Source organism: Triticum aestivum, chromosome 4B (assembly GCF_018294505.1).
Source record: "Triticum aestivum cultivar Chinese Spring chromosome 4B, IWGSC CS RefSeq v2.1, whole genome shotgun sequence".
In the NCBI taxonomy this organism is placed as follows: domain Eukaryota; kingdom Viridiplantae; phylum Streptophyta; class Magnoliopsida; order Poales; family Poaceae; genus Triticum; species Triticum aestivum.
Genome location: NC_057804.1, coordinates 645,045,880 through 645,190,058, shown reverse-complemented (window position 1 = coordinate 645,190,058; position 144,179 = coordinate 645,045,880).

The window sequence follows — 144,179 nt, the reverse complement described above, 5'->3', positions numbered from 1 at the left end:
GTGTTCCGGAGCAGTAACAAGCTACCAGGGCTTAGTGGAAGCACTAGGAGACATTTCCCAGTAAGAGAGGCTACCAAGGATAAACAACTAGATAGTCAGATCCCACACATACAAAGCATTTGAATAACATACACATAGTATGCTCGATATGTGCAAATACAACATGGCATCACAACATGACTCTACAACTCAAGTATTTTATTCAATAGGCTACGAGGAGCGAGACATTACAAACATGGGTCTCACGACCCAACATTCAGAGCATACAAGTCAAAGCACATGCAGAAGCTTAACATGTATGAGTACAAACATCTACAAATGAAAAAGGCTGAGAAGCCTGACTATCTACCAGATCCTGCCGAGGGCACAAGATCGTAGCTAAGGTAACATGCTAAACGTCGAAGTCCACGCGAAACTACTAGTGAGAGGGAAGTCTCTGCAAAAACATAAAATAGGCAAACATGAGTACAAATGTACCCAGCAAGACTTACATCAGAACTTAACTACATATGCATCATTATCAACAAAGGGGTGGTGGATTTTGACTGCAGCAAGCCAGCTTTGACTCGGTGGCTATCCTGAACTACGACTGCAAGTAACTCTTTTGTGAGGTGGCACACATGAGTCCACATATTCACCATATCAATACACCACTATGGATCCGTTCAGTCTCCCTACGAGAATGCCATCCATAGCACTCACGCTTATCTTGCACATTTTAAAGTATCCACTTTCACTTGTCTATGAACTGTACAGGCAACCCAGAAGTCCTTTACCGCGGACACGGCTATTCGAATAGATAATGTTAACCCTGCAGGGGTGTACTTCTTCACACACGCTCTCACCACTCATCGCCGTTTACACGGCATGTACTCGGCAACCTTCAAGCGGAAGCTCAGCAAGGGTGTCGGCCACGACGTGACTAACCACACAAGTCTCTTGTCCAGGTTTATCGCCTATTCGGTTTCGATCCGCAAGGAGATCCGGCCGGGGTGTCGCTCACAGCCCCAAACAATGTGTACAGGGTTCCAAGCCCGCCAAATTGGTGGCGCTTGGCATACCCGGCCACGGTGCCTAGTCTGACCCAAGCCCACCTATACCAGGTGCCACTTGGTAGACTACTAACACAACCTACAAACACCAGAAACTAGTTGCAATTCCTGGACAGAAATCGAGTTGATCAATAAGTCGAGAGAGCTTGGAGTGCTCGGAGCCCAATGTGTGGTAGTAACTATTCATGGATCACAAACACAGAACTCAGTTCCTGAGGACGGCTTCAATGAGAACCCACCATGTACTCCTACATGGCCTCTCACCGCTACCTTTACCAAATCGTGTTCACACACTTAGCTCTCAACAGTAGGACATGTTCACAACTTCCTAATTCATCCCCGATGAATCAGACCTGAGACAACTCTAAGAAATAGCAGGGATGACAAACAAGCATGAATGAGTAGGCACATCAGGGCTCAAACAAATCCTACTCATGCTAGTGGGTTTCATCTATTTATTGTGGCAATAACAGGTCATGCAGAGGAAAGGGGTTCAGCTACCGCAACATGTAACAGTTGAAACGTTATTGTCCTAATGCAGTAAAAGAGAGCAAGAGAGAGAGAGAGAGAGAGAGAGAGAGAGAGAGATAGAGAGAGAGTGGGATTGTATCAGAATGAACAAGGGGGTTTTGCTTGCATGGCACTTCTGAAGATAATATAGTTCTTCACCGGTGTCATCGAACTCATCGTCGGTACGTCGTCTACTGAGAGGGGACAAACACCGGCAACAAGGAAGAACACAATCAATGCAATGCACAATATGATGCATGATCATGACATGTCGATATAGTGTGATTTGAGCTAATGCAACTAGCAACAGGTTAAATGAAGTTGGTTTGAATCAAAGATTCAAATTCAAACTCCATATGTGATGTTTTAAATGCCCTTCATATGATTCGTACTAAACAACATCTATAGGTTGTTCTAACATGCATGAAAATGGTACAAATGGTTAGATTGGATTTTTCTGATCATTTTTCATATATAAATTATTTCATTCTGAGTTACGGTTGAATTTATATGAATTTTTGAAGTTTTTTATATTTTCTGGAATTTCCTAAATTAAAATTAATCAAGAAAGTGAGTTATTGCGTCAGCACTACGTCACTGTGACGTCAGCAGTCAACTGACCCGGTCCAGGTCAAACCTGACTGGTGGGGTCGACACATCAGTGACACAATTAACTAACAGGGTTAATTAAATCTAACTAATCAAATTAACAGCCAATGGGCCCACTGTCAGTGTCAGCAGGGGTAATTAGTCCTAAACTAATCTAGTCAGGGGTGGGCCCACGTGTGTTGACCCCAGGGAGGTCAAACCCCGGGTTGAACAGGTCAAACTCGCCGGCGACTCGACGCCGGCGAGGCCAGACACGGCGGCGAGGCTCGGAAATCTTCCTTCGGCGACCAAATCACGGCGCACGTCGAGTGGTGCTCTCAGCTTCGCCGGAGATGGCCCAGAACGACGGCGGCGATGGCAAGCGTGGCGGCTGGCGTTCATGCGTCGAACGAATCGATGGTGCAGGGCATGGCAGGAGCCGCGGGTGGGCGCGTTAGACCCATGGGGGTGCAGTGAGTTCAGTGGTGAGCTTGAATGCGTGCTTGCAGGGCCGTAGCCGCGGTGGCGACATGGCCGACGGCGAGGAGCTATCGGCTCTGATGGTTAGCGGGGCTAGAGCAGGAAATCGACGACGGGGAGAGAGGGGTTCGGTAGAGGAGCTCACAGCGGGGTCGACGGTGATCTCAGCGTGCTCGGGGAAGGCTTGATGGCGTCGGAATCCCGGCGGCGATCTCCTGTGGCCCAGGAAGAAGATGAGGTCGAGGACAAGGTTGCAGAGCTCCCGCGGTCGAACGGGTTGGCGTAGACGATGCAGGAGTCGACGACGGTTCTTCTGGGCGCATCGACAAGGCGAGGGTGGACGGTGGCCATGGCTATGGCGAGCGGCGGCGACGGCTGCGCTCGGGCATGAGTGGGTGAGAGAGCAGAGGAGGGGAGAAGCACGGGAGAGAGTGAGAGCGGCCCAGGGGGGTACGTGGCGACGCGGGAGAGATCCAGGGCGAGCAGGCAAGCAGGAGGTGGCTGGCGCGTGCGCGCGCGTTGGGCACAGGCCCTCCTGCCTACTGGCAGGAGGTTGAAGACGGTGGCAGCTACGGAGGGCTGGCCGCACAGTGCTGGGCCAGGACAGAAGCTGGGCCAGTTGGTGGCACCCGGTAAGTCCTTCTCTGTCTCTCTCTTCTAATTGTTTTTGTTTTTCTATTCTTTTGCTCTGTTTTGATTTAGTTTATAAACCAAATCATTTTTATAAATCCTGAAAATATTTATGGGCAATAACTGAATTGTTTCAGAGGCCCTCAGTAAGTTTCAAAATATTTGGAGCTACCAAATATTTTATAGGAATTAATAGCTCCAATTCAAATACAATATGAGTTAATTCAAAAATACATTAATGACCTAGAAAAGTGTGCACCATTTTTGGCAGAGGTTCTAACCCAAGGGAAAAATGATGGACATTTTAGAAGGGCATTTCAGGTTCATTGAAAATGATTTTATGTTGAACCTATTTGATTTGATCTGGTGCTAGGGTTTGACCAGTCCCCATTTCAATTTCAAAAGAATTTAAACTTGATGCAACACATGACTAGCTAGCTCAGAGCATACCAGAACTAGGGACGTGACAACTCACCCCCACTAAACAAGAATCTCGTCCCGAGATTCAAGCGTAGGGTAAGATGAAGGGGGAACACAACTAACGCAATCTTCATGATCCAGGTTGCACTTCAAATGAAAGTTGATTCAATCACCATCTTTGTCTCGTCCTCTTGCTCTGAGAACTCCAGCCAACATGACAATGAGAGGAGAAGGAGACTCTAGAAGGATCGATCTTCTCGAAGATCGAACAACTCAGGATTAACTCATGGAATGAGACATAGCAACATCTCTCGAGCTGAGACAGGAAGTACACATCTAGAGGGATGGAGTGGAATAGATGACGAGGGTTCACTAGGTAGATAAAAATTCCACACTTAAGAAGGTGGTGAACGGTTGTCAACGTAGCGAGGAGTTGAGTTGTCATGATACCATAACGGGGCACCTTAGGGAAGGTGACTCATAGAAATATCCCCTTAAGTGGCAAAAATAATTACCTTTGATTCAGAGATCATTGAAACTCTTTATACCAGCCTAAGGCAATTCTCGAGCAACCATTTGGAGGGGTTCGGTAGAAAGGCATACCCAGATTAGAATGGATGATGTGGATTACCTTGTTGAAAACAACACAAGGGATGGTTTTAGTAACTGGGGAGAAGCTCAACAGTAGAGAGTGAGTCCACTGTTTGAAAAGTTATAGCATAACCGAGGAAACTGAGAGCAATTCCAGTTAGTGCCGATGATAACACCTAGCGCTTGTGCGTGCTCTCAAGAACTTGAACATTTCCATATTCATCAAAGTTTTACCAATATCCGTGTCAAGGATCCTGGCAACACAACGTACTATCATGATGAATAACGATGGACGATGCAGATGCAAAGGAAGATAACCTTCTCAGATTTCACCTTAGCGGGGCCAAGGGAACAAAATCTGGATGATCGACCAAGAGACATTTAGCACTCCGCTTCTAATGTTCTCCTTGATGTTCTAGTGTATACCATTCATATGGTTTGATATCTAGAACATCAAGTAAACGGTCGGACTTCGGGAACACAAAAATCCATAAGGAACAACTAGGGAGTAAATCCTACGAAATCCTTATGGGGAGGTGGCCAACTTCCTCAATCAAGATACTGCAATAATGGGTCTTCCAGCTGGGTGTGTTGGCCATGATATCCACTTTACCGGGTTACAGAGAGACCAATAATATAGTTCTTGGGAAATGTTCCAACCATCATATCTGCCCGAGATTCAGATCTGATTGGTGTCAGGATATTCCAGACTCATCAAGTCTAGAGAGAAAATTGAAAGTTTGCAACACCAATATATGAGATGGAGTTGTGAGATTCTCGGGGAATGAACTACGGTAGTAAGCTCCAAAACATGAGCTGGTTCTGCTACAAGCATGTGAACACATTGTCCCATACAAGCATGACCACATGGTAGTCTTACAACAAAACACTACCGAGTTCTGGTTGGGAACCATCATCGAGGATATCAGAGTCTTGTGCATTATCTAGAATTAACACAACAAATTCCTTTTCCTTGAGAAAATCAATCAGCGGCTTGGGGTGCTAGGGAATACATATGGGGTGGAGGTAATTAATCTACCAAACCATAGAATACATTCACACATGCATAACTGACTTGGGATGGTACCAGAGGAAACAAAAACAATCTTTCTCGAACTCACGGCGGCAACTTGCACCAAATGCACATGAATTCGAGGAAGTCACTTCTTCCATCCAAGTATAAGCTTCATGAACGAAACACGAAGGCATTGCTTACAAAGTTTCCAACACTAGGTTGATGTTCAACATGAATCATGGAGGAGACAAAATGCCGCTGATGGGCTCAACAGAAACTCATCGGAATTTCCATATCACCGGACTTCCACCATTATGTGAACAATGTGATAGTATTGGTCAGACCAAAAGATGTAATGGTGTATGCTCGAGGAATCAACCACGAGTAAGACAACATTACGAATATCGTTGGTTCTAACTTGATTTGACGATGGCCCACACTCAAATCAAGGTTTGGGCAAGACGATAGGTTCAACAACTGATCACGGGGACCAATCGATGAAGAAATCATCTTTCTACAACAAACACACAAACACAAGATATCCCTTTGGAAATGAAACTAAGTTAGGAAAGCTTTTTATCTTCCAACTCTCCAAGTTGCTATTCAGCTTAACCAACTAGCTTAGGGGTATCCAACATAGATTCTTGGAGAAGGGGTGGTTTATAAGAAAACCAACTTGATCACGAGCTCAACATAACAGTCATGGGATAACCTGGTAACACTTCCGAGAAGATATTCGGAAAATCACGAACCACCGGTATGTTACTAAGCTCGAGATCAATCTTGCTTTTCAGGGCAAGACGATGTGATCAAGAGAGTGATGGGTTGACACAATCCTATCTCATTGATCGAGGAGTGCACCAGGAATAAGGACTAGGTAGCACAATATATCTTAGAATGATGATTCAATAACCAACACGCTAAGAATGAGAATATTGTCCATTAGCTACCAAGTAACGAAGTTTCTAGGAGTATTGATTTCACACATCACAATTCACTTGTCGGCATTCTGGTTACAACAACACGAGGACCAAGGAATGAATGATGATGGTGAGAGGTATCACTGTATCAAGAATTCATAAGATGGTGTGCAATTCTCTTGACATTCTTGACATAAGACGATAATACTTTAGGGTAGAACATAATCAAAAGCTAGATTGGCATTTTGATCTGTGATACACAACTATTTTGACCCAATCCTTGATATGGATGAGGTTCTGGAGTTTGTTTCTCCTATTCATTCCGAAATAGAACGGCTTGACGGACCACAAGAATAGTACGTGTCGAAGAACACGAATGCACGACATAAACTTGACTATCAACTGATAGACAAGGATCGGAATACAACTACAGAGGAACAACTCAAAGGAACATATATCTTTGTGAGTTGTGGATGCATAGGTTAGTATGTGGAACAAGTTCAACATATTTCTTCCGGATAACCCATGCTGAAGAGGAAGGACTGGCAGATTCACAACTATGAATGGAGGACTCATCAAGAGCACTCTGGTTGCGATCTTTTGGTTCAAAGAACTTCCGCCATAAGCAGTTCATGGTATTTGGAAGAAGGAAATACCACGAACCTCGAGGACTATCGCAGATGTTACTAATATCCTGAAGGAACTAGCAAACACTATCAACATGAAATAAGTAGGGTGAATCTCGGGTTCAGGAACCCAGGAGTAGAATACCTACTACTAGGTAGCATCACAGGATGCTTTCGAGAATGATGGCTAGAATCATCACACTGGGAACACAAAACATGGCTAAATTACCTGGTGATCCTCTAAGACACCTAGGGTCATAATACTAGCTCCAACATATATGTCGAGGCAACAGAGTACCTCAACTCAGCAATTTAGTGTGGTTAACCTGTCCTAAAAAGACATAGGAACAAGAAGGGATTTGCAAATGCATCAGACTATTTAGAAACCTGGGATGACTCGGACAGCATAACAGCTATAAATGCTCAAAAGATTTGAGACATCCTACAAAATTATGGCACAACTGCTCAACATCACAATATCAAGGTTTCAAGACCAACTGGCGATTCCCAGAAGTAGTAGGAACTGAACTGAGGCTTAAAGCCAACAATCCTATAGGTCTACGGATTAGCAACACGTGATCCTGATAGAAAGAAGAGAAAGCCTAGTTCCTTAACCCCGTAGGCAGATAAGATGACTCGGATCAGAAGGGCATAAGGTATGAGGAGTAAAAAGATTCTTAAATTCCCAACCACAATCAATTCCCTTATATAACTAAAGAATTTCTAGACTCAACTTCGACCAGTTTGGCTTGGTAATCCTATAGGCAGTCAGACTCTGATACGAAAGCTATCAGGACCCCGATCCTATGCCACACCGATCTAGCATGTAACACCTCATATCACTTTGTGGACTCACGCACGGTATTCCCACGGGTGTCGCCCTACCAGGTCTGGGACTGTTTGCGCCTTTTGGCTCACGTATATGATAGTGTTGCTAGCATCCATATGACAAAGAACCCGGGCTGACATGGCTAGTCGTGAACCCAAAGTGGCACTAACTTATAGGGACAGGCATACATGACCCAGCAACGAACGTGTCGGTCTTCAGCGAGTGAATCCGGGCTGTAGCAGCTGGGCTAACAGGACTCCAGTAAACCGGGCTGTAGCAGGCTAACAGGACTCTGGTAGACACTGAGTGACATTTCCCCAAAGAGACAGACACATGAACGAAGAAGGACACATGCCGGCCAGCCTAAGTGTTCCGGAGCAGTAGCAAGCTAGACATTTCCCGGTAAGAGAGGCTACCAAGGATAAACAACTAGATAGTCAGATCCCACATATACCAAGCATTCCAATAACATACACACTGTATACTCGATATGTGCAAATACAACATGGCATCACAACATGACTCTACAACTCAAGTATTTTATTCAATAGGCTCCGAGGAGCGAGATATTACAAACATGGGTCTCACGACCCAACATTCAGAGCATACAAGTCAAAGCACATGCGGAAGCTTAACATGTCTGAGTACAGACATATACAAATAAAAAAGGTTGAGAAGCCTGACTATCTACCAGATCCCGCCGAGGGCACAAGATCGGAGCTGAGGTAACAAGCTAAACGTCGAAGTCCACGCGAAACTACTAGTGAGACGGAAGTCTCTGCAAAAACATAAAATAGGCAAACATGAGTACAAATGTACCCAGCAAGACTTACATCAGAACTAACTACATATGCATCATTATCAACAAAGGGGTGGTGGAGTTTGACTACAGCAAGCCAGCTTTGACTCGGTGGCTTTCCTGAACTATGACTGCAAGTAACTCTTTTGAGGTGGCGCACACGAGTCCACATATTCGCCATGTCAATACACCACTATGGATCCGTTCCCGTCTCCCTACGAGAATGCCATCCAGAGCACTCACACTTATCTTGCGCATTTTAAAGTATCCACTTTCACTTGTCTATGAACTGCACATGCAACCCAGAAGTCCTTTACCGCGGACACGACTATTCGAATAGATAATGTTAACCCTGCAGGGGTTACTTCTTTACACACGCCCTCATTACTTATCGCCTTTTACACGACATGTACTCGGCAACCTTCAAGCGGAAGCCCAGCGAGGGTGTCGGCCACGACCTGACTAACCACACAAGTCTCTCGTCCAAGTTTATCGCCTATTCGGGTTCCATCTGCAAGGAGATCCGGCTGGGGTGTCGCTCACCGCCCCAAACGATGTGTACAGGGTTCCAAGCCCACCAAACGGGCGGCGCTTGGCATACCCAGCCATGGTGCCTAGTCTGACCCAAGCCCACCTATACCGGGTGCCACTTGGTAGACTACTAACACAACCTACAAACAGAAGAAACTAGTTGCAACTCCTGGACATAGATCGAGTTGATTAATAAGTCGAGAGAGCTTGGAGTGCCCGGAGCCCAATGTGTGGTAGTAACTGTTCATGGATCACAAACACGGAACTCAGTTCCTGAGGACGGCTTCAATGAGACAACCCACCATGTACTCCTACATGGCCTCTCACCGCTACCTTTACGAAATCGTGTTCACACACTTAATTAGCTCTCAACAGTAGGACATGTTCACAACTTCCCAATTCATCCCTGATGAATCAGACCTGGCACAACTCTAAGCAAGAGTAGGCATGACAAACAAGCATGAATGAGTAGGCACATCAGGGCTCAAACAACTCCTGCTCATGCTAGTGGGTTTCATCTATTTACTGTGGCAATGACAGGTCATGCAGAGGAAAGGGGTTCAGCTACCGTAGCATGTAATAGTTGAACGTTGTTGTCCTAATGTAGTAAAAGAGAGCAGGAGCGAGAGAGTGGGATTGTATCGGAATGAACAAGGGGGTTTTGCTTGCCTGGCACTTCTGAAGATAATATAGTTCTTCATCAGTGTCATTGAACTCATCGTCGATACGTCATCTACTGAGAGGGGACAAACACTGGCAACAAGGACGAACACAATCAATGCAATGCACAATATGATGCATGATCATGACATGTCGATATGCTGTGATTTGAGCTAATGCAACTAGCAAAACTTAAATGAAGTTGGTTTGAATCAACGATTCAAATTCAAACTCCATATGTGATGTTTTAAATGCCCTTCATATGATTTGTACTAAACATCAGCTATAGGTTGTTCTAACATGCATGAAAATGGTACAGATGGTTAGATTGGATTTTTCTGATCATTTTATATATATAAATTATTTCGTTCTAAGTTACGGTTGAATTTATATGAAAATTTGAAATTTTGGATATTTTCTGGAATTTCCTGAATTAAAATTAATCCAGAAAATGAGTTATTGCGTCAGCACTACATCACTGTGACGTCAGCAGGTCAACTGACCAGGTCCAGGTCAAACCTGACCGATGGGGTCGACACGTCAGTGACACAATTAACTAACGGGGTTAATTAAATCTAACTAATCAAATTAACAACCACTGGGCCCACAGTCAGTGTTAGCATGGGTAATTAGTCCTAAACTAATCTAGTCAAGGGCGGGGCCCACGTGTGTTGACCCCAGGGAAGTCAAACCCCGTGTCGAACAGGTCAAACTCGCCGGCGACTCGACGTTGGCGAGGCCAAACACGGCGGCGAGGCTCGGAAATCTTCCTCCGGCGACCAAATCAACGGCAGAGCCCGCGCGTCGAGTGGTGCTCTCAGCTTTGCTGTAGATCGCCCAGAACGACGGCGGCGATGGCAAGCGCGGCGGCCGGCATTCGGGCATCGAACGAATCGATGGTGCATGGCATGGCAGGAGCCGCAGGTGGGTGCATTAGACCCGTGGGGGTGCAGTGAGTTCAGTGGTGAGCTTGAACGCGTGCTTGCAGGGCCGTAGCGGGGCTAGAGCAGGAAGTCGACGGCGGGGATAGAGGGGTTCGGTAGAGGAGCTCACAGCGGGGTCGACGGTGATCTCAGCGTGCTCGGGGAAGGCTTGACGTCGTCGGAATCTTGGCGGCAATCTCCTGTGGCCGAGGAATAAGATGAGGTCGAGGACGAGGTTGCAGAGCTCCCGCGGTCGAACGGGTTGGCATAGACGATGCAGGAGTCGACGGCGGTTCTTCTGGGCGCATCAATAAGGCGAGGGGTGGACGGTTGCCATGGCTACAGCGAGCGGCAGCGACGGCTGCGCTCGGGCGCGAGAGGGAGAGAGAGCAGAGGAGGGGAGAAGCACGGGAGAGAGTGAGAGCGGTCCAGGGGGTGCGTGGCGACGCGGGAGAGATCCAGGGCGAGCAGGCAAGCAGGAGGTGGCCGGCGCGTGCGTGCACGCGTTGGGTACATGCCCTCCTGCCTATTGGCAGGAGGTTGAAGACGGTGGCGGCTGCGGTGGGCTGGGCCGCACAATGCTGGGCCAGCATAGAAGCTGGGCCGGTTGGTGGCGCCAGCTAAGTCCTTCTCTCTCTCTCTTATAATTGTTTTTGTTTTTCTATTCTTTTGCTCTGTTTTGATTTAGTTTATAAACCAAATCATTTTTATAAATCCTAAAAATATTTGTGGGCAGTAACTGAATTGTTTCAGAGGCCCTCAATAAGTTTCAGAATATTTGGAGCTACCAAATATTTTATAGGAATTAATAGCTCCAATTCCAATACAATATGAGTTAATTCAAAAATCCATTAGTGACCTAGAAAAGTGTGCACCATTTTTGGCAGAGGTTCTAACCCAAGGGCAAAATGATGGACATTTTAGAAGGGCATTTCAGGTTCATTGAAGATGATTTTATGTTGAACCAATTTGATTTGATCTGGTGCTAGGGTTTGATCAGTCCCCATTTCAATTTCAAAAGAATTTAAACATGATGCAACACATGACTAGCTAGCTCAGAGCATACTAGAACTAGGGACGTGACACTTCTGCACATCATTCTCTCTGTGTTTAGCAATGTTCTCTAAATCCAAATATTCAAAAATGTTCCTCTTGTTCCCCTCATCAAACCTGTACCATCCCTGCTCTGCAACTAAATCAAACTCAAAGCCTATGTCATATAACAACAAATCTTTTGTGGTTATTTCAGTTGCTGCTGGGATCTTATGTAAATCTCTCACTCCCACTTTCACCCTGATTTCCTCTTTCGTGATGTAGGTCTGCTCAGCTTTGTGACAGACAATGAACATTGGAATGAGGAACTTCTTCTTCAATTCTATGATACCCTCCACATTCGCGGCTACAACAGGGATACAAAAACATGGGTTCTCGAGTGGATGACAGGAAATGTTCATCATGAAGACAAAGCTCTTGACATCATTGAGCTTACAGGGTTATTCACTCCCGGAGAGCTGTACGAACCTGGTTGTCAACACCACCGCAATGCACTGGAGAGCATCTTCCATAAGCCAGAACCCAACATGAGCCAGATGTTGAGCATGATGAAACCATTGCCACATGACGCTGAATACCCAAAGGAGTTCTTTGTTGATGACCTTGAGTATCTGCCGCGCACAATATATCACATCATAAGGCAGACTCTATGGCCTATCAAAGGGCATTCATCAGCTGCAAAACTTGAAGGAGCCATGAAGACATTGGTCTTTTACATCCTCAATGGCATCAGCTTCAATGCACAAGATTTCTTCCTCCGGCAACTGGCCGCATCTGGATCTGACCTTTTTGGTCTAAAATTCTATGCTCCATGGGTCATGCGCCTCATCAAGCTACACTCTGCTATCAACTATCAGCCCCCTGCTCGCAATCATGTGATCTTTCTACCAGAGGTTGATATGTCAGTTGAAGCCATATACCCTGAGCCTGCCAAGAAGCCTCTTTGTCTTCAAAATGCTGACCACCAAAGCTTCACTCAGCCTCTGGAAGGAGTCCAAGCTGTAACTCGTGTCTATCCGATGGCTGGAAACACTCGTCTGCCTCATCATGCACCAACTGAAGCTACTGAGAGCACAATTGCTCAAAGGCCAAAGAAGCGCTCTCGGGTCCTAAATGACCGAGAACTTCTTGTGGCACTGCATCAGAAACAAGACAAGCATCACTTTTGGCTCAAGCGACAGATGCAAAGCCTCTTGGTGGACGTAAATCGTATTCAAAATCTTGCCACCAAGAATGCATTTGTCACTCACGAAACCTGTCGGCGATCATGGAAGAGTTTGACATTGCTCTGTGCTGAACCAGATCTTCAAGACGATGGCTTCACTAAAAGATTCAAGTTTGACTCCAGTCCTCCATGGAATGCTGTCCTACGTCGAACTCCATCCCTTGAAGACTCTGACTATTTTTCCTCTGCGGCAACTGTGAATGCCAACGTGATCGATGATGAAGACGATGCTACTTCACCACCCCCTACTTCTGCACGCATCGACACTGCACCAAGTTCGTCTGCACTGCCAACCAACAACGACAACCCTGCTGCTTCACCTACTCTTTATGAGGACGAGTAGATGCTCTATGTCTTCAAACCTTTTAGGTCATTACTGACAAAAGGGGGAGAAGCATATGAGTTTGATAGTCTTCAAGCGGGTTCATATGGGCGGTTGCTTTATATTTTGCCTAGTCGTTACAACTCTTGCTTTTGATACATTCCGTTCATTGAGTTGTAACACTTAAACTTGATGGTCGTCTGCTACTTATTTGCTCTTTCATGTGCGATGATAACTTCCGCACTTAGATCATTCCGCACTTAGATCATTCTGCAGACGTCCATTTTCCATTATGCATGTCATTCTCTTAGTTATATCATTTCATGCATGATGAATTATCTTCATAAGTTGAAGAGGATCTCCACAAGTACAACCTGCCATGTGCATTTGCATTCCAAAAGCAAATTACTTATATGCACATCTTCAGGGGGAGCCCTTGCCACTTATGAAGACAATACCCTATCCTTTAAAATTTCACATACTTCATTCCCGTTGAAAACTTCAACCAGTTTGTCATCAATCACCAAAAAGGGGGAGATTGTAAGTGCATCTAGTGCCACCCCTAGTTGGTTTTGGAGTATTGACGACAAAGTTGGTTGAGGGACTAATGCGTTTGTGGGAATTGCAGGATAACGCAGGTAGTGTCCCTCATTGATTCGGTTTACCTACCGGAGATGACCCCTAAGAATGTATGAAGACATTGACGATAATGGTGGTATGTGAAGATATTCACATTGAAGACTATGACATGAGAAGACAATGAGTGAAGACTATGGAGCGCGAAGACTGTGTTGTTTCATTGTTTCCTTTTCTTCTTTGTTGAGTCATAGGAACCACCGTACTGTTAAGTGGGGTCCAAGTGAACAAAGTCAGAATGACTGAAGTGATGCTCAACCCAAATCCTATGTCTTCGAGCGAAGACAATGAGAGCAAACTTATCCAGAGCTAGATGAGTCAGCTTTGCTTGTAGCCCAAGTAAAGTTGCTGTGTGTTTGAAATCTGACCGTTGGAACACGTGTCAGTTCCTTAGTGACCCAGGGTCATTTCGGACATATCAGGTCGGGTTGCCTTGTGGCTATAAATAGCCCACCCCCTACACCATAAATTGGTGGCTGCTCAGAGTTAGTTTACGGCTTTTGTCGTTTGAGAGCAACCCACCTCGAAGCCTTTGAGAGAGAGAAATCCTTGCGAGGACAAAGCCCAAACACCCAGAGCCAAAGAGTGTTAGGCATCACTGAAGTCTTTCTGTTTGTGTGACCTGAAGACTTATTACACTTGAGGACTGTGTATCCTCCAGCCGGATAGGCGTCGCGTTCTGAGCATCCAAGAGTCATTGTGGACCGCCGGTGAACGAAGTCTGTGAAGGTTCGGAAGTCTACCTTGAAGACTTACCAGAGTGATTGGGCGAGGACTGTGTGTCCTTAGCTCAAGGGGAATAAGGTGAAGACACGGTCTTCTGAGTTGAATCTCAGCCTCCCTAACCAGATGTATAGTTGTCACAGCAACTGGAACTGGTCCAACAAATCCTGTGTCTTCAACAAGTGACTGGTTCTATCCTCTAACTCCCCTTACCTTAAGTTTGTCTTCGTGAAGTCATTGCCTGTTTGTCATACCTGTTTGACTTCATTGCTTGAGTGCTATCGTTGATTGGCTTCATACTATCTTCCATCCTGATGCTTACTACCAAGCTGCTATTAGTCTTTGTACTTTCACATTATTGCATACTTGACTATGGCTTGCATGTTGTAGTTTATCTTCCGCTTCATATCAATTAGGTCATTTCTATTGTTTGTCTTTGAAACTTCCACGTTTTGAAGACTTTGATAAAAATCGCCTATTCACCCCCCCTCTAGTCGATAACTAGCACTTTCAATTAGTATCAGAGCAAGGTACTCCCTTGTTCTATGTGATTCGGTTTAACCACCTGGAGTTTAGCTATGTCGACTGCAGGGATAATCAAAGTCTCCACTGCTTGTCCCATGTTCGATGGAACTGAATATCCCTACTGGAAGAATAAGATGCGCATGCATCTTAAAGCCATTGATGTCGACCTCTGGTATGTCGTCAAGAACGGCGTTCCCAAAACTGGTGAAGATGTCACCCCTACTGATGTCCAGAAGTTCATTCAACTAGACTCCACTGCAAAGAACATCATCTGTGGTCATATGACCAAAGGACAGTATGGCCGTGTGAGTGCTCTGGAAACGTCAAAGCTAGTCTGGGATTGGCTATCCAAGGTCAACGAAGGCGTCTCTACACAGAGAGACCAAAGTATCAGTGTTCGCAACCTCTTCAACCACTTCAAGAGAAACGACAATGAAGATATCCAGCTCATGTTTGATCGCCTCACCGACATCAAAAATGAGCTTCAGGCTCTTGGCGCCACTGAGATTACCAAGCTTGAAATTGTCAAGACACTACTGAGATCACTTGACAGGTTCTTTGAAACCCTTGCCCTCATGATACAAGAACGCCCTGACTTCAAGACACTCGATCCGTCTGATATACTTGAGAGGCTCAACACACATGAGTTCCAGCTTTCTGAGAAAAGAGATATCTATGGTCCCAATTATGGCCGAACTCGCGCTTTGAAGGCAAAAGTTGTTTCCTCATCTGAAGAAGAATCTGACTGTGGTTCTGATGATCCTGAAGACATTGGAAAGGAACTTGCCATGCTTGTGAAGAAGTTCTAGAAGTTCACCAAGAAGAAGGGCTTCAGAAAGTCTTCACGATCTAGCTCAAGAAATGATGAAGCTTCCACTCATGACAACAAGAAGAGAACATGTCACAAGTGCAAGAAACCTGGACACTATATCTCTGAGTGTCCACAGTGGGACAATGAGAAGAAGAAGAAGAAGAAGAGCAAGGAATATGATTCTGATGACAAGAAGAAGAAGAAATCTTCAAAGTCTTCTTCTAAGTCCTCATCAAGGTCTTCATCTAAGAAGAGCTCATCTGGCAAGGCTCGTGCTTTTGTTGGAAAGGAAATGGATTCAGAGGAGGAATCTGCTTCTGAGGAGGCGGAGGTGGAGTCTGAAGAAGAGTCCGACCCTGGTGTTGCAAGTCTGGCTCTAGCCACAGCCTATGTTGCCAAGTCCATCTTCAACACTGAAGACAATGACTTCAACACCAACGCTGAAGCTGATGACATGGACGATCCTGCTCCGACCTACTGCTTCATGGCACGTGGTGCCAAGGTAAAATCACGTGATGCTTACTTTCAAACATCAAGTGAAGATGACTCTGATTGTGAATCCAAACCCAGCTACAAAACACTTGCTAAAATTGCTACTGAACAACAAAGGGCTATGGAACATACTCAAAAACTGTTAGACAAAAGCGATGACCTGTTGGACGCGGAAATGACACGTTCACAGTCCTTAGTTGAAGACATAAAAAATCTTCATGCTAAGTACCAAGAACTTGAAAGTCTTCATGAGACACTCTCAACCACTTATGAAAAGCTCTCCTATGATTATCTTCAAAGGAAGCAAGAGCTTGAGAAATTGAAAGCGGCTCATGAAGATCTTCAAAAAGAGAATGAGTCATTTCGCGCTCAACAGATCAGTTCCGCTCAGGATGGATTTAGACCACCATGTCTGAAATACATTGAGCGTGATAATGCTACCTCTATTGCTGAATGTTCCACTGTTGCTACTATTTCTTTGTGTTCAACTACTGATGTGGCACCTAACCCCTCTATTGAGGATACCACTACTATTGCTGATGAAAATGCTAGGTTGAAGACATTGCTTGAAACAGGGATGTATAAAAGTCTGAAAGGACATCAGACACTTTGCGATGTCCTCAAAAAGCAGATTCTGAACCGAAACCCTAGGAAAGAAGGTGTTGGGTTCGAGAGGAAAATAAATGCTGATGGTTCCTACTGGAAGCCTGAGCAGTGTCCCAAAACCACATGGGTTGCTGCAAAGGAACCTTCAGTGGATCCATCCACTTTATGTGGCTTTACCTGTGCTAATCCTATTATCATTGATGAATCCTTTGATGCAAACTATAAACTGTTCAAAAATCAGAATGGTCAAGTGTTTGCCAGGTATATTGGTACTAACTGCAAGAATGGACCACCTATGAAGAAGATCTGGGTTCCCAAAAACTGTCTTGAGAATCTTCCTGTGAACGTGATCATGACACCACCAGGGGAGAAGACAAACCTCAGACCTAAGGCGTCATATGGTCCAACGGCTTCATACAGATACATGACTCACCTGAGTCACCCTAACGCCAATGTTTTGCAGGGAAATCATACTCAAACTTATGAATATGAGCGTGTGTCTTCAAACCACTATGTTCATAGGACTAAGAACTTTTCTGCTTATTCATATGAGTATCATTCATCTCCTGCAAGGCTATTTGCTAGGGCTTCAAAGCCAAAGTTCTCAGATGCTGCACTTAGACTCATTGCTTCTAAGCCGCCCCTGAAGATGTGGGTGGTGAAGAAGAATTAACTCTCTTTTGCAGAATATGGTCTCCAGCCAGCAATCAAAGGCGTCCGACACTATTGCTGGGGACCTAAAACACATTAAGGGACGCATGATAAAATGACTTACTATGTATTCCACATATGAATCGCTTACCTGTCATACTGTGTGTTCTAACCTTGATCTAAGCTATGATAATCCTAGTGTGCGTCAAATGCTTATGCTTCACAACATACCTTGTGAAGCCTATCCTCCTAACTGCACTGTAGGGTATGACACCTCGTGCTTCAGAATGGATTATGGACAGCGGATGCACTAATCATATGACTGGTGATCGAAGTCTTCTCATGGACTCAACCTTACGTCCATCCGACAAGAGTCACATCACATTTGCTGACACTGGTAAAAGCAAGGTATTGGGTCTAGGTAGAGTTGCAATCTCCAAGGATCAACACATGGATAAAGTGATGCTTGTTGAATCCCTTGGGTTCAACTTAATGTCTTTCTTAATGCTTTGTGACTTGAACATGATTGTGCTATTCGGAAAATATCGTTGCCTTGTACTAATGGAATCTGACAAGTCTCTAGTCTTTGAAGGATATCGGAAAGATGATCTATACATGGTAGATTTCTCAGCAGGTCCACAGCTTGCCGTATGTCTTCTTGCAAAAGCTTCAGAATGCTGGCTCTGGCATCGGAGGCTGGGGCATGCTGGCATGAGGAACTTACACACACTCGTCAAGAAGAAGCATGTCATAGGCATCGAGGGTGTCAAGTTCAAGAAATATCATTTGTGTGGTGCCTGCGAAGCTGGAAAGATGACTAGGGCAAAGCACCCCTCGAAGACAATCGTCCCAATGATGACAATGATCAACAAGAGCAAGGTCTTCGTCCAGTTCATCCTCGTGTTGCTAATGAAATACAAATTGAGAAGATAATTGATAGCATCAATGCGCCTGGTCCACTTACTTGCTCAAGAGCAACACAATTAGCAAATTTCTTTGGGCATTTTTCATTTGTGTCAATATCAGAACCCAAGAAAGTTGTTGAAGCCTTCACAGAACTTGAATGGATTCAAGCCATGCAAGAAGAACTTCAATAGTTCAAGCTGAATAATGTTTGGGAACTTGTCAAGCGCCTTGACCCTCGCAAGCATAACATTATTGGCACAAAATGGATATATCGAAACAAGCAAGATGAGCATGGTCAAGTCATCAGAAACAAATCACGTCTTGTGGCTCAAGGATACACTCAAGTTGAAGGAATTGACTTCGATGAAACATTTGCTCCTATGGCTAGGCTTGAAGCTATTCGCATACTGCTAGCCTATGCAAACCACCATAACATCTTACTATATCAAATGGATGTGAAGAGTGCATTCCTCAACGGCAAAATTGAAGAAGAAGTGTACGTTGCTCAACCACCTGGCTTTGAAGATCCAAAACATCCTGATATGGTGTACAAGTTAAACAAAGCACTGTATGGCCTCAAACAAGCTCCTCGCGCTTGGTATGGTACGATCAAAGACTTCCTGAAGAGCAAAGGCTTCAAACCTAGATCCCTCGATCCCACACTCTTCACAAAGACATATGATGGTGAACTGTTTGTGTGCCAAATATATGTGGATGACATTATCTTCGGCTGCACCAACCAGAAGTATAGTGATGAGTTTGGATACATGATGCAAGAGCAATATCAGATGTCCATGATGGGTGAGCTGAAGTTCTTCCTTGGTCTTCAAATTCGTCAGCAAAGGAATGGCATCTTCATATCTCAAGAAAAATATCTCAAAGACTGTCTGAAGAAGTTTGGAATGCAAGATTGCAAAGGTTACACGACGCCAATGCCAGCCAAACACCATCTTGGTCCCGACGACAATGGTAAGGAGTTCAATCAAAAGGTATACCGCTCCATGATTGGTTCCTTACTTTACCTATGTGCATCTAGGCCAGATATTATGCTTAGTGTTTGCATGTGTGCTCGATTCCAAGCGGCACCAAAGGAATCGCATCACTTAGCTGTGAAGCGAATTCTTAGATATTTGGCTTACACCCCAACACTCGGATTATGGTATCCAAAGGGCTCAAGATTTGATCTGGTTGGATTCTCGGATGCTGATTATGCTGGAGACAAGGTTGATCGCAAGTCTACATCAGGCACATGTCACTTTCTGGGACGATCACTTGTCTGTTGGTCTTCAAAGAAGCAAAACTGTGTATCACTCTCAACTGCTGAATCTGAATACATTGCTGCTGGATCTTGCTGCGCTCAGCTTCTGTGGATGAAGCAAACTCTCAAGGACTATGGCATCAATCTGAAACAAGTACCTCTCTTCTGCGACAACGAAAGCGCTATCAAGATTGCCAACAATCCAGTCCAGCACTCGAAGACAAAGCACATTGAAATTCGTCATCACTTTCTCAGAGATCATGTCATGAAGAAAGATATTGACATCATTCACGTCAACACTGAAGAGCAACTGGCAGATATCTTCACAAAGCCCTTGGATGAGAAAAGGTTCTGCAAGTTACGGTGCGAGCTAAATATCTTGGAATCCTCAAATGTCCTGTGATCAAGCACACATCCTAACACTTATGCATGTTGATGACTTAGATGTGCAACACACAAAATAAATTATATCTTCAATCAATGAAGACTTACATTCTGAGTGTGAATACATTAACTGGAATTTGACTTCGGAGCGCCACGATAATTGTGCGCCGTGTCTGGGTCTAATACTTCCTATACGGTGGGTAACGCCACCACCAAATTTCTTGGTTTGAAGTGTTTCACTCATGGCGTTATTGTTGCAGTATCTTTACATTTGATTTTTCTTCAACTTTCAACTTATCTTCATGATTTACTTCACTATGTCGATTTGATTGCTTTCTCATATATATATACTAGTATTCTGTCCTCTGCAACATTCACTTATAGCTATGTCTTCCTTGTTGAATCTTTTGAACTAAGTGAATGTGATCGGACCCTAATCTCTCTATGCTTACTATCTCAAAATCTATCTGTACAAATCATATGCATTCTATTGAAACTCTCAAATGTCTTCTCTGCATCCTTGTCAGCAGAAGACACAGAGACAAACATCAAGTCTTTTTAAATGATTCATCATTATTGTTGAAATCCGGAGAAGCCGGAACAACCATCTGACAAACTTGGCGGGCGTGGGAACGTGGGACAACTCTGAGTATGTTGCATGCTTGCCACGTGTCCCTCAGATGTGAACAGGCAAGGGCACCCGCGTAATTGCGCTATGCTGCACACCTTCTTATAAATACGTGTCCCCTGCGGTCAAGAAAACCTTCTTCCACCTCTCCACCTCGTCAAAACCCTAGCACCACCACTAGCTCGCGACGACGCCGGTGACGAAGCGCTTACCTGCCGCGACTTCTCCGACGCCGTCCTCACGCCGGCCGCGGACATCGTCCTCTCTGCCGCCGCCGTAGGTGTCCACCGTCGCCAAGTTAGGGCACGGTGGATTGAACTGCTCGTCTCCTATTCATCCCATCTAGCAGTTCTTCGTGTGGTAAATATAACTCTATTTTTACCATATTTTTGATCCTTAATGATTCATCCTATTTACCAAAATTGGTTTCTGCCTATACGATGTTAGATCTATTCTGTCTGCATCTCATACTGCCTAGTATATTCACTTAAGCTTCATATCTAGTTAGATTCCTCACTTGTACTTATTCACGGATTCGTACAAATCTGGAACCAACTCTCAACATATAAGTGAATGTCTTCGCATCATGAGGTCAATGTCTTCAAACCGATTTATCTTCAAATCTTCTAAGAATGCATATGACCTCTTCCCCTTCCCTCGCATCTCTAATGCTGTCACAGGTACATGTCCATGGGAGAATCCCTTGGTTCTCATAGTCTGCATTCGTTTGCAGAATTCCTACAGCAACACATTAACTCTCCTGAAGCTAGTTCCTGTTTGACCAGCAAGCGAAAGCCCTTGAAGCCTTTGAACGTATTGAAGCCATTCAGTTTGAAGTTCATGGCTGCAGAGAAATCAGTAAGGAAGGGTGGCAGACAACATCGAGGGGGAACATCAAAAGATTGCCTGATGACCTCGCAGAAATTTACAAGACAGATCCTGAAGAGGATTATAATCAGCGCAAGACCCGAATCCAATGGATTCGACGATATTGGGCTGAACAATGGTTCAAGTACAAGTTCGTGACCCAGGAATATGCTGAGAAGAATGCTATCAAAAGTCCTTGGGGTGATATTCTCTATCGAGGCCTTCCACCCAAGAACAGAGCTGAAGCTTGCAAGATTTCTATCCTTGTATGGTCCGTGGACCTCAGCCTGAAAATGCCGACCCATCATCACTGCTCTGGTGTCGTGACGATAATCTCTTCAAGCGCAACTTCCAGCACGCAAAGGCATCGGCCAAGGAAAACAAGAATTCATTGGGATTAGACTTCAACCCTGGTCCCTCTGCTCCCCGTGCTGACAGCTCACGTGATGCAGAACCCAATGTCATCGGCCCCTTTTCAAACCTTGATGGCCTCATCACATACATCTTGGTTCAGGGTGCCAGAGTAGATCATTCTGATAATGATGCTGATACTGATGAAGCCCCAGCTCCTCCTCCAAGGCCGCAGAAGCCAAAGAAAACTAAGGCTTCACAATCAGCTGCACCTCCAAAAGCTTCACGTGCGAAGCCACTGGCCACTGCACCTCCTGAAGACAGTGTGCAGTCTGAAGATCTTTCACGCATCTCCAAGAAGACGGAGAAGAAAAAGAAAATCGTCAAGAATACTGATCAGACATTGACTCCTGCTGCCATTCTGCGTGAAGAGCACATTGATCTGTCCAGCGATGACGATCTTGCAGATGATGCTCTTGAGCAACTGATCAAGAGCAAGGAAGAAGCAGAGATCTTCAATAATTTGCCTCTCTTTGACGTGGCAATCATCCATAACTTCATTGATGAGTGGTTTGACACACCAAATCTCAGCTTTGATGATTTGCAACTTCCCATTGGCCTCAGCGTCTCCTTCAATGGCGCTATTGCTTCTGAGCTAGCTATTGCTCAGCGCATCGTCGAACTGAAGCACAAGATCGACTATGAAAAGGCTCAGTTCAAGAAGCATGTGGCCACGCTCAGCGTGCAAGATGTCAAAAACTTCAAGATCATGCTACATGAGCTCAAAGAAGCCTTTCACAAGAAGCGTGAAGAAGCTCGAGGGTCTCGAGAGCACATGAAGAATCTGGCTGACAAGTGTGTGCTAGCCTACAATGAGGCTGAGAAGCGCAAGGCTCTTGGTCGTCCTGGCATCGACCCCAGGATGGCTGCAAAGAAGAAGAAGCTATCAACTGTCCAACCTGCACCTTCGAGGCAGGATGAACCTCGCATAGTCTTCCCAAGAAGCATGACTGGCTCGAAGCCAAAGGCCATGTCAACCGCTTCAGAACAGAAGAAGACGAGGGCTGCAGAGGCTGAAGCCAGAAAAAGGAAAACCTCAGAAGCCTCTGATGCTGCTCCCTCCAAGAAGAAGCGCAAGATCAAGAAGAATCGGGCTGCTCCCACAGAGCCCTTAGTTGTTGAACCTATCTCAGTGGTTCGCCCTGCATCTGAACACCAAGAACGACGGATGATTGTTCATGAGCCTGCTTCCACAGAGGCTTATGAAGCTGAAGACATTCCAGCAGTTGATCCCATCGCTGCTGAAGACATTGGTCACCATGACAATGTTGAAGATGATGACGTTCTTCCTCAGATCGAGCACAACTTGGTATCATCGCCTGTTCTCACGAACAGCGAAATCATCAGCATTGGTCGTCCTCTGACGCCAATTGCTCAGGATGCATCATGGGCTGATCGCCCACAACAACAAGACTCCCCCAGTACTCCCCAACAACAACAAGTCACACCACTTGTGCAAGTTGAAGAGGATGAGGCCCAGCCAACTCCATCTCCAAAGGCGTCGCCTGTATTACAAAGGCTTCGCAAAGGACCAAGGCCTCAAGCCCCTCTTCCGAGTGTTCCAGAAGGAGAAGAGCACCACCAATCTGTTGCACGTCAAGTGTTTCCAGATGCCACTCCAACTGTGAATATCTCCGTGTCTGAAGCCAAAGATGCTGAAGACAATCCGGCTGCATCAGCCGATGATGAACAAGAAGAAGGACGTGTCCCTACTCCCCCCATTACTAAAGAAGCTGTTCCTGAAGTGAACGTGCCAGTGCCAGACCCTCCAGCTCATCAAGTGGAGGTTGAAAATCTTGAGGCTGCCATCACCAACACAAATGAAGCCCATGATGTTGTCATGACTGAAGCTAGTGTGGAGCCTGCACCAATCAATATGCCAGAAGCCAATGCTCCAACTGCTCCAGAAGCTTCTGTTGTGCAGCCTGAAGCCACTGTTATTGCCACTGCTCCTGTTCCGCCACCAAGGCCCCATACAATTGAGCAAGAATACAGCCATGGCCAGCTAATCACTGTCAGATGACCCGTTCTGGTTCCTCCGCCTCATGTCTCTGGTCCTCAGTTTGATTATCACATTGAGCATAGGCCTCAGGTCCAGAAACCAAAGCCAAGACTGCCAAGGTTTCCAGGTACTGCCACTTCTATAGGGTCCTTCAACGCAAATGGCTTCAAAAGCCACAACACCTTCGTTGACAGCGCAAAGAACCCCTACTCAAGGCCAAGAATATCATCTGATCGTTTCTGGAGTCATCAACAGCGAAGCTATTACTCCTGTGTTTTGTATGATCAAGGGTGCATTTTCCCTCATATGCGCCTCGACACTGAAGCCATTGCAGGACTGCCATGCTTAGAAGAAGCACTTGACTACTTTCGTGATGCAGGTCTGCTCAGCTTTGTGACAGACAATGAACATTGGAATGAGGAACTTCTTCTTCCATTCTATGATACCCTCCACATTCGTGGCTACAACAGGGATACAAAAACATGGGTTCTCGAGTGGATGATAGGAAATGTTCATCATGAAGCCAAAGCTCTTGACATCATTGAGCTTACAGGGTTATCCACTCCCGGAGAGCTGTACGAACCTGGTTGTCAACACCACCGCAATGCACTGGAGAGCATCTTCCATAAGCCAGAACCCAACATGAGCCAGATGTTGAGCATGATGAAGCCATTGCCACATGACGCTGAATACCCAAAGGAGTTCTTTGTTGATGACCTTGAGTATCTGCCGCGCACAATATATCACATCATAAGGCAGACTCTATGGCCTATCAAAGGGCATTCATCAGCTACAAAACTTGAAGGAGCCATGAAGACATTGGTCTTTTACATCCTCAATGGCATCAGCTTCAATGCACAAGATTTCTTCCTCCGGCAACTGGCCGCATCTGGATCTGACCTTTTTGGTCTGAAATTCTATGCTCCATGGGTCATGCGCCTCATCAAGCTACACTCTGCTATCAACTATCAGCCCTCTGCTCGCAATCATGTGATCTTTCTACCAGAGGTTGATATGTCAGTTGAAGCCATATACCCTGAGCCTGCCAAGAAGCCTCTTTGTCTTCAAAATGCTGACCACCAAAGCTTCACTCAGCCTATGGAAGGAGTCCAAGCTGTAACTCGTGTCTATCCGATGGCTGGAAACACTCGTCTGCCTCATCGTGCACCAACTGAAGCTACTGAGAGCACAATTGCTCAAAGGCCAAAGAAGCGCTCTCGGGTCCTAAATGACCGAGAACTTCTTGTGGCACTGCATCAGAAACAAGACAAGCATCACTTTTGGCTCAAGCGACAGATGCAAAGCCTCTTGGTGGACGTAAATCGCATTCGAAATCTTGCCACCAAGAATGCATTTGTCACTCACGAAACCTGTCGGCGATCATGGAAGAGTTTGACATTGCTCAGTGCTGAAGCAGATCTTCAAGACGATGGCTTCACTGAAAGATTCAAGTTTGACTCCACTCCTCCACGGAATGCTGTCCTACGTCGAACTCCATCCCTTGAAGACTCTGACTATTCTTCCTCCGCGGCAACTGTGAATGCCAACGTGATCGATGATGAAGACGATGCTACTTCACCACCCCCTACTTCTGCACGCATCGACACTGCACCAAGTTCGTCTGCACCGCCAACCAACAACGACAACCCTGCTGCTTCACCTACTCCTCATGAGGACGAGTAGATGCTCTATGTCTTCAAACCTTTTTGGTCATTACTGACAAAAGGGGGAGAAGCATATGAGTTTGATAGTCTTCAAGCGGGTTCATATGGGCGGTTGCTTTATATTTTGCCTAGTGGTTACAACTCTTGCTTTTGATACATTTCGTTCGTTGAGTTGTAACACTTAAACTCGATGGTCGTCTGCTACTTATTTGCTCTTTCATGTGCGATGATAACTTCCGCACTTAGATCATTCCGCACTTAGATCATTCTGCAGACGTCCATTTTCCATTATGCATGTCATTCTTTAGTTATATCATTTCATGCATGATGAATTATCTTCATAAGTTGAAGAGGATCTCCACAAGTACAACCTGCCATGTGCATTTGCATTCCAAAAGCAAATTACTTATATGCACATCTTCAGGGGGAGCCCTTGCCACTTATGAAGACAATACCCTATCCTTTACAATTTCACATACTTCATTCCCGTTGAAAACTTCAACCAGTTTGTCATCAATCACCAAAAAGGGGGAGATTGTAAGTGCATCTAGTGCCACCCCTAGTTGGTTTTGGAGTATTGACGACAAAGTTGGTTGAGGGACTAATGCGTTTGTGAGAATTGCAGGATAACGCAGGTAGTGTCCCTCATTGATTCGGTTTACCTACCGGAGATGACCCCTAAAAATGTATGAAGACATTGACGACAATGGTGGTATGTGAAGATATTCACATTGAAGACTATGACATGAGAAGACAATGAGTGAAGACTATGGAGCGCGAAGACTGTGTTGTTTCGTTGTTTCCTTTTCTTCTTTGTTGAGTCATAGGAACCACCGTACTGTTAAGTGGGGTCCAAGTGAACAAAGTCAGAATGACTGAAGTGATGCTCAACCCAAATCCTATGTCTTCGAGCGAAGACAATGAGAGCAAATCTTATCCAGAGCTGGATGAGTCAGCTTTGCTTGTAGCCCAAGTAAAGTTGCCGTGTGTGTTTGAAATCTGACCGTTGGAACACGTGTCAGTTCCTTAGTGACCCAGGGTCATTTCGGACATATCAGGTCGGGTTGCCTTGTGGCTATAAATAGCCCACCCCCTACACCATAAATTGGTGGCTGCTCAGAGTTAGTTTACGGCTTTTGTCGTTTGAGAGCAACCCACCTCGAAGCCTTTGAGAGAGAGAAATCCTTGCGAGGACAAAGCCCAAACACCCAGAGCCAAAGAGTGTTAGGCATCACTGAAGTCTTTCTGTCTGTGTGACCTGAAGACTTATTACACTTGAGGACTGTGTATCCTCCAGCCGGTTAGGCGTCGCGTTCTGAGCATCCAAGAGTCATTGTGGATCGCCGGTGAACGAAGTCTGTGAAGGTTCGGAAGTCTACCTTGAAGACTTACCAGAGTGATTGGGCGAGGACTGTGTGTCCTTAGCTCAAGGGGAATAAGGTGAAGACGCGGTCTTCTGAGTTGAATCTCAGCCTCCCTAACCAGATGTACAGTTGTCACAGCAACTGGAACTGGTCCAACAAATCTTGTGTCTTCAACAAGTGACTGGTTCTATCCTCTAACTCCCCTTACCTTAAGTTTGTCTTCGTGAAGTCATTGCCTGTTTGTCATACCTGTTTGACTTCATTGCTTGACTGCTATCATTGATTGGCTTCATACTATCTTCCATCCTGATCCTTACTACCAAGCTGCTATTAGTCTTTGTACTTTCACATTATTGCATACTTGACTATGGCTTGCTTGTTGTAGTTTATCTTCCATTGCATATCAATTAGGTCATTTCTATTGTTTGTCTTCGAAACTTCCACGTTTTGAAGACTTTGATAAAAATCGCCTATTCACCCCCCTCTAGTAGATAACTAGCACTTTCAGTTCCACATCCACTTCCACTACAGGTCCTAGTGCAGAACTAATTTCACGCACCCCTAAAAAGGGTTTCAAGGTGTCAGGTTAGGAGCCCCCCACATTTTGATCCATATAGAATGAAGTTTTCCTTTGGATTTATCATCTGGACTCCAAAAGTCTACCTTCACCATCCCCCTAGTGCCAAGCAGTGTGAATTTTTCAAAGTTTTTTAGCTCCACCAACTTGACCTTGTTAGGAAATCTCATCAGAAATGTCTTGGGGCTCTGAAATTTGGCTCTCCAAGTCCAGCCCCACTCAAACATCTTGCTGAAGCCATAAGCAATTGTGGTTTCATTCAGCTGTCCAGAGTGTACTGAGACTAAGGCCATAGGATTTGTATGTTCAGCAGCTACAATGTCTTTGGTATTTTGTACAGCTATGAAATAAAAGAGTGGGCTCTTTGAAGCTAGGTATTAAGGACAGGAATGTATGGGAATATAGCGAGCACTTTCTTAAACCGAGATGTGAGACTAGAGGCAGGTAAAGTGGGAAGTGGGATTCATGATGCAAGCTTATGAAGAAAAAAAAGAGATCTCATTAATGCTTCTAAAAATAGTTATAGAAATCCCTCCCCATATGAGTCGATAAGGAAGTCCTGGGACGGTATGAAGGTGTTCTTTATACAAGATGGGTCACCAATGTCCTTCTAGCTTCAACACGCTATGATCCATATCATCTTGACCGTTCAAAAATTCTAGACATCTTAAGGCACGTAAATCTAAGTGGATGTATTTCCGCGATCGAACATGGTGGCGGGGGCATGCACATGAACAACAGACACCCCAACCCTCTAGCTCCATAGCCCACATAATTGGCCACTAGTTTGGCCTGTTTCAACACTGTGCATTCCTTAGTATTGTGTGATGGCCTCTTACAAACCACACAAAACACCTTATTCTTGCATTCACTTTTCAGATGACCTTGTTCTTTATATTTGGCACATGAAAGCTCCTTATTGCTCCCTAATTCTTTTTTCCCGCTTCTTTACCCCCTTCATCTTTTGTCACACCCTGTGTCTTTTAAAACTCTTGCTTTGGCATGTTTGAGAGCAAGTACTGATATTGTTGATCCATCTGTTCCTGTGGTATAAAACCAAATTGTCTAAGGCCCATCCCTACTGGCACCATCTGAGGGAAATTAGTGTTTCTCATCATTGGAAAGCCTCCCGGCATTTGAACATGTCCCCCCTGCATCCCCATTTGTTGCAGGCTAGGATTGCCAACAACAAATCCATTTCCAGATCCATTCCCTCCATTCCTAGGCTGAAACCCATCTTGCTGATTCCCAAATCTGCCCGAGTTAAATCTCCCTGATTTTCCATTAGTATCTCTACCACTCCCCATAGATGTTCCTTCCCCCCCAGAGCCGCTGCTATTGGTACCAGATCCTCCTCTGTAGTTTCCATATCTATCTCTCCAGATGTTCTCTTTGGCTGACAGGTGGGACCTAGCTTATGAGGAGAAAATACACATGGTCCAATAAACATGAGGACCCCACTTATGCATTATTGGACAGAGTGTTGGTCTCTCCTTCTTGGGAAGGAAATTTTCCTTTAGTGCATACTGAAGATTTATCTAGGCAGCTCTCTAATCAAATTCCTTTGCTTATCAAATCTTGAGAGCCTCCTATGAGACCATACATTTTCAAATTTGAAAATTGTTGGTTCCAAAGGACATACCTGGATGAGATAGTTGAAAAGTTGTGGAAAAAGATTATCTTGGAAAAACCCTTCTGGACAAAATTCAGATAAGCTGAGAAATCTTAGAGAAGTGTTGAAACGTTGGAATCTGAATGTTGAGGCTGTTAATAGAAGATAGAAGAAAATTTTGATGGAGGAAATTGATAGGCTAGACAAGTTGGGGGAAATTGATATTTTAAATGAGGAAAAAAAGGAGATATAAAAAAGAATGCCAGGATAATTTGAAATTTATTCTGAAAGATGAGGAAACTAAATGGTTACAAAGATCTCATTATAAAGAATTATTTGAAGGAGACTCAAATAATAAATACTATCATGTTAAGGCAAATGGGAGATTCAGAAAAAATAGGATTGTGAAGTTGCTACAAGATGAAGGAGTGATTGAGGGGCAGGATAACTTGAAGGATTACATTACCAAATTTTATCAAAAAATATTTAGTGAATCTGAAATTCAATCCTTGGAACTGAACCACGATGGTGTGGAAACACTTAGTGAGGAGGAACAAAAATTCCTTACTAAGAAATTCACTATGGAAGAGTTGAAGGAAGCTGTCTTCGGTATGGAGAAAAAGAAAGCGTCTGGGCCTGATGGTTTTAATATTGAATTTTATCAGCATTTTTGCAATTTGGTTAAAGTGGACTTGTTTGCATTATTGTAAGAATTTTATGATCATAGACTAGACCTTGGTAGGCTAAACTATGGAGTAATCTCTCTTTTACCCAAAGGGAGTGATGTAGACATGATTCAAAAGTTTAGACCAATTTTTGTTTTAAATGTTATTTTTTAAGATTTTTACCCAGATTCTGGTGAATAGACTAATCCTAATAATTACTGGAGTTATCAAGTCCTCAAAACCGCTTTTATAAAAGGTTAATATATTTTAGAGGGTGTACTGGTTTTGAATGAGACTTTGAATTCTATGCACAAAAAGTTATGTCTGGTGTTCTCTTGAAGATTGATTTTGAGAACGCCTTTGACAAGGTTAAATGGCCATTCCTTTTGAAAACCCTTAAGATGAAAAAATTCCCAGACAAATAGATTGATTGGGGAATGAAGACTGTATCGGGGGGAAAAGTGGCAGTCAACGTTAATGGGGAGATAGGCCTTCTTGTTGTAGATATTCTATGTCTCCTCTGTGGTAGGGGTCTGCGGCAGGGGGATTCTATGTCTCCTTTGCAATTTGATATTGCTATAGATATTCCAGCAATTCTATGTGACAGGGCTATTGAACCGGGATTGATTAGTGGGCTTGCTATAAATCACAAGGATAATGATGTGTCCATTCTGCAATATCCAGATGACACTATAATTTTATTCGAGGGAGATGTGTGAGCAGAGGCCATAGCGTGGCGCGCATCCGCGGCTTCCCTGGCTCGATGCTCATGATGACTATGCTACTGGACCGTCGAGGGCATAAGAATGCTGCCGCGTCCACCCGGTCAAACCCTAGCCCATTTGCCCCTCCGCCCGTGCCGCTCCTCTGTTCTCCTCACTGCATCGAGCTGCCTTCGCCATAGATTCAGCGCCACTGTAGCTAATGTCTACTACGCAACCTTCTTCTTGTAGACTCGTGTTGGGCCTCCAAGCGCAGAGTTTTGTAGCAGTAGCAAATTTCCCTCAAGTGGATGACCTAAGGTTTATCAATCCGTGGGAGTCGTAGGATGCAGATGGTCTCTCCTAAACATCCCTGCAACCAAATAACATAGAGTCTCTTGTGTCACCAACACACCAAATACAATGGTAAATTGTATAGGTGCACTAGTTCAGCAAAGAGATGGTGATACAAGTGCAATATGGAAGGTAGATATTGATTTTTGTAATATGAAAATGTAAAAACAGCAAGCTAACTAGTAGTTAAAGTGAGAGAAAATGGTATTGCAATGCTTGAAAACAAGGCCTAGGGTTATACTTTCACTAGCGCAAGTTCTCTCAACAATGATAACATAATTGGATCATATAACAATCCCTCAACATGCAACAAAAGTCACTCCAAAGTTCCTATCGCGGAGAACATAAGATGAAATTGCTTGTAGGGTACGAAACCACCTCAAAGTTATTCTTTCCGATCAATCCATTGGGCTATTCCTATAAGTATCACAAACAGCCCTAGAGTTTGTTGTAAAATAACACCATATGACACACATCAAATCAACCCTAATGTCAGCTAGATACTCCAATGTCACCACAAGTATCCATGGGTCAATTATACGATATGCATCAAACAACTTCAGATTCATAATATTCAATCCAACACAAAGAACCTCAAAGAGTTCCCCAAGATTTCTACCCGAGAAATAAGGACGAAAACATGCATCAACCCCTATGCATAGATTACGCCAATGTCACCTCGAGAATCCACAAGTTGAGTGCCAAAACATACATAGCCCATTGTCACCACGGGTATCTCACAAAATACATACGTCAAGTGTTCTCAAATCCAATAGTATTCAATCTGACAATAGTCAAACCTCAAAGGTAAAACTCAATTCATCACAAGAAGGTAGAGGGGAAAACACCATAAGATCCAACTATAGTAAGAAAGCTCGCGGTACATCAAGATCGTGCCAAATCAAGAACACGAGAGAGAGAGAGAGAGAGATCAAACACATAGCTACTAGTACATACCCTCAGCCATGAGGGTGAATTACTCCTTCCTCGTCATGGAGAGCGCCAGGACAATGAAGATGGCCACCAGTGATGATTCCCCCCTCCGACAGGGTGTCAGAACAGGGTCTCGAGAGGTTTTTTATGGCTATAGAGGCTTGCGGCGGCGAAACTCACGATCTAGGTTTATTTCTGGGGGTTTCTGTATTTATAGGAATTTTTGGCGTCGAGAACAAGTCAGGGGGCGCGCCCTCCACCCTTGTGGAGGCCTCACGGCTCTTTTGGCCCAACTATTTTGATTCGGGGGCTTCTTCTGGTCCATAAAAAATCACCGTAAATTTTCTGGTCATTTGGACTCCGTTTGGTATACCTTTTCTATAAACTCAAAAACAAGGAAAAAAAACAGAAACTGGCACTGAGCTCTAGGTTAACAGGTTGGTCCCAAAAATCATATAAAATAGCATATAAATGCATATAAAACATCCAAGATGGATAATATAATAGCATGGAACAATAAAAAATTATAGATAAGTCGGAAACGTATCGAGCATCCCCAAGCTTAATTCTTGCTCGTCCTCGAGTAGGTACATGATATAGACATAATTTTTGATGTGGAATGCTACTTAGCATATTTATCAATGTAATCTTCTATATTGCGGCGAGAATATTCAGATCCATAAAATTCAAAACAAAAGTTTAATATTGGCATAAAAACAATAGTACTTCAAGCATACTAATAAGGCAATCATGTCTTCTCAAAATAACATGGCCAAAGAAAGTTATCCCTACAAAATCATATAGTCTGGCTATGGTCCGTCTTTATCACACAAAATATTCAAATCATGCACAACCCCGATGACAAGCCAAGCAATTGTTTCATACTTTTCATGTTCTCAAACTTTTCAACTTTCACGCAATACATGAGCGTGAGCCATGGACATAGCACTATAGGTGGAATAGAATATGGTGGTTGTGGAGAAGACAAAAAGAAGGAGATAGTCTCACATCGACTAGGCGTATCAACGGGCTATAGAGATTCCCATCAATAGATATCAATGTGAGTGAGTAGGGATTGCCATGCAACGGATGCACTAGAGCTATAAGTGTATGAAAGCTCAAAAAGAAACTAAGTGGGTGTGCATCCAACTTGCTTGCTCACGAAGACGTAGGGCATTTTGAGGAAGCCCATCATTGGAATATACAAGCCAAGTTCTATATTGAAAAATTCCCACTAGTATATGAAAGTGACAACATAGGAGACTCTCTATCATGAAGATCATGGTGCTACTTTGAAGCACACGTGTGGTAAAAGGATAATAACATTGCCCCTTCTCTCTTCTCTTACATTTTTTTTATTTTGGGCCTTTTCTTTTTTTGGCCTCTTTTTTTATTTTTTATTTATTTTTTGTCTGGAGTCTCATCCATACTTGTGGGGGAATCATAGTCTCCATCATCCTTTCCTCACTGGGACAATGCTCTAATAATGAAGATCATCACACTTTTATTTACTTACAACTCGATACTTAGAACAAAATATGACTCTATATGAATGCCTCCGGTTGTGTACCGGGATGTGCAATGACTCAAGAGTGACATGTATAAAAATTATGGACAGTGGCTTTGCCACAAATACTATGTCAGCTACATGATCATGCAAAGCAATATGACAATGATGAAGCGTGTCATAATAAACGGAATGGTGGAAATTTGCATGGCAATATATCTCGAATGGCTATGAAAATGCTATGGTAGGTATGGTGGCTATTTTGAGGAAGGTATATGGTGGGTGTATGGTACCGGGGAAAGTTGCGCGGTACTAGAGAGGCTAGCAATGGTGGAAGGGTGAGAGTGCGTATAATCCTATCTTGCCTTCCACGCCAAGGAAAATCCTATCCGGACACGGGACGAAGTCTTCAATCTTGTATCTTCATAGTCCGGGAGTCCGGCCAAAGGTCATAGTCCGGCCATCCGGACACCCCCTAATCCAGGACTCCCTCAGTAGCCCCTGAACCAGGCTTCAATGACGACGAGTCCGGCGCGCAGATTGTCTTCGGCATTGCAAGGCGGGTTCCCCCTCCGAATACTTCATAGAAGATGTTGAACACAAGGATAGTGTCCGACTCTGCAAAATAATTTCCACATACCACCGTAGAGAAAATAATATTCGCACAAATCTAATCTGCTGACGTATTCTGTAGCATGACATCATGTCACAGCCTAGCCTTTATTCGAATCGTTTTACTGTCCCACCTCAGCATGTTTAGCGAGGCGGTTTCCTTGGAACGTCTTGTCAAAGCAGAGATTGTGTCCCCTTATTCTGGGATTCTCATCAATACGGGCATGGGTAACCCAACCGCGCCATTAATCATGGCGCTTGGGAGATAAGCGAGTTTTGCTAGGCTGGTGGGGGCACGCAGTTTCGGCCGCCCATATAAGGGGATAAGGATCCACCCTTTCCATCTACGCCTTCCTCTTCCTTCGCTTATCCAATGCTGCGCACTCGAGCTCCAACGCCCAAGTCCGCACTTCCCACCTCAACCTTCTCCAATCATGTCCGGAGCGGGAGGCAGGTGGATGGCCTCCTCCGTCACGGAGGGGCAAATCAAAAAGCTGAGGAAAGCTGGATACTTGTCCAACAACATCGCGCACCGGCTCCCAGATGAGGGGCAACTCGTCCCCACCCCCAGGCCCCAGGAGAGGGTCGTGTTTCTCCCGCATTTCCTCCGCGGACTGGGCTTTCCTCTTCACCCATTTGTCCGGGGCTCATGTTCTACTACGGCCTGGATTTCCACGACCTGGCCCCGAACTTCATCCTCAACATCTCGGCATTTATCGTCGTGTGTGAGGTCTTACTCCTCATCCAGCCCCACTTCGGCTTATGGCTGAAGACCTTCAATGTCAAGCCGAAGGTTGTGGGCGGCCGACAAGCGGAGTGCAAAGGTGCCATGGTAGGCAAGATGGCCAACGTCACATGGCTCGAGGGCTCCTTTGTGGAAACCAGCAAAGGGTGGCAATCGGGGTGGTTCTACATCACCGAGCCGCGTGACCCTGAATCGACAGCGGCCCCCGAGTTCCGATCTGGCATCCCCACGCGGCTCACCTCATGGAAAGAGATGGGCCTGTCGTGGGGTAATCCGGAAGAGGCGACCAGACTCCAAACCCGTGACACCCCAAAATTTTAACCTTGTTTTAATTAATTAAAATTTTGCCAGGGAACTTAAACTTTTGTTTTCTGGATTTCTTTTGATTTCAGAACCTTTCTTCCCTTTATTTTTATGGAGTTTTTACCTCAAGTGAAAAACTTCCCAATTTTATTGGACTCATTTGCCCTCTCAAATAAAACAATCTTTTATCAGTGGGATTATCTATATAATCATTTTTCCCCTAAGCTTTATTTCTCTAATTTGTTTTTTCATAAGTTTAGGGTTCCATTTGCACTGCAACCCTTTGATAAATTCATTCAAAAATTCGACCAAAAATTGGAGATGTCATGTGATGTTTTTAAAACACTTTTATGCAAAAATATATTTGATTACATGGATATCTTGAGTTCTACACCAAGTTTTCAAATCTGGTCCAGTGGGCAGTTTTGCACTACAACCTATTTAAATATTTCTTTAAAACTTCTACCAAAATTTTGGGATGTCAATAGGAGTATATTAATTAACTTTTTGCAAAAACCCAGTGATGTCCTTTAAAAGATTTGAGTGAACCATCCTCATTTTCATTCTGGTACAACTTGATGAATTGTACTACAGCTATATTTTGACTTGCTCCTGTTGCTGTGATTTCTTTTCCTAATTGTAGCCCTCCCTGCTAATACCTTAAGTCCAAGAGGTTGGACTCATTGGAGCAATTCTAGTTCTTGCAATCATTCCTTATTCTTTCTGTCCAAATCTGAAGATTTGCAAAACTTGCACTAGCAAGTTTCTTCTTTTGCCCAAATGATCTTACCACTCTCTTTTGCACCCAAAGAGACACTAGCCTGGAGAATTTGGCCACTCCAAGAACTGCCTAGGTGCTTGTGGCATTTTGTCAAACACCTTGAGTGCATGAACAGCTTTGACATGACTTTTGTCATTGCATTGTGACCTTGCACCTCTGGGAAAACTAACCTGTCCACTAAGCCTCTAGATAACTTTAACCTAGGTCTGTTAAACCCCAACCTCACCAAAGACCTCTTGCATGCCCTGGCATTTTGTCGAGCACGTCCCGTGTGTGCTCTGGGCGCGAGCAGAGCACGCGTTTTGCACATGCCGCGCCTGAGCCGCCGCGTGCGCCCCTGGTTTTGCCCGCTCTGCAGAGCCGCGCCACTCACTCGACTACTCACCACATCACGCCAAGCATCCCTGGTGCCCTACAGCACCACCTTCAGAGCCCCTTGGCGGCACGCCGGCGTCCATAGCACGCCTCTGCACAGGTCGGCGCCGCCCGAGCCTCTCCTGCTCGCCACCTGCCCCTGGAGCAGCTCAGACTCATCCACAAGAGAGTCCTCTAGCTCTCGTCGCCGCCACGTCGCCCTGACCGCTACAGAGCGGCGGTTCACCGGCGCCCATATCCTCGGCCGCGGAACCGCCATGGATGCGCTATAAATAGGACCCCCCGAGCTCGTCCAGGCCTCAAGCAACCTCTCTCACTCCCTCACCGATCCGCTCGTAGCAGTAGGAAGACCAGAGGGGTCGTCTTCCTCATCTCCGGCAATCACAGCCGCCGCCACTGTCCCGGTCACTCTGGCGCCACCAGGGTCTCCCCCTCTCCACTCTCTTCACCAGGAGCTCCCTCTCCCCCTCGTGAGTCCATCCCCCTGCTCAATTTTGATCGGGACTCGCCGCAGGAGAAAAACCACTCTGCCCGACGGCCCCCGTCCGCTGTGGAGCTCGCCGCCGGCAGCTCCGTCCATCCCGGGGACCGTAACGACTACCGGAGGGACCGCCTCGACCCCCTGAGCCCACGGGTAACCTCCGTTTCCCGAACAGTGCCGCCGTTCGCCGGTGAGCATCGCCGGAGTCCCGCCTCCGCTCGGGGCAGAGGAAGAGGAGGGAGAAGACCGGTCAAACCTGACCAGTGGGTCCCCCGGGCCCACTGTCAGTGACCCACCGCACCGGTCCACGTGGGTTATGTGAAGGCGTAAAGGGAAAAGTAAGTATTCGACGTATACCTGTTCGAAGCATTTTCTTTTTATTCTGTTTTATTTTTAAACAGATTTTGACCACAACTTTGACTGTCTATAACTTTTTAAATATAACTCCAAATGAATTGATACTTTTTCCTACCTCTCTCAAATTGATTTATTACAAAAAATTTTAGACAACTTTTTGGTACTGTTTTTGAAACTATATATTGATTCAAAAATATTTTAAATAGGATTTTTGGAGAGAGGAGAAAGCTTTCAAAAGTTTTGGAGTGCACCCTGCCTTTCCACACCTTGAAGGCGAGCATTCTGAACCCTTGCATAATATTTTGCATGCATTGTTTGACACGATTATGACACCACCTCAATACGTGGAACTCGTTATTTTATGTGGTGATGTGATCATTTGCATAAAAGCTTATATGAAACTTCCTTGCTGTTGGAAATGGACATCCTCGTATGCCTTTCGTGCCTACCGGAAGGAAAACGGGAAAGTCTCTCTCTTGGGTAGACCCGAGCTTGTCCCTAGTTCCTCGTCGAGACGAGTGTGTCCGGCATGGCATGAGGGGTATGATGAGTGGTGATTCTGTCTGTTGGATGAAATATATTCGTTATGCTAATCATGCAGAGAATACTTAAAACCTCCTGAGTCGACCATAGATCGAGTCTTGTTCCAGTAACCCCCATACTTGTTCCGTACTACCACTTGTCTCTACAACAAGTAGGGTACGGTTCAGTAAGTCGTCAACCCCTTTCTAGCACACACCATACAGAGAGGCCATGGTGGAAGATACCGGTTGTAGCTGGTAGGCAGGCCACCTGGTCCGGGGGCATGGGTGTTTCCGGTTGAGACCGAGAGGGGAGGCCACCCCTTAGAGCGCGTGATATAAATTTGATCCCATGCTATGCGAGGTTGTAGCCTCCCCACTTAGAGTTTTGCTTGACAGGCGTCGTGGGTGATTCCAGACACCGGTAAGTTAAGCTGGTGTGTGCAAGTTAGGTGTGTTTTCAACTAAAAGGCCGTAGACGGAATTAGTCTCGATAGACTAAAGGAATCCGTTACTCGTGGGTAAAGAGGACACCCTCTGCAGAGTTTAAACCTATTCAAATAGCCATGTCCATGGTTAAGGACTTCAGTCTGGGATAGGTCAAGTGTCGGTCTCAGTGTCGGTCTTCGGAGGAGAAACTGTTAAACCAGAACTGGGATCACGACTTGAGACTTGTGATGATCATGATTATTATTTGTTGTGGACTAACCCGTTATATTATTGGAATTATCGAGTATCCCTGGTATGGTTCTACCTCCTGGATATTCACTGTGATTATTTATAAGCCCTTTACGTGGTGTCGCTGAGATGCCCGACTGTGGCATGCTTGTTATTTATTTTACTTATAAGCCCTTTATGTGGTGTTGCTGAGACGCCCGACTGTGGCATGCTTTTTATTTATTTTACTTATAAGCCCTTTATGAGGTGTCGCTGAGACGCCCGACCGTGGTATGCTTGTTATTTATTTTACTTATAAGCCCTTTATGTGGTGTCGCTGAGACGCCTGACTGTGGCATGCTTGTTGTTCATTTACTTTATAAGCCCTTTATGTGGTGTCGTTGAGACGCCCGACTGTGGCATGCTTGTTGTTCATTTACTTTATAAGCCCTTTATGTGGTGTCGCTAAGACGCCCGACTGTGGCATGCTTGTTGTTCATTTACTTTATAAGCCCTTTATGTGGTGTCCCTGAGACGCCCGACTGTGGCATGCTTGTTATTTATTTACTTTATAAGCCCTTTATGTGGTGTCGCTGAGACGCCCGACTGTGGCATGCTTATTATTTATTTTACTCTATAAGCCCTTTTTGTGGTGTTGCTCAGACGCCCGACTGAGGCGTGCTTGTTATTTACCATCATTTCGAGACGTCGCTTCAGACATCCAAATGGTGCATTTTATTTCCTACCCTATCATTACATATTCATTATTACATATTAATAACCTGCTTGCATGCATCCAGGATTTTATGTTTATGTCTGACGTTGTGATCATAGAATATTGTTTGAGCATGTTTATCGATTGTTATAATATACCTGTGTTCATAATGTTTGCGAGTACATTCAAAGTACTCACTGGCTTGTCCCTGGCTATTGTCTTGGCCAGATTTCTTGTGTGGAGAGGAGCGTTGCGATGACAGCCCCGAAACCTATGCAACGGTGATAGCAGCCTCGCGAAGATAGGAGTTATCCTGGCCAGCTGTTCCTGTGGGAAATGGAGTCCCATAAATGCTGATGATCCACAAACCGCTTCCGCCATCTACCACTAGAGACCATTTGTTGTACTCACAGACCAGAAGGGTCTTGTACCGCATATTTTGTATTTTGCTTGGAATTTCTGTATCAAGTTGGTGCCTCATCAGCTAACAGTAATCCTGGGGCTGGTGAGCACAAGGGCCATTTTCTAGAAATTAATACCCGGAAAACCGGTCGCGACAAACTTGGTATCAGAGCCAGGCTGACCATTGGCTAATCCTATCTTAGCCAGGTCGAAAAACCTAGGTAGGCCAAACCACCAGACCTTAACCAAAACCCAGCCAAGCTTCTCGTGCAAGATAGCCACACAGTGACCCCGACACTTTTGGCAGTCGGTGCCCAACCTATCAACCTAGCCTGTCGATCACGCGCCAGTGATCGATGCCTATAATGCCTCATTCGCAAGCGTGCGAAGGAAGACTTAGTCCCCTTTTTCTATAAAAAGGGCACGCTCGCCTCAACCCAGCACATCACAGCCTCTACCCCAAACCGAGCCATAATGCCTGGCCCCGTCGTGCACAATGAAACCACAGCAACAACCTTGGAGGTTTTGTGACCATACTCGCAAACCTCACCCGTCGTGCCTATACGTTAGAAGAGCCCCCAGAATATGTTGTGTACCAAGGATCCATGAGCGGTGAGAGTCATCAATTCTGGGCCACTGTGCACATCTATGGTAGGGGACTGTCGCCAGAACGCCCTACAGGTTCACCGGAAGGACAACTTCCTTCGAGCCACAAGCCATCCAGCTAGCTGCTCGAGAGGCTATAGTTCAACTCAGGCAGTTGTCGCCCAGAGTTAAGTGTCGCTCGTTCTACTACTACCCCAGACATGAAGGGTATGGTAGACCACCCCAGGTTGCCAACGAAGGTCACGAGACGGATCCTGCATTGTTGCACCTAGTGCACTATGTAGGTGCACTAGAGGCACTGTTCGATCAAATCACCATTGATCTGATCACAGCTCGTGGAGAGCTGGTTCACCGAGCCCCGGCAAGTAGGGAAGACGAGCCTGACGCCGACAGCCCAGTCGTGCTGTTTGACAACCAATCGAGACCTTGAGATCAGCCCCAGCCATCAACCAAGGCGCTTTGATGACCCCATGAGTGCTTCGTCGCCTTTTGGGAGCACACTCCAACGGGATTGTGGAAAACAATCCCCACGATAGTCATCATCGCTACCCCGACCCTGTAGTCCCTCAACCGCCTCCAGCTAATCCCGACGGCGAGACCTGTGGAGAAGCCTCGACATCCACAAGGCACGCCCGTTTGGATATAAATGAGGTAGACTAAGTCACCCGAGTAGTACCGAGTCTCAGTGTATCCACGCCTTATAATCGTGTGACCTTGTGAATTAACGCAGCCTGTTGTTGTGCCTCTGTTTTAGATAGTAACCCTACATAATTATGTCAGCACGCAATTGCATATTTTTCCGAGCACAGCTACCAAGATCACCCTGACAACCCCCATAGTGATACACCACTTTGGTGAGATATGTATCTGTGGCTTTGACCCCGACCCTTGGAGCTGAGCTGGCAAATTAATTACCTTTCACCACGGTAAAATGACCCAACTCCAGTGCTATAAAAAGGCCACCTCGTGACCTTGCCAATCACCCCTCACCTTGACCACCCTCACAAACCCCAGATGCAACCCCGGGTAGTTTTGTCAAAATATTGTGGGACTTTACCTGCAGTACCATGGGTTCTACCCAGCCACCTTAGTACGAGCTGTTCAAATCGAGAATCACCACATCCACCTCGGAATATTGGGCGGTAGTACACATCCCTCCCGTAAATCCAAACCAAGACCCAATGGAAGTTTCCTTCGTGGGGAAAACTATGCCAGCTCCACTAATGGCCATAGAAGCGGCTGCACACGAAGCACTTGCCCGCCTTCGATTCGCGGTACCCTATGCCAGTGAAAGAGGATATCATTACTTTCCAAGCCGTGCAGCACTCGGAGTAGTTACATCTTTTCCCGGTGGACGGATTGAGAGAGACCCAGTACTGGCCAACCTGGTCCAGTACGTCATCGCTCAAGAACGTTTGACCCAGCGAGTAATGTGATATCTCCAGAGTCTCGCGGATTTAAATCCTCAGATCGCCATCGGCAGACCACTGAGGCCCCACTAGGAGAGACACATTCATCGGCTGATCAATCCGCTTTCCCCGATAGAGGAGGAGTGCATCCCAGTACCAGAGACGTTTTCTCGGGACCCCGTCCAGTTACCGTTTGCATTATAGACATCACTACTGTGTTTATTATTGCAACATTTATTTATAAGTTGTAAGATATGAGTGGTACCCCGAGTTTGCGCGACGAGTAAATTATTTAGTTTCTATTAATATGAGTAGTTCTGTTGCGGTTTGACTCTAATATATTACTGTTTTCTCTCGCGAAAAAAATCCTGGAGTGAGATTTCTTTACCCTGAGTTGCGGCATCGTATATCTTCTCACGACGTGGATTATTTTATTTCACACAGCACCACGGCAGCAGACTCACAACCGCTCGAACACATACCCTGCTTGCAAAAATTCGTAACCATGGAGTATTTGTTTCTTAAAACATCTCTTAACAAATCTCGAGGACGAGATTTTTTCTTTAGGGGGTAGTGTTGTGACACCCCAAAATTTTAACCTTGTTTTATTTAATTTAAATTTTGCCAGGGAACTTAAACTTTTGTCTTCTGGATTTTCTTTTGATTTCAGAACCTTTCTTCCCTTTATTTTTATGGAGTTTTTACCTCAAGTGAAAAACTTCCCAATTTTATTGGACTCATTTGCCCTCTCAAATAAAACAATTCTTTTATCAGTGGGATTATCTATATAATCATTTTCCCCTGAGCTTTATTTCTCTAATTTGGTTTTTCATAAGTTTAGGGTTCCATTTGCACTGCAACCCTTTGATAAATTCATTCAAAAATTCCACCAAAAATTGGAGATGTCATGTGATGTTTTTAAAACACTTTTATGCAAAAATATGTTTCATTCCTTGGATATTTTGAGTTCTACACCAAGTTTTCAAATCTGGTCCAGTGGGCAGTTTTGCACTACAACCTATTTAAATATTTCTTTAAAACTTCTACCAAAATTTTGGGATGTCAATAGGAGTATATTAATTAACTTTTTGCAAAAACCCAGTGACGTCCTTTGAAAGATTTGAGTGAACCATCCTCATTTTCATTCTGGTCCAACTTGATGAATTGTACTACAGCTATATTTTGACTTGCTCTTGTTGCTGTGATTTCTTTTCCTACTTGTAGCCCTCCCTGCTAAAACCTTAAGTCCAAGAGGTTGGACTCATTGGAGCAATTCTAGTTCTTGCAATCATGCCCTGTTCTTTCTGTCCAAATCTGAAGATTTGCAAAACTTGCACTAGCAAGTTTCTTCTTTTGCCCAAATGATCTTACCACTCTCTTTTGCACCCAAAGAGGCACTAGCCTGGAGAATTTGGCCACTCCAAGAACTGCCTAGGTGCCTGTGGCATTTTGTCAAACACCTTGAGTGCATGAACATCTTTGACATGACTTTTGTCATTGCACTGTGACCTTGCACCTCTGGGAAAACTAACCTGTCCACTAAGCCTCTAGATGACTTTAACCTAGGTCTGTTAAACCCCAACCTCACCCGAGACCTCTAGCATGCCCTGGCATTTTGTCGAGCACGTCCTGTGCGTGCTCTGGGCGCGAGCAGAGCACGCGTTTTGCACGTGCCGCGCCCGAGGCGCCGCGTCGCGCCCCTGGTTTTGCCCGCTCTGCAGAGCCGCGCCACTCACTCGGCTACTCACCACATCACGCCAAGCAGCCCTGGTGCCCCACAACACCACCGTGAGAGCCCCTTGGCGGCACGCGGCGTCCGCAGCACGCCTCTGCACAGGTCGGCGCCGCCCGAGCCTCTCCCGCTCGCCACCTGCCCCTGGAGCAGCTCAGACTCATCCACAAGAGCATCCTCTAGCTCTCGTCGCCGCCACGTTGCCCTGACCGCTACAGAGCGGCGGTTCGCCGGAGACCTTATCCTCGGCCGTGGAACCGCCATGGATGCACTATAAATAGGACCCCCCGAGCTCGTCCAGGCCTCAAGCAACCTCTCTCACTCGCTCACCGATCCGCTCGTAGCAGTAGGAAGACCAGAGGGGTCGTCTTCCTCATCTCCGGCAATCACAGCCGCCGCCACTGTCCCGGTCACTCCGGCGCCACCAGGGTCTCCCCCTCTCCACTCTCTTCACCAGGAGCTCCCTCTCCCCCTCGTGAGTCCATCCCCCTGCTCAATTTTGATCAGGACCCGCCGCAGGAGAAAAACCACTCTGCCCGACGGCCACCGTCCGCTGCGGAGCTCGCTGCTGGCAGCTCCGTCCATCCCGGGGACCGTAACGACTACCGGAGGGACCGCCTCGACCCCCTGAGCCCACGGGTAACCTCCGTTTCTCGAACGGTGCCGCCGTTCGCCGGCGAGCATCGCCGGAGTCCCGCCTCCGCTCGGGGCAGAGGAAGAGGAGGGAGAAGACCAGTCAGACCTGACCAGTGGGTCCCCCGGGCCCACTGTCAGTGACCCACTGCACCGGTCCATGTGGGTTAAGTGAAGGCGTAAAGTGCAAAGTACGTATTCTACGTATACCTGTTCGAAGCGTTTTCTTTTTATTCTGTTTTATTTTTAAACAGATTTTGACCACAACTTTGACTGTCTATAAATTTTTAAATATAACTCCAAATGAATTGATTCTTTTTCCTACCTCTCTCAAATTTAATCTAGTTTATTTTAAGATTTAATTCTAAATTTTTCAGACAACTTTTTGGTACTGTTTTTGAAACTATATATTGATTCAAAAATATTTTAAATAGGATTTTTGGAGAGAGGAGAAAGCTTTCAAAAGTTTTGGAGTGCATCCTGCCTTTCCACACGTTGAAGGCAAGCATTCTGAACCCTGGCATAATATTTTGCATGCATTGTTTGACACGATTATGACACCACCTCAATACGTGGAACTCGTTATTTTATGTGGTGATCTCATCCTTTGCATAAATGCTTATTTGAAACTTCCTTGCTGTTGGAAATGGACATGCTTGTGATAATGATCATCCTCGTATGCCTTTCGTGCCTACCTGAAGGAAAATGAGAAAGTCTCTGTCTTGGGTAGACCCGAGCTTGTCCCTAGTTCCTCGTCGAGACGAGTGTGTCCGGCATGGCATGAGGGGTATGATGAGTGGTGATTCTGTCTGTTGGATGAAATATATTCGTTATGCTAATCATGCAGGGAATACTTAAAACCTCCTGAGTCGACCATAGATCGAGTCTTGTTCCAGTAACCCCCATACTTGTTCTGTACTACCACTTGTCTCTACAACAAGTAGGGTACGGTTCAGTAAGTCGTCAACCCCTTTCTAGCACACACCGTACAGAGAGGCCATGGTGGAAGATACTGGTTGTAGCTGGTAGGCAGGCCACCTGGTCCGAGGGCATGGGTGCTTCTGGTGGAGACCGAGAGGGGAGGCCACCCCTTAGAGTGCGTGATATAAATTTGATCCCATGCTACGCGAGGTTGTAGCCTCCCCACTTAGAGTTTTGCTTGACAAACGTCGTGGGTGATTCCAGACACCGGTAAGTTAAGCTGGTGTGTGCAAGTTAGGTGTGTTTTCAACTAAAAGGCCGTAGACGGAATTAGTCTCGATAGACTAAAGGAATTCGTTACTCGTGGGTAAAGAGTACACCCTCTATAGAGTTTAAACCTATTCGAATAGCCATGTCCATGGTTATGGACTTCAGTCTGGGATAGGTCAAGTGTCGGTCTTAGTGTCGGTCTTCAGAGGAGAAACTGTTAAACCAGAACTGGGATCACGACTTGAGACTTGTGATGACCATGATTATTATTTGTTTAGGACTAACCCGTTATATTATTGGAATTATCGAGTATCCCTGGGATGGTTCTACCTCCTGGATATTCACTGTGATTATTTATAAGCCCTTTATGTGGTGTCGCTGAGACGCCCGACTGTGGCATGCTTGTTATTTATTTTACTTATAAGCCCTTTATGTGGTGTCGCTGAGACGCTCGACTATGGCATGCTTTTTATTTATTTTACTTATAAGCCCTTTATGAGGTGTCGCTGAGACGCCCGACTGTGGTATGCTTGTTATTTATTTTACTTATAAGCCCTTTATGTGGTGTCGCTGAGACGCCCGACTTTGGCATGCTTGTTATTCGTTTACTTTATAAGCCCTTTATGTGGTGTCGCTGAGATGCCCGACTGTGGTATGCTTATTGTTCATTTACTTTATAAGCCCTTTATGTGGTGTCGCTGAGACGCCCGACTATGGCATGCTTGTTGTTCATTTACTTTATAAGCCCTTTATGTGGTGTCGCTGAGATGCCCGACTGTGGCATGCTTGTTCTTCATTTACTTTATAAGCCCTTCATGTGGTGTCGCTGAGACGCCCGACTATGGCATGCTTGTTATTTATTTACTTTATAAGCCCTTTATGTGGTGTCATTGAGATGCCAGACTGTGGCATGCTTATTATTTATTTTACTCTATAAGCCCTTTTTGTGGTGTCGCTTAGACGCCCGAATGAGGCATGCTTGTTATTTACCATCATTTCGAGACGTCGCTTCAGACATCCAAATGGTGCATTTTATTTCCTACCCTGTCATTACATATTCATTATTACATATTAATAACCTGCTTGCATGCATCCAGGATTTTATGTTTATGTCTGACGTTGTGATCATAGAATATTTTTTTGAGCATGTTTATCGATTGTTATAATATACCTGTGTTCATAATGTTTGCGAGTACATTCAAAGTACTCACTGGCTTGTCCCTGGCTATTGTCTTGGCCAGATTTCTTGCCTGGAGAGGAGCGTTGCGATGATAGCCCCGGAACCTACGCAACGGTGATAGCAGCCTCGCGAAGATAGGAGTTATCCTGGTCAGCTGTTCCAGTGGGAAATGGAGTCCCATAAATGCTGATGATCCACAAACCGCTTCCGCCATCTACCACTAGAAACCATTTGTTGTACTCACGGACCAGAAGGGTCTTGTACTGCATATTTTGTTTTTTCTTGGAATTTCTGTATCAAGTTGGTGCCTCATCAGCTAATAGTAATCCTGGGGCTAGTGAGCACAAGGGCCATTTTCTGGAAATTAATACCCGGAAAACCGGTCGCGACAAACCTGCGTCCAGAACCTGATGGACAAGAAGGTTAAACTCGTCAACGTAGTCCGGGTCATGCTCTTCCGCCGGATCCTCCCGTGTCAACGGCGGGCTTTTAATCTGTGGGAATTCGACCCGGCCCAGCACCAAACTCTGTCCAGGCTCTTCGACACAACGCACGAAGATTCTTGGAAGGTGCTTTTCAAGAGCTCTGAGGTTCACCCTCCCACTACCGAGGATCGCGGATTCTGCGCGAAGCGCCAAGCCAGCGTGGTAAGCTTAGTTTACCCATTACAGGGTATTTGTTTTTCATAGTTTGACTCTATGCGGGATCTAAACTCCCATTCCTTCAACAAGACTGGCAGAAGAAGGACGGACAGATCGACTGTCTGGTTCCCTTGCCCGAAGGCCCAGCAGACGCACGCTTGACGAAGCTGCTGGTCCCGGCGCCCCACGTGGTGCCGGAGAAGAAGGCCAAGAAGAAGGCCACGGGAACTCGAAGGATCTCCCGGCGACTGGTGGTGTCAGACTCATCGCCCGATGACCCCAAAGCGCGCTCCTCCTCCAAAGACGAGGAGGAGGTAGAAGAAGCCTCTCCCCCTCCAGCGGGGAGAGGCACGAAAAGGAAGGCCACCCCAACTGGGGAGGCCGGATTGTCCAAGAAGGGGAAGACCCTTCTCCCGGACTACGCCTCCGACGCCGAAGACGGCGGAGAGGAGTGGCCATCCAGGGCCAAGCCCCTGGCAAAATCGTAAGTATCCGGATACCAGAATAACTCACGGCATTCCTTTATTACACAGTACCTTCTGACGCCGAATAAAATTATGCAGTCCACCCAAGGCTCAGCTCGATGATTCATCAAGTGGCTCCCTGGACTCGTCGGATCTGAATAGTTTTTCACTCCCGACGGCTTCCTCCCCCCGCCCTACGGACGAAGCCGAGGTGGAGTCCCAAAAGGGGATGAGCCAGGAGGAGGCGGTCCTAGAGGCGCAGGAAGGCGACCTCCCAGACTCCAGGCCCAAAGGGGATAAAACCCCAGAGGGATCTAAGTCCGGCCCTAGGCCGGACACCGCACCGGAACCATTAGTGGTTCCGGAGGTCGGTAGGCGGCCCCCTCGCAAGAAGGGCAAGCCTACGACGCCGGCGACCTCCGTCCAATCGGAGGCGCCGGACAATTTGCTGGAGGTGCTTAACGGCGCCTCCATCGACGAGGAGCACCGCACTGTTATGAGTGCGGTGATCGAGAAGGTTCAGTCTGCCAAGAGCGGGCTGACAGAAGCCTGTGCCAGCCTTCTAACAGGCTTCGAGGTATGTATTTAAAACATGTAAAAAATGTTACCGCATAGACAGTAGCCCATGATGCTCAGTTTGGTGTTCGGAAAGAAAAGCCGGACTGAGGATCTAAAAAGATATACGTAGGAGTCTAACATAAAAATGTCAATATGGGAATGCAGGCCGCACTGCTGACCTCTGCCGCACTGACTGCGGAGGTTGATGCATTGAAGCAGAGCCTCGAGCGGTCCAAGAACGAGCTCGGCCTTGCCAAGAAGCAGCTCGAGGGCAAGGAAGGTAGGTAGTACCTTATGCAAGTGTAGAAAATACATGGTTGAAATTAGTGACAGGACCAATGTGAATGTGACAGGGGCCACAACCGAGGTGGCGGCCCTGAAGGAAGCGCTGTCCAAGGCCGAAGATAGTGTGGCCATGGAGCGCACCGAGCGAGAGAAACAAGAGGCTCGGGTGGCGGAGGTGCGGCAAGAGCTCAATGCTCTCGTGAAGAAACACAAGAGTTTGGGGCTTGATTCAAAGATGCGAGAGTCCGAGCTTGCCTCGGCACTTGAAAGTGCCCGATCTGCCAAAGCCGAAGCCCAAAAAGCCCTCCAGGAGATTGAGGCGATGAAAAAGATAGCGGCGGGTAAGGCATTCTTTATGCAAAGCAAGCATGTGAAAGTGAATTACGTGTTACTTACCCGAATCTGGAGCTCTCCAAGAGCATTCGCAGATCTGCCCCGCAGTGTGTCCGATGCCACCGCATTCTACCGAGCCGTAGAAGGGAGCTCGACGGAGAAGGTGTTCTGGTCCCAGTATGCTGAGGCCGGACGTCCGGTGCCCTTGAGCGACCAGCTGAAGCAGCTGGTCGAGCTCCATAAGGTGGCCGAACAGGCCATGAAGGGCCTTATAGGCCAGCTGTGGCCTGGGGAGGTCCTGCCTGAGAGCTATTTTGGGATGGTGAGGCAGCTGGTGGATGCCTGTCCGCGGCTTGAAGTCATCAAGCACTCTGTATGCATCGAAGGTGCCCGTAGGGCTCTTGCCCATGCTAAAGTGCACTGGGGCAAGCTGGATGCTGAGAAGCTGGTGATAGAAGGGCCACCGGAGGGGAAGGAGCATCGCAGGCCCGAGATGTATTATGAGGGCGTCCTGAAGGGTGCCCGCTTTGTGGCGAATGAATGTACCAGGGATGTAATTTTTGAGTAAACTCGCTCGTGTTTATCCTGTGCGCTGAAAGCTTGTTCATATGCGCTAAGCAACGGTTTTGGAATTTAAAATATTACCTTCTGTGCGGTCGTTTATTAAATCTGAGAGATGCAAGTCGTCGGCTTCTGCCCCCATGCCGCGAGTGCTGGGGTGTTCGGGATAAACCTGAGCGCTGTTGTTCCCATTCTTGGGTCCTTCGAGGGAGGCCCTCAGCACAACGAACAAGGCAATCGGACTTATAGTGCTTTATCACTCTCACTTATCCATAGAATTCTATAATTTTAAATTTCGGTGAAGCCCCTAGTATTCGGAAGACCGAGTTCAGGGCGCTATCCACGCCTAGGCCGGACAGAGCCAACTCCTCTCTCTAAGCGGCATAAGTCTTTAAGGACTCGAAAAACCTCGCGAACAGCGACCGGCTCTCGCCCTATCATGACGGTCAGTTTTAGCTTTCTCTACTGAGGTGTTAACCCAGCTCAACTGGGGCACAATCGCAGTAGTTCTCCCAGCGCTACCTTAGCCGATATAGCGGAACGTAAGGTACCAAAACATGGGAGCCGGGCAAACCCAACTATTGACCCAAGACATGATTCGGAGCCAATGCATATAATGCTATAAGTTCGGGGTGCCGCACTCATGAGAGTGTTCGGTCTTCTCACACCGTATTCTAGGGTACTTAAGCCCCTGGTGTTTTGGCCGTACCAAAGTGTACGGTTGCATAATGTCATAACTGAACATATGTAAAAAATGAATGCAATAATAGACGAGAGCTATGTATTGTTTATTAAAGGGCTGCTATGAAAGCAGGACGATACAAATAGTGCGATAAGCAAGAGATGGGATTTTTTGACATGTCCCCCACTAAGGGCAAACTGCCAGACTTTAAGTAAAGCAGGTATTTAGCTCGTTATAGAGACCACTTGGACATTTGACGCGGCTTGTTGTCTCCCTGGCTGTTGCATCATGTATTCGGCAATTGTACTGCCGGACAGGGCTTCCGAATAGTGGAGTCCTGAAAGTAAAAAAAATAAATGACAAAATCGGGAGTCCCTAGTGCGGTTGAGCCGCATTCTGGGCGTGCCGTGGTTGTGCCCCTCCCCTTATGCCCATGGTATTTCCAGAGCTTAATTATGTACGCGTGGTACTGGTTTCGCAATCTCGCGAGGGCTGGGGTTGGGGCCGCATTGCTATGCTTGCTCGGAACGTGCCAGACGGTCTTGTTGTAGGTTACTTCGGGCGCGCTTGACGTTGTCCGGACGTTTAACAGCCGGACTGGAGAGTTGCCTTGAAAGGCTGCTTTGTACTTCCGCTGCCAGGGCTGCCGTGTGCTCCTCTGTTATGAGAGAGCGTTCGGTGTTTCCATTGACCGTAATGACTCCTCGAGGGCCTGGCATCTTGAGCTTGAGATAGGCATAGTGTGGCACCGCATTGAACTTTACAAATGCGGTTCGCCCGAGCAGGGCGTGATAGCCACTGCGGAACGGGACTATGTCAAAGATTAACTCCTCGCTTCGGAAATTATCCGGGGATCCGAAGACCACTTTGAGTGTAACTGAGCCTGTACAGCTGGCCTCTACACCTGGTATGACACCTTTAAAGGTCGTCTTTGTGGGTTTAATCCTTAAGGGATCTATGCCCATTTTCCGCACTATATCCTAATAAAGCAGGTTCAGGCTGCTGCCGCCGTCCATGAGGACTCTAGTGAGGTGAAATCCATCAATGATTGGGTCTAGGACCAATGCGGCGAATCCGCCATGACGAATGCTAGTGGGGTGGTCCCTTCGATCGAAAGTGATCGGGCAGGAGGATCATGGGTTGAACTTTGGGGCGACTGGCTCCAACGCATATATGTCCCTGAGCGCACGCTTCCGTTCCCTCTTGGGGATGTGGGTTGTGTATATCATGTTCACTGTCCGCACTTGTGGGGGAAAGCCCTTCTGTCCTCTATTGTTCGGCGGCCGGGGCTCCTCCTCGTCATCGCTATGCAGCCCCTTGTCTCTGTTTTTGACACTTAACTTGCCTGCCTGCTTGAACACCCAACAATCCCTATTGGTGTGATTGGCCAGTTGTTCGAGGGTGCCGTGTATCTGGCACGAGCGATCGAGTATCCGGTCTAATCTGGACGTGCCCGGAGTATTTCTTTTGAATGGCTTTTTCCGCTGACGGGGTTTAGAGCCTCTGAATCCGGCATTAACTGCCGTATCCTCAGTGTTGTCGCCGTTAATGCAGCGGTTGTTCTTGTTGCGACGCGACCTGCCGTTCTTGTCCTTGGTATCCGAATTACCAGGGCTCTTGGTCATGTTATTGCTATGAGCTAGCCAGCTATCTTCTCCCGCGCAAAAGCGGGTCATGAGTGTTGTAAGGGCTACCATGGATTTCGGCTTTTCCTGTCCTAGGTGCCGGGCCAGCCATTCGTCTCGGATGTTATGCTTGAAGGCCGCGAGGGCCTCTATGTCCGGACAGTCGACTATTTGATTTTTCTTGGTTAGGAACCGTGTCCAGAATTGTCTGGCCGATTCCTCTGGCTGCTGAATTATGTGGCTTAGGTCATTGACGTCTGGTGGTCGCACATAGGTGCCCTGGAAATTGTCCAGGAATGCGGATTCCAGGTCCTCCCAGCAACCAATTGACTCTGCTGGCAAGCTGTTAAGCCAATGCCGAGCCGGTCCTTTAAGCTTGAGTGGGAGGTATTTGATAGCGTGTAGATAATCACCACGGGCCATGTGGATATGAAGGAGATAATCCTCGATCCATACCGCAGGATCTGTTGTGCCATTGTATGATTCGATGTTTACGGGTTTAAAACCCTCAAGGATTTGATGATCCATTACTTCATCTGTGAAGCATAGTGGGTGTGCGGCGCCTCTGTACTGGGCTATATCACGACGTATCTTGGATGAGCTTTGTCTGTTGTGTTCGGCCTGGCCGTATTTGCCATATCCGGCGTGACGGTTATCATCACGTGTTGTGGGGCGCCCACATGATCCATAGGTCGATCTTGTTTGCCTTGCCTTGTCCTCCAATATGTCTCGCAGGTCTGGTGCGTTTCCCCGTGCCTTGGTACTTTTTGAGTGGCGCCGGGGTGCGGCTTGAGTTGATGGCCGAAAGGCCTCTCTGTCGCGGCCACGGGTGGCCTATCGGCCGCATCATACGCTGGTGATGTAGGTTTAGTTGCTTCCTCCTCTAGTTGGGTAGCAGCCTGCGCTTTGGGTAGCTCTTGGAGGGGCGTTCGAGTTTGTACTCTTCGGCAGTGAGGACTTCAGTCCATCTGTCGGCTAGCAAGTCTTGGTCAGCTCTAAGCTGCTGCTGTTTTCTCTTGAGGCTGCTTGCCATGGCCATAAGCCTGCGTTTGAAATGCTCTTGTTCGACAGGGTCCTCATGCACGACAAACTCGTCGTCGTCGAGGCTTCCTTCGTCTTCGGAGGGAGCCATGTAATTATCGTCCTCGACCTCTCTGTCTGCCGCTCTCTCATGAGGGCCGACTTCTCCATCCTCCTGCGCTAAATCCTGCTGGAGGGGTTTGTCTTTGGCACTGTCCGGGGTGTTATTGTCTCCGGTGCCGGAATCGCCGTTTTTGCTTTGGCGGGATTTGGAGCGGCGCCGCTGACGCCGACGCTTAGGCTATTTCTTGAAGGGGTCATCCTCCGTTGTTCCCTCGCCATCCCCTTCTTTTGGGGTGTCCACCATGTGTATGTCATATGACGAGGTGGCTTTCCAGTGCCCTATAGGCGCTGGTTCTTGGTCGTCTCCTTCATCAGCGTCCATACCGTCGATGTCTTCGGAGTCGAAGTCGAGCATGTCGGTTAAATCATCAACAGTGGCTAGGAAGTGGGTGGTGGGTGGGTTTTGAATTTCTTCGTCGTCCGCATCCCAACCTTGCTGACCATAGTCCGGCCAGGGTTCTCCTAATAAAGAGAGAGACTTTAGTGAATTCAGGATGTCGCCAAAAGGCGAGTGCTGAAAGATGTTCGTGGCGGTGAACTCCATGATCGGAGCCAAATTGGGTTCGATCGGAGGGGGCGTGGAAGATTCGAAGTCCGAAAAGTAGTCCGGCACCTTGGAGTCACGAGCTTCGTGAAAGACAAGACTAGTGTTCGGCTCGATCACCGTAGAGATTGCAGCCCCCGAGGCGGCGTCCATCCACCAGTCCTCGATCGGCGCAGTCGGCTCCGAGCTAAGGGTCGGAGTGGACACCTGAGCGGCCCTCTGGGCACTGTCCGGCGGCAGAGCTAGATCATGCCCATCGTGACAGTGCGGCACGCTCGGCTGTGGCTCGAATCCGTCGAAGATCAAGTCTCCGCGGACGTCAGCCGTGTAGTTCAAACTTCCAAATCTGACCTGATGGCCAGGGGCGTAGCTTTCGATCTGCTCCAGATGACCAAGTGAATTGGCCCGCAGTGCAAAGCCGCCAAATACGAAGATCTGTCCGGGGAGAAAAGTCTCACCCTGGACCACATCTTTGTTGGTGATCGAAGGAGCCATCGGGCCTAAAGGTGACGACACAGAGGAACTCTCAATGAAAGCACCAATGACAGTGTCAAAACCGGCGGATCTCGGGTAGGAGGTCCCGAACTGTGCGTCTAGGCGGATGGTAACAGGAGACAAGGGACACGATGTTTTTACCCAGGTTCGGGCCCTCTTGATGGAGGTAAAATCCTACTCCTGCTTGATTAATATTGATGGTATGGGTAGTACAAGAGTTGATCTACCACGAGATCAAAGAGGCTAAACCCTAGAAGCTAGCCTATGGTATGATTGTTCTTCGTCCTATGGACTAAAACTCTCCGGTTTATATAGACACCGGAGAGGGCTAGGGTCACACAGAGTCGGTTACAATGGGAGGAGATCTACATATCGTATCGCCAAGCTTGCCTTCCTTGCCAAGGAAAGTCCCATCCGGACACGGGACAAAGTCTTCAATCTTGTATCTTCATAGTCCGGGAGTCCGGCCAAAGGTCATAGTCCGGCCATCCGGACACCCCCTAATCCAGGACTCCCTCAGTCATTAAAACAAAGTACCGCGCTCATGATCCTAGGGGGATAGATTGGTAGGAAAAGACCATCGCTCGTCCCCGACCACCACTCATAAGGAAGACAATCAAAAAATAAACCATGCTCCGACTTCATTACATAATGGTTCACCATACGTGCATGCGGGAATCACAAACTTCAACACAAGTATTTCTACAATCCACAATTACTCACTAGCATGACTCTAATATCACCATCCTCATATCTCAAAACAATCATAAGGAATCAAACTTCTCATAGTATTCAATGCTCTTTATATGAAAGTTTTTACTATATCCCTCTTGGATGCCCGTCATATTAGGACTAAATTCATAACCAAAGCAAATTACCATGCTGTTTAAAGACTCTCAAAATAATATAAGTGAAGCATGAGAGTTCATCAATTTCTTCAAAATGAAACCACCGCCGTGTTATAAAAATATATAAGTGAAGCACTAGAGAAAATGATAAACTACTCCGAAAGATAAAAGTGAAGATCAATTAGTAGTCGAATTATTGTGCAACTATGTGAAGACTCTCTAACATTTAAGAATTTCAGATCTTGGGATATTATTCAAACAATAAGCAAAACAAAATAAAATAACATTTGCAAGGATAGCACATATCATGTGAAGAAGCAAAAACTTAGGCTCAACCAAAACTGACCGATATTTGTTGAAGAAGAAAGGTGGGATGCCAACCGGGGCATCCCCAAGCTTAGATGCTTAAGACTTCTTGAAATATTTACTTGGGATGCCTTGGTCATCCCCAAGCTTGAGCTTTTGTGTCTCCTTAATTCCTCTTATATCACGGTTTTCCTAAATCTTAAAAACTTCATACACACAAAACTCAACAAGAACTCATGAGATACGTTAGTATAAATTCATGCAAAGCCTTATCATTTTCTACTATAGAAAATAACTAAAATTATAATTTGACATTGCATACTAAATGCCTCTGCATAGTTAACACTCCTATCCTCAAATAGAATCATTAAACAAGCAAACATATGCAAACAATGCGAACATAACAATAATCTGTCTAAACAAACAGTCTGTAAATAATGCAAGAGGAATCATACTTTCCTAACTCCAAATTTTTTGAAAAATTACCACACTGTAGAAAATTTGTTGTGACTTACTGTGAAAAAATTTCAAATTTTTGTCATGTTCTGACTATTCACCAATATTCAAAACATAACAGCAAACTTTTTGTTTTCAAACAGCAACATAAAGACTTGTAAAATAAGCATGGTAAAGGCTATACTTGACCGTTTTATTGAACTAAAAGATATAAAACATGTCTATGAATAATAGCAAGCAAATATAAACAAAATAAAATGATGCTCCAAGAAAAACACATATCATGTGGTGAATAAAAATATAGCTCCAAGTAAGGTTACCGATGAACGAAGACGAAAGAGGGGATGCCACTCGGGGCATCCCAAAGCTTAGGCTCTTGGTTGTCCTTGAATATTATCTTGCTGTGCCTTGGGCATCCCCAAGCTTAGGCCCTTGCCACTCCTTATTCCATAGTCCATCGAAACTTCACCCAAAACTTGAAAACTTCACAACACAAAACTCAACAGAAAACTTGTAAGCTCCATTAGTATAAGAAAATAAAATCACCACTTTTGGTACTGTTGTGAACTCATTCTAAATTCATATAGGTGTTATATCTACTGCATCCCAACTTTTCCACGGTTCATATCCTCCAACACTACTCATAGATTCATCAAAATAAGAAAACACCATATAGCAAACAGAATCTATTAAAAGCAGAACAATCTATAGTAATCTGGAATCTTTCCATGCCTCTGTAACTCCAAAACTTTTGAAAAATTAGGACAAAATAAAAAATTTGTATAAATCTTATATAAAAAATTCATATCAAAAGCACGTTCCAGTGAATTTTCCAAATTCCTTGACTTGGAGCAAAAGTTTCTATTTTTGCATAGAATCAAGCCAACTATCATCCACACTATCCCAAAGGCTTTACTTGACACTTTATTGAAACACAAGCTATAAAACATGATTACTGCAGTAGCATAATCATTTCAACACACAAAAATAGTAGGGGTAAATGTTGGGTTGTCTCCCAACAAGCGCTTTTCTTTAATGCCTTTCTAGCTAGGCATGATGATTTCAATGATGCTTACATGAAAGATAAGAATTGAAACATAACGGGAGCATCATGAAGCATATGACTAGCACATTTAAGTCTAACCCATTTCCTATGCATAGGGATTTTGTGAGAAAACAATTTATGGGAACAAGAATCAACTAGCATAGGAAGACAAAACAAGCATAACTTCAAAACTTTCAACATAAAGAGAGGAAACTTGATATTATTGCAATTCCTACATGCATATATTCCTCCCTCATAATAATTTTCAGTAGCATCATGAATGAATTCAACAATATAACCATCACACAAATCATTGTTTTCATGATCTACAAGCATAGAAATTTTATTACTCTCCACATAAGCTAATTTCTTCACATGAATAGTAGTGGGAGCAAACTCAACAAAATAACTATCAAGTGAGGCATAATCCAATTGAAAATTAAAATCAAGATGCCAAGTTTGATGGTTATCATTGTTCTTTATAGAATACATGTCATCACAATAATCGTCATAGATAGCAACTTTTTCTCATAAGCAATTGGAACCTCTTCCAAAATAGTGGATTCATCACTAAATAAAGTCATGACTTCTCCAAATCCACTTTCATAATTATCACAATAAGATTCAACACCCTCCAAAATAGGGGGATCATTACTTCGTAAAGTTGACACTCTTCCAAACCCACTTTCATCAATATACTCATCATAAACAGGAGGCATGCTATCATCAAAATAAATTTCCTCATCAATACTTGCGGGACTAAAAACACCATCTTCATCAAACATAGCATCCCCAAGCTTGTAGCTTTGCATATCATTAGCATCATGGATATTCAAAGAATTAACACTAACAACATTGCAATCATGCTCATCATTCAAAGATTTAGTGCCAAACATTTTAATCCATTTTAGTTCTAACACTTTGGCACAATTTTCCTTTCCATCATTTTCACGAAAGACATTAAAAAGATGAAGCATATGAGGCAACCTCAATTCCATTTCTTGTAGTTATCTTTTATAGACTAAGCTAGTGATAAAACAAGAAACTAAAAGATTCGATTGCAAGATCTAAAGATATACCTTCAAGCACTCACCTCCCTGGCAACGGCGCCAGAAAAAATCATGATGTCTACTATGCAACCTTCTTCTCGTAGACTCGTGTTGGGCCTGCAAGCGCAGCGTTTTGTAGGACAGTAGAAAATTTCACTCAAGTGGATGACCTAAGGTTTATCAATCCGTGGGAGGCGTACGATGAAGATGGTCTCTCTCAAACAACCCTACAACCAAATAACAAAGAGTCTCTTGTGTCCCCAAAACACCCAATACAATGGTAAATTGTGTAGGTGCACTAGTTCGGCGAAGAGATGGTGATACAAGTGCAATATGGATGGTAGATATAGGTTTTTTAATATGAAAATATGAAAACATCAAGGTAACTAGTAGTAAAAGTGAGCGAAAACGGTATTGCAATGCTTGAAAACAAGGCTTAGGGTTCATACTTTCACTAGCACAAGTTCCTCAACATGCAACAAAAGTCACTCCAAAGTTCCTATCGCAGAGAACATAAGATGAAATTGCTTGTAGGGTACGAAACCACCTCAAAGTTATTCTTCCAATCAATCCATTGGGCTATTCCTATAAGTGTCACAAACAACCCTAGAGTTCGTAGTAAAAGAACACCATATGTCAAACATCAATCAACCCTAATGTCACCTAGATACTCCAATGTCACCACAAGTATCCGTGGGTCAATTATACGATATGCATCAAACAACTTCAGATTCATAATATTCAATCCAACACAAAGAACCTCAAAGAGTGCCACAAGATTTCTACCGGAGAAACAAAATGACGAAAACGTGCATCAACCCCTATGAATAGATTATGCTAATGTCACCTCGGGAATCCGCGAGTTGAGTGCCAAAACATACATCAAGTGAATCTATAGAATACCCCATTGTCACCATGGGTATCCCACGGAAGACATACATCAAGTGTTCTCAAATCCATAATAGTATTCAATCCGATAATAGTCAAACCTCAAAGGTAAAACTCAATTCATCAAAAGATGGTAGAGGGGAAACACCATAAGATCCAACTATAGTAACAAAACTCGCGGTACATCAAGATCATGCCAAATCAAGAACGAGAGAGAGAGAGAGAGAGAGAGAGAGAGAGAGAGAAAGATCAAACACATAGCTACTGGTACATACCCTCAGCCCCGAGGGTGAACTACTCCCTCCTTGGCATGGAGAGCGACGGGATGATGAAGATGGACACTGGTAATGATTCCCCCCCTCTGACAAGGTGCTAGAACAGGGTCCCAAGAGGTTTTTCGTGACTACAAAGGCTTGCGGCGGCGGAACTCCTAATCTAGGTTTATTTTTGGGGGTTTCTATATTTATAGGAATTTTTCGCGTCGAGAACAAGTCGGGGGGGGGGGGAGGGGTTCACGAGGCGACGACAAGACAGGGGGCGTGCCCTAGGGGGGCCCTCCACCCTTGTGGATGCCTCATGGCTCTTCTGGCCCAACTCTTTTGCTTCGGGGGCTTCTTCTGGTCCATAAAAAATCACCGTAAATTTTAATGTCATTTGGACTCCGTTTGGTATTCCTTTTTTGTAAAACTCAAAAACAAGGAAAAGACAGAAACTGGCACTCGGCTCTAGGTTAATAGGTTAGCACTACTAGGGAAAACCTTATACACAGAACTTTAGCAGTAACGCTGGTTAAAATGAGGCACTAGTGCTACATAGCAGTAGCGCGTGCTTGTGAACCGCGCTACAGATACAAGTGTAGCAGTAGCGTTTCTGCTGCGTAACGCGCTACTACTAAAATTCCCATTACTAAGCCGATAGGCTATGAATACTAGGAGCGACCTTAGGAAAACCGCGCTACCTCTATGGCTATTGTAGAAGCACGTTTTCCTCGGAAAGCGCTACTGCTAACGGAAAGAAAATAAAATGAAAAACAAACAGAAAAGTAAATGAAAATGAAAGGAATAGAAAAAAGGAGAAAGGAAAAAAAATAAAATGTAAATAAAAATAAAAAAAAGAAAATTAAAGGGGAAAGGCATAGCAGTTGTGTCTGTTCATAATAGGCGCTATAGATAATATAGGAACATCGCGTTTTTTAGACCCCAGCTATAGCAGTAGAGGGTTTTGTGAAAAGCGCTATAGCGCATTTTTGCTACCAGCTCTACCGCTACGTTTGACTTAACCCCCGCACTATTTCCCTCCCCCCAGCCACCACTCACAACAAAAAATATACACTTCTCTGATGATACGTGTTTGTCATAGTAGTCATGTTTTCTGTCATCCATGTACATCTGTGACGATTTTATGAGAGAATCAAGATAGTCATACATGTGATGTCCTAGAAGTCTTCCATGACATTACCAAAATTATCATCACGGAAGTGTCCACTTCCATGACGATAAATCGCGCGTCACAGAAGTTCTTTCGTCAAGGGTGATCGACACGTGGCATCCACCGTAACGGAACGCCGTTTAGCTATCGGGTCCTGTTTTGGATCCCATAACCCGTTAACAGCCTGGACCAATGGGGATTTTCCACGTGTAAAATCATCATTGGCTGGAGGAAACACGTGTCAGCTCCATGTTGGCACAGGTGTCACTCATCCAATGGGCGAGATGCGCCTATGATATGTTGACACGTGGACAAGCCCAAAAGTGGCCCATAAATTTTAAATGGGCTGGCCCAACTAAAGGCCCACAATATTTTGCGGACCATAACAGGCTGGCCCAGCTAAAGGCCGACGATATTTTGCGGACCATAATAGGCTGGCCCAGCTAAAGGCCCACAAGATTTTGCAGGCCATAATTGGCCGGCCCAGCTAAAGGCGCACGAGATTTTGCGGACCATAATGGGCCGGCCCAGCTAAAGGCCCACAAGATTTTGTAGACCATAATGAGCCGGCCCAGCTAAAGGCCCATGAGATTTTGCTAACCATAATGGGCCGGCCCAGCTGAAGGCCCACAAGATTTTGAGGACACCAGTGGGCCGGCCCATTAACAGGCTGCCATGTTTTGGGCCAAATTCCGGCCCATATTTGATCCAGTCCATTAACAGCCTGCCACGTTCTGGGCCTAATAAAGGTCCATATGAGATCCGGCCCGTTAAAAGCCTACCATGTTCTGGGCCAAATTATGGCCCAGATCAGGTCCGACCCTTTAAGAGGCTTTGGGCTAAATTATGGCCCATATCAGATTTTGCCCGTCAACTAGACGCTATGCTTTTGGGCTCACTTGCTAAAGGCCCATTTAGTAATTCGACCTGATATTAGTTTCTGCCTGTTAAAGGCTCATTTAATATTTCGGCCCTATATTTATTTCGGCCTGTTAAAAGCCCGTCATATAGTTGGGCCTAACTACGACCCGGTTTGCATCCGGCCTGCTCACAGCCGATAATCTGATTGGGCCAAACAAGGACTGAGACAATTTTGGCCTGTTAAAAGCCCATGATGTGATGGGCACAATCATGGGCCGGGGTCTATTTCGGCCTGCTGCCGGCACGTGAGCTGTTCGGCATGTTTCAGGCCCAACCTACTTCTCAGCCTCCTAAAAGCCCATTGAGTTTCTTGCGTAAATAGGGCCGGCGGTTTACTCGGCCTATTAAAGGCCCGAATCTACTAGTGGGCCAGTTTACATTTAGGTCTGTTAACGAACCAAGATGACGGGGCCCATGATGCGGATCATACATAGTGATTTGCATGATGGCCCGATTATGTACTGTAATTTTACGGTATGGCCGGTTTGCTGCAAAGACATGATATATACAGTAAAATAACTGCAGCATCATGAATAAGAAAAAACCTAGAGTATACAGTAAAGAAATTACGACATATTACATCCACTGGGCATCAAAGTTCGCCACTATGATAATAAAGCACAAGCAGACAACAGATTACATACACTGGGCATCAAAGATCACCACCAGTGTAAATAAACACGCCGACAAAATAATATACAAAACTGATAGCACTTCAATAGAGTTAGAGGAAAGGTTAGCCCTGCTCGGGAGCTGTAGCGCAAGCAGCTGAGCAAGCTGATGAGACTGCGCTTGTTTGACACTTATATCCTCCTCACTCTGAAAGATAAAAAAGCAGACAGATGGCAGGTTTTGCACATATAAGTATCAGGGCTGACAATTCATCACATTTCTTACTGACAAATAAAGAAACACAGTTTAAAATAGCATTAACACAATATGGTATTGTTTAGGTCAAGACATGGCAGGAAATGACATTGTGAAGGAGTTGGCAGCTTCGCGACACCACTGGATTACAGATCAAGAAATCATAAATATCAATGGTTAGTGTGGTGTTAATTTATCCCATTTCAGATTGGCAAATAAAGAGACGGTTTAAATAATAGTAGAATGAGATGACATTGTTCATAGCTAAAACATTGCAGAATATGATATTATGCTGTAGTGGGTAGGTTCAGCACACCACTGGATTAATGATCAAGGACAGAAGCATACATGCAGTGCCAAAGAAGATCACTTGCTTTGTATAGTGTAATTTACATGGTATGAAGAAGGAACTTGGTTGTACAACTGAAAACATAAATTCAGAAGGACAAACTTTTTTTTATGAACTACATAATAAACTTTAAACATGCAATTTGATGCAAACACCAAAAATAAAGAGCTGTTGCAGTCATGCCTAACCAAATATACACAACAAAGTTTGAAGGCTTGAGAAGGACAAACTTACATTATTGGTGAAGACAGGCTCTATAAAGCCCTTGTCCATGCTTATGCGGGGGGGGGGGGGGGGGGCAATTCAGGAAGTTTACCACAAAATCTTCTTCATAAGCATTGCCTTTTATTCTACATTTTGTTAAGAGTAAATATAGATGTGATAATATAAGAAAAAATGGAGAATATTTAAGATAAGATGAGGAGTGATGCTACATAATCAACTAGCTATAAATGTAAGTACAGTAATACAGGCAAAAGGTACAGCCAAGAGCAATGCAGAGCTAAACTTCTTCGGTACCATCGGTGTTATCCAACCTTATGGTAAGAGTAAATATAGATCTGATGTCTAGAAAATGGAGGGCAAAGGAAAATAAGCTGCAGAGTGATGGTACATGAACAATTACCTGTCAATATAAGTACACTGATAAAGGGCAGCAGGTACTTACAGTAACAATGCAGAGCTAAAATTTTTCATTGGCATTGGATATATTCTACACTGATGTAACCATTCATACAGACCAGATAATTTGGAGCAAACTATTGATAAGCAAGCTATCATGCATACTGCTATCACATAATGAACCAGGTATGTATGTAAGTATAGTGATACAGGACAACAGTTACTAACAAGAGCAAAGCAGCGGGCAGCATATTTGCGATATCCTGTCATTCTTTTCAAACTGGAATTCTTCTTCGAGCAGATTTCCTGCAAAAATGATCCGTAAGGCACATGCGAAAAAGTAGAAGTTCAAATTGTCATGTGATTTCATAGACAGTACCTCATCCTGGGAACGAGACCAGTGCATAACAAGGTTTTTCCATTCAATGTCTTCAAAATTTAGCACATCAGACTTCACCAGAAATTCATTTATAGACTTGCCATCAAAGTGTGATTTCCTCAGGTAACACCGGTACTGCTGCAATGCTTCCTTGAAAAGCGCAAGCAACCTTTGCTCGTCATGACTATCCAAATTGACCCTCGCCTACTTACAACAATGTAATGTAAATCATTGATGTGTTTAATCAGCAGAAAACAAGAAAATAATCACCATGAATAATATCACTTACACGTAAGTGGGACAGGAAGATGTGAAAATGGTGTTTGTCTTCACTATAATCTTCCCATGATGGGGATATATGCACGTAGTCCCTAACAACATTGAAAGCATTGTCTTTAAACTAGGAGTAACTGGAATAGGGTTCTAATCTGCAGGAATTGGCCGTCTCTACAGTTGGGATAGGTCTTCGGCCAGTGGACTTGCTGTATTTTTTGCTGGAGTGGTGTTGTTCTGTGGTACGGCTGGTGCTATGGCAACTAAAATCGGCATACCTTTTGCTGGAGTGCAGGTCCTGTGTGGTGGGGCTAGTGGTGTGGACACTGAAGTATGGGTACAGTTTTTTTGAGTCGGTCCTACATTTTGTGTTACTGGTTGTACAACCAATATAAGTGGGGTGCTGTCTGATTTCTCCGGCACCACCATATTTTTCAAGGACTTTGCTGGTGCTCCTTCAGGTTCGGCAATCGCCCTCTTCCTTTTTGATGTCTGATGCACAAGAACAACATTTGAGTGGATAAACATGGTATGATGATAGATGGAATATGTATTGATAATGGATGGGCATGGAATCTCGACATATATGATGAGTAAACTAAGCAGATGGTGGTGCAACAAAGTAGAAGAAATGCAAGACAACATATGCAAGATACGCGCAATCAATAAAACCTTGCGAAATTAGAACATGCACCTTGATGGGTGAATAGGACATGCCATATGCCTTTGACTCCTCGAGGTTAAAATAGTCATTAGGATCATATTCTGAACAAGAATCAACAGGTGGGGAGCATATGAGTTTAATTGCATCCAGAATGGCACTCAATGCCTTGGTGCCAATTTTGTAAGTCATTGAAGTGTTTAGCTTCAAGAGTGGGCTGCTGTTAGTGCGACACAAAATAGCTACATAGATTATAGTGTAGATATAACAGGAAAACCGTAAGCATCCGAGTAAAATCAGCAAAGTGGAACTTGCTGGAATATATGTGCTAGTATTGCCGGTACGGCTAGAAAGGCTTCGGATACCAGCTCTTTTCAACTGAAGGTGCGCTACTGTTAATATCAGTGTAACTCTCAAAGGCGACACAACTCCCCGCATTTCCTTGCTATTCTTATAGGATTCAAGTGGGCAGGCCACTACAAATCCTATTCCTATGTTTACAAAATCCTACGAATCAAAGAGGCCCGAAGAGTTCAAAGTGTCCATCACAACCGACCGTATAGACCTCTACACTGCAAATGTCCCTGCTCATCTTCACTACAAGGAACATACTGTAGTACTATCATACTCCTTCCGTTCCAAAATATAAGTCTTTGTAGAGATTTCCACTATGGATCACATACAGATATATCCAGATAGATTTTAGAGTGTAGATTCACTCATTTTTCTCCATATGTAGTCCATGGTGGGATCTATACAAAGACTTGTATTTAGGAATGGAGAGAGTACTTATTAAAGAAGAACAGAAGAGGAACATGCTAAAGAAGAGCAAGCAAATTTTGGATAATAAAATGTTCGTTGCGCAGTGCCCACACATGATGAACCAGAGCGCATTAAGAATGCAACTCCCTGCTGTCTCTCTATATGTGGTGCACGTGCTTTTCGAAATTTAAGTAGGAACATTAGCTGACCAGTTAAACATTATTGGTTTTAGTAATATCAGCATCATATCAGATTCGTATTTGAGTAACAAGTTTGGAATTATGAGTGGCACGTTGTTTAGCTTGATGGATACTGGAGCAGTGCTATGCAGGTATGATGATGGTACTGAATATAAAGGCATGTCTGCATGCAAGTCGCGTGACTTTTGTCATTTGGGTCAGTCGACCATTTCAGGCAGTTGGATGAAGATCCTATGTCTCCTAACCCTTCTTGTTCCTCGTCTCTGATTCTTCCCATACAGAACACCGCACGGGCCGCCGGCCGGACCACTGGCTCCCATCGCCTATGTTCCTCTGCCACCCCACCCCCACCCCCGCCCCCACCCGCATCGAGTTTTCTTCATTCGGCGAGGACCCACCACCGCCCCCCACAACCACCTTCCCTACCCGAGCCCCTTCCTTCGCACCGGTGAACTCCGCAAGCTCTGAAAAACCGACTGACCCAATTTTGAAATTTAGTACTGTGATTTAACTAGTGTGGAACAGAAAAGGGGAAAACCATAAGCATTGCGAGTATAGTGTTGAGCGTGCCATGGTGGATCTGAAGGTGCAAACCGGATAAAGGCAACTTCGCGACCAATGTTTGCTTTCAACTAGCAAGTAAGTGATGGACAAGAAATCAAAGTAAAGCAGTGGCGATCTATTTTCTTGCTACGATAAATAAGTTGATCATATACGAAAGAGTATCGCCTCTGGTGTGGCGCCGTGTATGCATCTGTTGAGAATTTGATGGTACTGCGGTAGCGATGGCTGTCGGTGGCATGGAAGCAGATCTAGGAGGGTAGACGGTGGCAGTGGGGCGCGCTGGACGAGACGGTCATAGGAGCGGCGCCGGCAAGGTGGACGACAGCGGGGATGAAGCGAGAGGACGGGATGCAAGGATCCCGGTCCGAAGCCGTGGATGAGAGAGGTCGATCTCTTGTAATGGACGACGACATCAGGGTATCAGCTCCGGCATGGTGGAGGAGTACGGCGGTGGATGGTGTGGCGGACGGAGGATGCTGGGGTAGAGAGGGTGTTTTTGCACCCACAGAGTACGAATGGGGAAGTGGAGGGAGAGAGGAAGGGGGGAACCATGTCTTCATGGCGCACTTGTCTCAAATGCGAGGAAATTTACAAACCTAGCCCCCGTTTCAAATTTCCTACATCACAACAATATTAGTCGGTTGGGGATAGGACAGTAATCTCGCATACACCGAATATTTGTCGACGGGAGTTTGGTTTTGGCGGCCACCGTGTATGAATCAGGGAGGGAGTCGATTTCTACCGAGGAGACACTGTATTTTGGCGCCCACCATGTATGAATCCGGGTGAGAGGCGGTTATGTCACGTTTGAGTTAAATTACAAACCTATCCCTATCGAAACCTATAGAAATCGAGCCGACAGGCTTTGCGTGGTAGGGATAGGCAGTAATTTCCATCTCGCAGATTTTGGTTTCGGGCGGTTACTGCGACTTTCCCCGCTTCGTTTAAAATTTGCAGAATGCACGTTTACCGTGCGAACTCAATTCGAATCCCGTTTGTATTCTACTTTTTTAGGCAGGATCCATTTTCGATTGGAATAAAATTCTATATACATCATTTTTGTATATACTTTCAAAAGCACAATAAAGAATTCTGCTCCTTTATATGTATAATATGATTTACAAATACAATGATCTCAAAATCCTAAGGTTGAATTCAAAAAATTTAAACCAAATTATGTTCTACTAAAATGTATGGATCAATAATATCTACATATTAAATAACATAGATGCGCGTGAATTCATATGAGTATGCATGTTTGATAGATCAATTTTGGTTTGAGTATGGATTACATGTATCATCATCCTGAATTCAAATATTTGAATCCCTTTTATGTTGACTCTTTTCACACCCATCACTCCCGCATGCATGCTCCTTCATGTAGCTATCACTCTCTTTTCTCCAGCTCACCCGCACACTCGCTTCATGTTTCTCCTATCCTTGCAAACATGGTCTCTTGATGTCTCCCTTGAGAAGTGTCACACTCTCCCTACCATTATACATTACACGGTTTTCATTATCTCTCACGTCTCTACCGTTCTCTGGTATCACTAGGTACCTAATCTTTCTTTTTCACCGCCACACACACACTCTCACTCGTCTTCCACTTTGTATTTCTCTCTATGAGATTCTCTCACACACCCTATATGTCTCTAGATATGACTCATAACACTAAAATTACTCCCTCTCCTGCAGATACAACATTTGTTGCGGTATAAAACTAACATTATTCATTTGTTTACCGACCAAACAAACTCCCCCCCCTCTCTCTCACACACACACAACTCCTGCTTCCACTCCCCTTCCCGACTACCGTCTCCCTCTCTCTCACACAAAACTCTCGCTTTCGCACCCGACTCATATTTCTCTCACAAACATTTATCGACTAGCCTCTAGATAGGTTTATACACCCACACACTTATACGTCTTCAACATATCTCCAATTTTTGATTGTTCCATGCTATTATATTACCCCTTTTGGATGTTTATGGGCTTTATTTTACACATTTATATCATTTTTGGGACTAACCTACTAACCGGAGGCCGAACCCGTATTGCTGTTTTTTTGCCTATTTCAGTATTTCGAAGAAAAGGAATATCAAACGGAGTCCAAACGGAATGAAACCTTCGGGAGCGTGATTTTTGGAACGAACATGATCCAGAGGACTTGGAGTGCAAGTCAAGAAGCAGCCGAGGTGGCCACGAGAGGGTAGGGCGCCCCCCTATAGGGCGCGCCCCCCGGTCTCGTGGGCCCCTCGAGGGGCCACCGACGTACTTCCTCCTCCTATATAAGCCTACATACCCCGAAAACATCCAGGGAGCACCCGAAACACAATTTCCATCGCCGTAACCTTCTGTATCCACAAGATCCCATCTTGGAGCCTTCGTCGGCGCTCCATCGGAGGGGGAATCGACCACGGAGGGCTTCTACATCAACACCATAGCCCCTCCGATGAGTTGTGAGTAGCTTACCACAGACCTTCGGGTCCATAGTTATTAGCTAGATGGCTTCTTCTCTCTTTTTTGATCTCAATACAATGTTCTCCCCCTCTCTTGTGGAGATCTATTCGATGTAAACTATTTTTGCGGTGTGTTTGTCGAGATCCGATGAATTGTGGGTTTATGATCAAGTTTATCTATGAATAATATTTGAATCTTCTCTGAATTCTTTTATGTATGATTGAGTTATCTTTGCAAGTCTCTTTGAATTATCAGTTTGGTTTGGCCTACTAGATTGATCTTTCTTGCCATGGGAGAAGTGCTTAGCTTTGGGCTCAATCTTGCGCTGTTCTTACCTAGTGATAGAAAGGGTTGCAAGACACGTATTGTATTGTTGCCATCGAGGATAAAAAGATGGGGTTTATATCATATTGCTTGAGTTTATCCCTCTACATCATGTCATCTTGCTTAATGCGTTACTCCGTTCTTTATGAACTTAATACTCTAGATGTAGGCAGGAGTCGGTCGATGTGTGGAGTAATAGTAGTAGATACAGGCAGGAGTCGGTCTACTTCTTGTGGACGTGATGCCTATATACATGATCATGCCTAGAAAATCTCATAATTATTCGCTTTTCTATCAATTGCTTGACAGTAATTTGTTCACCCACCGTAATACTTATGCTATCTTAAGAGAAGCCTCTAGTGAAACCTATGGCCCCCGGGTCTATCTCTTATCATATTTGCTTCCAATCTACTTTTATTTGCATCTTTACTTTTTTCATCTATATTATAAAATACCAAAAATATATTTATCTTATCATACTATCTTTATTAGATCTCACTTTCGCAAGTGGCCATGAAGGGATTGACAACCCCTTTATTGTGTTGGTTGCGAGTTCTTTGTTTGTTTGTGTAGGTGTGTGGGACTTTTGAGGAGCCTCCTACTGGATTGATACCTTGGTTCTCAAAAAATGAGGGAAATACTTACGCTACTATTGCTGCATCACCCTTTCCTCTTCAAGGAAAACCAACACAAGATCAAGACGTAGCACACACTCGTGCTTTCACTATTGCATACATGTCTCTCTCCCGCTCCTTGTATCTATGTAGATTTTTCTTCCCGTCTTGAGACACGCCCTCTCGATCATGCACACACACACACTATCACCTAACTTTAAGCTGATACCTCGCGCACACACACTCTTTGTGTCTTTGTCACACGTGCACTCCGTCCTGCTCCTCTCTCCCTCTCTCTCTCTGTCACATGGGCTTTTTGCAACAACTAGCAAGATGCCCATGCGTTGCACGGAACATCAAGATGCATTTGTATGAGTATTTTATCTTGTCGGAGAAAAGGATGAACGAGGGAAGGCCTTATTTGCAAATGTGGAGAGGGGTCTGGGTATATTTTTGCAAAATTGCCAGAGTTTCCTTCCTATCCGTCAGATATAGATCGGACGTCCTATATTGCAGGATGGCAGGCACACCATCATCACCGACTATGCTTTTTATAAGAGTAGTAGGGATAAAAAATAGAGTTGGTGATGATGGTGGGCCTGCCATCCTGCAATATAGGCCGTCTGATTTATATCTGACGGATAGGAAGGAAACTATGGCAATTTACCCACACTCCTCTCCACATTTGCAGATAAGGCCTTCCCTCATTCATCCTTTTCTCCCACAAGATCTTGATGTTCCGTTCAATGCACGGGCATCTTGCTAGTAAGAGTAGAAATTAGACATATACCACTTCTTGAATCTTGAAACCAACAACATTCCTCCCTTCTCATCAAAACCGCCAACAAAATATATTTTGAGCGAAACATAACATATTTTTAGTGATATACGTATTTCCAAACTAGACTCTTTTTCTATCAAATCGGTGAATATATATTAATCTACTTTGATCGTGTGGCAACACGTTGGCACATTGCTAGTAGTTATTACCACTATATAATTTTTTGGACACCAGACAGACGGTGGAGTACATATACGAAGAGAAGAGGCGCACGCATGTAGTCGGTCTCTCGCTGTCTCGCACACATGAGAGTTACGTAAAGGCACCGTTAACAAATAAACTCTAAAACCCTAGGTGCACGATTGCTGCATGCACGAGTACTAGGTACATGGTGGAGCGCACCTTTGTAGGAATAGTCAGATCGCGTGATAATTTGATCCGTAGGAGTTGATGGTCGGGACCACAGGTGAACGACTTGGAGGCGGTGGCTCGCCAGTTGCCACAGATCGAGTAGCCACGTTTAAAATATCATTTTTAGCGGGGTTAAGAGTTCTGATTTTCAATGACGTGTTATAAGTACTAAGTAGTTTTTAGAAAGATTCATATGGAGCAAAAATGGAATTCATAACTACTACTACCTCTGTCCTGGTTTATTGGGCCCTTGAGCCAAAACGCAAAGACCAAGAAAGCACAGATATAGAGAAATTGGAAATAAATTACCTCTCTAATCACCCCTACTAAGGGCCCGTTCGGAAGCTCGCTGACTTCGAAAGCTAGCCAGCTTCTGCAGGGAGCCATCGTAGCCAGCTTCCCACGGGAGCCAGGTGCCTTCGGCGGCAGAGGAGAGGAGTTGTGCGAGATGCTATGGTCGGTCCCACCAGGCTGGTCTTTCAGCAAAGAGGAAAACGTTTCGACCAGTACTTCGAGGTGGCATTGGGATGTAATTTTGAGGAACTTCTACTTCTACCTTTAGCAAAGCTGGTCTTCCGTCGCTCCTCAAATTTGCACTGCATGATACTTTTCTCCGCGGAGTGGGCTTCTTGGAGTGGGAGTATTCGGCTGGCTTCTCGCAGGGATTTTAGGAAGCTGGCTCGTGGAGCACTTCCAAATGGGCCCTAATTAGGCCTATTTACTACCTCTGTGCATGCAATGGCTATTACACGCATGTAGCCTGCATGCATATCCAATCGAGCAGCCCCATGCGCATGCTTCCATGGGGAGAGTGTTGGAATCAGGGATGGAGGAAATAAAGTGTCGTGCTTAAATGCAGCGGCCTAATGAAAATGGTACAACCTGTGATAGCTCACGGGACTAATAAACCAGGACAGAGGTAGTACCTCCTCTGCATATGGTTGTATGTGTTTATGTTGCGAGATGTTGAACCTGGTAGTTCTAGGGAAAATACTATGGTTTAGATGTTGGTTTTCAGTAATGAAAATCGGAAGGGGGAAACCCTACTTTGATAAAAAAAACTACTACCTCTGTGCTGGTTTACTAGTCACCATCGTATTTTGGGTCAAAGTTTGTCCACGAATTTTACTTGTAAAATGTGAATGGAAAACGAGATATTGTTATACCCAAACAAAAAAGTACTGGAGGGAGTGATTGCTCTAACACAGACGCGACCTCTCATAGCGCAGGTATTGAACCGGTGCGCCGACCAAGAGGGCCCCACTTGCTGCAGGCCCGGCTGAACACGCCTCCTTGCCGCACGCAATCGGCTTCAGACTGCCCCACATGCCTCCATTGAATCCGCACGTGTGCCGGCAACACATCCTTCCGCGAGCCGGCCGGCATTTTAGAACACAAAAAATTACCAAAATATAATTAATTACGCATGGTCTTGACTTGTTGTGCTCGCACTGGTAGCAGGAACTAGAGGTTTTTCTTTATTTATAACTCTCCTCAAACTATTTTTGGCTTTGAAGTGAATCATGGTTGTGGACATTATCTATGAATGTGCAGATATCTGTGAACATGAGTTTGATGTGGAAGTTGAACTTGGAATGTCGGGTTTGCGCGTGAACTATACCATGTCCAATGCTTCGTCTGTTATTGTTTGGAAAGTAATTGTTGTTATTACATGACCCGGAAAAAATTATTTTGTGCCACATCTGTAGATGCACGAACAACACAATAGGCATGCTGAATGGATAAACATTTGAACCTAGCTATTATGAAGGAAATTTTGTATTGACAACAGTTTTAGATAGCAAGAGACGCCTAGCCTGCTTTGCCCCTGCTAGCTTATTTCTGGCTTCTTCTATCTCTTCTTTGGCTTGCGTGAAGAGAGCACCTGATTGCTCTTTTCGCCTCTTCAGGAACTATGCTACATCTCAAGGGCTACTGCACGCTTTCTTTCAACCTTTACTAGAGCCACGAGGACACGAACAACTAACGACTCCACCTGGCTTGTGTGTAATCCAGCATCATCTCGGAATTTGCACCTTGTGTCTAATCCAGCATCATTAGGGAACTGGCACCTTGTGTGTAATCCAGCCTCATTTTGGAAACATGATCGCGAGGTTGACCATACTACCCTCCTCGCAGGAACTGCATCCTGACATGAAGTTACTTGTTTTTTCGATCAATACTCAGAGCAACCCAGATCCATTTAGTAGAAGCCAGATAAACAAGACTCGGAGAAGTGAATTCAAAAGGAAAAATATGTATAAAAAATACTACAAGGTGAGAACACCCACTTCCTACATCAAGCTAAAAACAAAAGCATTAGGACGATTAAGACTCTTATTATTACACATCGAAGAACACGAGGCTAAGAGAAACAGAAACTACAACATATACACATCAAAGAACATGAGTCTAAACGAAAGTAATTGAAAGGGTGTTACTTACCGAAGCTCGTTTTACAAGTTCGGTGCAGCTCATTTAACTTGCCACGCTCCTTGAAGATGTCCCCAATATCCCGTGTTTGGTCTTCATTGCTGCTTTGCATGTTCGCACTCGTGGTTTTAAAATCTCAACATGGCAAGAAAAATATACTACTAGTAATACTCACGCATCTTGTGGGCAACATTAAAGCACTCGTCTGCCATGTTAGAGCATCTCCAACAGAATCGCAATGCGTGGCGCTTTAAAAAAGCGTTTTCAGTGCTGGGATCAAGAAGTAGAGATAGAGAGTAGAGACTAGAGAGTAGAGGATAGTTCTGAGCATAGATAGATAAAAAATAGATAATTCAACTACTCCTCGTCGTCCGCCTCCTCCTCGGTGATGTCCTCCTCCAACGTCTGAATGTAGGCATGAAGATACAGATCATCATCGGATTCCTAGGGCGACGCTACTCCTAGCCTCATGTTGAATTGAGAGTCCGCTTTTCGCCTACGCATGTCCTCGCGATAGGTAGATCGCTCCGCCCTCCTCTTCTCCCTCTCCGCCCTCCTTTGCGCATAGAACTCACGCTCGTTGATGATATCCTGCAGGAAGCGTTGGCGCCACAACGCCATGGCTTCCTCGTCGGTGATGCCAAGATGGAGCTCCCGCCTCCAGTTGTCGCGACGGTCCTCGTCGGTGATAAGCCACGGCAGAGGCGCGAGCTCCTGCGCCCGCTCCCGGGTCGGCATGTTGGGGAAGTTCAATGTTCTATGAGGCCACCAGAGGCACCACACCGCCACGTCATACGCACGAGCGGCCTCGTTGGCGGTGTCGAAATTGCCAAGGCCGAGGCGCATCCCGCGGAACCGGATCTCGGCAGAGAAGCCACGGCATGGTGGCACGGTGGGGAGAGAGCGGTGGCAAGGCACAGAGCGGGGAGAGAGCGGTGGCAAGGCACAGAGCGGCGGGAGGGCGTTGGATTTTATAAAGCGCGCTGGACGCAGTGCGCCAAAACTAGCGCATGCCAGACCGCTTTTTCCCGCGCACGCAGGATCCTTTCCCGACGTCCCTGCTATCTCTACTCTCTTCTCTATTGTTATATTTATTTTAGGTTTAATATTTATCTCTACTTATCTACTCTCTACTTTTTCTTTTAAAAAACAGAGTTGGTGATGATGGTGTGCCTGCCATCTTGCAATATAGGCCGTCCAATTTATATCCGACGTATAGGAAGGAAACTATGGCAATTTTGCAGAAAGATACCCACACCCCTCTCCAGATTTGCAAATAAGGCCTTCCCTCGTCCATCCTTTTCTCCCACAAGATAAACTACTCATACAAATGCATCTTGATGCGTGCAACACATGGGCATCTTGCTAGTTCTAAAAAACTTTCCATCATTTGCCACACTACTGGTTGCAGATGAGGAACCTACCCAAGCACAGCGTGATATATGAGCGACACACAATTACAAGCTGATATTATGTTGGACAATTGAGGCTATAACCAATTACTTTTATGGGAACAATAGCAACCAGGAAATTTGAAGGGTAGGTATGAAAAAAATTAGAACTGCACATGCAGTGGCGAAGCTAGCAGCAGGTTAAGCCTGGGGCTATAGTATGTTAAACAAATTTCTGTGACTTTCTATACTTTGTATGAAGGAATTATAAGGGAAGTTGTTGCTATGCCTGGGGCTATAGCCATAGTTGCCCCAGGCCTGTCTCCGCCACTGTGCACATGTACTCTTAAGTGATTTGATTCAATACACACATTACCAATCGAGGAGGAGAACGATGGTCGCGGCGGCCTCTATGCATCATGGTCGGCAACGGGAGCCAGTTCATTGTCCACGATATTGGTGCTTCTGCGCTTGGCGCCGGCTTCCGAGAAGCACATCCGAGACCATGGAAGACGGTGCCGGGGAAGAGGCTCCGTGTACGACAACGGCGGCGGACCGGCTCCAGTGCGGCGTACGAGGTCATCAATGAGGCAGATGCGCTATGGTGGACGAGTGCGCCGATGTAGAAGGGGAGGAGCACGAAGGCTGCGGTGCCGTGGAGAAGTCTATTTTGCGATGGGGATAGAAAATGGGGAGTATTCAGGTGTACTACTCTGGGTGCCGGGGTGGGGTTGGCTGGGTAGGGTGAACCTGAAGTTACGAAAACATCCCCCTACCAAGCGTCATCTGTAGGCCTATTCCGAAGGCTATGGTGGTAACTTCCCATTGCTCGAATCAGGGTCGCGGGAGATTTTCCCGCCGACCTCAAAATCTTGTGACACTGAACTCCCCGTGTGACGTTCTTGGTGATTCGGCTAAGCAACTAGCGAGTAGTATGTTAACAAATATGGTAACCACTAGTACTCCCTCTGTTTTTATTAACTCTGCATATTAGGTTTGACCTAAGTCACACTTCCTAAAGTTTGACCAAGTTTATAGAGAAATAAAAACATTTACCATAACAAATATGTATGATGTGAAAGTACATTCAATAATGAATCTAATGGTATTTATTTGTTATTGTATATGTTAATATTTTTCGTTATAAACTTTCTGAGAGTTTACAAAACTTGACTTTGACCAATGCTAATACGCGGACTTCAATAAAAACGGAGGGAGTACACATTTGTTTTCTTAGTTTGCAGTGAATTAATCATTTGTTGTAATTGTAAAATAAATATATTAGGCTACTAACTTCGAATGTAATGGTCTATACAATTCAATAGTGACAATCATTGTTGAATTCCAAGATGTATACGAGGTCTATAGTACTTCACAATATGCTCAAACTCACATAATCCCAGTCAAATGAGAATCTAAATGCATTTCATAGTTATTACTTTTTAGGATGCAACAAAAACCAACCATAACTCCAGCGGTGGAGCCAGCGTGTAGGTGTTGGGTTCAGATGAACCCAAATTTTTTTTGACGCCACATATATGTGTATACTGTTGGCACTTGCATGAACTCAATAGAAAATCACGGCTGAACCCATCAAGCTAGCACACACCCGCCAGAAGCCTCTCAGCCAATAATAATTAATTCTTTATAACATCAGTAGCAGTGGCGGAGCTACATTGTAGCCTACAGGGGCCATGGCCCCCCCAGCCTTAACAAAGAATAGGAATGAATTTTTTTATGGGGTGCTTGAATTAGAAAAAGTATATACTTCCCCCCCCAAACATGTCGTATTTCTGTTTGGCCCCCCTGAAGATTCTTCCTCGCTCCGCCACCGATCAGTAGTCCAACCAAAAGCCCACAGAATGATACATACATTTCACAAAAACAGAAGAAGCCCAAACGTAAATGTAATGCCATACGATGAGATCCATGCAGTCCTCAACCGCTCGATTCCATACTAGGTACGCACGCCACATGGTGCACGCCTCTTGTTTCCCCCAATTTGTTTCCCAACCCGGCAACTCTTTTGACCTCGTCTCTCCATTGCGACGGCTAGTGGCAAGCCGGCAATAGCAGATCGGCCGTCGGCAGCGGCTGTCAATTGAAGTCCAAAGTGAAGGAGACGAGGTCACATCATCACCCTTGTACATGTGTTGGAGCCTAGTACACTTGATGATGGTATTACTCTTTGCCCTAAATTGTTTAGTTGCTTTTCCCCAAACTTTAATTGGTGTAGGTTAGAGCGATGTTTTCCAGTAATAAATTGATCATCAGATTCAGATAATGCTGCAGGCACTTAGTACAAATAGCCTCCCAAGGCTTTCTATGCATAGAGAAATTAGTTTAGATGATATGCCTGATCAGATTTAGTGATTACAATGAGAGACAAGCTAGGAATGATGCACTTGCAACTAAAGGTTGGAGCAATTGGAACAAAAAAGGGACAAAATACCCATGTGGGTAAAGGTAATGTTAATAGCTTTCATAATACAACGATACAAAAAGTGATGCTTTGATTAATCAAGATCAATCAATTTAGGTTGCCCATGATAAGTAAATGATCTTCCAAAATACCCAAAATCGAATCAGGCTTAAAATCACTTTTGTTTATATGCCTCTTTGACTTGATGGTATTTATTTTGAACTTGTCAAAGTAACTTGTCATTTTCTCCAATATATTTTAGGAAGATGAGAAGCTACACTTGAAGCTATGAAGTTATTTTGGTGCTGCTCTGTTTATGATATGTCAACAAGGGATTTTATAATTTCACACAATCGGTATGTCTTGCACTCTCCACTTTTATATGTAACCACCATATGTGTTAATCGATATCATATTTCTACTCGCCACATGTCTTTTAATTGATGTGCCCCTATTGTAAGTTTGTATGAAATTGAATGTTACACTTAATTAACCCATATTAAATCCTTACAATGAGATATTGAGTGAACCCATCGGCCAAATTTTCTGGCTCCCCCCTGCATAACTCTACATCATCCATTATAAAAGCAACATTTTGAACACATCCCAATGTGTGAATGAAACGTGTAGAGAGAGCTTGCGAAGATGGAGCAGATAGGGCGGGAAAGATTGTATGTATGTGGACGAGAGAGTAGGAGACAAACCTAACAAGCCAGAGAGAGAGATAGAGAGAGAAAGAGAGAGGAAGAAGTTAGGTCTGTGAGAAAGATGGAGACATGTAATATACGTGAGATGCGTGTGCATCCAGATTCTGTACATGGGGAAGGAGAAGAGACAATAGGTTTGATGAGAGAGCTAGAAAAACATGGACGAGAGGGGAAGGATCTCGTGGGTTGAGGGATTGATAATTTTGTGCGAGGGAGAGAAGGATTGATAATTTTGTGCGGGAGAGAGAGGGTGGGGGGAGGAGTCAGTCAACCGTCGTCACATCATCCTGCTTCCAAATGGCCCCGCATTCTCTAGCGCAGTGTGGTCGCCATCTTCGATATCCTTGATGCCCTCTTTGAAGATTGAGGTGTTGTGCATGCTGGGGTGCAGAGAAGCACAAGCGAGAGTGGTCGCCATATAACCTTGGATGGGGATGAATTGTGTGCTCGAGGGAGGGGGCGTGTGTGTGTGTGTGTGTGTGTGTGTCAGATATTGAGAGAAAACAAACCTATGGAGAGAAATGTGTGTGTATGTGACAGAAAGCTACATGCTAAACAGGGTTTTCACGAAGAGATTGTGCATGCGAGATAGAGAGCGATGTGCGGGCCTTGAGGTGGGCAAGGGCCGGGTGAGGGTGTCAAAATGTGTGCGTTGATGCATGTGTTACATGCAATCATGCGAGGGACGGACGAATCGAGAGAGATGGTTGATGTGTTACAGATGCTCCTCTCTATATCTCTCTCTCTCACACACAAGTAAAATAGAAGACCGTTCTCTCATGTATACACAACATATCGACATCTGTCTATGTCTCACTCATGCATGATCATTTGCACATTCACACCTCTCTATGTCTCTATCACTTGCACACCGTCTCCACATTGCACTTCTGCCACAACATACATATGGAAACATACACATGTTCTCTCTCAGTCACACACACAAAATCAGTATTAAAAAAACTAGGGCACACCTAAAACATCCAAATCGAAATAAACATGAATTGGACCTAGATTCAAATATATGGAAATATTGTAGCATCAAGAACTTTTTCAGGAAAAAAAGTTGAGTAATATTCGGGGATTTTTTTGACACACACAAAAAGGTTCGGTGGATGTCCTTCGAGCACGACACGGTGAAGCACCGTTCGATCGACCTCGCGGCCGGGGTTCACACACTTGCACAGGATTCCTTATCGTAGTTGTGGTAACTAATATAAGCGCTGCCTCAGTCTAATGTTCAAGTGTACTAGTACAGTTTTCTTTTAAGTTTTACCAACCCTATATAAAACTAAACTAATCTCCCATACGCGCACTCATCAATATGCCGCCGCCGTTGCGCATGCCGGCGCCCGCCTGCTCCGGCCAACAATTTATCGCCCATCATCGCTGATACATCTCCAACATATCTATAATTTTTGATTCTTCCATGCTATTATATTACCTATTTTGGATGTTTATGGGCTTTATTTTACACATTTATATCATTTTTGGGACTAACCTACTAACTGGAGGCCCAACCCGTATTGTTGTTTTTCTTGCCTATTTCAGTATTTCGAAGAAAATGAATATCAAACGGAGTCCATACGGAATGAAAGCTTCGGGACTGTGATTTTTGGAACAAACGTGATCCAGAGGACTTGGAGTGCAAGCCAAGAAGCAGCCAACGCGGCCACGAGGGTGGAGGGCGTGCCCACCCCTACAGGGCGCACCCCCTATCTCGTGGCCCCTCGGGCGGCCACCGACGTACTTCTTCCTCCTATATATACCTACGTACCCCGAAAACATCCAGGGAGCCACCAAAGAAATATGTCCACCATCGTAACCTTCTATATCTGTGAGATCCCATCTTGGAGCCTTTGCCGGCACTCTGCCGGAGGGGGAATCGACCATGGAGGGCTTCTACATCAACACCATAGCCCTTCCGATGAGTTGTGAGTAATTTACCACAGACCTTCGGGTCCATAGTTATTAGCTAGTTGGTTTCTTCTCTCTTTTTGGATCTCAATACAATGTTCTCCCCCTCTCTTGTGGAGATCTATTCGGTGTAAACTCTTTTTGCGGTGTGTTTGTCGAGATCCGATGAATTGTGGGTTTATGATCAAGTTTATCTATGAGAAATATTTGAATCTTCTCTGAATTCTTTTATGTATGATTGAGTTATCTTTGCAAGTCTCTTCGAATTATAAGTTTGGTTTGGCCTACTAGATTGATCTTTCTTGCCATGGGAGAAGTGCTTAGCTTTGGGTTCGATCTTGCGGTGTCCTTACCCAGTGACAGAAAGGGTTGCAAGGCACATATTGTGTTGTTGCCATCGAGGATAAAAAGTTGGGGTTTATATCATATTGCTTGAGTTTATCCCTCTACATCATGTCATCTTTCTTAATGCATTACTGTCAGGACCGGTTTTCCAATAAAAATATTTATTGAGAAACCAATCTTTTGAGTCCAGTATGAGAGAAATTCTCCTCACTGGTAGACAATTTCTTGATACAATAAGCCAGTAGCATAAAATATATTACAGGGTTGAACTACGATTGCTCAACCAAATTATTACAAGCACGCCAATAACATAATGGCGGACATGACACAGTGGTGTGGAGACATACTACTAACTCGAGGATAGGGCGGTGGTGGAAAAAACACAGCGGGGAGAGAAATACAAGACTCTAAGTCTATCATCTCATCGAGCGTCGAGGTGAGGCTCGATGAATTTATTTGGTAGCGGAAGCGGATATAAAACAGTGACCAAATCCAGGGTCGCACGAGACTGACTGGGACTCCTCTAAGTGTCGGACTCGCTATCGAACTCTTCATCCATGAGATCGCCTTCGTCAGCATCTGGCCAAATCAACAAGCCAGTGAGTACTTTGAAAGTACTCGCAAGACAGTTCGGACGTAAGATATAACAAATGCATGCATGGATGCGTCATGAATATATTCACCAATGTTCATTCAAAATTATCATAACAAGGTAAGTAAAAGGGAAACGGCGGTAGTCCGCCTGAAATCCCAACAGAACATAAATAATTTCCGATCGGGTGTCTGAAGCGACGCCTCGAAAGGTGAACAAATAAATATAAGGAAAAAGATGCCACAGTCGGGCGTCTTAGCGACACCACATAAAGGGCTTTTAAAAGAAATACCTCAGTCGGACGTCGGGGCGACGTCACAGAAAGGGCTTTAAAAGAAATGCCACAGTCGGACGTCGGGGCGACATCACAGAAAGGGCTTTAAAAGAAATGCCACAGTCGGACGTCGGGGCGACATCACAGAAATGGCTTTAAAAGAAATGCCACAGTCGGACGTCGGGGCGACATCACAGAAAGGGCTTGAAAAGAAATGCCACAGTCGGACGTCGGGGCGACATCACAGAAAGGGCTTTAAAAGAAATGCCACAGTCGGACGTCGGGGCGATATCACAGAAAGGGCTTTAAAAGAAATGCCACAGTCGGACGTCGGGGCGACATCACAGAAAGGGCTTTAAAAGAAATGCCACAGTCGGACGTCGGGGCGACATCACAGAAAGGGCTTTTATGTGCAGATAAATAATAATCATAATAAACTTTTAATTCATAAGAATAAAAGGGTTAGTCCATCCACAGGAATATCCTTTAACCGGAATTATCACTCATGCGAAACACCGGAGTCTCTGTCATCAACACTGTCATTGTTAGGACAAGATAATATGAATTTGGACATGGAATAGATGATTTGGAGGGATATATGACTCTGCAGAGTTTGTACAAAATTATTCCCACAGCTAACGGATTTCCGTAGTCACGAAGGACTAGTTCCGTTTACGGTATTTCGGAAGAAAACACAGCTAACCAGTACACACCCATCATACCTCCGATGCTAGGAATCACCCTAGACATCGTCCAAGAAAAACTTTTGAGACGGGGAGATCACAATCTCGAATAGCATGGGATCAAATTTATATACGCGCGCTCTAAGGGGTGCCCCCCTCTCGGTCCCAACCGGAAACACCCATGCCCCCTGACCGGATGACTGGCTTTAATCCAGGGCCATGGAACCATCATCACGGCCTCTCCTCTTTGGTGTGTACCATGAAAGCGGTTTGCAACTTACTAAACCATATTCCTTGCGGAAAACATGTGGTAGTACATGGAAGGAAATGAGAGGTACTGGACCGATACGGTTTGACGTTCAAGTCACATATTCTGGCGTAAGACTGGCAATGCTACAACACTGCCATCTTACCCATCCTCATGCCAACACATGGCCATTCATATTCACATTCATCCACGTATGGATCATCGAACTCACTTACCTCATTATCACATAAAATAACGTTCATCGATATGCTTCTCAACATGCCATGAAACTAACTAAATGCAAAACATGCCAAGACACTCATCATATCAAAAGTTCAAACATGCTTGCCTGGTTCGGAGTAGTCGGAGCCTAGCTCGGTGAAGTTCGCGGCTCCGTCACCTCCTTCGGTATCTACGGTATAAAGAAAATATATGCGCTATCGTAAATACCAAGGAGTGCACAGAAAGTATACCAAATATTTTTCAAATAAATCTGATAAAAAACTAGACAAAATTTTAAAGAGAACAGAAGAAGAATGAATCAAAAATACTTTTCTGTTTAAAAGTTATAAAGGTTTTTGTCCAGGGACTCATCTGTAATGAAACAGAAGATTTCCAGGGGTTAGTTTATAAAAACAGAAAACGCTTCGGCAGAAACTACGCCAGCCCAAAGAGAAAACGCATTCTGCCCGAAGGCGCTTCCAGAAAACGATTCAGAGGAGAGAGCAGAGAGGCTGACGGTGGGGTCCCACTTGTCAGGTTTAAACATTCAAACGGGGCGGACGAAGCTCGTCGGCGCCCGAGAGCCGCGGTGGTCGCCGGCGGTGATCCACGGCGAGGCAGGGAGATCGGGGAGTACCTCCGTGCTCAGGGCGCCATTCCGCGTCGATTGGTGGTGGTGGCGGTCGCCGGCGAGCACTGTGTCGACGGCGGCCCCTGCTCCGGCGGACGGTGGTTCGGACGACGATGGAGCTCGTCGGAGAGGGCTGCAAGGTTCAAATTGACAAGGGGGTTAGAGTGCTAGGTGTGGAAGAGGGCTACGGACGAGGTTTGGGCGCCGGAGATGGCCTCACCAGAGTGAATCGAGCTGGAGGCCGAGGCGGGGCGAGGCGGCCGGAGCTGGGGGAGAAGACCTCCTCGAGGTCCCCCTAGTGGCCTCACTACTAGAAAAACCCCTACTAATGGCGCACCTAATATGGCCATTAATGGCGCATCTGTGGTGCGCCATTAACAGCACGCCATTAGTAATTTTTACTAATGGCGCACCACCTGGTGCGCCATTAGTATCTGGTATACTAATGGCGCACCGCGGGTGCGCCATTAGTATAGGCCAGCGTGCGCCATTAGTATGCCTCCCAGGGGCCATGTATACCCAGGTGCTTTGGCATACTAATGGCGCACCACCACTGGATGCGCCATTAGTAACCGCAGCATACTAATGGCGCACTACCCAGTAATGCGCCATTAGTATGCACTGTCATACTAATGGCGCACTGTCCTGTGATGCACCATTAGTATGAATATTAGGTTTTTTTTATCTTTTTATTTTCTGTTTTTTGCACAGGTTACAAAATGTATAGTTTGACAAAATATAGACAGCACACATCAACAACAGATTCATCGAATACAATAGAAGATTAGTCTTTGAATACAATTCATCATATTAGTCTCCGAATACAATTCATCATATTAGTCTCTGAATTAAAAAGACCGAACAAAGATAGAACATTATATTACAAGTCTCGAGACCGCGAGTAGCGAGTTTGTCTTCACATTACAAGTCGATATCGATCATCTAAACTACCATCACATAGAAGAGAGCTGCGGTCATCATGATGAGCATCATCACGATGAAACTCGTCTTCATCCGGTTCCTCCAACGCTCCCTCCCCTCTCCCGCTAGATAGCGGGCGTATCTAGATTCGGCCTCGGCCCTAGTGGTGTACCCTTTGTAACTGTTACCGCTGAATCGGTGAACCTGTCTCCGACACTCCTCCCAGTCATCGTAGACTCCGGGAACCTTACCCTTGTACACGACATACGTCGGCATCGCTATGCACTAGCCAAACGAAACGTTAATACCAATTCACAGACAATACATAAGCAATATATAATTATGCAACAGAACGATCGGAAGAGAAAAGGAAGACATTAATAGCATCGATTACATCTAAGTTGAACGACTCTCGAAACCAAAGAGACATACTACAAGTTCATTAAAGTTTAATTACAACATGAGCCAATCGATGTTTCAGAACTAGACAACTCGACTCAAGGGACTAGAGCGTGGATGAAGCCGCCGTCTATCGTGGGAGTCATGAAAGAACGGGCGTTGTCATCCTGCATTTGTAGCATTGTGTCGATGTCACTATTGGACGGTTGATTTCTGAGGTAGAACTGCCCCGAGGTACGAAGGACATCTTGATGGATGATTTCCGCAAACTCCGACTGGATGCGAAAGAATTCTTGTCGGAGGTCCGCGTCCTGGATTGCCGACACGCTCGCGGCCCAATCTTTGAGTTTACTCGGTAGCAGAAGTTGATGATGGTCCCGTACGATCGCCCGCATGTGATGGATGGCGTAGTAGGCACCCTTCTGACCGCCAGGCGGCTGCTTGACGCAGCAGAACGTCGTATTGTGGGAGAACACGTGCTTGCCGTACTTACGAATAGGCCTGGTGAAGGTGCCTCCAGATTGGGCGTAGCCGGGGAGAACATCATCAAGAACCTTCTTGACATTTGTGTAGTCTACGTTCGACTGACGGTCCGGGTCGAAATACGTGGCCATGGAATATTTGGGGCTTAGGAGGATGAGCGTGCAACGTGTGTCACTGCAAAAAACACGGAATGTTAAAAGAAAAACGATCAAAAAGTAAGAATTCATATGTTACGGGCCGGTTGAGGGGAGGACTTACTCGGGAAAGTAAGGCACGAGGAAGTTATCCTTATCTTGGTTTGCCAGAATGACGCCTTCGAGGTAAGAACTCGCGACTTGCCGGTCCCCAGCGCTGCCCAAGATCTTGGCACGCATGTAGAAGGGGTCGACTATCACGATGTCCGGGGTCTTGTCGCGAATGATCCGCATCTCCATACTCAGCGAAAATAGCCGAACGAAGGTGTAGTGCAGCGGATGAAGGTTCAACATAGCGTGGATGTCATCAAAACGCAGGACGATCGTACGCCCGATGGAGTTATCCACAAAGCCCTTGCCCTCTGGCACCTTGGCCGCGAAAACCGGGTATGCCACATCCTTCTCCCTGAGATGCCGCTTCTCCAAAGCAAGAACACTGTCATGCAGACTCCGCATAGCACCGGTTGCAGCATTGAGCATATTTGTCGGTAGCATCGCCCTACCCGCCACATGCACCCTCCTCGAGATATCCTGCGGTGAAGGTGGCCCGTCCTGAGCACGGATCGTACTCGGTGCCGGCTGGCTCGCACCCTTCTTAGTATTTCTTTTGCGTGCCTTCTTCTTCTCCTGTAATGGGACCGAGTTCTGCTCACAGACCGCCTTCTTGAGTGTGTTGGGGCTGATAATATTTTGCACCTCGCCTATCTGAGGCTCGGTGAAGTCGGCAGCTGGAGGCGTCTCCTGAGAGCTGAACGCCAGACGGCGCCTGTTGCAACTTGGCTTCTCCGCGGTACGAGCTAGATCGCACACGTCTTTTGTTGGGTTTGGTTCTTGAGAAGGAGGCCCCATGAAGTCGCCATCGTACCCATGCTCGGCAAAGTACTGATCGATGCTGCCAAATGTATCATCGTCGTCGTCGTCGTCGTTCTGATCCTGTGCCATATGCATGTTTGGATCTAGTGGCATAGGGATGTCCGGCACCGTTACGGCGGTCTTGCCATGGGGCCGACTTGGCGCCGGCACGACTGGCGGTGTTGTCTTTGGGGTGGTGTCCCCCGCCCCCAAACGAATCTGGCTCTTCGGCCAAAGCAGGGGCCAGCTCAGGCAGGCGCTGAGGGTCATCACGTCATCATCGTCGGCCCCGACGGGTCGAATCGGAGGTAACAAGTCGTCGCAGCCTGGCAGCACCCGAACCAGTTGAACCCTAAACAAGTTGGGTGGCATCTGGGTACCGTGGAACAAGGGGTTGCCCGGTTGAACAATTTTGCCCTTGGCGACATCGACCAACTCGTTGTTCACGAAGTGGAGGAGAGTGCACGGAACGTCGGCGGCGCCCTGCGAAAACATGTAGGGCGTCAGGGATGCCCAGTCAAAGGCAAGGAGATGAAGTCCTCGGCCGAGAGAGGCTTAATTAGTTACCGTGATGATGGCATCGAGCTCGGCTAATGTCGAGGGACCGCCAACGGCAGGCGTGCAGTTGACGGAGCGGCCGCTTGCTGAAGAGGTGCCGGCCGGCGTACACCTGGGTGCATTAAGCTCCCGTGCCGGCGTCGGAGACACCAATGCCGCCTCCGCCGGAGGCACCAATGGCCCCGCCATCGCATTATGCGAGTTTCTGGCCGTGAAGCTAGGAATCGGGGGCGGCCCCTGTTGGCCGCCCGCAATCCACGCACTCAACCCCGAGATCAAGGTAGGCACAAGGGCGGTGATCGTCGCTCCGAGTCGTTGTTCCACTTGCTCTTGGACAATCTCCGGAATCCGCGCCACCTGTGCCTTGAGTTCTTGAACCTCTCGCGCCTGGCTTTCCGAGCTGGTCTTTTTCTCCTTCCGCACACCAGCGGTATAGTATGACCCCCATTTTGTCGACAAGCCTTTGCCGGCCACACGACCAGCTGATGTCGGCTTACTGAGCTTATCCTTGTTCTTCATTATATTCAACCCCCTATTTAGAGTGGTGTCCCAAGGGTTGCTCTTAGTCGACCCCGCGCTACTGCTTTCAGTCGCCTGCGGAAGGAATGTGAACCATTTAGAAATTCGGCTTCATTAATTAGAATGCAACCATATGGAGCTAATTACGCGGGGGTGTATTCCTTACCAGAACAAGCTCAAGCCGCCTGGTCTTCGGATCCGTGGTAAGCTCCTTTGTTTTCGGGTCCTTCTTGTACCGGGCCCTGACAAAGTTCCTGGTCTGCTTGTCACCGTATTTATCGAAGAGGGGCGGTAGGCCTTGCTCGGCACGGTCCGCCTCCTCCTTGTCCCATATAGGCTCCGCCACTCTGTAACCGCCGGGACCGAGTGTGTGTTCCCCTATGTTCAGCTCCCGCATTTTTTTCCCCCACTCACTTGATTGGGAGCTTGCGGTGCTCGACAATTGATCTTGAAGTCGTTGTAGTCATCTTCGGTGATCGAAGGATTTTTCTCCTTGATCTTCTCATAACTCTCACCTTTCTCGATCATTCTCTTCACATTGCTTTTCCAAGTAGACAGGGCCTTGCTCATCTTCGTGAGGGCAGCATTGTTCACTTTATTCCCTTTGAGGCTTGTGTTTTCGAATTCAGCGGGGAACTTGTATCGTTCGTGCAGCTTCGTGAAGAGGAGGTGGCGCAAATTCCCTCGGTCAGGATGCCTCAGGTTCTCGGTGTTGATCGAGACGGTGCTCTGGACAATGCACCCGAGCTGAAGCGAGTACCCCTTGACTATTCGTTCGGGCGCCATTGGATTCCCGTTGGAGTCCACTTCAGTAACTTCCTCCTTGAGGGTGCAGAGCACGATCGGGCGCCGGTCCTTCCGTTGCCTCTTCGGCTGGCTGCTATCTGTGCGTGCGCCGCCATCATCAGTGGTGGCATCCTCGGCGGCACCATCAGTGGTGGCATCAGTGTGGTCATCCTCGGCGGCACCATCCGTGGTCTCAGGATCGGTGGGGAAGGCGGCGGCCTCATACAAGTGAGGTTGTTCCTCCATCTCCTGGGACAGCTCCCAGAATGCCTTGCCGCCCGAACCCCCGGCCTCATCGTTGTGGGCCATGTTTCTCTCTAAATAGAAACAAAGTTTGGTCAAAAAGTTGGTTATTGTTAAGGAACAAGATCATGGTTTCATCATTTTGGGTTTGTCGACACCGAGGCATCCTAAAATCTAAGCTTTTATCATTGAGGGTTTTTCGACGCCAAGGCACCCTGAAAGCCTAACTTTTCATCATTTCGGTTTTTATCGACACCGAGGCACCCTAAAAGCCATGCATTAGTCACAAGTACGCCGGGGCACTTGATCCTACTTAATTAACTACTAAGATACCCCGGCCAATGCATTAGTCACAAGTACCCCATATGTCCTATTTTTAGCAAAGTCATGCTAAAATTCACGGAAAATTTCAGCATGACCTTTGCTGAAAATAGGACATATGGAGTACCCGAATTTGCCGGAACGGAAGTTAATCGACATTCCGGCAAACTCAAGGGCCTCTCGGGGTACCTGCAAAATCATCACGACACGATGGTCGGAGACAAAACCCAGCAAACTAGCAAAATCATCACAAATTGTTTTCTGTTAAAGATGATCATCATCTTTACAAGTCTTTCTTAATGTGATCACAAGTAATTCAGAGGCATCACAAGTAATTCAGAGCATCACAAGGCATTAGTAGTTCAGTACATGAACAAGTTTTACAAACCCATATAAGAACAAGTGAATTCTAGTCCCATTGACACTCCTGGTTTTCTACAAACACCAAGTACTAGGGCACACAAAAGTTCTGAAATTTGTGTGCCTAACTGAATTAACTGAATTTTCAGTAACCGAATAAACTGAATTTTCAAAACTGCAAGAAGCCAATTAAAAAAAATCCAACAGCACTAGAACTGAGCTGATTGACAGTAGTTTTGTTCACTGTTATGAAGAGAAACTTCTTCTTGTAAGAAAGGACTTCGCGTGTGGTTTGGAATATTCAGAAATCAAGTTGAAATATAAAACCATATAGAGGTAGGTATGCTACAAGTCTACAACATATATACTAATTAATCAACTGCAATCAGGAGACAGTTTCTTCTTCTAAGTCCATCTCACGGTTCGCTGAATTAAGAAAAATACATCATCATTTCAGAAAAGCTGTTTGATACTAATTTTTTTTATAAGACAGTAGCATTTAAAAAGCTGTTTGATACTAATTTTTTTTATAAGACGGTGCGCGGGGTGCGGGGGGTCGGCGGCGGAGGTTGAGTAGGGGAATCGAGGGTGCGGGGGGTCGGCGGCGGCGGCCGGTGGACTGGGGGGTGCTCGGCGGCGAGGGGGGCCGGATCTGGCGAGGTGGGATAGCGATCGAGATGGAGGGGGATCGAGATCGAGTGTCCATGAAATTTAAAAATATTCATGATAGTTCAAAAAGTACCCATGAAATACAATCGAGAAATGAAGGCTATGATTTAAATACAATCGATCTTAGCTAGCTATCTGTTCACAATCTTCTTGCCCTTCTTTTTCGCAAATGGAGTTCTTCTGTGGAACGGACGTCCTTTAGGTAGGGTGGTCCTGCTTCTTCTTGTGGTGTATGCTGCTACTTCATCATCGTCGTCATGTTCGATCCTCGGGTCGCCGTACTTGTCGAAGTCTTGCTCATTGGCTACTCCATCCATTCCGATGATCTTCCTTTTGCCTCTCCTCACGACAACACGACTGGGCTTTGGCGGGTCGGTAATGAAGAAGCATTGGTCCACTTGGGAAGCCAGTACCCATGGCTCATTTTTCGCGGTGACGTTTGCGCCCGCGGTCTTGGATTTGGCCTCGGGTATAACCATGGTGGTGAAATACCGGTCTTCTTTTATGACGTTCTTGGCCCATCTGACACGGAACATCGGGACCTTCTCTCCAGCGTAGCTCAGCTCCCAGATCTCCTCGATCCTTCCGTAGTATCTGTCCTTGTCGTTACCGGTGTAGGATTCCATCGTTACCCCGGAGTTCTGATAACCATCGCTCTTCATGTCCTTGGCCTCGGTGTAGAATGTGTAGCTGTTGATATCGTACGCCTCATAGGTCATCAGGTTGTGCTCGGCGCCCTGTGACAAGGCGAATATGAGTTGTTCTTCCGCGGAAGAATCCTCATGTAAAGGGTACGACAGAAGCTTATGCTTGAACCAACGCGTGAAACATGAGTTGTGCTCTTTGAGTGTATCACCGTCCGTCCTCTGTTGGCCTCGGTCATTGTACGTCTTTTTAATAAAGGTTTTGTGCTCTACCACCCAAGGATCGACCACGTCTATGTGTTGTAGCGCGACTAGGTTTGCTCTTTCAAAGTCGGCGAGTGGACCCTCGAAGTCGACATGCATTTCGCGGCGACCCTCACGGTGACCCCATCCAGCGAGCCTGCCGAGGTGCCTGTTGACGGGCAGACCAACGGGGTTCTCGATGCCTAGATAATTCGTGCAGTAGGAGATGCACTCTTCGGTCAGAAAGCCCCTGGCTATGCTTCCTTCTGGACGTGACATGTTGCGAACGTATCCTTTGATGACACCATTCATCCTTTCGAACGGCATCATGCTGTGCAGGAACGTCGGCCCGAGTTGGATGATATCCTCCACTATATGGACCAGCAGATGCACCATAACGTCGAAGAATGCGGGCGGGAAGTACATCTCAAGCTCGCATAGTATCACCACGATCTTTTCCTGTAGCCTTCTGAGTTGCCTCACGCCAATCGACTTCCGAGAGATGACGTCGAAGAAGTTGCATAGGCCAAATAGCGTTTCACGGACGTGCGCGTCCATGATCCCACGGATTGCAACTGGAAGTATCTGCGTCATCAGCACGTGACAGTCGTGAGACTTCATCCCGCTGAATTTCTGCTTCGCTGGGTCTAGGTATCTGCTTATCTTCCCCGCGTAACCGTAAGGAAGTTTTACTCCTAGGAGGCAGGTGAAAAACTGCTCGATCTCCTCCTGACTTAGAGTGAAGCACGCGGGAGGGTAGTCATTTCCGGTCTTCTTGGCCTTTTTGCCTTTGCGACGACTTTCTGTGTCCTGCTTCGCCTCATCATCATCATCATCATCATCATCATCATCATCATCATCATCATCATCATCATCATATATAGCGTGAAGGTCCTGTCTGATGCCCATTGATTTCAAGTCTGCCCTTGCTTTCGGCCCATCTTTGGTCCTCTCTGGCATGTTGAGCAGGGTACCAAGCAGACTCTCGCACATGTTCTTCGTGATATGCATGACATCAAGGCTGTGAGGCACACGGTGGATCTTCCAGTACGGCAAGTCCCAGAAAACAGACCTCGTTTTCCATACCTTCAGCAGCGGCTCTGGCGCCTTTCGCTTCTTTCCCGGCTCTGGCGCCTTTTGCTTCTTTCCCGACAGTGGGCAGTCTTTCCAATTTTTCAACAGCTTGTCTATTTCCTCGCCGCTCCTCGTACACGGGCGTTTTCGGGGTTCGGTTTCACCATCGAACAGATCCTTGCGTTTCCTCCACGGGTCATCATCGCGAAGCCACCTTCGATGTCCCATGAACACGGTTTTCGAAGACCCGAGATCTCTATCTAGCTGGCGATACGTTGTGTCATCCATGCACCTTACGCATCCAGAAAATCCGTGGACTACCTGCCCCGCAAGATATCCGTAACCGAGATAGTCGTGCACCGTCGTGAGCAGTGCGGCTCTCATAGGGAAATATTCTTTCTCTGCGGCGTCCCACATATTGGCTGGCGTTTTCCACAGCGTGTCAAGCTCCTCTTTCAGCAGCCCCAGATACAGATTAATGTCGTTCCCTGGTTGTTTCGGCCCTTCAATTAGCATACTCATGTGAATGTACTTCCTCTTCATGCACAACCAGGGGGGAAGGTTGTACATCCACACAAACACAGGCCAGGTGCTATGTGTGCTTCTCTGCCTGCCAAACGGATTGACTCCATCGGTGCTCGCGCCCAGCACGATGTTCCTTGGAACCTTCCCAAATTCTGGGTATTCGAAGTTCAATGCTTGCCACTGGCTCGCATCCTTAGGGTGACTCAGCATCTTGTCTTTTTTATCTATCTCCGGATCATTTGCGTCATCTTCTCGCTTCTTCTCCTCCCTATCCGCGTGCCAACGCAGGAGCTTTGCTACCTTAGGATCCGCGAAATACCGCTGCAGACGAGGAGTGATCGGAAAGTACCACACCACTTTTCGAGGAGCTTTCTTCCTCTTCTTGTATCGAGTGACACCGCACACCGGACATATTGTAGACTCCGCGTGCTCGTCCCAATAAATGATGCAATTGTTCATGCACACATGGTATTTCACGTGCGGTAAATCCAGAGGACACACGATTTTCTTTGCCTCCTCCAAACTGGTCGGGCACTTGTTACCCTTGGGAAGACGTTCGTGCCAGAATGACATGTTCTCGTCGAAGCATGCGTCGGTCATTTTGTGTTTTACCTTCATCTCCAAAGCCATGAGCGTTACTTTTAGGCGGGTATCCTCGGGCCTGCATCCTTCATACAACGGAGTAACCGCGTCTAACTCAAGTTGATCCATCTTGGCTTTCTCTCGGGCGGCAGCTCTTGCGTTATCCGTCTGCTTGAGAAGCAGCTCTTGAATATGAGGGTCCTGCACCCAGCCCATCGATGGTCCAACGTCGTCTGCTCCGCCGGCATCATCATCATGTCCTGCATCTTCTACATGATGACTGTGTACAGCATCACCGTCGTGATCATCTCCTGGGGATTCTTCATCTTCTCGCCCCCCCGAGCCGCGGTGGTTGTCTTGCTGCCCTTCCTCATTTCTTGCCCGGCCCCCATGAACGACTTCGTAGTCATCATCATCACCTTGCCACCGATAGCCATCCATGAAACCACGCAAGAGCAGGTGGTCCCGCACCTGCCCGGAATCCGGGTCCGCAATAAGGCTATTCAGCTTGCATCTTCGACACAGACATCTTATCTCCATCTCGTTCTTTTGAAGCATCTCGGCCTTCGCGGACCTCAAAAACCTATTCACGATGCCTTCGGTCATCGTGCGGACCATGGTCGCCTGCGGGGTAGAGCAAAACGATATTTTAGAACCAAGAAAAAATTTGGCATGACTTTCCCTAAAAATAGGACCAAAAAGAATGCTTAATGCCAAAATTCTTGCCGAAACGGAAATGAATCAACATTCCGGCAAAATATTGGAACTATCGTATTTCAAATACCGGTACACCTCCAAACACAAACACATATGCAACACCACAAACATATGCAACACCACGAACATACATAGATCTAGCTAGGCCATAAAAAGTGCATGTGCACATTGTTTGTAGGGAGAACAACATAAATATAGCTTCCCCCCTTACTTACCTAGCAAAACAAGGTAACTTAACCACTTAATTTGAATGAATCTATGGTGCAAATGAGGTGAAAAAGAGGAGGCACCCGAGACAAGGAGGAGGCGGTGGAGAGAATGAAGTGGGGAGAAAGTGAGTGTGGGAGGAGAGGCTGTCCAAAATATCTTGTTGCTGCCCACTTACTAATGGCGCACCAGCAACAAATGCGCCATTAGTAATCCAGGTTACTAATGGCGCACCCCCTGGCGGTGCGCCATTAGAACTTTTGCAAAAAAAGGAATAAAAGCAATAATAAAAAAATTAACATTAGTGGCGCACCTCCTGGATGGTGCGCCATTACTAGTTACAACTAGTAATGGCGCACCACCAGGGGATGCGCCATTAGTATGTTTGGACAGGCGCACTAGTTCAAAAAAAAATTTGGTACTAATGGCGCACCGTGGTCAGGGTGCGCCATTAGTAGTTTCAACACTAATGGCGCATCAGAGGGTGGTGCGCCATTAGTATATACTAATGGCGCACCACTTCTCTGGTGCACCATTAGTGTCATTTCCATCTATAGCCCTTTTCCTAGTAGTGCCTGGCGGGGTGTTGGTGAGGAGTGGTGATGCTGCGTGCACGAGAGTGAGCTCGGGGCCCCTTTATATAGGCGGTCCGAGGCGGTTGCCGTGAACGAGGATCACCGGCGAGTGATTACGGTGGCGCAGTGCTCGGTCAGGGTGGTTAGGGGGTCGAGCGTCATCACGGGGGTTCAATGGGTCCGTTTTGGTGCTAAACTGGCCGAGGTTTGGGTGTTAAGGGCGAGCTCGATGGAACGGGCATGGCGCGGGCCCGTCGGCGGCGGAGAGCGCGTCCCGTGCTTGCCGGCCACGGTGGCTGTGCCACGGGCGTGCGCTGGCATGCATGAGGCCACGCGGAGAGCCAGGGGGCTTTGGGCGGCGCTGAACGGCGTTCTGCCGTGGAGTGTCTCCTGTCGGCCGCCACGGGAGGTCCCGACGCTGCAGAAGACGCCGGCGAGGGCGGGCCAGCGAGCTACCGACGCCAGGTAGGCTCCACGCACGCGTGTGAAGCTTCGGACAAGAGGAAGAGGCGGCGAGGAACGTGCCAAGGGCACTGTGGCCGCGTGACTGAAACTGACGGACGAAGACGACACTGAAGACTGAACTTACTGAATTTGCAAAGGAACAGTGTAGCTCAGGTGTTCGACAGAATGAAAATGGCATCTAGGGATTTTTCCTTGAGCTGATACTTGGTGGAGTGGCTTCTCATTGCTCAAATAGGTTGCCTGAATTTTGGTGGAATTTTTGGAGTAGTGTAGATATGAATTTCATCAAATTTGGCAAATCTGGTCCAAACTTGTAGAGACTGAATTTTGAAAAATTTGAAAAGAGAAGGAGTGGATCAAGATGGTTCTGAGGTGTGGGTACAAAGGACTATCCAGGGGAGTTGGTGTGAGGTCAAAACTCAAGTGAAAAAGAGTACTTGATTTGAAAATCACTATGGCTCCAAATAATTTTCAGAATTGATTTGAGAGGGAAAATAATTAGAATAAAATCCAAAACTTGTTTGGATTAGTTGGGACAGAGAACTTAGGTTGATCACAAGGTGTAGGGGAGATTTTGGAGGGTTTTACCACATGGGAACAATGCAAAGTCAAGGGTGGTTCCAAGATATGAAAATCCTCAAATTTTCATAGAGCTTCATTTTAAAAGAAAAATAATTTAAACTCCCAAAAATAAATTTTGAGAGGGAACCAACAGAGAAGAAGTTTTCAAAAGATCAACCACCAAAGTTTGAAAAAAATAAAATCCTTGCCAAGGCAAAGGAAGTTTTTAAGTGGAAGGTTTTTTCTGAAAAAGAAAAATTTTAAATAGCCTCTCCTCAAAAACCACAAAGTTTTTGATAAAAACCAAATAAAAATTTTGGAGTGTCACAACACCTACCCCCTTATGAAAAATCTCGTCCCCGAGATTTCAGCTGATCCTTAAATAGGTGTGGATGCTCAGTCCGAAGAAAATCCTCTCTTTCCCAAGTTGCTTCACTGTCGGTGTGATTGCTCCACTGGACTTTGAAAAACTTGATGGTCTTCTGTCGGGTCCTCCTTTCAGATTCCTCTAATATTCTTACGGGATGTTCTCGATAAGTGAGGTCTGGCTGCACATCAATGTTTTCATGGGATACTTGTTTCTCTGGGTTGCTTACATACTTCCTCAATTGCGAGACATGGAACACGTCGTGGACATCGGATAATTCCTCGGGTAAGTCTAGCTGGTAGGCTACAGTGCCTCTTCGTGCCACTATGCAGAATGGTCCAATGAATCTTGGTGCTAACTTTCCTTTAATCTTAAATCGTTGCAATCCTCTCATAGGGGATACTCTCAGGTATACGAACTCACCGGGTTCGAAGCTGGCCCTACGATGTTTCTGATCATAATAACTCTTCTGTCGACTTTGAGCGGTCTTAAGTCAGTCTCTGATTAGCTTGACCTTTTCCTCGGCTTCTCTGAGCATGTCTGGTCCGAAGATGCGGCTGTCTACGGTCTCTGACCAATTTAACGGGGTACGACATCTCCGTCCGTACAAAGCCTCAAATGGTGCCATTTGTAGGCTGGCCTGGTAGCTATTGTTATACGCGAACTCGGCGTATGGCAGGCTTTCTTCCCAACTGGTTCCATATGTGAGGACACATGCTCTCAGCATGTCTTCTAAAATTTGGTTTACGCGTTCAGTTTGTCCATCAGTCTGTGGATGGTATGCGGTACTGAAGGCTAGTTGGGTTCCCAGAGCCTGTTGTAAATGCTCCCAAAATCTTGAGACGAACTGAGTGCCTCTGTCGGATATTATAGTCTTTGGGACATCGTGCAGACAAACTATGCGGGAAAGATAAATCCTGGCAAGCCTCTGAGTGGTGTAGGTTGTCTTCACTGGAATAAAGTGTGCCACTTTGGTCAACCTGTCAGTGATGACCCATATGGCATCATTCCCGTGTCGTGACCGAGGTAGTCCGACAATAAAATCCATCCCTATTTCGTCCCATTTCCACTCAGGTATTTTGTTAGGTTGCAGTAGTCCAGCTGGTCTCTGATGTTCAGCTTTTATGCGTTGACATGAGTCGCAACATGCAATGAAGGCGGCTATGTCCCTCTTCATACCGTGCCACCAAAATCTTTCCTGAATATCCTTATACATTTTGGTTCCTCCAGGGTGGATCGAATATGGAGTGGTGTGTTCTTCAGCTAAAATTTGCTGTTTAAGGTCTTCTATGTTTGGCACGCATAGCCTTTCTCTGTACCATAACATTCCTTCATTGTCTATGACGAATTTCGAGGCCTTGCCCATATTCAACTTTCTTTTAATTCCTTCAATGCTGGGGTGACCGGGCTGAGCTTCTTTAATTTTCTCCACAAGGTTGGGTCGTATTTCCAAGTTTGATATGGTGCCTTCTGCTACCATCATCAAGTTGAGCTTTGCAAATTCTTGATGGAATTCGGGCCTCAAGCTGTGCAGATAGTTTCCGTTGGAGCTGGGGTTCCGACTCAGGGCATCGGCCACTACATTTTCTTTCCCTGGATGGTAATGGATCCCAACATCATAATCCTTTACCAATTCCAACCAGCGTCGTTGCCGTAAATTTAGTTCTGGCTGCGTGAAAATATATTTGAGACTTTTGTTGTCCGTATATATTTCACATCGATTCCCAAGTAAGAAATGCCTCCATTCCTTGAGTGCATGAATAACTGCTGCCATTTCTAAGTCATGAGTGGGATAATTTTCCTCATGCTTGCGAAGTTGCCTTGAAGTGTAGGCGACAACCTTGCCTTCTTGCATCAACACGCATCCGAGACCCTTTCTGGACGCGTCACAATATACTTCAAAATTCTTGTGTATGTCGGGTACAATTAATACCGGTGCTGTTGTTAATTTCCGCTTTAGCTCTTGGAAACTTTTCTCGCAGGCTTCTGTCCACTCAAATTTCTTATCTTTCTTGAGCAATTGTGTCATAGGCTTGGCTATGGTGGAAAATCCTTCAATAAATCTGCGGTAATATCCTGCCATTCCCAAGAAACTCCGTATGTCCGTTACGCTGGCTGGTGATTTCCAGTCAAGTACGGCCTTAACTCTCTCTGGGTCCACTGCGATACCGTCTTGAGTCAGCACGTGGCCTAGAAAACCTACTTGTCTTAGCCAAAATTCGCACTTGCTGAACTTGGCATACAATTGGTGTTTTCTTAGCTCTCCTAGCACAATCCTGAGATGTTCTGCGTGCTCTTCTGGTGTCTTGGAGTATACCAGAATATCGTCGATGAATACCACCACGAACTTGTCCATAAACTTCATAAATACTTTGTTCATGAGGTGAACAAAATATGCTGGGGCATTAGTTAATCCAAATGGCATCACTGTGAACTCGTACAGTCCATATCTGGAGGTGAAGGCTGTTTTGGGGATATCTTCCGTTCGCACCTTCAATTGATGGTATCCTGACCTTAAGTCAATTTTTGAGAATACTTTGGCCTGAGCGAGCTGATCAAATAAATCATTTATTCTTGGCATCGGGTATTTGTTTTTGACTGTGACCATGTTAAGTGCTCGATAGTCAATACACAATCTTAGTGTTCCATCCTTCTTTTTGGCGAATAAAATTGGTGATCCCCAAGGTGAGGAGCTGGCTCGAATGTATCCTTTTTCCAGTAATTCCTTTATTTGCTTCTTCAACTCGACCAACTCGGATGGTGCCATTATGTATGGTTTCTTGTATATGGGGGCGGTTCCTGGTGCTAGCTCAATGCGGAATTCTATTTCTCGGTCTGGTGGCATGCCTGGCAGCTCTTCAGGGAATACATCTGGAAATTCACACACTACTGGAACCTTGTTTAGCTCAGAAACGTCCACCTTATTTAATCTCGGTTGCCGGGGTCTTCTTCCTTCCTTGGCTGATACTCTTATTGTCTTCCCTTGGTGGTGTGTGAGAATCACGGTCCTGTTGTAACAGTCGATGAAACCTTTATTGGTGATTAGCCAATCCATTCCTAGGATGACATCCAGTCCTTTATTTTCCAATACAATAAGATTTGCGTGAAACTCCAATCCTTCGAACTCAATGACCACATTTTGACAGTAATTCTGAGAAACTTGCTGAATCCCAGGGGACTTGATGATCATGGATTTCTCCAAAGGAAGTATCGAAAATTTATTTTGCAAAGCAAAACTTTTCGAAATGAAAGAGTGAGAAGCTCCAGAATCAAACAAAACCATTGCAGGTATTGTGTTGACAGGAAACGTACCGAGTACGATATCCGGAGCATTTTGTGCCTCCTCTTTGGTCACGTGGTTCAGATGACCCTTCCTATGGTTATTGTTGGGATTGAAATTGTTTCGCTTGGGTGCTGAATTATTGTCGCCGTTGTTCGGCTTTGGGGTTGAACTCCTTGGCTATGGGCACTGTTTGGCATAGTTCCCTTCTTCTCCACAAGCGTAACAAGTAACGCCAGGGCGATAGGTGAATTCCTTGTCCCTTGCATGAAAATTCTTGATTGGGCGTGAGGCATTGGATGAGAATTTGTGTGTCCCACCCTTTTGAAAATCTGTCTTGCTTTGGTGATTGCGAGCGAGATTCGTCTGGTCCCTTTTTCGTTTGCGGATATCTTCCAGACTGCGTCTCTCATTTTCCAGAGTAATGGCTTTGTCCACCAGTGTTTTAAAATCAGGAAAAGTGTGCACGACCAGTTGGCATTTAAGCGCGGGCGCCATACCGTCAAGGAATTTCTCCATCTTCTTGATTTCAGTCATACGTTCCTCATTGGCGTAGCGGGATAATAGGGTAAATTGACTGTTGTAATCTGACACTGTCATGTTCCTTTGTTTGAGGTCATCGAATTCTCTCTTCTTGATTTTCATAACACTCTTAGGAATATGTGCACCACGGAAACCTTCCTTGAAATCATCCCAGGTTATGTCAGTTTCGTTGGGATGCATGTGCAAAAAATTCTCCCACCACGATGCGGCTGCTCCTGTGAGATAGTGTGGAGCATATAGTACTTTCTCGAGATCTGAACATTTTGCAATAATTAATTTCCTCTCCATATCTCGAAGCCAGTCCTCGGCTTCAAGAGGCTTGTCAGTGTGAGAAAATGTTTGAGGACATGTCTTTTGTAGCTCAGATAACTTGGAATGCTGTTGATACTGTCCATGGTGATTTCCCATGTTGATGACTTGGTTCATCATCTCCCGATGTTGTTGCTGACTCTGCTCATAAAGGAGGCACATTTGTGAAAGTGCCGATTCACTGCCCTGTTGGCTTGACTGTCCCTGAGTGAACTCGTTGTTGGGTTGTGTATCATAATTTTCCTCTGGTGGAGTTGGCATGGAGCGTGTCCAAGGACGAGACATTTTTCACTCTGGGGATATATTTTGTAAAACTCATAAGAAAAGCGGAAAGAGTCGCAAAACAAAACCATAAATGCATAAAGTTGGCAGATATAATTAAATATCCAAGCTTACTTAAGAAAAACAAATCGACTTGCGCACGGAGAAGGACTGCTCATTACATATCTTATACGCGGGCGGTAATTATACAATACATCACTCAGGATATGCGTACATAATCCTGACATGTTATTTAGGCTAGTGCACTCCTCCAGATCCTACATGATGCGCAAACAGGCTACTTCTCACAACCTATGTACATATCTTACAAAGCGGTACAATACACGGCAGCTAAGCGTACTCAGGCGGAGATGTTGACGATCTCCTTTGCCCTGCCGAGGGCGAGGCGTAGCGAGGTTGGGGACTCGACTTCCTCCTTGCTAATAGGCTCCATACGTGTAGTGTTGCGCAGAGCGGACGGAGCGGTTGCCAGGGGCGGAGCAACACGTACAGGAGTGGGCGCGAAGGTTGGTGCAGTGCGTGCTGGAGTGGGCGCAATGACTTGGTTGAATTCTTCGGTAGAAGGCAAGCGACGAGCAGGCGTAAAAGATGCTGATGACGAGACAAAAGTCAGTGGCGGAGCGATGGGTAGGAGCTCCCTCCTGTTGGCAGCACAGCCATGGACCGAGTCCATGCGGGTAGCTACGAAGTCGTCCACCAGGTTTGTCGAAGGCTGCCTCCAGGGCCCAGAGATACTCAATGAGCATCTCAAAAGCCTCGTCTCGTTCTCCTCTGGCGCAGGAGTATGCGTAGTGACAGGTGTAAGCCACATGGCACGGAAGATAACGGTAACGACGAGTCTTCATCACGGGAAGGACATCCCTGAGACGAGCTATCGCCTCGCGGGCTGCCATCTGCATAGCATGCCTCTCCGTAGGCATGGCTCTTCCCATGAACCGGAAGCGGCGTAACTCACCACGCCCTCCCTTGAACTGCCCCGCGGCCTGGTGCATGGTCAGACTGTCGTTGACTCGGTGCTGGCAGAGTGTGAAGACTGGGCGTACGGATGGCCCCATCGCGACCTAAACGATGAAAGAAAGAAGCTTGACGAACCCATCGGGTACGTTGGCGAAGGTCTGAGACTCGCAGCTGTTGTCGGCCATCTACAAAAGTAGGCAAAAATTCTGCATGGTCAGATCATAAATTTATGCTGACTGACAGAAAATGACTACAATTGCAAAAATATAAATTAGCTCTATCATGGTAATAACCAATTAGCGATCGCACCTAGTGGCTTCCTACAGTCAGCCTGGCTCTGGTACCAAGCTTGTCAGGACCGGTTTTCCAATAAAAATATTTATTGAGAAACCAATCTTTTGAGTCCAGTATGAGAGAAATTCTCCTCACTGGTAGACAATTTCTTGATACAATAAGCCAGTAGCATAAAATATATTACAGGGTTGAACTACGGTTGCTCAACCAAATTATTACAAGCACGCCAATAATTATACATAATTGCGGACATGACACAGTGGTGTGGAGACATACTACTGACTCGAGGATAGGGCGGTGGTGGAAAAAACACAGCGGGGAGAGAAATACAAGACTCTAAGTCTATCATCTCATCGAGCGTCGAGGTGAGGCTCGATGAATTTATTTGGTAGCGGAAGCGGATATAAAACAGTGACCAAATCCAGGGTCGCACGAGACTGACTGGGACTCCTCTAAGTGTCGGACTCGCTATCGAACTCTTCATCCATGAGATCGCCTTCGTCAGCATCTGGCCAAATCAACAAGCCAGTGAGTACTTTGAAAGTACTCGCAAGACAGTTCGGATGTAAGATATAACAAATGCATGCATGGATGCGTCATGAATATATTCACCAATGTTCATTCAAAATTATCATAACAAGGTAAGTAAAAGGGAAACGGCGGTAGTCTGCCTGAAATCCCAACAGAACATAAATAATTTCCGATCGGGTGTCTGAAGCGACGCCTCGAAAGGTGAACAAATAAATATAAGGAAAAAGATGCCACAGTCGGGCGTCTTAGCGACACCACATAAAGGGCTTTTGAAAGAAATACCTCAGTCGGACGTCGGGGCGACATCACAGAAAGGGCTTTAAAAGAAATGCCACAGTCGGACGTCGGGGCGACATCACAGAAAGGGCTTTAAAAGAAATGCCACAGTCGGACGTCGGGGCGACATCACAGAAAGGGCTTTAAAAGAAATGCCACAGTCGGACGTCGGGGCGACATCACAGAAAGGGCTTGAAAAGAAATGCCACAGTCGGACGTTGGGGCGACATCACAGAAAGGGCTTTAAAAGAAATGCCACAGTCGGACGTCGGGGCGACATCACAGAAAGGGCTTTAAAAGAAATGCCACAGTCGGACGTCGGGGCGACATCACAGAAAGGGCTTTAAAAGAAATGCCACAGTCGGACGTCGGGGCGACATCACAGAAAGGGCTTTTATGGGCAGATAAATAATAATCATAATAAACTTTTAATTCATAAGAATAAAAGGGTTAGTCCATCCACAGGAATATCCTTTAACCGGAATTATCACTCATGCGAAACACCGGAGTCTCTGTCATCAACACTGTCATTGTTAGGACAAGATAATACGAATTTGGACATGGAATAGATGATTTGGAGGGATATATGACTCTGTAGAGTTTGTACAAAATTATTCCCACAGCCAACGGATTTCCGTAGTCACGAAGGACTAGTTCCGTTTACGGTATTTCGGAAGAAAACACAGTTAACCAGTACACGCCCATCATACCTCCGATGCTAGGAATCACCCTAGACATCGTCCAAGAAAAACTTTTGAGACGGGGAGATCACAATCTCGAATAGCATGGGATCAAATTTATATACGCGCGCTCTAAGGGGTGCCCCCCTCTCGGTCCCAACCGGAAACACCCATGCCCCCTGACCGGATGACTGGCTTTAATCCAGGGCCATGGAACCATCATCACGGCCTCTCCTCTTTGGTGTGTACCATGAAAGCGGTTTGCAACTTACTAAACCATATTCCTTGCGGAAAACATGTGGTAGTACATGGAAGGAAATGAGAGGTACTGGACCGATACGGTTTGACGCTGAAGTCACATATTCTGGCGTAAGACTGGCAATGCTACAACACTGCCATCTTACCCATCCTCATGCCAACACATGGCCATTCATATTCACATTCATCCACGTATGGATCATCGAACTCACTTACCTCATTATCACATAAAATAACGTTCATCGATATGCTTCTCAACATGCCATGAAACTAACTAAATGCAAAACATGCCAAGACACTCATCATATCAAAAGTTCAAACATGCTTGCCTGGTTCGGAGTAGTCGGAGCCTAGCTCGGTGAAGTTCGCGGCTTCGTCACCTCCTTCGGTATCTACGGTATAAAGAAAATATATGCGCTATCGTAAATACCAAGGAGTGCACAGAAAGTATACCAAATATTTTTCAAATAAATCTGATAAAAAACTAGACAAAATTTTAAAGAGAACAGAAGAAGAATCAATCAAAAATACTTTTCTGCTTAAAAGTTATAAAGGTTTTTGTCCAGGGACTCATCTGTAATGAAACAGAAGATTTCCAGGGGTTAGTTTATAAAAACAGAAAACGCTTCGGTAGAAACTACGCCAGCCCAAAGAGAAAACGCATTCTGCCCGAAGGCGCTTCCAGAAAACGATTCAGAGGAGAGAGCAGAGAGGCTGACGGTGGGGTCCCACTTGTCAGGTTTAAACATTCAAACGGGGCGGACGAAGCTCGTCGGCGCCCGAGAGCCGCGGTGGTCGCCGGCGACGATCCACGGCGAGGCAGGGAGATCGGGGAGTACCTCCGTGCTCAGGGCGCCATTCCGCGTCGATTGGTGGTGGTGGCGGTCGCCGGCGAGCACTGTGTCGACGGCGGCCCCTGCTCCGGCGGACGGTGGTTCGGACGAAGATGGAGCTCGCCGGAGAGGGCTGCAAGGTTCAAATTGACGAGGGGGTTAGAGTGCTAGGTGTGGAAGAGGGCTACGGACGAGGTTTGGGCGCTGGAGATGGCCTCACCAGAGTGAATCGAGCTGGAGGCCGAGGCGGGGCGAGGCGGCCGGAGCTGGGGGAGAAGACCTCCTCGAGGTCCCCCTATTGGCCTGGCGGGGTGTTGGTGAGGAGTGGTGATGCTGCGTGCACGAGAGTGAGCTCGGGGCCCCTTTATATAGGCGGTCCGAGGCGGTTGCCGTGAACGAGGATCACCGGCGAGTGATTACGGTGGCGCAGTGCTCGGTCGGGGTGGTTAGGGGGTCGAGCGTCATCACGGGGGTTCAATGGGTCCATTTTGGTGCTAAACTGGCCGGGGTTTGGGTGTTAAGGGCGAGCTCGACCGAACGGGGATGGCGCGGGCCCGTCGACGGCGGAGAGCGCGTCCCGTGCTTGCCGGCCATGGTGGCTGTGCCACGGGCGTGCGCTGGCATGCATGAGGCCATGCGGAGAGCCAGGGGGCTTTGGGCGGCGCTGAACGGCGTTCTGCCGTGGAGTGTCTCCTGTCGGCCGCCACGGGAGGTCCCGACGCTGCAGAAGACGCCGGCGAGGGCGGGCCAGCGAGCTACCGACGCCAGGTAGGCTCCACGCACGCGTGTGAAGCTTCAGACAAGAGGAAGAGGCGGCGAGGAACGTGCCAAGGGCACTGTGGCCGCGTGACTGAAACTGACGGACGAAGACGACACTGAAGACTGAACTTACTGAATTTGCAAAGGAACAGTGTAGCTCAGGTGTTCGACAGAATGAAAATGGAATCTAGGGATTTTTCCTTGAGATGATACTTGGTGGAGTGGCTTCTCATTGCTCAAATAGGTTGCTTGAATTTTGGTGGAATTTTTGGAGTAGTGTAGATATGAATTTCATCAAATTTGGCAAATCTGGTCCAAACTTGCAGAGACTGAATTTTGAAAAATTTGAAAAGAGAAGGAGTGGATCAAGATGGTTCTGAGTTGTGGGTACAAAGGACTATCCAGGGGAGTTGGTGTGAGGTCAAAACTCAAGTGAAAAAGTGTACTTGCTTTGAAAATCACTTAGGCTCCAAATAATTTTCAGAATTGATTTGAGAGGGAAAATAATTAGAATAAAATCCAAAACTTATTTGGATTAGTTGGGACAGAGAACTTAGGTTGATCACAAGGTGTAGGGGAGATTTTGGAGGGTTTTACCACATGGGAACAATGCAAAGTCAAGGGTGGTTCCAAGATATGAAAATCCTCAAATTTTCATAGAGCTTCATTTTAAAAGAAAAATAATTTAAACTCCCAAAAATAAATTTTGAGAGGGAACCAACAGAGAAGAAGTTTTCAAAAGATCAACCACCAAAGTTTGAAAAAAATAAAATCCTTGCCAAGGCAAAGGAAGTTTTTAAGTGGAAGGTTTTTTCTGAAAAAGAAAATTTTTAAATAGCCTCTCCTCAAAAACCACAAAGTTTTTGATAAAAACCAAATAAAATTTTTGGAGTGTCACAATTACTCTGTTCTTATGAACTTAATACTCTAGATGCATGCTAGATAGCGGTTGATGTGTGAAGTAATAGTAGTAGATGCAGGCAGGAGTCGATCTACTTGTCACGGACGTGATGCCTATATACATGATCATGCCTAGATAATCTCATAATTATTCGCTTTTTATCAATTGCTCGACAGTAATTTGTTCACCCACCGTAATACTTATGCTATATTCAGAGAAGCCACTAGTGAAACCTATGCCCCCCGGGCCTATCTTTTATCATATAAGCTTTCAATATACTTTTATTTGCATCTTTACTTTTTGCATCTATATTATAAAACACCAAAAATATATTTATCTTATCATATTATCTCTATCAGATCTCACTTTCGCAAGTGGCCGTGAAGGGATTGACAACCCCTTTATCGCATTGGTTGCGAGTTCTTTGTTTGTTTGTGTAGGTTCGTGGGACTTGTGAGGAGCCTCCTACTGGATTGATACCTTGGTTCTCAAAAACTGAGGGAAATACTTACGCTACTGTGCTGCATCACCCTTTCCTCTTCAAGGAAAATCAACGCAAGTGCAAGACGTAGCAAGAAGGATTTCTGGCTCCGTTGCCGGGGATGCTTCCACCAAGTCAAGTCAAGATTCGATCTCCCGCCAATGTTCGATTTCTGGCGCCGTTGTCGGGGTGGTCTTCGCTCAAGTCAAGACATACCAAGTACCCATTATAAACTCATCTCCCTCGCATTTACATTATTTGCCATTTGCCTCTCGTTTTCCTCTCCCCCACTTCACCGTTGCCGTTTTATTTGCCATCTCTTTCCCAATCTCTCTCTTTTCCGCTTGCCTTCTTCTTCCCCTCTATTTTGCTTGCCTCTTTCTGTTTGCTTGTGTGTTGGATTACTTGTTGCCATGGCGCAAGATAATACCAAATTGTGTGATTTCTCCAATAACAATAATAATGATTTCCTTAGTACTCCGATCGCTCATCTTAATGATGTTGAGTCTTGTGAAATCAATGTTGCTTTGCTGAATCTTGTTATGGAAGATCAATTCTCCGACCTTCCTAGTGAAGATGCCGCTACTCATCTAAACAACTTTGTTGATTTGTGTGAGATGCAAAAGAAAAAAGATACGGATAATGATATTGTTAAATTGAAGTGATTTCCGTTTTCACTTAGAGATCGTGCTAAAGTTTGGTTTTCGTCTTTGCCTAAAAATAGTATTGATTCTTGGAACAAGTGCAAAGATGCTTTTATCTCTAAGTATTTTCCTCCCGCTAAGATCATCTCGCTTAGGAACGATATTATGAATTTTAAACAACTTGATCATGAGCATGTTGCCCAATCTTGGGAAAGAATGAAATTAATGATTTGCAATTGCCCTACTCATGGTTTGAATCTATGGATGATCATACAAAAATTTTATGCCAGATTAAATTTTTCTTCTAGAAATCTTTTAGATTCGGCCGTTGGAGGCACGTTTATGGAAATCACTTTAGGAGATGCTACAAAACTTCTTGATAATATTATGGCTAATTATTCTCAATGGCAGACCGAACGATCTACTAGTAAAAAAGTGCATGCTATAGAAGAAATTAATGTTTTGAGTGGAAAGATGGATGAGCTTATGAGATTGTTTGCTACTAAGAGTTCTTCTATTGATCCCAATGATATGCCTTTATCTACCTTGATTGAGAATAATAATGAATCTATGGATGTAAATTTTGTTGGTAGGAATAATTTTGGAAACAATGCTTATAGAGGAAACTCTAATCCTAGACCGTTCCCTAGCAATTCCTCTAATAATATGGAAATTCCTACAATAATTATTATGGCAATTTTAATAAGATTCCCTCTGATTTTTAAAATAGTGTGAAATAATTTATGATTTCTCAAAAGAATTTTAATGCTTTGCTTGAAGAAAAATTGCTCAAAGTTGATGATTTGGCTAGGAACATTGATAGACTTTCGCGTGATGTTGATTCTCTTAAACTTCGATCTTCTTCTCCAAAGCATGATATGAATTAGTCTCTCAAAGCTGTGAGAAGTTCCATTGACGAGTGCAAAGAAAGAACCGCTAGATTGCGTGCGAAGAAAGATTGCTTTGTAAAAGCGTGTTCTTCTAGTTCCTATGAAAATAATGATGAAGATCTTAAAGTTATTGACGTGTCCCCTATTAGATCTCTGTTTTGCAACATGAATCTTGATAATAATGAGACTGCAGATGAGTCAACTTTATTTAGAAGGTGTCCCAAGAATTCGGAGTTTTTAGATCTTGATGCTAAATTTGGTAAAAGTGGGATTGGAGAGGTCATGACTTTAAATAGTATTGAACCCACTATCTCGGATTTCAAGGAATTTGATTATGATAATTGTTCTTTAGAAAATTGTATTTCCTTGTTGCAATCCGTTGTTAATTCTCCTCATGCTTATAGTCAAAATAAAGCTTTTACCAAACATATCATTGATGCCTTGATGCAATCTTTTGATGAAAAACTTAATTTGGAAGTTTCTATACCTAGAAAACTTAATGATGAGTGGGAACCTACTATAAAGATTAAAATTAAAGATCATGAGTGTTTTGCTTTGTGTGATTTGGGTTCTAGTGTTTCTACGATTCCGAAAACTTTATGTGATATCCTAGGTTTTCATGATCTTGATGATTGATCTTTAAATTTGCACCTTGCGGACTCCACTATTAAAAAGCCAATGGGAAGAATCAATGATGCCCTTATTGTTGCAAATAGAAATTTGGTGCCCGTAGATTATATTGTTCTTCATATAGATTGCAGTCTTTCTTGCCCTATTGTTCTTGGTAGACCTTTCCTAAGAACGATTGGTGCGATTATTGATATGAAGGAAGGGAATATTAGATTCCAATTTCAATTAAAAAAGGCATGGAGCACTTTCCAAGAAAGAAAGTCAAATTACCTGATGAATCTATCAGGCGAGCTACCTATGAATCAAGTGCCAAATATGGCACTACTTAGATCTATCTTCGATTTTATGCCTAGCTAGGGGCGTTAAACGATAGCGCTAGTTGGGAGGCAACCCAATTTTCTTCGTGTTTTTTGCTTTTGTTCCTGTTTAGTAATAAATTTTGCATCTACTTTCTGTTTAGATGTGTTTTTATGTTTTAATTAGTGTTTGTGCCAAGTAGAACCTATAGGATAACCTATGATGATAGTTGATTTGATTCTGCTGAAAAACAGAAACTTTGCACTCACAAGAAAAAATTAAATAAATCACAGAAACGAGATTTGCATTTATTCTTTTTGCTGCTGTTCAATAAACAAATTGTTTAGGACGTCCTATTTTGGTAGTATTTTTAAAGTTCCATAAGTTTGCGTTAGTTACAGATTGCTACAGACTGTTCTATTTTTGACAGATTCGTTTTTCGTGTGTTGTTTGCTTATTTTGATGCATCTATGGCTAGTAAAATAGTTTATAAACCATGAAGAAGTTGGAATACAGTAGGTTTAACACCAACATAAATAAATAATGAGTTCATTACAGTACCTTATGTGGTAGTTTTGTTTTCTTTCACTAACGGAGCCTATGAGATTTCCTGTTGAGTTTTGTGTTGTGAAGTTTTCAAGTTTTGGGTAAAGCTTTGATGAACTATGGAATAAGGAGTGGCAAAAGCCTAAGCTTGGGTATGCCCATGGCACCCCAAGATATTTAAAAATAGCCAAAAGCCTAAGCTCGGGGATGCCCCGGGAAGGCATCCCCTCTTTCGTCTTTGTTCATTTGTAACTTTAATTGGAGCTATATTTTTATTCGCCACATGATATGTGTTTTGCTTGGAGCGTCGTGTATTATATTAGTCTTTGCTTTTTAGTTTACCACAATCATCCTTTCTGTACACACCTTTTGCGAGAAGCCTACTTGATTGAAATTTATTAGAATACTCTATGTGCTTCACTTATATCTTTTGAGCTTGATAGTTTTTGCTCTAGTGCTTCACTTATATCTTTTAGAGCACGGCGGCGGCTTAATTTTGTAGAAATTGCTAGTCTCTCAAGCTTCACTTATATTATTTTGAGAGTCTTTTAGAACAGCATGGTATTTTCTATGGTTATAATTGGTCCTAGTATGATGAGCATCCAAGTTGGGTATAATAAAAACTATCATAGGAAGTGAATTGGATGCTATGATCAATTTGATACTTGATAATTGTTTTGAGATATGGAGGTAGTGATATTAAAGTCATGCTAGTTGGGTGATTATGAATTTAAAAAATTCTTGTGTTGAAGTTAGCAAGTCTCGTAACATGCACGTATGGTTAAATTTGTGTAACAAATTTGAAACATGAAGTGTACCTGGCTTGTGCATCCTTATGAGTGGCGGTCGGGGACGAGCGATGGTCTTTTCCTACCAACCTATCCCTCTAGGAGCATGCGCGTAGTGCTTGGTTTTTGATGACTTCTAAACTTTTGCAATAAGTATATGAGTTCTTATGACTAATGTTGAGTCCATGGATTATACGCGCTTTTACCTTTCCACCATTGCTAGCCTCTTCGGTACCGTGCATTGCCCTTTCTCACCTTGAGAGTTGGTGCAAACTTCGCCGGTACATCCAAACCCCGTGATATGATACGCTCTATCTCACATAAACCTCCTTATATCTTCCTCAAAACAGCCACAATACCTACCTATTTATGGCATTTCCATAGCCATTCCGAGATATATTGCCATGCAAATTTCCACCATTTCGTTCATCATCATCATGACATACATTACTTTTGTCATATTTCCATTGCATGATCATGTAGTTGACATCGTATTTATGGCAAAGCCATCATGCATAATTTTTCATACATGTCACTCTTGATTCATTGCACCATCCCAGTACACGGCCAGAGGCATTCATATAGAGTCATATCTTGTTCTAGTTTCGAGTTATAATTCATATGTTGTAATCAATGAAAGTCTGATGATCATCATTATTAGAGCATTGCCCAAAAAAAAGGCCAAAAAAAGTAAGGCCAAAGAAAAAAAAAGTAAAAAAAGAAAAAAAGGAAAAAAAGAAAATAAATAAAAGGGGCAATGTTACTATCTCTTTTTCCACACTTGTGCTTCAAAGTAGCACCATGTTCTTCATGTAGTGAGTCTCATTTATTGTTCTTCAAAGTAGCACCATGTTTTTCATATAGTGAGTCTCATATGTTGTCACTTTCATATACTAGTGGGAATTTTTCATTATAGAACTTGGCTTGTATATTCCTACGATGGGCTTCCTCGAATGCCCTAGGTCTTCGTAAGAAAGCAAGTTGGATGCACACCCACTAGTTTTCTTTTGTTGAGCATTCATTTATAACTCTAGTGCATCTGTTGCATGGCAATCCCTACTCCTCATGTTGACATCAATTGATGGGAATCTCCATAGCCCGTTGATTATCCTCGTCAATGTGAGACTTTCTCCTTTTTTTGTCTTCTCCACACAATCGCCATCATCATATTCTATTCCACCCATAGTGCTATATCCATGGTTCATGCTCATGTATTGCGTGAAGGTTGAAAAAGTTTGAGATTATTTAAGTACGAAACAATTGCTTGGCTTGTCATCGGGGGTGTAGAATTTGGGAACATCTCTGTGTGACAAAAATGAAGCATAGCCTAACTATATGATTTTGTAGGGATGAACTTTCTTTAGCCATGTTATTTTGAGAAGACATGATTACTTTTATTAGTATGCTCGAAGTATTACTATTTCTTTTGTCAATATGAACTTTTATTTTGAATCATTTGGATCTGAACATTCATGCCACAATAAATAGAATTACATTGAGAATTATACTAGGTAGCATTCCACATCAAAAATTCTGTTTTTATCATTTACCTACTTGAGGACGAGGAGGAATTAAGCTTGGGGATGCTTGATACGTCTCCAACGTATCTATAATTTTTGATTGTTCCATGCTATTATATTACCTGTTTTGGATGTTTATGGGCTTTATTTTACACATTTATACCATTTTGGGACTAACCTACTAACCGGAGGCCCAGCCCGTATTGCTGTTTTTTTGCCTATTTCACTATTTCGAAGAAAAGGATATCAAACGGAGTCCAAACGGAATGAAACCTTCGGGAGCGTGATTTTTGAACAAACGTGATCCAGAGGACTTGGAGTGCAAGCCAACAAGCAGTCGAGGCGGCAACGAGGGTGGAGGGTGCGCCCACCCCTACAGGGCGCGCCCCCTATCTCGTGAGCCCCTCGGACGGCCACCGACGTACTTCTTCCTCCTATATATACCTACGTACCCCAAAAACATCCAGGGAGCCACCAAAGAAATATTTCTGCCACCGTAACCTTCTGTATCCGCGAGATCCCATCTTGGAGCCTTCGCCGACACTCTACCAGAGTGGGAATCGACCATGGAGGGCTTCTACATCAACACCATAGCCCTTCCGATGAGCTGTGAGTAATTTACCATAGACCTTCGGGTCCATCGTTATTAGCTAGTTGGCTTCTTCTCTCTTTTTGGATCTCAATACAATGTTCTCCCCCTCTCTTGTGGAGATCTATTCGATGTAAACTCTTTTTGCGGTGTGTTTGTCAAGATCCGATGAATTGTGGGTTTATGATCAAGTTTATCTATGAGAAATATTTGAATCTTCTCTTAATTCTTTTATGTATGATTGAGTTATCTTTGCAAGTCTCTTTGAATTATCAGTTTGGTTTGTCCTACTAGATTGATCTTTCTTGCCATGGGAGAAGCGCTTAGCTTTGGGTTCGATCTTGCGGTGTCCTTACCCAGTGACAGAAAGGGTTGCAAGGCATGTATTGTATTGTTGCCATCGAGGATAAAAAGATGGGGTTTATATCATATTGCTTGAGTTTATCCCTCTACATCATGTCATCTTTCTTAATGCGTTACTCTGTTCTTATGAACTTAATACTCTAGATGCATGCTGGATAGCGGTCGATGTGTGGAGTAATAGTAGTAGATGCAGGCAGGAGTCGATCTACTTGTCACGGACGTGATGCCTATATACATGATCATGCCTAGATAATCTCATAATTATTCGCTTTTCTATCAATTGCTCGACAGTAATTTGTTCACCCACCATAATAGTTATGCTATCTTTAGAGAAGCCACTAGAGAAACATATGGCCCCCGGGTCTATCTTTTAACATATAAGCTTTCAATCTACTTTTATTTGCATCTTTAGTTTTTGCATCTATATTATAAAACACCAAAAATATATTTATCTTATCATATTATCTCTATCAGATCTCACTTTCGCAAGTGGCCGTGAAGGGATTGACAACCCCTTTATCGCGTTGGTTGCGAGTTCTTTGTTTGTTTGTGTTAGTTCGTGGGACTTGTGAGGAGCCTCCTACTTGATTGATATCTTGGTTCTCAAAAACTGAGGGAAATACTTACGCTACTGTGCTGCATCACCCTTTCCTCTTCAAGGAAAACCAACGCAAGCTCAAGACGTAGCAACCGCCGTGTCGCCGCCATCCCTGTGCCATGAAGCCGAAGGCTCGCCTGCTCACGTCATCTGCAGTCCCTCCTTGCGATGCCACCGTGCTGCCAAGCACGTGAGCAGCTGGTGGAGCCGCGTCTATGCATGCAGCATACGAAGAGGAGGACAAACGCGTGCTCCAGCACGCCGACGAGGAGGAACTAGTGTGTCATTGTCGTCTTTGCCTGCACGGAGGAGGCGCGCATGGTGACTGTCACGGCGGAAGCCGGTCACGCTCGCGCCGAGCCCGCAAACCAGGTGCAGATGCGGAATCTACCTTCGAGACCTTGAATGCCACGTGGATCCTGCAATCTGAAGGACCAATTTGGGTCAGTCGAGTCTTGTGAGCTGTTGGATGCAACATGGATGGATAGAAGGGCTTCTTCGACCTCCGAAATTTATGCATGGTTCATCTTCTCAGCCCGCCACACGCCTAACCGCCTGCCTCCACCGCCCTGTCCTTCCTTGAACCGCCTACCACCGCCATTCTCCCCCACCCCCATCATCCGTTTAACCCCGGGCACGATCCATTTTTTCCGGCGAACTGCATTCCACACCCAACACTCTTAAGATAGATCATGGGCACCCTGCCACCCTAATATAGATACTGGGGTAGCTTCTCTACCGTCTTCTTCCTTAGCTCCGTCGAACTTGTTTCACAAATCGACTGACCCAAATTATACTACTAGTACGAACGTATTAAGTACAGCAGGAACACGAAGATATGAGCAGTAGTACCAACTGCAGGAAGAACAGTAGTAAGACATAGTACTAGTACTACTGTATGTACTAAAGAGTTCAAATAACGAGAAAGAACATAAAGTTCAAATAACGAGAAAGAACATAAACATAGTTCTGTTGGGGGCTCAGCACAACACACCCCTGAAAATAAACTAAGCAACTAGTCCGCTTGACACTACATTAGAACCAACATGAGCGACGACAGTGCCACCTTACTCGGAGTCTGAGTCCACGTCCTCGACTTCGACCTCGTCCCTCTTCCTCTTCCTCTTCGCTGACGGTTCTTTGCTTGAACCGAACACTGGGCTTTGCTTCTTTGTCCAACCCTTGTAGATATTTAAACAAAGGTAGGCATCCGTTGCTGCGTACAGGATGTGATCATCATCTAATGTCTTCGACTCTCATGCATGATGAAACTCGTGGTGAGGTTTCTTCAGTTTAGCGTACGAAGGATCAATCATGGCTGCTGCCAGGGTCAGGATCGAAGGCTGAGAGGAGGACACCAATCTTGCCTTCTGGAGATCGAAGGGCTGCTCTACAATGAGGCCTATCTGACCCAGGACATCATTGTCGTTCCTAAAGTCTATAGTAATGAATTTCACTCTTTCATCCTTGGGGAAGTTCCTAAAATCCAGGCACTCAACGTCAGCATGGCATATGTGATTGACCAAGCACACATTATGTACGCAAACCTGGATCACGATGGGCTTCTTCTTCTCTGCCTCCTTTATAATCTTCTCTCTTTCCAGGACTATGGTGTACTCAACATCTAGCCCAACGACCCACTCATTCTTTGAACTGTTGAACACGCGTAGGAAGCGAGCAAGGCATGCTTTCACCATCACGGATCCACGTGTGTAGATGATGATGAACTCATTGTCGGTGATGGCTCTAACCTGATACTCATCTGCGACCATGGAGATTTGGGAGGCCATGGATTTTGGAGGAGGGTTAGGAGTAGTTGAACTGGTGTAATGTGAAAGGACGGGACGACTGGGAGGGAACTGTTGTAAGGTACTGTACTAGTAGAAGACGGGGACGAGTAGGGCGTGCAAAAAGAGTGGGGTTGTTGGCTTGCCCAATGGATAAACATCTGCAAGCCCCCAAAGAGTTCTCGAGTACTATGGGGGACCCACTAGATGTCATGTCTACTAGACCCATATCGTAGGCCTGACGGTATAGCTTCTGCCTGTTTGCATGCCATGCCGGCACATGGATCTAACTTCACTTAATTCCGTCAACCGTCACGCCTCCCACGACCTTGGCCTCCCTCGCACAGTCATGCCCTTTGAGTCTTTGACCAGCTATATATGAGCATTTTTTGCCTACTTCGCATGCATGATACTCCCTCTGGTCCTTTTACTTCCGTCAACCATTTGCAAAGTGTTTGACCAAATTTATAATAAAAATATCAATATCTACAATACTGATTATAATGAGTATAAGAACTATGTTTTATAGTGAGTATAAAAATATTGATTTGACATTGTGAATGTTGATACATTTTTCTATAAGTTTGATCAAAGTAGAGGTACATTGACTTTAGAGAAAACTTAAATGCACAATGCAGACTAGTTCCTCCGTCCAGGTGCGTGCCATGTCCTATCTAGTCATCACAACAAGATTAGCTATTAGAGTACTACTACCTCCCTTCTAGTTTAAAGGGCTCGATTCAAAAATTTCACCTACTCTTAGCAAGATAGAGGCGGTGGAATAGTTTTTGTAGTCTGCAAAAGTACTCAACTAATGTTGTCGTTCTTCACAAAAAATGTGTTCACCAATGCATTATCGCATTGCATGCATGCATGAACACTAGTTACTCTAACCCCCTCTCTTCTTTAATTCTTTGCCACATCAGCATGTTTGCTATTCCCGTGTGCATGATACCAGCTAAGATACCACCACTATGGCCAGCCTTTAATCATCGCATGCAATAATTTAGTGGACCTTGAAATATGAACATGTGTGGGGTGTGTATGTTTTTAGTGACTTGAGACTATACCTAGCTCGGCATGCAAGATGACTTATTATGCACCGTTCCCCATACCTGCAGGAAGCCCGTTCATCTCCAAATATTTTCCTCTCCATGTGTGAAAAAATATGCCTGCTAGACTCTCCTTCTCCCTCCGGCGGTCCCACCACTCCATCCCGTGTGGAAAATATCTGCATGCATGATTCTCCTCCCCCTGCGCTTGTCCAATCTGTTGTGACCAGCAATGTTTCCACCCCTTCCCTCCTCCGTAATTTACTCCAACAAATATGCCCATGTAGCTGTTACGTTAATCACGCAACATATCTTACGGGACGCTGCTTCATTTACTTAACTGCAGGTGCATTGGGTCACTGGCATATGGGCCCAACAGGGCTCTGGCCCACATGTTAGTGATGCAACTATACCTGCAATTAAGTCAGTATAACTTAGTCCATATCTTGCGTAGGTGTGCCATTGCTCGCTATAAACACTGCGCCTCCCACAACATTCGGAAGAACGCTCACATTCATCCCTATCTCCTCCCCCTCCCTCTCACGTTGACCGCCATGGCATCGCCCCTCCCAAGCCCTAGGCGCCCCTCACTGCACCGCGTGGACGGTCACGTGTCCCCGTTCCGTTCCTCGCCGCTACTAGTCGAGGAGGACGCGTGGTGTTCCACTCCTCGCCGCGATGCGTCGAGGTGGACGCATCGTCGTTCCCAATCTCGCCAGCACGCGCGTCGGAGGACGCGTCGGCTCCCCGCTACGAGGAGAATGCCGTGCTGCCCGCCGAGCCCCCCTAGCCTTGAGGAGCTTTGGAAAGAAATGGATGTTGCCTTGTGGGAGGCTTTGCCTCCGGCAGAGCACGCCAAAATAGAGGCGGAGAAGAAGGCCGAGGAAGAGAAGCGTGCCACGGGGCAAGCTGCCTGGCAGGTCTATGTCGCGTCCGAGAGAGTCAAGCAATTGGCACTTTGGCAGAAGGCTCGTGCGAGGGGTGGTGAGGGTGGCGGAGGACGCCCGTGCCAAAGCCCTGAGTGCAGTCAGGCCCAAGCGCCTCGTCTACGCTTGGCGGTATGTGGACCGGGTGCACGCTTCTAGCGAGAAGGAGTACATGTTGGCACCGGATCACCACACTGGTGAGATCGCGCTCGCCCGCCGGCAAGACGCCAATCAGCACCTCGCGAGTTGCGAGGCTGAGGAAGAGGCGTTGTGTCGGCACGCTGGGAAACGACCACGCACGAGGGCACTCGTGCCGTGCCGCAAGCGCTCCTGCGAGCACCGTGGCTTTTAGTAGGAGTATAATTTAGTTTTGTAAGGCAATCTCATTAATTTTGGGACACAAATGATAAATCCTGAACATTTGGGAATTATTAGCGTCCTTAATTAAGTATGTAAAAGGGAAAGTTTGGAAACCTTGTGTATCCGCACGCATTTTGTAAGTACATGCATATAGCACAAACTTTACTATATACTATCGCACTACACGTCTCTCTCTATATATGCTTGCAGACTGTGCTACTCCCTCCATCCAGGTGAATAAGTCATCTTTGGTTGTGCTCCGTGACCAAGAAGGAGGGAAGACTTATACACCTAGACAGAGGGAGTACTAACATTACGATGCGGTTTTTGTAAAAGTATAAAAACAACACTAGTCAAGCTTGTGAAACGATTCAATGCAAAACAAATGCAAAAATGCTCATTTGATTGTTTACTTTTAGCTTCCTTCTCTGTGGTTATTTCTCTGTCGTACTTTGTACAGAGTATCTCACTGGTCAGAAAGGCATGCAAATTCCCAAACCGGTTCCTACACCCTGTATCGATTTTTTTGCCTAACAAGTTGTGTTGTGCAATTGGAATTCCAACTTTTGAGTACTACTACTAGTAGGAGTACAAGGGGCCAGTTCGTTTAGGCTTATAGATTAGTAATCCCATTACTACTACCTCTGTCCTGGTTTATTGGTCCCCATTGTAATCTATGTCAAATTTTGATCATAAATTTAACTAATGAAATGTTTGTGCATGTCACATGCACAAACATTTTATCAGTTAAATCTTTGGTCAAACTTTACCAGAAATTACAATGGTGACGAATAAACCAGGACAGAGGTACTAGTAGTAGTTTAGAAGCCCAAATAAATGAGTGAGGTGCTTTAATGTTACTCTCCACTATGACTAGTCTTATGGGAAAAGATGGGGAAGAGATGACTTATTTTTTAAGCCGCCAAAAGAAGTGGCCCTAGGAGTAGTAGCTAGGTATACTAGGAGTGGTAGCTAGGGACCGAGTGTGCGAGATGAACTAGAGAAAGTAAATGCACGGAGATGAAATGCAAAAAAGACGGAGGGATGTGATGGTTGCTTGTCCGTTTATTTTACCAGACCACTTATTACTGGCAGTGGTTGGGTTTTTTGATATGACGGCTTTACTGCCGCGCCACAAGCGGGGTGAGACTCCCGTGCAGCGCCACCCTCTAAACTTGTACTACATTGGTCGTGGTTTATTAGTCCCCCATTGAATTTGACTGAAGATTTAACTGACAAAATGTTAGTGCATGTCAACAAAAACTATATCGCTGGATTCGTATTTGAACATAGTTTTCAATGATATAATTTTAGGTGACATGCATCGGCATTTATCGTACTATATATAATGTTAGTTCAATTTTTGGTCGTACTAATCTATAGTAAGGTGCTCATGCGTTGCACGGAAGAGTGAAATGCATTGATCGGGGAGTTGTTTATTTTGACAAAGGATGTGGGGGTCATCTCATGTGTGACGGTATCGATAGGTTTCTTCTGATATTATTTCATCTCTAGAGCTCACAAACATCCAGGTGAAATATATAAAAAAAGTATCTTTTGCAAACAAAAGCGTTCAACTATTCAGCCTGCATCCAAAACTTGTGAAGAAATTACACTTATTGTGCTTTGCAAGAAATGATCTTTAAGAATTATTTTTTGAGTATTGATTGTTATACATGTTGGCTACAGATGATATGGCACTTTCTTATAGTCAACAGTTGGCTATACTATTAAGTATTAAACATGCCCTTATACACCTAGACAGAGTGATTAAATAAGGATGACTTGGAAGGGGGCAGAGGAGATGGAAGAAATGGTTCATCGTAAGTCTTTCACCAGTACTGTAAAAAAATCACACATGGAAGATTCTAGACTAAACCATAAATGGATACACTTTTATTCATGCACGATACTCCAATAGAGCAAGATCATGCATGGAAGTCTCCACATGCTTAGACAGCGGATTACATGGAGCAAAGACTAATGATCAACATTTAACTTGGTAATGCATATGTCCAGGTGAACCTCCTTGGAGTCCATATGCACCGCGTTGGGGGTAAATCATACCATGTGTCTTCCATGTCCACATCGACATGAAGATCCCAGCTCTGCACAGTCCTAGTCAACATGATGGAGCCGGTGTCGTCGCCCACGTACCTCTGAGGGGTAGTAACAGTGAGCACGCACCTGTACATCGGCCTCGTGTTAGTGTCAGCGTAAGCGGTGTCGCCCCTGACGCACACTACAGAGACGGGGCGGCGGCCTATGAGGGCCTCGCTGGTGCCCACGATCAAGAGGAAGATGCTGTTGTCCTCCTCCGACACTAGCAGGAGGCAGTGATCCTCCAGCGACTCTGGCATGGTGAACCGGTAGCACATCTCGTACTTGATGTTCTTCGCCAAGGTCCAGTAGTGACCGCCACACACATCCGTGGGGTGAGGCACGATGTCCACCGGCAAGCCCCAAAACGACATTGGGCGCTCATAGTAGTAGACGAAGGGCTCCTTGGAGGCATCGACCAAGACATCCATGAAACGGGAGTGTTGTAGGGGACGTTGCGCCAGTTGAATATATGAGCAAGTTACTACGAGATTTAATCCGAATAAGCACAAAATAAATCATGATGGCTATAACAGAGATTAAACTAATCATATGGACTAGCATAGTAGATGAACATATAGAATCTAGGATACAGAGTAGAAACATGAATTCTACCATGATTTTGAACAGGAAGGACAGAAACACATACGTTGCAACGGGAGCAGCACCGTTGGCGTTGAGGTTGTCGCCCATGTCGTTGAGGAAGAGGTTGCCGAGGTCGGTGAAGTTGTCGCTGCCAGCAGTCGTGAGTGCCCTCCCCAAATTTCAACAGTGCCCGCCGAATGGAGCGGAGGAGGGAGTGGCTATAGGGGACGTTGCCGCCGCTGAATGGAGCGCAGGAGTTGCACACGAAGCAGTAGATGGTGCTCCTCCCTAAGTCTCTATCTCTACTCTTGTCTCTATCTCTACTAGTCTTCTTTGTTTTTTTACAACAAATTGAATAGTACTGTGTCGTCCGCTGCACGCCCGGCTGAAGACGCCTCCTCGCCTCCATCATCACCAACTGAGTCTTTATAGGAGTAGGAGTAGAGAAAAAACTGAATTGGTGATGATGGTGTGCCGTGCAATGCACAAGCATCTTGCTAATATTTTTTCATATAATTCCAAACACCACGTAGACATGGTTTTTGACCATTTTACAACTATGTTAGTATCATTGTTAGTGGTCAGCCGGTGTAAGTAATAGCCCCGGGTATTTTAACCTTTTTTTAGTAATGATATCTGGCGATTGTTCGCCACGAGCTCAATCCTCGCGAATCCCACATAACCGTTAGATTTCCATCCGACGGTGGCCTGTTTTTAAGCCATAGTATTTGACAAGGGGTTCATTATCCTTTTGCCCTAAGTGGTGTCCATCTGCTCAGTTTTGCCCTCAGATGCAAATTGTGCTCAGTTTTGCCCCTAGTCCGTGCGCACTGACTCGTTCTGTGAACTTTGGCGTCTCCGTCAGGTCAAAACTTTGACTCGTCCCTTACAGGTGGGACCAGGCGGCAGAGGCGGCCAATTTTATTCAGACCGTTGCACGCGTGGCTTGCGGGACCCAGCAGAGAGCCGTTGAGCATAGAGCCGTTGCGGGTGTGCTATATAAGTGGGCGACAGCGGCGGTGACCACGGCGACAGAGAGCACGGCGCTGACCACGGCGAGAGAGCGAGAGCACGATGGCGGTGGGAAGCTATGTGTGGAGGGCGCGGCAGTGGGAAGCTAGCTGTGGAGGGCGCGGCGACGTTGAGTTCCCGTTCGGCTCTGAGCTCCATGTCTTCCGCAAGCTCCCGCACCACCTCGCGGATGCAGAGCCGGGCGCGTGTGGAGATGCCTGTCTTCGTCTATCCGCGATGTCGCGCGAGCGTTTATCCGAGGGTTTCTCGCACACCGAGGAACCAGAATCGTCTGTTCTACGTGTGTAGCAAGAATGGGATAAGAATTGGGGCAATTGCACCATTTTCATGGTCGGGATCTTTGAGCAATGGGTTAATCTGTTCCGTGTTCATGCAGGTGACATGCTTCTTTCTTTGGGTCGATGCTCTGGCCAAGACTCTGATAAATGAACTACAAGAAGAGCATGAAGAATGGTTGTGCATGCTGCCTCGAACCGCAGTGGCTGCAGCACGAGCTCCGGAAGAAGAGATGGAGGGCGAAGCACGCACTAACAGAGAGCTAGCTGTTGAGCTTAGGATGTTGAAGAAGAATGTTAGGAAGCTTGAAGATCAAGCACTACCAATACCCATTTGCAAATACTTTTGGGCATTTGTAGGTATGGTAATCGCACTGGTTGTAATGTTGAACATGTATGGAAAGGCATGAACTATGGAGGAATTTGTAATCTTGAAATTGTATGAGAAATTCACCTACTTTAAATGTTGGTCAAAGTTGTTTAAATGTTGAAAAAAAGACAAGAAGTGACCAACATTTAAATATGTTGAAAAAAGGAGAAGAAATGAGGAATCCAGAAACTTTTGATCAATGAAATGCAGCTAATGAATTATTCCAGAGCCAAACAATTAAGGTTAGAAATTTTTTGGAGTTGTTAAATATTTAATAGCAATTTAAGTAATCCAATTCAAATACACCGTGATTTAAATCAAAGACCAAAATGTCATGGAAAATGTGCCTCGGCTCTGGTAGAGGTTTACACCTAGTGCCAAAATAAATGAACAATTTTTAAGGGCATTACATTGAGTAAAAACTAATTTGTCTAAAAATGAAGGGTGGAAAATGCACAAAAAATTGGTGCGGCTGGGGACCCGAACCCAGGACCGCGTGGGTTTGTGGTGTTTAGGGCTGTGATAGTAACCGCTAGGACAGATGGCAAGAGTTTGACATGGGTAGGGAAGGAAGGTATAGATAGTGAGACTGTGAAATTTGTCAAAAATAAATAGTGAGACCATGAATGTTTGCACACGCGTGAGAGTGGTTTTCCTTTGTTTTGCACTGAAATTTTGGAGGGTTGGAAGGTTGAAAACGTATGTTTGCGCCGCCACGTGGTTTTGGTTAGAGTGGCACTTGGTTTAGTGTTAGAGTGGCACTTGGTTTAGGATTTAAAGGGAATAAATTTGTATGTTAGTTCATGACTTATTTTTTTGAATGAAACGGAGGGCTTCTCACCCCCTCCGGTTTTCATTAATGAAAACCACAAGTTCTCGAGCTTCATGACTTGGTTTAGGGAAGAAATTATATGTTTGGGCACAAACATTTTTTAACACACATAATAAACCCTAATAAATAACTTAGATAAGATGCAACACAAGTACCATTACAATAATAAGTTCACGGACAGTTCACGGACACATGACATGACACGACACGACATAGAAAGCAACAAATAAAAAACGAAACAGTCTTCATCTTGACCTCCTCCTTCCACTTTGGCCGCGCGCGCCCCTTCAACACCGTCTTCATCTTCACACCTCCTCCTCGTCGTTGTAGGGAAGGGAGTGCATCCCGGCTGGAGTGGGGAAGATGCTCTCGTAGTTGGTGTAGATGTTGTAGACGGTGAAGAAGATGGCCTCGCAGCCGCACCAAAAGACTTGGCCGAGGAGCTCGCGCGCGTCAAACGGGTTGGTGAAAGTGAGCGTGAGCAGTAGGAGGATGCTGCCACGGTCACAAACCTCATTGAGGGTGAACATCCTCGGCGAGCCCCGTGGGAGGTGGGCATAGCCGGCTCTGAGGAAGGCACGGGTGAGTTCGACGAAACCCCTCCACCTTGAAATAGGCCACACACGGAGCTCCCTCTCCACGAGCACGCACGGTGGGTAGCGCAGCTCCGGCACGACAGGCGGATGGCTGAAGGTCGGCCCATTGAACCGCATGGTCTCGCTTGGGGAGGGCTTCGTCGATTGGGTGTTTGAAGTTGGAGAGAATGGATCGGATATGGCTTATGGGTGGGAGAGGAAGATAGGCACCCCTTTTATAGGCCTGTGGGTGGGAGAGGAAGAGAGAAAGGATGAGAACAGTGCGTGTGTGAATCCAAATGCGTGTGGGTATCCGGACGCGTGTGTGTATCCGTTACGCTTTGCACTCTTAAATTTTTGCACAAAAATTATGCATGGGGCGCGTGCGTGCATTTGAATCACTGCATAGCTCTTTGACCGGACGGTGCATCTGACTCGCTGCCCTGAACCACCTAGCTGGCCTCACTAGCCTAGCACGCCTAGCGCGCCTCGCTCGCCTTGCTTGCATGCATGCACGTCGCAGCCTATGCACGTCACAGCCTCCCTCGCATGCAAACCCACACCGCAGCCTATGCACGTCGCCGCCTCCCATGCATGCATGCAAGGCCTAGAAACGCTGAGACGGGCTATTTACTGCCGTCTCAGGCCGAGACAATGAGACAGCCCAATGCTCCATCCAGCGCGTCCGGTATTTCTTTAAAAAAGAATCTCCCAGCCAATCATATTGTATCTCGCGGATCGTCCCCCTCCTCCCCGCAGATTCCCTCTAGAAGGGTTAGATCGACGGCCCTTGTTCAGCGCTAGGGTTAGATGAACGGTCCTGGTTCAGCGCTAGGGTTAGCGGGGTTTGGGAGGGGTTTGGAGCAGTCAAAGCTATGTTTGACCAGATTTCAAATCAGCATAATGAATTAAATAAAAATCAGAAAAATAAAAAACCTGCGCACATAGTCTTCTTATGTCATATACTAACGATTTAAGTTGATAAACAAGGTTTACATACATTTAAACGATAAGTTCATGTGTATTGTATGATATCTCGAGTATCTCAAACTCTCTTGTATGAAGTGAAGAGAAGTGTTTTGGGGAAATAAACATGAAAATTTCAAAAAACTCACCACAACTTCATTTTAGAGTGACTAAGAAGGAACCAGGCTTAGTTTTTCATTCTGATGTTTTACACTTGTTTAAATCTTGGTCAAAGTTAAGTTTGACCAAAATTCAAATGAGCAAAACAAATTAAAAAATCAAAAAATGGAACAACCAGCGCACATAGTCCGTATATATAGAATATATAGAATATATGTTTAAGAAAGTTATTTGGCTGATTTAGACAAGGTCGAAAAAAACCTTGCTTAGAAATGAGGTCATTTACCCTACCTTTGGACCCCTCATTTTAGCACATTTTTCATGAAAATTTCAAAAACCTCAACACAACTTCATTTTGGATTGACTAAGAAGGATCTTGGCTTAGTTCTTCAAATGTTTTAGACTTGTTTAAATCTTGATCAAAGTTAGGTTTGACCAGAATTCAAATGAGCAAAACAAAATTCAAAAAAATCAAAAAAAGGAAAAACCATGTGCTCATTCAAACATCATCCAACCGATTTAAACATCATGTCAAACATAGTTCTAACATAGGTCCAACATCATCCAACAGAAATACAACATTATTCATAATGTTTCATAATTATTCATATATAGCGTTCGGGCTTCTGTCTGTTCCTTGAGCTTCTTGCCATCACTTTGCTCCTCGTGCACCTTGTGCTCATTGCTTCTTCTCTTCTCCTCTTGGTTGTCGGTACCTTGTGCGTCTTCTTCAAACCTATCATTGAGCTGTGCAAAACATAAAGGGTAATGAGATCATGTCAAGTGACCCATAAATGTATAGTAGTATTTGACCCTTGCAAGATTTACATACCTAGCAGAACTCACAACAATAGAAGGTTGGTCACCATTTGGAGCCTCACTTGGATCATCATTTGGAGCCTCACTTGGATCACCATGATCATCATTTGGAGCCTCACTTGGATCCCCATGATCACTATTTGGAGCCTAACTTCGATCACCATTTGGAGCCTCACTTGAATCATTATTTGGAGGATATTTTGGATCATCGTCAAAATCATGCGGCTATGACCATCATCATTTTGACCCTCGTCAAAATCCTCATCTGATGCAACCGGCTGCTGTCCATCATTTTCATCATCTGTTGAGGCAACCGGCTGTTGACCAACATTTTCATCGAAGCCTCATCGAAACTCTCTCCGAACGCTGGATCTATTGTGTTATTACAATACTTACCGAAATGACCAGACCCACCACATCTTGTGCACTTACGCTTCCTCGCTCCAAGTCCAGCTCCTTCACTGCGAGGTCTGATTCGACTCTTCCTTGGTCTACCTGCTACTCTCTTCAGAACTGGAGTGCAAAGCTTGAATCCAGGGTCCACCATGTCCCATTGTTGTTTTCCCTTCATAGCAGGCAAGGCATAAGCATATGTGGATTTGAACCTTGCAACAGAGTAGTAATCATTCACATATTGCTGAATGTTCCCTGCTGGACTTGGGAGAGAAGTGATGAAAAACAAGGCATGAATGCATGGCAACCCAGTTATCTGCCATTGTCTACAACTGCAAGGTCTAACTTCTAAATCCACCGGATATCTCCATTCCCTCTTCTCTTTATCCAAATATGATATCTCTGCTGTGGTACCCGAGCAAAGAGTCATGTTCATTTCCAAGCCTGTTGTTTTCTGCTTCAGTTTATTCATCACGGCAGGGATGATAATGTGGCCCATGAATTTTGCCTCGGCTATTCCTGCACGATAATGAAATTTCTGCATGTATTCTATCCTTATCATGTCCAGCAAATCCACCACATAATGACCCTTTAGTTTCCGGATCGTTGAGTTGAAAGACTCTGCTAGATTATTGTGCACATAGTCAACTTTGCTCAGTTCACTGAATTGGCTTCTGGCCCACAACTTGGAGTGGTGTGTTTCCAAGTATTCTTTCACTTTGGGATTCATGTATAACTGCCTCAAGTGGGAGTTGTGCTTCTTCACAGTGCAAGTCAAAGATGCTGGCCATAAATTGTCGGTATACACCTTTCCTTTGAATTTCTTCATGAAATTTGCAGCAACATGACGCATGCATTCCCTATGCTCTACTCTAGGGAACACATTGTCCACAGCCACTTCTAAACCTTTGCAGGCATCTGTATGAATGACCAACCCATTGGGATGTGCAATAGCCCGACGCAGATTATGCAAAAACCAAGTCCAGCTCTCCTCAGACTCTGTCTCCAGCACACCGTAGGCAACTGGAAATGCAAAACTGTGTGTATCAACTACACAAGTTGCTACTAACTATCCTTTAAACCTCCCTGTGAGAAAAGTGGCATCAATAGTCAAATAAGGCCTGCAACCTGCCAAAAAACCCCGGCGACAAGCCTCAAAGCAGACAAAAACCCTCCTAAAGCATTCCTTGGTCTTTGTCACTCCCCTGAATGTGTACTCCATGGTGTGGTGATCAATATCTACAATACTACCTGGGCTTGTCCTCTCCACTTCACCTTTGAATGAATACAACAATTGAAAACTTTCCTGCCAGTTACCATAAATAGAATCCATAACATGTTGTTTACCATTGAACAACCTCATGTATGGTAAATCTATCGTGAATTCATCTTTGATGTTCTTCTGCAATTCCTTTGGACCCACTTGTCCTTCCTAAGGGTTGATTCCTGGCATGTGTGCTTAAAAGGGTTCACTTTGACCTGAACATTAGTGCTATTTCACATTTTAGATGCGAGCAACCTCCATGGACAACCCTCAGTCGGACAGTGCACTCTGTAACGTACTTGATCGCTCTTGTCAACTTTGAATGTACGTTCTACCTTGATGCAGTATGTCACAAGTGCATTTCTACACTTATTCATGGATGCAAAAACTGTACCTTCTTCTATATGAGGGTTCAAAGGGTCCCATTCAACAGCTGCAAGGTCTTCGTCCTCACCCACCACGTCATCATCCACACGGACTGCATTGTGAGCCTCATCTTGGTTATCAGCCCGAGGTGCCCGTCGTAAATTCCGAATAACATCAGAATATAGCTTCTCTTCATCAACCCCAGAATTGTAGTCATCAGGCTCCACTTCAAGGGGGACCCTACTACTGTTGCCTACACTTGTCGAGCCACCACGTCACCGTGCACCAACTGAACTTTTCTGGCTAGAGATGCCATTACGACGACTTGGTTCTCCCCGAGATGTTGCACCCGTCATCCTAGGTCCAAATGCCTGCTCAAGAACAACTTGCAGCCTCACATGAAAATTATGTTTCTCTTTATGCCTAACAAACATGGTAGCTAGCTCTTCATCATTACTAACTGTCACCCATTTCTTTTCCCCATCATAGTGTTTGTATACCTCTTCATCAAGCAAACCCCAAGGATATTGGCTACAAATTACCTCCCCAAATTGTCTGAAACTCCAATTACTAGCCATTGGAAACCGATAATCAAAACCTCCTTGGTATTTCTTCTGATCCTTTGCATCGAACGTGTACCGGTCCCTTCTAATGTGCATCAAGAAAGCAAACGGCAAATCCATCCTAACCAGCGAAAAACAGAGACGCAATTAGCACAACTAAGCTCAATCTAAACAGGAGGCGAGACTTACCCCTCGGGAACCCAGTCGTGGACGCGGCGGATCTCCGGCCCGATGCCTGCCTCGCCAGATACTCCGGGGTCGCCGCTGCTCTCCATTTCGCCCTAGGGTTCTTCCTCCTAGTTCAAATAGCTCAAGCAGCCCCCCACCTTTGAGCGCTCCGGCCGGGCGCACGGAAGGAGGCCACGCCATGGGTCGAGCAGGTGGCGGGCGCCCCACCCGTGGCATCACAGGAAGGTGGCGGGCATCGCACACTACTAGGGAAAAGCCTATACACAGAATCTTATCAGCAGCGCGCTTTAAAATAACGCGCTGCTGCTAATTAGCAGTAGCGAGATCAAGCATAACGCGCTGTTGAAATAAATATAGCAGTAGCGGGCCCGCTCAAGGACGCGCTGCTGCTATAATTCCCACGAGGCCGCCGCGAGGCTAGTTATAGCAGCAACGCGTTGTAACGATGAGCGCTACTGCTACATAGCATAGTAGCAGCGCATTTCGCCAATAAGCGCTACTGCTAAGTTTACTACCAAAATTTAGTCCCACCTCGCTCCGTGAAGAGAGTTTCTACCACCTTAAATATGTTACTTCTCAAACTTTGACAAGCACTTGGTCTTCATTGAACTCTGTGTGTACAATTTGTGGCTGCAATATGAGTCTTCACCGGTTCCTAAACCGGTGAGGACTCATATTGACAAATCAGATTGTACACAAAAAGATCGTTGATGATCAATGTATTTTTGATACACTGAACTAAGTCTATTTTTACATGCTGACACATAGCAGTAGCGCTTCTTTGTGAAAGGCGTTGCTGCTAGGTAGTTTAGCAGTAGCGTCTCTCTCTATGGAGCGCCACTGCTAAGCCATTCCATCTCCTACCCCCCATCTCCTCTATCAGATCCACTCACAGTCACACACTCACTGGATCCCCTCTCAATCCCCCGCGCCGGTCCTCCCCCGTCGCCCCTCCCCCCTCTGCACCGCTGTCACCTCCTCCTCCTTGCTGTACTCGGTCCCGGCCTCCTCCTCCGTCCTCCCTCCACTCGCCGCTGGCCGGCCCCTCCTCGCTCCGCCTTCCTCCTCATCCTCCCTCCACTGGCCGCCGGCCGGCACCTCCTCGCTCTGCCTCCCTCCTCCGTCCTACTCTCTTCTCCCTCCTCGAGTCGCCCCTCCTTCTCCCTCCCTCCTGCTGCATTTTGATTTAGTAGGCTAGTTCATATGCAGCATTTTGATTTAGTTGATACGATTTAGTTGATTTCGTAGGCTAGTTCATTTAGTTGATTTAGAACATTTTCATTTAGATGATTTAGTAGTCTAGTTCATTTAGTTGATTTAAAACATTTTGATTTAGTTGATTTAGTAGGCTAGTTCATTTAGTTGATTTAGTATGCACCATTTTATTGTTATTTTTTCTGTACATGGATAGGTACGTAGTTGCTTTTGTTTTTTTAATAAGTTACTTTTTAGCAAAATGTAGGTGGTACCTTGTCATCAAATTGCTTCTCACGGAAGAACCAAAAATATCACATGCTACTGTTTTTCTTTCCTGTGAAGTGGATCATTAATCCTTTGCTCATATTGCTTTAGGAAAAATGGCGCCACCACCACCACCACTATGTCGACTATGCAAGTCAAGGTGCGCCAGCAGCCTTGCAACTGGCAAGCTGTTTGGCATCTACTTCCAGCCGAGTTTTTGTCATGCGGCGGTAAGAAATTAGATGAAATGTAATAACTATTTTATTTTTAGTGTTGGCATTACTTTTGCTTATTTTACAAAGATCGTCCCATGCAATGTGAGGTTGAAATTCAACAAGCTGACAGGAGATACTGTGACATTTGAGGCTCCTGGGGGCCGTAGACTATGGAGGTCGAGAAAGGATGCAATATGTCGCAGATGGATGGGCCTGTTTCGTCACTCGCATGCGTCTTACTGGTGGTGAGTTGATCAGCTTCTCCTTTAGAGCAGAAAGACCCAAGCTGGTTGTCATTTATCTCAACCTGGTGGAAGATGATGAAGATGACGAAGATGATGAAGATGATGAAGATAATGAGGACCACTCGATGAAGATGATGAGGACCCACTTCATGAAGCCATCGTAGCTCAAAGAACAAGGCTGAGCGAGGAGGAGGTATCTAACCTGTGGGACATAATTCCACCACGTGCTGACTTTGTCGGGGTGCCATTCGTGATCTGCCTGAGAAATACCATGGTTGATCGACATGATATGGTATGTTATACTTACAAATGCAAATTATCCGATGAAATACTTAGTGTACAGTCCAATGATATGGTATGTTGTGTGGAATCTAGTCGATGATATGTTTTAGTGTAGAGTTTGATCACATGCTTATTAGTGTAGAATCTAAGGAAACTATTAATAGAGTAGATAATCCATATGTACTTATTTGCGAGGCTATTTATTAATTGATATGTTTTTCTTATTAAGAAATTGGCAAAGAGCATATCTATGAGTTATGGTATCAAGCCTGATGAAGAAGGCTCAGCTGGACTACGCCTTACTGTAAGTGGCTCTGTCACAACCTGTACTTTCCGCCTGGACACAGGCGGTCGCACACACTTAAACTCGGTTGGGTGGAAGAAATTCCTCGATGGCAAGAATCTTCGTGTTGGACAGGCGATCCTAATTACTATCAGGAACACCAACCGCCCAGGCTTGAGGATGATGATTGTCTTCAATATCATCTAGAACTACATATGTGTGTGTGGCTATATCATCTAGAACTACATATGTGTGTGTGTGGCTATATCATCTAGAACTACATATGATGATCATCGTTGATATCATTGATACGTCTGCAACGTATCTATAATTTTGGATTGTTCCATGCTATTATATTACCCCTTTTGGATGTTTATGGGCTTTATTCTACACATTTATATCATTTTTGGGACTAACCTACTACCCGGAGGCCCAACCCGTATTGCTATTTTTTTGCCTATTTCAGTATTTCGAAGAAAAGGAATATCAAATGGAGTCCAAACGGAATGAAACCTTCGGGAGCGTGATTTTTGGAACGAACAAGATCCGGAGAGCTTGGAGTGCAAGTCAAGAAGCTCCCGAGGACCCCACGAGATAGGGGGCCGCCCCCCTGTAGGGCGCGCCCCCTGTCTCGTGGGACCCTCGGGCGTCCACCAACGTACTTCTTCCTCCTATATATACTTACAGACCCCGAAAACATCCAGGAGCACCACGAAACACAATTTCCACCGACGTAACCTTCTGTATCCGCGAGATCCCATCTTGGAGCCTTTGCTGGCACTCTGCCGGAGGGGGAATCGACCACGGAGGGCCTCTACATCAACATCCTTGCCCCTCCGATGAGTTGTGAGTAGTTTACCACAGACCTACGGGTCCATAGTTATTAGCTAGATGGCTTCTTCTCTCTTTTTTGGATCTCAATACAATGTTCTCCCCCTCTCTTGTGGAGATCTATTTGATGTAATCTCTTTTTGCGGTGTGTTTGTCGTCATCCGATGAATTGTGGGTTTATGATCAGATTTATCTATGAATAATAATGGAATCTTCTCTGAATTATTTTATGTATGATTGACCTATCTTTGCAAGTCTCTTCGAATTATCAGTTTGGTTTGGCCTACTAGATTTGTCTTTCTTGCCATGGGAGAAGTGCTTAGCTTTGGGTTCAATCTTGCGGTGTTCTTACCCAGTGACAGAAATGGTTGCAAGACACGTATTGTATTATTGCCATCGAGGATAACAAGATGGGGTTTATATCATATTGCATGATTTTATCCCTCTACATCATGTCATCTTGCTTAATGCGTTGCTCTATTCTTATGAACTTAATACTCTAGATGCAGGCAGGAGTCGATCGATGTGTGGAGTAATAGTAGTAGATGCAGGCAGGAGTCGGTCTACTTGTTATGGACGTGATGCCTATATACATGATCATGCCTAGATAATCTCATAACTATGCACTTTTCTATCAATTGCTCGACAGTAATTTGTTCACCCACCGTAATACTTTTGCTATCTCGAGAGAAGCCTCTAGTGAAACCTATGGCCCCCGGGTCTATCTCTTATCATATTTTCTTTCAATCTTCTTTTATTTGCATCTTTACTTTTTGCATCTATATTATAAAATACCAAATATATATTTATCTTGTCATACTATCTCTATCAGATCTCACTTTCGTAAGTGGCCGTGAAGGGATTGACAACCCCTTTATTGCGTTGGTTGCAAGTTCTCAGTTTGTTTGTGTAGGTGCGTGGGACTTTTGAGGAGCCTCCTACTGGATTGATACCCTGGTTCTCAAAACTGAGGGAAATACTTACGCTACACTTGCTGCATCACCGTCTCCTCTTCGAGGAAAACCAACGCTAGCTCAAGACGTAGCAAGAAGGATTTCCGGCGCCGTTGCCGGGGAGATCTTCGCTCAAGTCAAGACATACCAAGTACCCATCACAAACTCATCTCCCTCGCATTTACATTATTTGCCATTTGCCTCTCGTTTTCCTCTCCCCCACTTCACCTTTGCCATTTTATTTGCCCTCTCTTTCCCAATCTCTTCTCTCTTTTGCTTGCCGTTTCGTTTGCTCATTTGGTTGGAGTAGATACCTATTTATTGCTAAGTAGAACTTTAGATCTATGGATCCTCATCCGCTTGCTAATATTTGTAAGAGATCCAATTATGATGAACCAATTGCTAGTGAGTTTTGTGCACTAGATTATCTTTATAAAGCTTTGCTTGAAATTTGTGAATCTGAAAACTATGATGAAGTAATTTATGAAGAGATTCACGATAACTCCTTGAATAAAAAGCATGATTGCAATGATTTTCCTATAAATTCTCTTAATGTCAATTGTGCTAATAATATGCAAAACCCTAAGGTTGGGATGCTAGTTTTGCTATGTCTACTACTTGTTTCAATGATCATGATTGGGGTGATTCTTCTTATAACCTTGAAAATTTATTTAAGCCCCATGATGAATATGAGATTGATAATAGTATTTGTGATAATATTGAAATTGGGTTTGGAAGAGTGTCAACTTTAGATCCCACATATTTGGAGTATGTTCAATCTTATGATATTTTTGATAAAAGTGGGGTCGGAAAGGTCATGACTTTAGTTAATGTTAATCCCACTATCTTGGAAGAGTGTCAACTTTGCATGCAGGTGGATCATGTTGAGAATATGTTTTGTGATAGCTATTTTGTTGAATTTGCCTATGATCCTACATGTAATTATTATGAGAGAGGAAAATAGGGTCGTTGAAATTTTTATCTTATTAAATTACCTCTCGTCATGTTGAGATTGCTATCGTCTCTTTCTTCTTCCTTGCATATGCTAGTTTTTGCTTGCCTTGCAAATTTGTTTGCTTATAATATGCCTATTCATAGGAAGTATGTTAGAGTTAGATGTGTTTGTCACATGTTTTATGATGCTCCCTTTATGCTTCAATTCTTGTCTTTCATGTGAGCATCATTGAAATCTCAACGCCTAGCTAGGGGCGTTAAACGACAGCGTTAGTTGGGAGGCAACCCAATTTTCTTTATGTTCTTTGTTTTTGTTCCTGTTTAGTGTTAAATATTTAATCTACTCTCTGTTTATATGTGTTTTTATCTTTTAGTTAGTGTTTGTGCCAAGTAGAACCTATAGGATAAACTATGATGATAGTTGATTTGATTCTGCTGAAAAACAGAAACTTTGCGCTCACGAGAAAAAATTCAATAAATCACAGAGACGTGATTTTGCATTGATTATTTTTGCTGATGATCAACAAACAAATTTTCCAGTACGTCCTATTTTGGTAGGATTTTTAGAGTTCCAGAAGTTTGCGTTACTTACAGATTGCTACAGACTGTTCTTTTTTTGACAGATTCTGTTTTTCGTGTGTTGTTTGCTTATTTCAATGCATCTATGGCTAGTAAATTAGTTTATAAACCGTAAGGAAGTTGGAATACAGTAGGTTTAACACCAAAATAAATAAAGAATGAGTTCATGGCAGTACCTTATGTCTTGGTTTTGTTTTCTTTCACTAACGGAGCTTATAAGATTTCCTGTTAACTTTTGTGTTGTGAAGTTTTCAAGTTTTGGGTAAAGCTTTTATGGACTATGGAATAAGGAGTGGCAAGAGCCTAAGCTTGGGTACGCCCAAGGCACCCCAAGATATTCAAGAATAGCCAAAAGCCTAAGCTTGGGGATGCCCCAGGAAGGCATCCCCTCTTTCGTCTTGGTTCATTGGTAACTTTACTTGGAGCTATATTTTTATTCGCCACATGACATGTGTTTTGCTTGGAGCGTCATGTATTATATTAGTCTTTGCTTTTTAGTTTACCACAATCATCCTTGCTGTACACAGCTTTTGGGAGAAGCCAATTTGATTAGAATTTGCTAGAATACTCTATGTGCTTCACTTATATCTTTTGAGCTTGATAGTTTATGCTCTAGTGCTTCACTTATATCTTTTAGAGCAAGGCGGTGGAATAATTTTGAAGAAATTGCTAGTTTCTCATGCTTCACTTATATTATTTTGAGAGTCTTTTAGAACAGCATGGTATTTGCTATGGTTACAAAGTTGGTCTTAGAATGATGAGCATCCAAGTTGGGTATAATAAAAACTAGCATAGAAAAAGAATTGGATGCTATGATCAACTTGATGCTTGATAATTGTTTTGAGATATAAAGGTAGTAATGTTAGGGGTCATGCTAGTGGGTAATTATGAAATTGAGAAATACTTTTGTTGAAGTTGGCGAGTCCCGTAGCATGCACGTATGGTAAAAGTTGTGTGACAAATTTGTTGCATGAGGTGCTCTTTTGAGTGTCTTCCTTATGAGTGGTAGTCGGGGACGAGCGATGGAATTTTTCCTACCAATATATCCCTCTTGGTGAAAGCGTAGTAGTACTTTGCTTCGAGGACGAAGTAGAATTTTGCAATAAGTATATGAGTTCTTTTTTTGACTAATGGGAGTCCATGGACATATGCACACTTATCCTTTTACTTTGCTAGCCTTATTTATTACCGCGCAACTCTCGCCGGTATTGAACCCTTTATTTACCTTCCTCAAAACAGCCACCATACCTACCTATTATGGCATTTCCATAGCCATTCCGAGATATATTGCCATGCAACTTTCCACCGTTCCATCTTTTATGACACATTCCATCATTGTCATATTGCTCTTTGCATGATCATGTAGTTGACATTGTATTTGTGGCAAGGCCACCTTCATAATTTTTATACATGTCGCTCTTGATTCATTGCATATCCCGGTACACCGCCTGAGGCATTCATATAGAGTCATATCCGAAAAAGCAGAAGCGCGTTAAAAAGTATGAACCAATTGCTCGTCTCGTCATCGGGGTTGCACATGATGGGAGTATTTTGTGTAATGGAAATGAAGCATGGCCTAACTATATGACTTTGTAGGGATAAGCTTTCTTTGGCTATGCTATTTTGATAGGACATGATTATTTGTTAGTATGCTTTGAAACATTATTATTTTTATGTTTTATAAGCTTTTATCTTGAATCATTTGGATCTGAACATACATGCCACATGAAAGAAAATTACATTATGAATTATGCTAGGTAGCATTCCACATCAAAAATTTCTTTTTTATCATTTACCTACCCGAGGACGAGCAGGAATTAAGCTTGGGGATGCTTGATACGTCTCCAACGTATCTATAATTTTTGATTGTTCCATGCTATTATATTACCCATTTTGGATGTTTATCGGCTTTATTCTACACATTTATATCATTTTTGGGACTAGCCTACTAACCGGAGGCCCAACCCGTATTGCTGTTTTTTTTGCCTATTTCAGTATTTCGAAGAAAAGGAATATCAAACGGAGTCCAAACGGAATGAAACCTTCAGGAGCGTGATTTTTGGAACGAACAAGATCCGGAGAGCTTGGAGTGCAAGTGAAGAAGCTCCTGAGGACCCCACGAGATAGCCCCCCCCCCCCCCGTAGGGCGCGCCCCCTGTCTTATGGGACCCACGGGCATCCACCGACATACTTATTCCTCCTATATATACCTACGGACCCCGAAAACATCCAGGAGCACCACGAAACACAATTTCCACCGCCGTAACCTTCTGTATCCGCGAGATCCCGTCTTGGAACCTTCGCCTACACTTTGCCGGAGGGGGAATCGACCACGGAGGGCCTCTACATCAACATCCTTGCCCCTCCGATGAGTTGTGAGTAGTTTACCACGGACTACGGGTCCATAGTTATTAGCTATATGGCTTCTTCTCCCTTTTTTGGATCTCAATACAATGTTCTCCCCCTCTCTTGTGGAGATCTATTCGATGAAATCTCTTTTTGCGGTGTGTTTGTCGAGATCCGATGAATTGTGGGTTTATGATCAGATTTATCTATGAATAATAATTGAATCTTCTCTGAATTCTTTTATGTATGATTGAGTTATCTTTGCAAGTATCTTTGAATTATCAGTTTGGTTTGGCCTACTAGATTGGTCTTTCTTGCCATGGGAGAAGTGCTTAGCTTTGGGTTCAATCTTGCGGTGTTCTTACCCAGTGACATAAAGGGATGCAAGACACGTATTGTATTGTTGCCATCGAGGATAACAAGATGGGGTTTATATCATATTGCATGATTTTATCCCTCTACATCATGTCATCTTGCTTAATGCGTTGCTCTGTTCTTATGAACTTAATACTCTAGATGCAGGCAGGAGTCGGTCGATGTGTGGAGTAATAGTAGTAGATGCAGGCAGGAGTTGGTCTACTTGTTATGGACGTGATGCCTATATACATGATCATGCCTAGATAATCTCGTAACTATGCGCTTTTCTATCAATTTCTCGACAGTAATTTGTTCACCCATTGTAATACTTTTGCTATCTTGAGAGAAGCCACTACTGAAACCTATGGCCCCTGGGTCTATCTCTTACCATATTTGCTTTCAATCTACTTTTATTTGCATCTTTACTTTTTGCATCTATATTATAAAATACCAAAAATATATTTATCTTATCATACTATCTCTATCAGATCTCACTTTCGTAAGTGGCCGTGAAGGGATTGACAACCCCATTTATTGCGTTGGTGGTGAGTTCTCAGTTTGTTTGTGTAGGTGCGTGGGACTTTTGAGGAGCCTCCTACTGGATTGATACCTTAGTTCTCAAAACTGAGGGAAATACTTACGCTACACTTGCTGCATCACCCTCTCCTCTTCGAGGAAAACCAACGCTAGCTCAAGACGTACCAATGATATAGAACTACATATGATGATCACCGTTGATATGACCTTATACTGCTTGAGGATGCATGTTGTCTATGCATGAAATTGTTATCTAGTACTCCCTTCGTTCCAAATTACTCGTCGTGGTTTGAATTAAAACCACGACCAGTAATTTGGAACGAAGGGAGTACTACCCAGTAATGGTTTATGAATTTGATATCTACTAGCAGTATCTAGTATCTAGTATCTGAAAGGGAAACTGAAAGGGAAAGGGGTACGGGAAAATGATGAAAGATATAGCAGTAGTGAGCGACTGCGAAATCACTACAGCTAAGTAATAGTAGTGCGTTCATAAAAATCACTGCTGATATCGTCAACAGTAGTAGCGCAGGTAGGGACCGCGCTACTACTATAAGTTAGCTGTAGCGCCTTATTAGTAGCGCGGCCACCCGTGCTGCAACTAGCCTCAAAACCCGCTCTACTACTAGAGTTTTCCCTAGTAGTGGTAGGTAGTCGTGGAGCGTAGGCACAGGACGGTAGCGGTGGAGTAGGCGTGTAGCTGGTGGCGGGGCAGGTGCTGGCCGCGGCACAAGTGGAGGCGGTGGCGCAGGTCAGCCCGCTGGCTGGGAAGCGGATGGGCAGAGTGAGCTACGAATGATTTGGTGATTTAGTTGCACGGGCCTACATATCAGCTCCGAACCCACATCCGCGCGGTCCCACGTGTAAGCTCCGGACCCACAACCACTAACGCTGGCGGACGGAATTGACTCAAATATGGCCGTTTGGCCTCGTCATAGTAGCTGTGCATGGACTAGGGGCAAAACTGAGCACAGAGACACCACTGAGGAGAAAAGGATAATTAACCCTTTGAGAAAACCGCCACCCTTACACACGTACTGTAACTGCGTCGCGGGCATTTGCAACTGCCATGTCTCCCAGCAAACATTTGCTGGGGATTGGAGTTAGCACCGATGGCGGTTCATAGGCGTTCCACGCTCGGGCATTGAAGTTTGTAACTATTTTAGATTAGAATATACTACTCCTACGGTGCTAGTAGTAGAGCAGAGTCCTACTCCACTACTACTCTACTCAAGCAAGTTAGGGCATACTAGTAGGTACTGTAGGGAGTACCAGTACTATGATCACTCAAGCAAGTTTTCTGGCATCGATATGACCCTACGCTGCTGGTATGTGTCTCGTAAGTCAAGCATCATGCTGTAGTCATCATCACCTATCCACTTCCCGCAGCACATATTCACTTCTCCATCTTTGTCCGCACATAATCTCATCCAATCTTCCATCCCTGCTAAGGCGCCTGCCCCCCTCATCCGAAACCCAAGCACTAACAATGGCAGAACCGAGCAGCGTCCGCCGAAAGAGTGCCTGGAATTCACTCCCCATAGAGGTAATCAAGCTCATTGTTTCACATGTGGACAATCTCAGTACCATGCCGCTCGCCGCGTGCTCGTCGGGGCTGTACCGTTTACTCAAAGCCCTCTGTCAGGGGTTGGATGCGACATATGCCAACGGATGGCTTATCATGGTGGGAGCGAGTAGAACGTCGCCGGTGCCTGGAAGCGGGATAAGGCGTAGACACGTACGACGGCGAAATTTACCCAGGTTGGGGGCTCTCCATGGAGATAATACCCCTACTCCTGCTCTACGGGGTCTCTGCATGATCACTATGGCACTAGTGATACAAGTTGCTCCTTGAGCTGTGTCTAGAGGTAGGAGAAGGCAAGGCTAGCTCTTCCCAGCCCTAGGTAACTGGCTAGTTCTATCAGAGTTGGAACCCTTTGCATGGGTGCCCTGGGGGTTTATATAGGCCTACCCCCCAGGGGTACAATGGTAATCCGTCCGGGTGTTGGGCCCGGCTGTCAGTGTCCCTGGCCTCCGGCTTCACTGCCGACCGTTGGGCCCTGCCGCCTGGTGGGCCCCGCCGACTGGTTGGTGGCTGCTTACTGTAGCCATGCCATTGATGACGAGGGCTTGGTCATCCCAGTGTGGCTACAGTCCCGCCGCCTAGTGGGAGTTCACTGTAGCCACACTTGGTGTCATCAGCTTAATGGTATGCTTGCCTCGGGGCAAGGGACGTCCGCCTGCTGGACGCCCCCCCCTCGAGTCTGTCCGGTTGGGCTTCCGCCATCTTCTATGGAGTCACCGCGCGATAGGGACCGCCGCCGATAGGCCGTACTGACAGGCCGTCGTGGGGTATAGGACTCCGCCTGCTCGGAGCGACGTTAGGGGAGACATGGCACAGTGCCTCGTCGTGCGGAGATCTTCGCCTGTACGGAGCACTGTAGCCACGCCTGTCCCAGTCGTCAGGGGCGACGTGCGTCACTGTTGCCATGCTCTAACTTGTACTCTCGATGGGGGCTCGGTTGTACCAAGGCCGCTAGGTGGCCTCCTGCTTGAAGCCACCCTCTCTACAGGCCGGCAAGCTTGAGCCGGCCACTCGCAGCGCTGTAGGATGGGGTTGGCCGCCCTCGGGTAGCCGGCCGTATAGCCAGCCGGCCCCCAGAGGGCGGAGCTTTAGCTTGGGACCTAGCTAGGCGGAGCTGGCCCAAAGTCTTGATAAATCCTTGGTCCTGGGTGAGGCTACCCATGGCCCATTACTCTGATAGTAATCCCCGAAGCCGGCGAGGTGTCGCGGTCGAGGGGCCGTGAAGACTCAGCGGCTTCCCCCTCACTGAGCTCCAGAGCACTATGATCCGCTTTGCGGCGCACCGACAATTCGGTCCGACTTGCGGCGCGCCGGCCTCTGAGGCCGTCTTCGACAAGGCGGGGTCGTCGGCCCATTTCAAACTTCATGGCGGGAGAATAGGTGGCGTGCCTGCTAAGTTTCCCAGGCTGCCGCCCACCGCGGGAACACCACGCGGCGCACGCCAGCCCGGCCAGCCTGCCATTCCACGCTCCTAATGGGACATGACAGTGGGCTGGGCCCGCCACCACCAGGCCTCGGCACGCGGGCGGATCCACTGTGCCGAGGCGGGCGGTTGTGATTCCCGTGGGCATTCATGGCGTAGTAAGTGTGGTGGCAAACGTGGGTTCGTGGGGTCGTGGGCACAGTTAATCCCACGACCCACACCCAGTCCCCTCGGCTTCACAACCCGAGGGCTATAAGTAGGGGGAGGGAGGAGTACGGCGGGGCATGCGCGCTCCCTCCCACTCCTTCTTCCTACTTTCGCTCTTTCTGCCTCCAACCTCCAACCTCATCATCTGACTCCCAATTCCGTGACCCTGCTCTCCGCCTTGGTCACGGCGTGCGAGGGCTACATTGGCATCCTCCCCACAATCGAGCTGTGGGGAGCATTTTTCTACGGGAAGCTTGGCACCTCCACCAAGGACACGTCGGCCGAGTGTGGCGGCTATGTCGCCGTGCGCTGTCCGGCGAAGCGGAACGCCTTCCCCGTCATCAAGCTGGCCCAGCCGGTGCAGATGTGGCAGCAGTCCTACTTCTACGTCGAGAACGTAGATCCTACTGCCGACTTCCTCAACCTTCCACCATACGAGGCCGGCCCCCCCACCGGGCTCCGACCCAACTAGGGGTACAAGATGAAACCGGTGTCAGCGGACGCAGCGGCCGCCATCGGCCGACTCCGAGTGTTCCAGGAGTCGGAAGGCCTCGTGGCCTCTGACCTCCTCGTCGCCTTCGTTGAGCGCCGAATCCTCCCTCTCCATAGCCGCCCTCATCCGATCTTTCGGATGGGCGGGCATCGTGACCCGTGATGGCTATGCACGAAAGGGATGCCTCCTGCCGAGGTAGCGCGGATGGTGAATGAGATATCCGACCTCAAGATGTCAGAGGTGGACTGGCGGTACGGGAAGCGACCATACTCCCGCCACAATCCGCCGCCTGCCGTAAGTCCCTTGATTTCTTCCTTTAGATTTGTCGTTTGGTCTTGCTCTTCTTACTATTCGACTCCTCTCTTGAGCGCAGATTTACATGTCTGCGGCGGCAGCCGCCATCGTGGGGCCGGGTGGTGACTACCACCTGGACAGAGCAGTGAGCGACGAGGATGAACCCAACTTGGGGGCGGCCGCCCTGGCGGACGATGCAACAGGCGGCGGCGGCAGCGGCGGAGGAGGCGGCACCGAGGAAGGCAGCAGCATGGAGACCTGGCCCAATGACGACAATGATGAGGACGAGCCGCGCCCCACTCCGAGCACGACCAACACCGGCGCCGGCCCCTCTACTGGGCCACCCGCTCGCGGCGGCAAGCGTAAACAGAAGCAAGGCGCTGCCCTGTTCGGCAGCACGCCGAAGAAGCCCAAGAACCCGGCCGCAGCGACCAGGCAGCAAGAGGCTGCAGCCAAGGCGGCCAAGTATCAGAGGCAGCCGAAGGTTCCTGTCATGGTATCAGCGTAAGTGTCTTTCTCTGGCCTTCACTCCTCCTGTCGATCCGGCCTAAAAGCGAATTACTTGTTGTGTCTTCATATCTCAGGGCCCCTCTGACCCTCGAGAAGTTGGGCGCCACCTCGGTCATCAGGTCGGCGACGACCTCCTCCACCAGCCGGCGGATTGATCCGGCCGCCGACCTCCGGGAAGCGACAGAGCGGAACACGCAGGAGGCACGCGATGAAGAGGACGACCACCTGGAGAAGGCGGAGGCGGACAAGGCCGCAGCCTCCGCAGCGAGGAGGCTGGCGTAGGCGGAGGCCAAAGCCGCAGAGAGGGAGCGGGGGAGCCAGTGATGAGTACCCGGTCATGGAGAGGGAGGGCGGGGACGTGGCCATGCCTGGCGTCTTCATGCCGCCGCCGCCACCGACTAGCGAACCACGGGTCGAGCAGCCGGCCGAGCAGCCGGTGCCACCGGCTGAGAACGTGGTGGTGACGGACCAAATCCGCCATCTTGAGAAGGCGGCCTCGGCACTGTGACCGCTGGAGACCGGAGCCGCGAGCTCGTTGGTCCCCGACATCGAGGCGTCCAGCACCGCGCCGACCGGCTGGGTGCGTGGAGGCGGGACGGGCGCCCTGAACCAGGCGTCCCTCGACGTCTAGGCCATGCTCCGGGCCAAAGCCGAAGACCTCAGGCGCTGCAACGAGACGTTCCTGGAATCGCGAGCTGCTATCCGCGTAAGCTTCCTGGTTCTTCTTTCCTTTGATCTTCTTTCAATCTTTCGTGGGGGCGCGCCAGCGCACCCACTGGGTGTAGTCCCCAAGTTTCGGGCTGGCTGCTGAGCAGGTGGTTCGAAACTTTATGTTGTCGGAGTTGAATGTTTATTTTCTTTGACATTCCCTCCTGCAGGACTACCACAACCTCCGCGCGGTCGCCTACAACTCCAGGGTCCAGGAGCTAGAGACGCAGATCGGCCATATGTCCAAGAGCCGGAGTAAGATTCTATTCCTTTATTCTGCGGGGGCGCGCCAGCGCACCCGTGGGGTGTAGTCCCGGAGGTTCGGGCCGACTGCTGAGCAGTCGGGCCGAATCTCGCCGGTTAACTGCACCTGCTTTGTTACTTGACTGATGCTCTTCCTTTTCTTTCTTTCTTCAGAGGCCAACGCTGCCTTGCAGCAGCAGCTGGGTGAGGCCAACACCGCCCTGCGGGGCAAGGAGGCAGAGTGCGGCAAGATGGCCGAGGAGTGAGACCGCCTGGTCACTCAGCTTGCCAAACAGACGGAGGCCCTCAAGGCGGCCCAGTTGGAGGTGAAGACAAAGGAGGCCGGCCTCCTCACCGAGTTTGAGGTCGAGCGCTCTGCCTGGGCCGACAAGGAAGCCCAGATGACGGCCTGCTTCAGCAGCATTGAAGACTAGGTCGATGGTAAGCTTTATTCTCTTAGTTTCTTGTTTCGAACTGTCGGCCCTTGCTTATAGCATTGGCCTTTCTCTTTTCTTCTGCCCAAGCAGACTTCTTCCCGGGCCACTCTGTTGCCGTGATCCAGATGATCGAGGCCCAGCGCGAGGAGTGGAGGGCGGAGGGCATGCAGATCGCTGCTGACGGCCCCAGGACTCTTGGTGAGCAGATCCTTAGCATCCAGGCCCGCCTTCGGCCTGCCCATCAAATGCTGCACCGCCTTCTGCGCATCAGGGCCCAGGCGGTCTCCGCCCTCTGGCCAGGCCTGCCGACCCCACGCACCCCAAGTCGGACTGCCGACTGGCTGGAGGTGGCGGCCGGCCGCCTGGAAGCTTGGAAAGGCTCAGCAGCCCGGGCAGGAGCACGCCGGGCCTTGGAATTCGTCAAGGCGTGGTACCCTAGGCTAGATCTAGCCCAGTTAACCATGTTCCGGCTGGAGGTGCAGGAAGAGCTGGCTGCGGCGGAAACCGAGCTCATCAACAGGGCCGCGGCGATCGCCGACTTCACCGACACCAACGTCTTTGTCCCGCAGGTGGTCGAGGAAGGTGCCGAAGCGCCACAGGAGTGGCTTGGGCTGAACCCGGAGGATACCGAAGATTCGGCTGAAGTCATCGACTCCAGTGATGAAGGGGAAGAAGGGGAGGAGGAGGAGGAGGAGGAGGAGGAGGAGAGCGACGTCGACCTCCCAGAGGTTGGGGCGGACGGTCAGCCCCAGCCTGACCGAGCCTCAAGCAACGAGCCACGCGCCAAGGCGCCGACTGCTACTGGAGACGGCCAGGCAGGGATCGACCGGCCGCCCGTTCATCCGACGGATGCCACCGACTCCGTCCTCCAGCCTTCCGCCGTCCCGACTGCCGCTGCCGACTCTTCTGCCCAGACGGAGCCGCCTGCTGCGTCAAGCGGCACAACCGACTCCAGCGCTCCACCGGAGCCTTCTGCCGCGCCAACCGGTACCGCCCAGCCGGAGCCTTCTGCTGCACCCACCGGCATCGCCCAGTCGGAGCCTTCTGCTGCTCCTTAGGATTTTCTCTTTTCCCCTGTTTTACTAGAGTCTTGGACAACTTGGTTAAATTTCAGTTCCACCCGCGGGGTGTATGTCGAACTTTGTTTGAATGCCGGCCGGTAGGACTTTATCCTTGTAAATATTCTATCATTGCTTATGCTTGCTGTGCCGGCCTCTAGCTTTTTTTTTCCTTTTGCTCCTTGGTTTTTTCCTTTGCCGCCCTCCCTTGGCTATCCTCTTGCCAGCCAAGCAGCTGCTCTGCGGACTGCGACTGGGTTGAGTACTTTTAGCTGTTTGTGGGAGGGCTAGTACTTAGCGATTCGGAGCGTTGGGAATAGAAGCAGAGGTCGGCCGACCGGCTGCTCGGCAGCCGGACGACTAGGTGCGATGCCGGCCTCTGCAATATGCGTTTCTTCCTTAGTCGTTTTTCATGTGGGGCACTGTTTTGCAACCCCTGCCCGCCATACAGTCGCTCTGCAAGCTGTGGCTTCAGACAAAGGAAGTTTTGTGTGCAGACACACTACTTGTTCGGCTGCAGAAGGAGGCATATAGCAGAAAGCGGCAAGCCTCCGGGCCGACTGGTCGAACCCGGTGCCAGGCGGAAATAAAACTATACATACTTATCGGCACAACACTTATCATATAGATAAAAGATGGTAGTCCCCGAGCTCTTCTCGGGGGACCCGAAGTCTTTAGACATAGTGCAAAAGGTAGCGTGATACGTACTGCTTTCAACTGTAAAACCTGCGGAGGAGGTTTGCATTCCATCACCTCTCCGTCTCTTTGCCTGAATCATCTCTCTTGCGCGCTTTGGGCTTCTAGGCGTCGATCAGATAGTAGGAATCGTTGCCCAGCACCTTGCTGATGATGAAAGGGCCTTCCCAAGGTGACGAGAGCTTGTGTTGTCCGGCTGTTCGCTGGATCAGCCGGAGCACAAGGTCTCCCTCTAGGAAGGATCTTGGCTTCACCTTGCGGTTGTAGTATGGCGCAGACTCTGCTGGTAGATGGCCGACCGGTTGAGTGCCAATAGCCGGCCCTCCTCCAGCAAGTCGACGCCGTCTTCTCGTGCCTCCTTGGCGTCTGCCTCAGTGTACATGGTGACTCTTGGGGAGTCGAAATCAATGTCTGTCGGGATGACGGCTTGAGCACCGTAGACGAGGAAGAAGGGCGTGAAGCCGGTTGACTTGTTCGGAGTTGTGCGCAAACTCCAGAGGACGGCCGGCAGCTCGTCGAGCCAGCAGCCGTCCGAACGCTCTAGAGGCTCGACCACTCGAGGCTTGAGGCCGGACAGAATGAGGCCGTTTGCACGCTCCACTTGGCCATTTGACTGCGGGTGGGCAACGGACGCTACGTCCAGGCGGATGCCCTTTGTTGCGCAGAAATGAGCCAAGGCTCCTTTGGCGAAGTTGGTGCCGTTGTCGGTGATGATGCTATGTGGTATGCCATATCACGTGGTGATGAAGGCGATGAAGGTCACGACAGTCAGCCTATTCAGCTTCTTGATTGGTTTTGCCTCTATCCACTTGGTGAACTTGTCCACAGCGACAAGCAAATGAGTCATGCCACCACGGGCCTTCTTGAATGGTCCTACCATATCCAACCCCCAAACAGCAAAGGGCCATGCTATGGGAACGGTCTTGAGTGCAGAAGCCGGCAGATGTGGCTTGGAGCGGAACCTCTGACACCCTTGACACTTATGAACTTGTTCTTTGGCTTCTTCTAGAGCAGTCGGCCAGAAGAACCCATGGTGGAAAGCCCACAAGTGATCTTGAAGCCGCGTGGTGGCCGCACTCGCCTTGGTGGATATCCCTGAGTATTGCTTGCCTTGGTCCGGCTCCACGCAGCGCTGATAAACCCCGGTGACACTTTGTCGCACTATCTCTCTATTGACTATGGTGTAGGCTGCTGCTCGCCTTTGCACTTGTCGGGCCGAGATCTCATCAGTCGGCAGCTCTTTATTCACCAGGAACTTGAGGATTGGTTGAGCCCACGATGGCGCTGCAATTTCTTTGACTGCCACTTCTGCAACTTGTATGAGGGCGGTTGGGCCGGGAGGCGGTGGGTTGGTAGCTGTTTCCGCCTGTTGTGCTGGAGAAGTCCCCGGGCCGACTACTGAAGTCCCCAGGCCGGGCTCTGGAGTCCCCGAGCCGGGTGCGACTGCAGCAGTCCCCGGGCCGCCTGTCAAAATCCCCGTGCCAGCCTCTGGGACTGTCAAGTCAGATCCGACTGCTTCGGGAGGGGCCGGCACAAAGATGGAGTCTGAATCAGGAGACGACTTGACAGACGGCTTGAGAAGGTGGCGTAGGGCGACACCGGCTGGTATTGCTTTTCGGGTGGAGCCAATCCATGCCAAGGCATCTGCTTGCTAGTTGTCGTTTCTTGGCACGTGAAGGAACTCCCACCTATCAAAGTATTTGCTGAGTTGCTGCACGAGGAAGCGGTAGCTTGCCATGTTTGCATCCTTGGCGTCCCAGTCGCCTGACGACTGCTGGACCACCAAGTCGGAGTCACCATAGCACAGGATCCGCGGATGCCGAGTTCCATGGCAAGCCGGA